Source organism: Perca fluviatilis, chromosome 18 (assembly GCF_010015445.1).
Source record: "Perca fluviatilis chromosome 18, GENO_Pfluv_1.0, whole genome shotgun sequence".
Taxonomy (NCBI): domain Eukaryota; kingdom Metazoa; phylum Chordata; class Actinopteri; order Perciformes; family Percidae; genus Perca; species Perca fluviatilis.
Genome location: NC_053129.1, coordinates 21508786 through 21616866, shown reverse-complemented (window position 1 = coordinate 21616866; position 108081 = coordinate 21508786). Strand labels below are relative to the sequence as shown.

General features: G+C 39.2%; 2 protein-coding genes across 12 annotated transcripts; one reads left to right on the top strand and one right to left on the bottom strand.

The window, feature by feature from the left end:
* The first annotated feature begins 4793 nt into the window (after nucleotides 1-4793).
* Nucleotides 4794-91497, top strand: otofa (otoferlin a). Of its 11 annotated transcripts, none has more exons than XM_039782267.1 (48): nucleotides 4794-5118; nucleotides 14944-15002; nucleotides 30024-30112; nucleotides 41236-41335; nucleotides 44113-44312; nucleotides 56319-56392; nucleotides 56801-56927; nucleotides 57118-57172; nucleotides 58198-58329; nucleotides 59777-59839; nucleotides 60320-60404; nucleotides 60552-60711; nucleotides 61174-61360; nucleotides 61624-61810; nucleotides 63284-63507; nucleotides 64404-64512; nucleotides 64602-64788; nucleotides 65101-65221; nucleotides 66540-66640; nucleotides 67042-67132; nucleotides 67698-67814; nucleotides 68000-68152; nucleotides 68510-68702; nucleotides 69739-69863; nucleotides 69968-70102; nucleotides 70807-70968; nucleotides 71620-71691; nucleotides 71924-72043; nucleotides 72122-72283; nucleotides 72493-72655; nucleotides 73712-73878; nucleotides 74078-74107; nucleotides 74225-74362; nucleotides 74454-74529; nucleotides 76017-76162; nucleotides 76247-76381; nucleotides 76501-76638; nucleotides 76742-76869; nucleotides 77008-77178; nucleotides 77404-77564; nucleotides 78088-78230; nucleotides 78315-78403; nucleotides 78666-78764; nucleotides 82623-82864; nucleotides 82963-83141; nucleotides 83622-83722; nucleotides 84149-84190; nucleotides 85526-87483. In XM_039782267.1, exons 1-48 carry the CDS (start codon nucleotides 5037-5039, stop codon nucleotides 85671-85673), a joined length of 6168 nt encoding a protein of 2055 aa, XP_039638201.1. In that variant the 5' UTR covers nucleotides 4794-5036; the 3' UTR covers nucleotides 85674-87483. The 11 variants fall into 11 exon arrangements, with proteins under 11 accessions (XP_039638201.1, XP_039638199.1, XP_039638193.1 ...); XM_039782265.1 differs by having other exon boundaries at nucleotides 73808-73878; nucleotides 84149-84336; nucleotides 85497-85594; XM_039782259.1 differs by lacking the exon at nucleotides 78666-78764 and adding an exon at nucleotides 78961-79059 and having other exon boundaries at nucleotides 84149-84336; nucleotides 85497-85594.
* A 67-nt stretch (nucleotides 91498-91564) lies between these two features.
* drc1 (dynein regulatory complex subunit 1 homolog (Chlamydomonas)) lies at nucleotides 91565-104293 on the bottom strand. The gene is made up of 16 exons (XM_039782268.1): nucleotides 104112-104293; nucleotides 103793-103904; nucleotides 102892-103019; nucleotides 102545-102728; nucleotides 102243-102380; nucleotides 101459-101545; nucleotides 101168-101290; nucleotides 95261-95388; nucleotides 94987-95121; nucleotides 94438-94870; nucleotides 93036-93125; nucleotides 92864-92947; nucleotides 92620-92765; nucleotides 92346-92495; nucleotides 92054-92156; nucleotides 91565-91682 (listed from the first exon to the last, which is right to left on the bottom strand). The coding sequence occupies exons 1-16, from the start codon at nucleotides 104186-104188 to the stop codon at nucleotides 91656-91658; spliced, it is 2145 nt and encodes a 714-aa protein (XP_039638202.1). The 5' UTR covers nucleotides 104189-104293; the 3' UTR covers nucleotides 91565-91655.
* Between the last annotated feature and the right edge of the window lie 3788 nt (nucleotides 104294-108081).

The window sequence follows — 108081 nt, the reverse complement described above, 5'->3', positions numbered from 1 at the left end:
TAATTAGAGGTTTAGAACATGACAGCAGACCTGAACCACCTAAGGATCATTTCCATGACACTGTCACTTCACCAGGGGCCTCATTTATAAAACTGTGCGTAGATTCTATTCTGAAAGATTTCGTGCGCAAAAAAGTCAGAATTTTCGTACGCAAAAACAATATTCTGATTTATAACACCTTGCGGCGCACACCGGTACGCACTCTTCTCGTTATAAATACGGACGTGCGTTACCTTATGCGGTCCTGCACGAGCCTCACGCTCCTCCCAAGGTCGTCCCATATTTGTCCTAATAAGGTCCATGTTAATCAATCAATGAATATTCCAGACTTGAAAGGAGCCCTTGATCACCAATCACGAAACGGGAAAATGGGGAAAAAACACGATTCAGTGATTGTGAGATCGATGTGCTCCTAACAGAGGTAGAACAGCGAAACTAAATCCTGTTTGGAAGCCGTAACCCTAGTGTTCATATTGTTGTTACGCAGCCTTAATACTTAACAGATTTAGCTCAATTACCAATGATATATACATCATTTATGGTTCATATTTGCCATTTACCCCTGTGAGATCACATTTATGATCATATGATCATTTTCGTTTTTTGTGAGAAAGGAAATTCAGTTATTAAAAAGGTAAAAATAGAAACAAGATTTTGGATCATTATTGGTGCAAAACAGGTGAAAGTGCTTGAAATGTAACAATTTGGTAACTTGTATGATAACTGTTTGGGAATAGCAGGTGCAGAAAGACAACATTCCCACAAACAGACACCTACAATCAGACACGACCACATAAAGACGCACAGACACACAGGCACACACACACACACACACACACACACACACACACACACACACACACATACACATAAAAAACAAAAACGCATTTCCCGGGGCGAGGAGGGGAGAGCAGCGGAGGAAAAGCGCATTCCCTCCGCTCGGCGGTGTGGGAGGATCCCCTGCCTCTCCCCGGTTGCTGGCGCCCCTCGCCGGGCGCCACGACCGGCTTGGGTCGTTTAGCAAGAACGGGATTGTTGGGTTCAGGAAAACAAAAACTGGGTTAGGTTCGGAAAACGGGCATACCATCGGAGTTCACTAAAACGCAGTCAATAAAACCTTGGGACCATTACGCACGATCACACGTGTGGTCAAAAGTTTGCGGAAAACTGGGAACATTTTTACGCATGGAAATTCTTTATAAATCCCGACTATTGCGAGGAATGTTGCAACGAAAAATTTCACCCTGCTTCACGCAACTTTTTCTTGCGTAACAGGTTTTATAAATGAGGCCCCAGGTGTGACTATGGGCCAATACTTCAATAAATGATCATTTGTGTGTGTGCACAGTTACATCCATTTTCCAATGAAATAATTTAACCACTAGATGGAGCAGAAAGCCGTGTTATTAAATATAGTTTAACCTGTATGCAATACAGGTAAGGTTTTGTTTAGAACTGATGTTTTCCAGTTGCAGCAGTAGAGTTGGCGTTTTATCTAAAATGCTCTCAGTGTGTAGTTAAATGTTAAAGTTAAAATAACTGAAATCACTGAAAACCTTTGCAGCACTTTTTGCATGTTAGAGCTCTTCATGTTTCCCAGATACAGATTCTCTGGATTTCCTGTAAAACCTCCTAACATTTTTGATATAACAGCAAATGTCCCACAAAACTAATGGCAATTACTGAATCCATTCTCCTTTCACAGTGTCTTCAGCCCAGAGGTTAATCTATCATTTTCTGATTCACACTGAAATAATTGGAACTTTAACTCAGATCTGTCAATTAGATTTTCATAATGAATAATCTATCTATCTATCTATCTATCTAATCGATCAATCGACAAAAGATGGCTTTATTTATGTATGAAGGTAGTTTTACTGTAGAGCAAGATCTCCCTCTGTTGGCCAGAGCCTTTATCTACACTGGGGAAAGACAATTTCAACCATCACTTACGGTTTTCATGAATGAATTGATGATTGGCTCTAAAACCTTACTCTGATGAAGTCAGACAGGAAATTAGGGTTTACAGTAAATAATAACCAGATTTTCACCACAAAGTAACTGACATCTCCTCAGGCTGTTTGTCAGTATTAGTTACTGAAAAAAAGGGGGCCAGAATTGCCTCAATTTAACATATGTGTCAGTGGTCATCTTCACGGCCCCCAGGAGACAGGATTAGTAGTTTGTCATTTTTTATGTTGTCTCTGTCCTCAAACCTTAACATCATAAACTGGTGCTGATTGAGTCTCTCTTTCTCTCTCTGTCTCTCTGTCTCTCTGTCTGTCTGTCTGTCTCTCTGTCTCTGTCTCTGTCTCTCTCTCTCTCTCTCTCTCTCTCTCTCTCTCTCTCTCTCTCTCTCTCACACACACACACACACACACACACACACACACACACACACACACACACACACACACACACACACACACACACACACACACACACATATATACTGCAGCATCTTGCAATAATGCATGAGTCAGCATAAAACAGAATATATTTTTAAACTGAAAAAAAATCTTATGGAAGCAGACAGTTGTCTTTCTTACTCACTCCCTACAAATGTGCACAGACACTGTCACTCATTTACACACACACACACACACACACACACACACACACACACACACACACACACACACACACACACACACACACACACACACACACACACACACACACACACACACACACACACACACAGGGGGAGAGAGAGGGGTTGGATTTCTCCACAGGCAACTTCAGCTAGCTCAGTATACTGAGTATCTTGTTATGTGCATGCCTGAGGTCATTTATGTCAGGTCCACTCCTGACATAACGTCCCTGAGTGAGGTGACAGGATGCTTGTGATGAATTGGCCATCTTTGATGATATACTGTATCAAGTTAGACTGCATGTCCAGCTGAGTTTATATGAATGGAGTGTCGTGTTCCAGTTCTGTCATCAGTTTTACTTTCTGTCGTCATTTGTGTATACCAAACGTGCTACATTAAGCTGTTACATGCTACTCATATATGCTACTACTAGCTCAAATACAGAGATGATGCATTACTTAACCAGTTTTTTCATGCCACCATTGTCTTGTATGTTTCCCATATTTTCTGGGAGAGTCACAAGAAAGAAAAAAAACATCTACTGTAACTGTCTTAGACAGTAACTAAAAATAGTGCAGTGAACAGAAACATCAAGCTCTGAGGGAAAACTACTCCTTAACGCTCTTCAGATTTACACTCAGTTGCCAGTTTATTCGGTACATCAGCTAAAACTAATGCAGTCTAATACAACAGTCTTGCAATAAATAATACCTTCATGGAGGTTATAATGTTCTGTTTTTGTTTTAGAGAGGTGTCGATTCCACTGTATGATCATTTTGGGGGATGTAGTTTGGGGTACTGTTGAGCTGTAGTGTGTGTTATACTGTGCTGTTATTTTCTCTCATTTTGTTTACCACATTTACATCAATAAGGGAGGGCAAAATAATAGAAACCACAGCGACACAGTTGCTGAATATACATGTCCAACTGTCAGACTACACTACATGGTCACGCAGTTTATGTATTTTTGTATGAGCAGATAATGAGCATTGGAGTGGTATCTGACAGGCAGTTCCATATCCTGGCAGGACCAATAAGCTGGGCTGATTGTGTCCCTGTGTCTGCTGGGAAACATCACAGTGCTGTCAAAGGGTTCCTGCTGCCATCAGTGCAACTGTGGTACTCCTCAATAGTGGCATTTTTATAATGAACTCCCAGCACAGTTTAGTTTGTTACTTATCTGCGATGAGGGAAAATTTACCTGAAGATGTTCAAAAAGGCTATAGGCCAGGTGTTCTCAAATATTTTATGTTAAGTACTCCTACTCATGAAACTAAAAAATACCCATGCAATAGTGCTCTGAGAGGGTGTTAGCCTTTTACATTTTCCTCATTGTACCAATATCTGGTGAACCAGGGAATTATTCTTCATTTTCCTGCTGGAAAACCCCCTCAGGACCCTGGCAGGTACCTGGTCTCTGTTTTAGAAATTCTTAGCACAGCTGCCTACCTGCTGGTCTTTCCTTGTAAAAGATATGGATTACAGCCTCCAGGTAAAACGTGGTTTCTGTTGAGCAGAAAGAAGGGCCGCTGCCCAGCATTAGACAGAGACCAATCTCCATAAACATATACCTGCATATTATTCCAGATTCCAAGATTTGACAGGGACCAACTGGCAAAGCGCATTTTGACCACTGACCTTTATTTATCCATCTTTATTTAGCCATGGTAAGAGAAGTTGCCTGGCAACTGTATTTTACTCAGCATCTGTCCTAAAGAAGAAGACTTAATCGTGTAATACAGTAAGTTTTAGAAACTTCTAAAGAATCTAAAGGTCATTGTAAATAGTTTTTAGCAGTATTACATGGAGCCACCATGATTTACATGACATACACTAAAAGGTCATTCAAACTCTGTATTTAGTAACATACAACATTAAAATCCCTATTCTATAAGAAGATGAGAATTACAAACTGTGACTTGTTGGAATAGTCTATCCTTACTATACTGCAATATCTGCATACATTTAAGAGTATTTTTTTAAATGGCCAGGCAGTCTGCAGTAAAGATTATATATATATATAATGTAGGCTCATGACTATAGAAGATTTTTACTCCCTGAAAAAGAGAAGCAGTGAATTTCCCTAAAATCAGAGAGCTGGACTGATCTTTTCCAATTAGAGCATCCACCATCCTCACGCGGAAGCTGAAGCAAACCCCCGCCCTTCCTGCCCAACGAGCAGAGTAAAACCAAGTGCCAGCCCGGAGATGCGCGACAGACCCAGCAGCCACGGAGCACGGAGCGAGAGGAAATGTTAACTGGAGCATATCATTAATTCACTATTTTCCTTTCTGTTTGTTCCATACTGCCCGTATGGAAAACGATGTTTGTGTCCAGACGCAAGGAGAAGCTCACCTAAATATTATTAAACACAGATTGCACCAAACCGGTTCAAGTTTCATCCGTGTGGAGTAAAATTACTCCCCTGGCCAGTGTGGACTAATGATGGCTCTAATGGTTCACCTGAAGACGGTCGCTCACCTTCGGGGAAAAGGTGACAGGATCGCCAAAGTTACATTCAGAGGTAGGACACAACGTTTCTGTGTTGTAGCCTGCATGTTGTGAAACTGTATCCCCCTGTGTGGTATGGCCTGATTTAATTTCGGTTAGACGACGTAGTGGGACATAATCAGAGGTCCCGGTTGCGTAAAAAGTTGGGGAAACCCCTCCTGGATCGGTGGTCACCAGAGACGTACCACGCTCCGATGTAGTCCTATCAATGCGCTTTTTATCCAAAGATGGAAACTGGACTGATATTGTTTAAATGAAAGAGAGAAAGAGAGTAAAGCAATCCTAAAAACTAAATCATTAACCTATGCGAATTAAAAGGATACCACACAAAAATCCAACCCTTATTGGGAGTTTTATCATTTCGCACTTGTTATTTAAGCATTTGGAATAGCCTACTCCATCATATTCATATAATGTGTGTGCTCTATAATGCATTCTCACATATTTTAAAGTGCTACAGAAACAAACAGTATTTGAAATAGGGTGTTACGTCATTGATGGTTAATAATGTAACATCACAGCTCTTATATGTTTTTTTCCAGCTGTCAGGAAATAGACTTCTCTTAGTTTAAATATAAATAATTAAAATATGAATTATTCATTATAGCCACAAAAAGAGAAACGCTATGTGTTACTGTCTGTACATCCCAGGGAATATAGTGACATTACAGTAAATCCTCATGTGTCATCACTTGATGGGTCGTTTTACTCATAAAGCAATAAGGGCGAGAGGCCAGTATGGTTACAATTGATAAAGCTGATGGCATTGATTATGAAAGAGGATGTTGGAGGTGGGGGGTCTCCTTGCACTGCCCCTGCAGTCTACATGTCAAAGTGTCCTTAGGCAAGGTACTGAACCCCTAAATTGCTCCCCTCCTGATGAGCAGGTGGTGACTTGCATGGTAGCCTCTACCATCAGCGTATGAATGGGTGAATGCTGGCGTGTATTTTAAAGCCTTTTAAGTGATCACTAAGAAAAGCACTAAATGTTATCCATTTGCAATTCATCATATCATCGAGGTAATTGTCAATCCACTAGTCCTTTGGCGTTTTATAGCTCCTCCAGGGTCAGATCTTAACACCTGACCTGCCCTGCCTCTCCTGCTGTTCAAAGGAAACAGGGATCACTGCAGGATTGGAGGGACATTTGGAGTGAGTTCAGTGGATTCATTCATCAACATCATACATTACTTTGCATGTGAGAGAGAAACAGAGACAGGAAGAGAAAGGCATGTGTGTTTCAGCACCTTGGACAGTGATCAGTCCACTCTCAGATGACAGGTTCAATCCCAGCGGATCTCTGATTAGACTCCTGCTGTCAGCATCAGTATTGGGTCGGATGTTACAAGACCACCACCACCCTTTCTTTCACTCTCCACTGCTCTGTGATTGTGTGTGTGCATGACTGTGTGTGCGCTGGAGAGAAGATGGCTTTCAGTGTTGCTGCAGTGAATTCACCATGGTCTTGATATTACATGAACCGTGTCAACCAAGTCAAGGATTGGATTGTCTGCTCTTCCCCCCATGGGCCAACTGGCAGCACAGAAGCTGCCATTCATCTGTTTGCTAAGTTGTTAACCTACGTAACAATGTGTGTTAGTCTTTTTTTACCCCAATTTCTTCCCTACTTCATTCAGTCAATGCTAATTCAAATCCTGTCCAATTCAAGACACAAGTGGCTTTCACTAATTTTCACTTAAGTAGAATGCTGTACTATATTTTAAAAGAAAAAGCAGACGTGCACATGCTTCTGTGCAAACAGTAGTTACCATAAAAGGTTTGTAAATACCAGACCTGCCGAGTTAAACCGTGTTACACCGTATTCTGTGACCCATCAGATTCTTTGACCTGAATAGGAATTTCAGCTGTATTGTAAAGGTGTAAATGCATTGTAAACATACGTTATCATAGCCTACTTTATTAGTTATTGACAAAATCGTGCCCCCATAGTATTTAGACAGGGTCACACATGTTGATAGCTGTTTACCAGAAATATTGTGACCCCTATATATTCAGATTACCTATTAGACTACTATAGGTACTACTAGAGTCACAGATTTTAATAGCTGCAATAGCATTTGTTGGTCCACAGTTTGGTATTTTTCATCCTCCAAAAATACTGAAATTACAGCTCAAAATGCATGACCCTATTTAAATACTCAGGTTACAATGTTGTTCGGCAAGAGCTATCAAAATAAAGTGTGACATAAAGTATGATAAAATTGTTAACAGTTAGCCTGACAAGCCAGACCCACATCAAGTCTGCACTCATAGCCAACCAGAGCAACGCTAGTTGATAGATTAAACTTTTGCCGTATCCGGTCAGCAAAACTCTGAACACATCTTCCTTTTTTTAAGAATGACTTCAGTGCTTAACTCCAAGTCTTCCAGAATCGCGGCCAAAGCCGATTCGAAAGGCCGCTGTTCGCCAGCAGCAGCGGCAGCCATCTTTATGTTTTCAAGTAGCAGGGAATTCACGCGGAACCGCCGCAACTCTGCCGTCCTTATGTTAAAGTGATGGTTCGGAGTAATTTCACCCTAGGGTCCTTTGCACCATGACCTCGAGCCAAACACCCCCCCAGAAGCTTTTTTCACCTGGGTCTAACATTGGGAGAGTTAGCGTAGAGTAGCGTTAGCCGCTGAATAGCTTAGCGCAGGGGCTAATGGATCCGAAGTGTCTCTTAACATTACCCCACTAATAATGCCCGAAATGATACCAAAGGTCTATACTAGTATATATAGGTTATGCACTCATAAAACGATGGATTGGAAAGTTTGTAAGTACACCAGAAGGTTATGTAAATAACACTTGCCTGCTGGCTTCTGCTCTCTGCTGTTGTTGTTGCTGCTGTAAGACGAGTGCTTAGGGACATCTACAAATTACAACACCAAAAGAAGACACGCAGCAAAAATATTTTTAAATTTAACTTATTTTTTAAAGTAAGTGCTGTAGTATAACTAGCAGGAGACAAGTAATATTTGAGGTAAGTTTGGAGACATTACCTTATTTAATCATTAAATTAATAAATATTTTTGTTGCATCTCTTTTCGGTGTTGTAATTTGTAGATGCCCTAAGCACTCTTACCGACCGGGTAGTAACAGCAGCAGCAGCAGCAGAGCAGAAGCCAGCAGGCAAGTGTTATTTACATAAACTTCGTGTACTACAAATTTTACAATCCATCGTTTTATGAGTGCATAACCACCTTATTTGTACTACTGTAAGACGTTTGGTATCATTTCGGGCGTATTAGTGGGGTAATGTTAAAGACACCGGATCCATTAGCCTCTGCGCTAAACTATTCAGCTGATAACGCTACGCTACGCAGCTCCCAATGTTCGCCCAGGTGAAAAAGCTTGGGGGTGTTTGGTTCGAGATCATGGTCAAAGGAACCCTAGTGTATCGAAAATCATCACTACTCCCGCCCACCGACTCTATACACGACGGGATTGGCCTGACCAGAATTTTTTTTTTTCAGCTCACAAGCCAATGGAGAGTTGCTAGACTGACCCTGGCTGCAAATTACATTTGCTGCCGCTAAAGTGCATCTAGATTTCTAGGCTACAGTGGCAATATAGGTGAACTTTCTGACCAGGTCACAGAATCTGATGGGTCACAGCATACGGTGTAGTTGCTGATTTTGGCCCCACTTGGAAGCAGCAGAAACACATGAACACAACAATGACATATCATCATCTTTTAAGTTGATTTGATGAACGTGTTAGCAAACAGCCGCACATCCAACAGGCCTGCATTCTGTCTACATATCACTCTCCTTTCAGCTGTTTTTGGTAATGATGGCGAGATAAGCTTTATGAAGCATTAAAGCTTTCCAGCAAATTGGCTACCAAAAGGATTCATTTCTCGAGGCGTCGTGTGCACACGAAACCACCTATTGGTCAAAGAGTGTAAAACAGGCCGAAATATTGATGAGATGATCTCAACCATCTGTGATATACTGTATTTGCACCGGGAAAGGCTAATATATATATTTCACTGATGTTAAATAATGATACTGTATGTGACAATAACATGTGGGGGACTTCTATGAATACTGTAGCAAGCTGGCCCATCATTTGCCCAAGCCCCTTACTGTTATTAATTAACATGAAATCATACAGATAAATACAAGTATTGCCCCATTATTTAATCTATATAAATATTGACTTCTCTGTTCTGTATTCCTAGCAGGGGCCCCTCTCCTTAATGCATTATAAAAGTACATCTTTATTTAGCAAGAAAGAAAGTAAAACCTTTTGGTGGATGGCATGAGACTTTATTAAAAAAGGAAAAAAAATAATCACTTCAACTGAGCAGTCAGATTTAAAGTGTATGTTATACATTTTGACAATAGTGGGTCATTAGATAACAGAGAGCAGAATCACAGGAGAGGTGGGCGAGTAAGAGCAGTGCATCAACAGATATGAGCTGGGATCAAACCCATCATACACTGAATCACCACGGCGCCCACCATATGATTAGTTTCATTTAAATACTGTTTTTGACTGAGTTTTTAATTTTAACTGCTAAGTACACTAGGGAATTGTGTTATTTAAAGGAGGCTGATGTCTTTATCAGCATTACTTTGCCACAGATGGAAATCATTTGAATGGGAAAGGTTGTTACCCTCTTTTTTCTTCCCTAAATTGCTTTTAAACTTTTATTTTTATTACTGCCCATTTTCCCTGTACACTGTCAGTAGCTCTTCCTGAGTGCGTTCAGCTCAAACAATTTCCTGTCTGGAGAGGAAGAGGTCTGCCAGGAAGCCACATCCCCCTCCACCCCCAGCCCAAGCACATCAAACCATATATGACCCCTAGAGAGGCTGGTGGGGCGATGTTATGTATGTAAGGCCGACTCCACATGTTGTGTTTGATGGGAAAAGAGAGCAGAACACACATAATCCAGAATCAAACATCTTCAATATTTGGACTAAACAAAAGCCATAAATCAGGGAATCGATTGCATTGAAGGGGTAATATAAAAAAGCAATAAGGAAGACTGAAGAGTCCCTGTCGTTAGGCTAAAACTAGTTCATTATTACCTGGTGCCATGGGCAATAAAGACATCAAAGTGGAAGGCATCAAAAACTTAATTGATTTTGTTACAAGTCTTTGATGAGTCCTTGCTGTTATCTGTATCTCTGGGCTTTATCAAAGAATGACACTCCAGCTCTTGTTCCTTATAGTCTGGGCCTCTGCACAGTAGCCTGCAGGATCACACACACACACACACACTGTACATCAGCATTAACTTAGAAATTAAAGCATTATCTCCGCTCTTAAGATATTCCACTACAGCTTGCTTCTTTCAGCCCAACTCTCTTCTTCTGTCTGTCATCTACTGCTTGTCAAACAATTTCACATCCGTGCTGCTACTCGGACATTTTGTTTGTCATCTTAAGTGTAAATCTTCAATATATTTTCTGGGCTGAAACAGAGCTTTGTGCTATCTTACACACATAATTTAAATTCCTTTTCTTCCCTGTAGCACAGTGAAACTATATTCTTTACATCCTCTGCTGGAGCAGACATTTACTGTATGTTGTGATACTCACACTGTTGTTGGGCTCGTAAACAAGGAAATAAGACAAAATGAAACCAGCATGGAACAACAAAGATGAGATGCTCAAAGGCATACAGGGAGACTCATGATTACATCCCAAACATGAGGGCAGATAAACAAAATGCTTTCCACTGTTCTATTCTACACTCAATGTTTTTGTTCTGTTGCACCCTATAGATCCAGGTAAAAGTGAAAAGCTAAAAAACCACCTCTATTAGGGCTGTAACAATACACCAAACTGTTTCAATACAAACCTTGATTCTTTTGGGCAGGGGGGGTTATACTCGGTAAACGTAATACCGATAACGTTTTTCTGCTACATGGCATCATTTTGTCATTGATTACATGCCACTTTGCAACACAGTAATACAACAGAGATTGATTTCAATATCGATCGATCCAACACCAAAGATTCTTTTGTACCTTGAAATAATTTTTCCAAAAATGAGACATAAGAATAATGGTAATGGTAATGGACAATTCCGCTTCCAACCTGTAGGGGGACCGAATAGGAAAACTGCTTTGGTGTTGCTTTAAAGGTCCAGTAGGTAAGACTTATAAAACTAACTTTCTGTCATATTCGCAGAAACTGACCCTATGTTCCAGTTGAACTACATGAAGCAGGTAATAAAAAAAAAAAAATTCCAGCTCCTCTGGCACCACCTACAGCCTGTAGTGCGATTTGCAAAAATCCACAGTTCTCTGTTCAGATGCACCAATCAGGGCCAATGGGTGTGTCTAATTGCGTGTCAATCACTGCTCATGCACACATAGGAGACAGTTTTGGGCTTTAGCGGAAAAGGGGGAGGGACTGAGAAGTTGATGATGTTCAAATTTTTTGGCTAACTCCTGGATCTTCACAATCCTACCTATAGCACATTTAAAGCGCCCATATTATGCTCATTTTCAGGTTCATAACTGTATTTTAAGGTTGTACCAGAATAGGTTTACATGGTTTAATTTTCAAAAAACACCATATTGTTGTTGTACTGCACAGCTCTCTCTCACTGCTGCAGATCCTCTTTTCACCTGGTTTCTGTTTTAGCTACAGAGTGAGACCTCTTTTCATCTTCTTCTTCTGTACTATCTTTGATTGCACTCGCACATGCTCAGTAGTTCAGATGTAGATCATGTCAGCTAGCTAACTCTAGAGACAGTAAAAGAGAGCCTGTTTCTCCAACTTTGGTCAGTTACAAGGCAGGATTAGCTGGGAGACTTCTAAATGAGGGTGCACATGGAAGTAGTTCTTTTGTAGATTATGGTGAACTTGTGTGTGTTGTAGCAGTGCTTTGCTATTGAGAACGACGTAGCATGCTACCGTTAGCATTAGCGTTAGCATGCTAATGCTAACGGTTAGCATGCTAACGAGCTAACGGTTGTGGTTAGCCAGCTCAAAATCGGCCTCGGACTGTGACGTCACAGCCGATTTTGAACAGCTCACTAGGAGACTGAAGGCAGGACACATTCAGAAACTGTATCTCACTCAAAACAGCATGGATGGATTTTTTTCAAAGTTTGTATGTGTGTGGAAGCACCAGAGACACAAAAGAACACCCCAAATCCCAGAAAAAGTGATTTTTTCATAATATGGGCACTTTAAGGTTAGCCTACTATAAAGGTACTGGTTGATAAGTAGCTAATGCTAATGCTTGGTCTATAACATTAGCTAATTCTTGGTGGGTAACATAAGATTACGACATCGTTCAACACTCTCAGTTATTTTTAGTATGATTGTTTTGACCACGGTTAACAACTCTGGGCTAACCCATGAATTCATCAGTAACGTTAACTGTATAGAATAGATAGATGACTAATCTAATGGTAATTTAGCCAGCTAGCACACCCCTGTCTGTCTGCCTCACTCTCTCAGCGCTGCAAGGCTTCAGTCGGGATGAGAGCTGACAACAGCCCCGGGGACACATCCACAGTCAGCCTCCAGCCAGCTAGCAGCCAGCCACTATCATTACAGCAATCCAAACTCGGTCAGCACTTAACTCCGGTGCTAAGGACGCTAATGGCAGTTTACTGAACCGTCGGGAAACAGTCCCAGGCACCCGGGTCAGAACAGCGACCATTTGTAACGTTACACCTCCGTTATAGCGTTACCGCTGTTCGTGCCGAAAATCTCCTCCCTGCCGAATTCCCCCCCTTCGCGTTTAGCCGTCTTTACAGTTAGCTAAATTTACCCAACAAAAGGGGGATAAGGCACCAAAACGACTAATACTAATAGTAATTTAAAGATGTAAATGGTAGCATTGGATCTGGACGGGAAGGATAACTCTGGGAGTTGGAAGGGGTGTGTCGCGATTCTGCCTTCTCACACAGGTGCGTGGATCTGAGTGTCGCGATTTCGGTTTCATATCGCATTTCGTTACAGCCCTAACCTCTATGTAGCCTTCTTTTGTGTTAGCTTGAGTTTTTCACAGTGTTCTCCATCCTTCTCTTTTTCTCTTTTCATCTCCGTCTGTCTGCTTGAAAATAAAAATGTACATTTCTTTTCTTTCTTCCACCACATGTCGGTTCTTTCAGTGGCTCTCTGATTCTATTTCTCACTGTTTCCACCAAGGCCAAAAGGCAACCTGATTAGCAGAATGTTGTTTTAGTTTGGTGTGGAGCACCTTACATAAGTTTCACACAATCTGCTTTTCTAAACCCACGTCTCGCTTAGATAAAAAAAAACTGGTATGCCTCTGTTTTGAATAATGTAGGAGGAATATTGTCTCCTTCCCTATGTGACATTTAACTGGTGTTTATTTTCTAAAATAATTTCAAAGGATGTGTGTTTTGTAAGGTTGTAGAGAGTGGGGAGTGATGAAAAAGAGAGAACACGGCTATGAACTAGAGTCAAAATGGGCAAAATTGTTTTGGTAAAATGATACCGATGAGGTTGAATGAAGCATAATATATTTTCAGGTTTTGCTTTTGCATGTCCGTGTCTTTTTCTCTTTCAAATTCAGAGGTTGTTTGCTCTGTGAATGTGTGAAAAGATACTTTCAGCACAAGTAATAATAACGAATCAGAGCCAGGCATAATGTATTTATTTCTATTCTCTTCTTGTTCTAAACTTATAATTAATTAACTTTGTAGTTGTGTGTGTCTGTCTGTCCGTGTGTGTGTGTGTGTGTGTGTGTGTGTGCGTGTGTGTGTGTGTGTACATACATATGAACGTGTGTCAGTACACATCAGCAGTCCACATACACCCAAACAAATATCAACACCCACACAAAAGCCTCAGGCAAAGGACACAAAGCAAACTACTGCAACAAAGCAGTCCGGCACCATTCATGAGCCTCACAAAGCAACCAGGTGAACACAGGATGTAGCACACATGACTGAGTCAGGTTAATGTACAGTGACTGGCTCTCTGTCCTGTGTATAACCTTAAATACACACTGTACCAAGATATTATTGTTTTCCTGATTATTAAATCATGGAAATCATTTAACCTTGGCAAAAAACTAACTTCTTTTATGTTATTTCTATTCTGCGGAAGTCTTTTCTCTCTCTGTTTTTATTCTGTCGCATAATGAGTCATATTTTAGCAATTCAAATATCTGCAATTGTTTTTTGTCTCCTGTGGCTCCACACAGCCTGTCTCATTTGTTTGTTTATCAGGTACTTAAGGCATTATCTTGTCTTGTCACTGGTCTTTAATGTGACAAATGTAAACATATTTTAGACAGGAATAATATGATATATATAATATATGATAAATGTCTTTCAGCAAATCGATCCTTTACTTAGTAAAAGTACAAAAACTATTATGTAAAAATACTCTATTACAAGTTATAATCTTGCATTTAAAAATCCTAGTTTTTCATTTTTATTTCTATTTTAAACATGGCCCATTAAACATAGAAGGCAAGTGATTAATGTACATGCAGAACTTAAAATTAAGACAAGTAGGTAAATAACAAAAAAAATGAGTACTAAATGTAGCAGAGTAAAAGTATAAAGTAGCATAAAATGGTAAAGCCCACTGTACTTGAGTACAATTCTTGAGTCCCTTTTTACCACTGGTATCTGACATATTTCAGTTTTTACTACCTGTTTTTATTTTACTCATTTTGCAAAACGTTTATATTCATTTATTTATTACACTGTGACTGACAACCTACCTGACCCAGTCTCATAATGCAAGCAGATAAATATAAAGATTGATTTACATATGCTGTATAAATTGCCCTTGCTGTGTCTCAAACTTAAATAACAGTATATGCAATGCCATTATTGAACCATTTATCTGTTTCTAACCTCTGCTCCTCACCTTCCAGGTCTTTCCTTCTACAGCCGTGTGGCAGAGAACTGTGAGGAAGTGGCCCACTTTAATGAGGTCAGTGTCTTCATTTCCCCTGTCATACACTAACCCACCTCGATAATGACAATAAGCAATTAGCTCTTCACTTAATAGAACCGCAACCTTTCAGTCTACACTGCAGATAACAATACACTGATTTCACCGGCTGCATGTTTTGTCAATAAACCTATTGGTAAATCAATAAGTAGGAGACATAATGTAGGTAATGGAGTCAATTTGTACTTTTTAAGTAATGTCTGTTCTTAGATTTAAGTAATGACATTTATACAACTCAAACCTAACAGTGTGTAGCATTAGACATAAATGAGTACAGGAGCATTTCACTTTTACACCTACACAATCAGGGTTCTATTACTATAACTGCTATGAAGGTTTTGAATTCCTTCAACTGTAATGAAGGAAGCATCTTATAATTTGATTAGTATTGACTAATCAGTTCATTTGAATGGGTCTTTTGCAAAAACAAATTTCCACCAGGTTTCAGTTCTTGGTATTTAATACTTGAAAATAGCTTTTTTTGGAAACACTTTACAGTAAAGATACATTATGTTAAGAATAAAGAACATCAGATGTAGATTATTGTCAAATCTGCTTCAGATTCAGCACCTCTTGAGAGTTAAACAGTAATATTTAGTTTTTTATCTTGGTGTCTCTGTAATCTTCTGTTACCTTACCTGGCATTGTATCATTAAATCATAGTTGGATTCTGAAGAAACTTCTGTTGTTGGTGCAGGTCAGGAAATGTAAAATGCTTCACTTTCGGTGTAAAGAACACTTTCCAGACCGCACATTACTGTTGCTGTCAGTAAAATAATGTTTGCTGTAAGGTTTTTAGAAATTAGATATACTTTGAATTTGTTTTACTATTATAGTGCCCGTTCAAAATGTGCCTGTTTGGAACGGCCGATTGCTTGGCCTGTGTTATTGCTGCTTGTAGCTTTCTCCAGAACCATTGTAGCAAAAAATTACTTACAGAAGGACCAAAGCACTTAATATGCAGCCACACTGGATAGTCTACTATTGACTTACTGTGCACTTCTAATTCAGAGAAAAGCATTGTACTACTACATTGAGTAATCAGACATTTGCCTCATGGACTCATGGCGGTGCACCATGCGCCACCCATCTGGCCTGTTATGAGAGCCAATCAGCAAAAAGCTGCATTAATCCACTACCGGAACTGGACCGATTAGCCTACAGAGACGGACTCACATTGGACTCACAGAGACGGAGTCAGCCGGCTCCGGAATGTGAGTGTGTACGCAGAGAGAGAGGAAGGCATTGCAAATAAAGAGAGTTTTAGTTTAACTACATTTTTGAGTTGTCTTTTTCGTCAACTATACATATTGATATCGCCACAGTCAGCATTTTCTTGTTTTTTTTATATATCTAGTCTGTTGACTATATGCTGAGGACATCAGAGACTTTGACAAAATGGGTTGGTGATGTAATGTAACGAATGCTGATGTTGTTGACCATGGTTGTTGTTGATGTTATTGGGTCAACTTTGTAAGGCTGATATGCGCTTTTCCTACTCTGTGTAGGATACTTTGACACTGCTACCCATGCACCTTGCTCAGTACTTGTATTTATTTGTTCTCATACTGTAACGGTTGTGTTCCAGTTCTTACTGTTGTTACTCTACTCCCCCCGACCCCACTCGTGATTTCTCGTATTAAATGTGAAGTTGTTTGGATGAACGGTGGTAAGTTTATTTGATTAGGACAACATTTCTGTAAATGCGCCAGTGTTAGCCGGTCAGCTAATTTTTAACTGTAGTCCTAGTATGCATGTCTTTATTGTGGGAAGAAACCCACACAAACACAGGGAGAACATGCAAACTCCACACAGAAAGGCCTGGAACAACCTGGATTCAAACCCTGAACTTTCTTGCTGTGAGGCAGAAGTGCTAACCACTGAGCCACCGTGCAACCCACGTGAGATACACACGCACGCACGCACGCACGCACGCACGCACGCACGCACGCATTGGCATTGCACGTAAACAACGATTTTCAAAATCATCCAATATGGATGTAATTGGACACTTGACTGCATGCAGACACAAGGAGAAACTCCACACAAACCTTTATGCTGTGAGGAGACAGTGCTAATCAATGAGCCAGCCAAGGATCATGTCTTATCACCTAATTAATTTTCTAACCCCAAATCTTACTTATTCTCCTTTGTAAATGGTGGATTTCCTGCCAAGTGTCTCCTAATAGCGCTCTCCTGTTCGCTGATGGCCTATCAGGGTCTGAGAGGCGAGACAGAGGTAGTGGCCTCTACCCATGCCTGACATTGAACACTTGCTCTGTTTTAATTAAACTAGACACTCCACACTCCACTGCTGTAGAGAGGATGAGCTGGTCCCCTATATAGCTCTTCTGCCAGAACTTGAAGATCTTTGAATTTGAAAAAGAAAGTCTAATGGATATGAACACAGACCAGAGTAAGCCTTTCAGAACCTTAAGGATTTCACTGCAGCCCCTCTGGTGCTGGTTCATCCGTCTCTTTTGTGGCTGCAGTGGGAGTCTGGGAAATGTTCCCAATAGAATTCCTGCAGGCTTCTGTTACACTGAGAAACCAGCGTTGTGATGGATTTAAATGCAACGCATCATATAAGGGAGCAGAGGGGGGATATGAGAAAGAGATGAGGGTTGGGGATCAAACAGAAGTACTGGAGGAAAAGACTACCTCTGGTAGTGCATAAAGTCAGGTGAATGAAATAAGAAAAACAAAAGAAAGAGGTCCCTCAAGCACATAAAGTGCCTTCCCAGGGGAGTTTTTTCTTTCTCTGAGCTGCTTGCTTTCACAGAAAAAAAATGTTTTTTCCTTTGATGGGCTCAGGCACAGGCACAGGCAGAGGGCTGTTTCCTTTGCTGATAACCAGGGCTTTTGTTTTCAGTCTAATTAGGAAAATGGCAAAATAACAGAACACATTTAGTAACTTAGTCATACACACACACACACACACACACACACACACACACACACACACACACACACACACACACACACACACACACACACACACACACACACACACACACACACACACACACACACACATTCACAGTCCCTGCAGATATATATAAATATAATGGTGCATTATATTATTCCTGAAGCCTCACTACAAAAACTGGTGTAGAACTGAGTGGCTGGCTCTCATATGTGATCTCTTGTGACAGCCTCACCCGATGCTCTGGCCGCGGTCCTGTAGTGCTTGGGAGGTCGTTAGCATCACTCAGCATCAATAGAACGTCCAGGCTTCCCTTGGGACGACTTGTGCTTCCACTAGTTCCTGAGTCTGTGTGTATTTGTGTGTGTGTGTGTGTGCATGCGTGGTTGTGTTACATGCTGCTGGTGCCTGAGTGTACTGTTTTCCGAGCCACCCCCTACCCCCACCCCACAAACTCCCAGAGCAATTCCTCATCACATCCTCCTCATTTGACATCTTCATCCTCAGCACTGGAACATTTGCATGGCTCAGTGAGCTCAGTCCAGCCCCTGAAGTTGAGGTCCATTAGCATAGAGTTGTGTGTCTTTTTGCTTTATGCATGGACTAGCAGGATGCCTTTGAACTAGTATGTGGATAGACTGGATGGGGGAATCTGTATTCATTATTCATTCCATGGTGGGACTTGGCTTTTAGCTGCAGTAAACCAGGGCTCCCCCTCACTAGTTAGACATGACTGGAACAAAGAACAGAAAGCCCTGCAAGAACTGTATGTGACCACATACTTAATTCAGTGTGGACCTGTGGATATAGCTACTGTACATGTGTATGTGTCCATGTTAATGTGTGTTGAGAGAGAGAGGGCACATTTTTACTTGAAGAATTTTATTAGGAATGTGTGTTTGTTTAGTTTACAAACAGGATGTCAAGAGATTTGAACTCCGCAGACAAGGAAAGGGGAATTATTATGCAAACATTATGAGTACAGGAATGTTCCTTCTCCGCTAGCCTCCAGCTGCTACATCCTCCCTACAGTGTACTAAGTGCACAGTCTGACTTTTTAATGAGAGTCTTGTAACTACGTAATGCTAATTCTAAATCCCATGACTTTTTTTATGGCTTTTTTAGGCCATTGTGTACTGTCTCCTACAAATTAGGTTTGTTAGGAACTAACAACTCAATGGATTCTGTTATATAGCACCACGATGAGAAAACATTCTATAAAGAGCACTGCACCAATTCAGCATTATACATCTACAACATTGTTGAATTCACAATGAACAGTTTAGAAAAGTTATCAGAATTATTGCAACAGAACTAGAGATGCTGTTTTTTATTCCATGTTCTTCCTTGTTAAAACCTACAGTACCCACAATGCAACTTGGATTCTTTATACAATTTTTTTTACAGTATGGTTATGTATAGGCAGCTATTGTTTAGGTTTAGGTTAGGAAAACACAATGGTCTTGGTTTAATAACATCCACAGTAGTCTCACATTGCCAGACCTTCCACAGCGCTGCGGAGGAAGGTCTGGCTAGTCCACACAGCATTCCGAGATGGGAGAAAAACATGCTCTGGTTTATTGGCATTTCTTTAAACCAATCATAATCGTCTTGGACAGAGCAACGGTGCCTCTACAAAATAGCTTCGGGAAGGAACTTGTTTTGGTGGAACATGTGTACGTTCAAAGGTTTTTTTAGTCGTGCAACAGAAAACTGAGATTGGACAGACAGTCTAGCTAGCTGTCTGGATTTACCCTGCAGAGATCTGAGGAGCAGTTAACCATAGTCCTCCTAAATCCACCGGAGTTTAAAATGCCAACACAAAGAAAGCGAAAGGTGACGGACATCCAGCGTAATTTCCGGTGGTACTTGAACAATCCTGGAAATGAAACGTCGTCGATATAGACTACATCCACAGTGATTTGGAGCATGAAACATGGAATGTTTAATCTATTAACATTTATTAACCAAAAAACAATCTTCCCTTAACCATAGACAAAGTGCTTTTGTTGCCTAAACCTAACCACACAAGGGACTGAGGTTATGAAACCTGAGCTAGGGCGTAAAAACCCTATGGTTTGTACACCAACCATCCACCCCAAACACACTACGTATGACATGCGCACAGTACAAAAACAATCAACCGACAAAACCTAATTTGCAAAATAAATCAGTAGTATATAAAAACTATTTCTATAATGGAAAGTGTTGCTTTTAGTAGTCATTGTGTCACTGTTGACGTTCTTGCCGTAATTCACCACTGAAAGCCTCATCAGCTTGAACTCAAGTTTGTGCTGCGGCTGATCAAAGAGAGCAGGAAGAGACCACAGTGACGTCACTTCCACAAAACTTCCCCGACTGCCTGTGTAATCAGATTTAAGAAGTTAGAGGGCTTGAGTAAGGTGTATCTGTTATATGAGAACATACTACTATCAGGGTGAGGTTTTTAAACTAATATACATCATACTCAGTAGTACAGGGTTCATATCCAGTGAGCCACCGGAGAATAAAAGACTCTTAAAACGTAACTTCATGCATTAGGGTGATCCATCTCTGGAGGTCATATTTCAGATGATGCTTTACTGACCACTTGACCATAAGTAAGAAGAAGAGAAGTTGCATGGGTTGCGACTGGAATTGACACAAGCTGGAATATTGCTGGTGCCTAAAATAGTTTATGAACTTCACCAGTTTTTTAGATTGAGTACTGCTCCAGGGAGGTGCTTTCCCATCTCTGAGTATACTGAATAAATGATGACCTGAGCAGAATATATTCTTTGCCTGATTTGAGTTTGAGGGAAGCAAGAAGCAGAAAATTGAGCACCCAAAATTAGCATATTGGAATCTACAGTTAGCATCCTTAATAGAAAATATAGAAACTCATTTTAGTGACATTTTGTTTTCAAGTTGGTTGTGGGTTTAGAATGACAAAACAGTAGAATTAATCAAGTGTGTTGATGTTCACACAGAGATATATAGCAAAAACCAAATTTTCTCTAGTGAATGCTGTATTTTTACGTTGTTGTTTGAGCCCTTAGGAGAAGAAACATTAATAAGCTCCCATTTCTCTTTTGCTATTCTCTGTGTACCCATGTGCATCAGTTTGTAACTCCTCTGCCTTAATGAGTCTCTTTCAAGAGTGACACAGTGCCAAACACTGGCACAAAAACTCAGTAGACAAAGTAAAGTAATGCATTTTCCACCAAGTTCCTAAACTATGAAATATGAACTGGTACTGTAAAGACAAAATATGTACATAAACAGAAAACTACAATAACACAAATTCAAATGCTGATTAACAGAGTGTATAGAGAGTGGTTTGTACATCTGAAGCAGTGTGTAAACCGAACAGCAGGTGAGAAATGTATAGCCATAAACTATATAGCTATGATAAGAGGGTACTGCTGTACTAGTGAACAGTATATACTGAGAACATTTTGGAGGTATGTTTGTCAGAAGTTGTGTGTTGGGGCAGCTCAGCTCTAGTTATCATTCTTGTTCACAGATTTTCTTGTCCTCCACAAATACATGCTTTTTAATTAATAAAAATGGTGAAACAATAACCCAGTTTGGGCTACTGTTTCATTATTTGTTACATGGCATAGTTGGAAAAATAGGCACCAGATGAACAGAAGGTAGAAGTTCTGTTTAAAACAAAAGGAGAAAAAAATCCATCTCAGCAGAAAATCTCACAGCACAGAGTTGTGAAGCACCTAACTTGACAAATGTGTTGTTCATTATCTCTGCACCATCTGGTCTTCCACAGCAGAAACTGGTGAGCTAATTGCATTTTTATTAGACTCCAGCTTAAAACAAAATGAGACTTTATTGAATTAACTGGATAAAGTCACCTCAAAAACAAAGGCACTTCAATACACAAAGAGAAAAAAGAGGGTACAAACAAAGAAAACAATACAAAATACAGAAAATATAGTACAAAGAAAAGATGAAATGGAATGTAGGCTATATAATCACATTTCCTTGAAAAAATCTTTCAGTACATCAGCTATAGCAGCCAGAGCTTGTAGCAGCTACAACATTGATAAATATACATTCTGGGTGAATGAAAGATTCTGACTGGATTAAAGTCAATATGTCTGCAACCATGGCATTTGTTTGACACATATTGTAAATGAGACAGAGATGAATTCAGAAACATTGGAGCATGACACCAGAGAAAAAGAGTGGGGATGGAAATAAAAACAGGGACAGACAGTCCAATTGAAAAAGTAAATTGAGACTGGGTTGGGGTGGTAGTGGTGAGGTGGATGAGATGGACATGCAGCGGTGTCAGTGAGTTTCATTGCAGGAGCAGTTCATCAAAAAATGCCGTTTCATCCAGACTGTCAAACACACATGCACGCACGCACACGTCTAGTGTATGTGTTGCAATGGTGGAAGTACTTAGATCTTTTACTCAAGGAAATGTGGCAATACTACCATATAAAAATACCCCCAACACTTGTTTAATTCTGCTGCTTTGTCACACTAAAATAAGAAAGTCATTAAATTAGTTTACAGTAAGTATGCCAACTGTAGATTCTAGTGTTCTAATTTTGGCTGCTCAAATTTAAGCCTTGAGCTTCCCTTTCGACTCTAAAGAAAAGGAAATATTCTGCTCAGATCATCATTTATTCAGTATACTCAGAGATGGGAAAGCACCTCCCTGGAGCAGTTCTCAATCTAAAAAACTGGTGAAGTCAAAAAACTATTTTTTAGCACCAGCAATATTCCAGCTTCCGTCGAGTCCAGAAGCAACTGTTACTTCTCTTCTTCTTACTTATGGTCAAGTGGTCAGTAAAGCATCATCTTTATAAATTAATCTTTTCTTTTTATATATATATATATATATATATATATATATATATATATATATATATATAGAGAGAGAGAGAGAGAGAGAGAGAGAGAGAGAGAAAAAAAAAGAGAGAGCTCCACGATAAGATAAGACTGTACTTATTTAAATAAATAGAAAATGAATGGCAGATAAATAAAAAAATGTATGGGAAACTGCAAAATAAAAACTACAATCCCGCAATTAGCTCAGTCTCAACAAAATTAGTAAATTACTTAACAAAGGTTCCCCAAAGTTAGTATTAACTGCAAAGGTTTTGTATTTCAATGTGTTACTGTGTTGCTATGTTATTACTATGTAATTTACAGAAATGCATTAAACAAAGGATGGACACAGTATCCCTCCTCTCTGTATTCTGTATATCCTCAGTATTAGCGTACATGTAAAAAGAAAGAAATAATACATATTTGGAGGTGCAGTTTTTAATAACTAAACTCAAGGTCATTAAATGTTCCGAAGCATGACTTTCCAAAAGAGATGAATATCACCAAAATGGTTTCAAAAGGATACAACTGCTGTATAATTCAAACCAAATTCACATTGGACAAAATGAAAGGTAAAAAAAGCCATTTAAAGAAGCAGAATAATGAAAGGTTACTGTATGTCGGTGCGTGAAGTTCTTGCATTTTATATTTTACTGTTAATATTTCACTCACCATCCTAAATATTGTAGCATATGGAGCTGGCTGGTAAAGCCAGCTGTAATGGGAAGGTGGCTTATACTGCCTCTTTCAGCAGTCTACCCGTATCTCTTTAATCCTTTAAGAATACACCTAAGCCTTGCAATTCAAGTGCAGAGGACTGCATCATCATAAGATCACAACAAGCCTGTAAACTAAACACAAAAGCCTACACACTGCATAAAGACTGCTCTTACTGTAAATACTGTATAACACATTTCTCCCAACCCTTGCAGGGAGTGAATATGAAAGATAGAACATATTGTTCATAATTAATCATACTGTAGAGATGCTTTCATCCTCTGTGTCCATGGCAACAGTCATGAAATATCAAAGGATGGTGAGCGGGGGAAACTGAGGACGGCCCGGTCAATGCTCCAGCGTGGGATCATAGCGGTAATAGCTGCTGATCTTCAGTTGAGTATTTATCACCTCTGATTGGCCACTGTGGCCTCAAGGCTTCCAGTTAGTGAGGTCATATCTGTCACTTTTAATGAGTGGCCTCACTCCACCAATTAGGCTGTGTATCATACAGTACAGAGAGTTAGAGGGGGAGCTGGGAATAGTAATGTATGTTCTTCAGACAGGCTCAAAAAGTAGAGAGGAGAATCTAAAATAAGACCAGTGTTGTTTTTTATAACAGTCCATGGTGATTGCTTTTCAGATTACTATTGCACATTTCTTTATCCACATAGTCTGTGATACATTTTTCTAAAGCAAGTCAGACTCAATGGTAGCGTAAGCACATTGCAGCAGTTTTACGTCAGTCAGTGTTAGAGGCACAGTGACTACTTGACATCTTCAAGTCTGATCTGTGCAGAGCTACCAACTATACAAAACTCCCTGCACACCCGTACAGGTGTTTTCACTTGTTGTGGCCGATTAGACCTGTGCTCAGATTGGGGTTGGGTGAAGCTATTTGTTATGATTTTTGTTTTTTACTAATGATAATGATAGAAGTGCAATATTTCCCACCCTAAAGCTGCAGTCAGATAAAAATTCTCCTCGTGTAATGTACTGGTGTGGTGGTGCCGAAAGTAGAGGGGACAAGAAATAGCAGGGGTAGGCTTGTAGTAGGGCTGCTCAATATATCAATATTGTATATATGACTAGATATCGTTTTTTGGATATCATTATATCGTAGTATGGCATAAGTGTGCTCTTTTCCTGGTTTTACAGGCTGCATTACAGTAGAGTGATGTCATTTTCTGAACTTACCAGACTGTTCTAGATGTTTTATTATTTGCCTTTAACCACTTAGTCAATATATCCACATTATTGATGATTATTTATCTAAAATCTCATTGGTAAACTATTTTGTAAAAGCACCAATTCTCAACCCTACAATATGGTCACAATATCGGCATTGAGGTATTTGGTCAAGAATAGACAAAGTCTGGGAGCTAATCATAGACTGTATAAAAAAATATCAACATATCTCCTGAATGAAGCCTACAGTCTATACTCGTCTACTGTGACGGCAGCCCACCTGTCACCCAAAGTGGAACGCCCTGAATTATGCAGAACTTCAAGCCTGAATAAAATTAAAAACGGGTAAATTATTAAAAAAAAGTTGTCATGTACACTAAGGGGAACTTAACTATAGAGACCAAAACCGTTTTTTTATCCTAGACTGTAAACATGTTTAATTCTGCTGTAAAGTTGGACATTTTAACATTGGGGTCTTTTGGAGCCGGCCTCAAGTGGCCACTCAATGAACTGCAATTTTTGGCAGTTCTGCATTGGCTTCATTTTTTCAGCACTGGCAGTTGCCGCTTGGAGCTAACATGGCTAGCAGGCAAACAAAAGCAGTCCACAAAGTTGTAGGATACAGACTCACATGCTTATGAACTAGTGTAACTGATAAAAAGTGCACCTGAATATGTATTTTCTTGCAGTTGCACCAAGTACAGTATGTTTGTGAGTTGAAAGAATGTTCTACTTGCTAAGTGTTCTTGTGTAAAAATGTGCACTTCTACTACACACAATTGGGGTAAAGAGCAAAGACAATTTATGAATAGTGAACTTAAGGGTGTTGTTTCGAGTCCCTGTTTACATGTTTATTAGAATTTACCACTACGACACACTGTTTATATCTTATAAACATTTAATTATTGTAAGACACAAGAAATGGAATAATCCAGATAAAGAAAGAGCTTTAAAGACTCAGTGCTTCATTGCTCGACTGCAGAAACTATTCAGCTTTATACACTTCAGTGGCCTGAAGGTCATACGACACAGAATGGGCTACCACTTCTGGGATCTTTATCGGTCCACCAGCAGCCTTATAGCCTGTTGAGAAATGTATTTGTCTGTTCACGATTGTCAGCTGAAGGCAATATCGATATCCCATAAAGAATTTATTCATGAAACCAAACATTATGATTAATCATCTCTTTCTACTGAATAACAAAAGAATAGGAGATTTAAAAGTTTTAAACTTGGCTTATAGATAGTAAGAAAATTGTATTGGAGAACTGCTTGGCTTGACAAATGTTAATATTTTGCAGCCAAATGTTGCATAGCACTATCTGAAATTGCTTTCTTCTGAGAAAAATTGCTCCTTTTTATTGCAAGAGTACAGTATATTGTGTTTTTATTTTTGTAACCCTGTAGCCAAATTCCTTTCGGTTGTTTAAAACTTGTGCACAGCTGAAGCATGCAAAACCTTTCCACTCTCTCACCTTAATGGATTCTCTGGTCTCATTTTATTTTTCTCCACTGTGTGGGTATTTAAACCACTGTAAGCATTTTTGTTCGTCATGGTGGCTATGAAGGCATTAGGCAACATAAACAGCTTACTCCTTCATGTTGTGATTTCCTGCATGTGTGTTACTCTGGATATAAGTAGTCTTTGACAGCAGAGAATGAGGACAATCAAAGCGCTGAGAGACACATAATGGAGTTGACATGGCTGTGAGCTGTAGCTTAAAGTTCGTACATCTGTGTTTATAAATGTAGCAAAGGTGAAATGTGTACCTGCGCCAACACATACACGTGTTTGTATTGTGTGTGCAGTCAAAGATTAAAATGAGTAAAATGTTTTCTTTCTCTGGTGAAATTAATGTGGCTGCCCAAAGTCCCCAGTGTTGGATCAAGAAAACATGATCACGTTTGTGGTGGTGTGTATGTGTCATTTTAACAACAGTGTGTGTTATGCTCTGGCCACTAAAGCTCTAACAGAACCATATACACCGGGGAACCACAAGTTTTTGTCATCTCACCACTCCTGTTCCCCCTGTACACAAAGGACTGCAGAAGCTCAGATCCTAGGATGCGACACAGTAATTATTGACACCACTCCACCGCAGTAAGGAAAAGTTTTGCAAGGTGGTGTGAGAACAACTACCTGGACCTAATTCTCACCAAAACCAAAGAACTACTGGTAGATTTCAGGAGGGACCAGCCCACTGCACCAACTCTGGAGGTAAATGGCCAGACATTAGAGCGCGTTGAGGAGTTTAAATACCTTGGCAGTACCATCAATCACAAGTTCACCTTTAAGACCAATGAAGAGCATGATACTCTCCAAGTGCTAAAAATGCCTGCTCTTCCTCAGAAAGATGAGGACGCTCCAGCCATCAGTCCTGCAGGCGTTCTACAGATACTTTGTGGAATCCATACTGAGCTTCAATATCACGGCATAGTTTGGAGCGATGAGCGCTGTCATCCTCAAACCCCCTCAACAGGATTGTAACGATCAGCAGCAAAAATCATCAGGCACGAAAGGAGCTAATCAGCATCAGGACAGCCTGACACCACACACGTGCACACACACATACGTGCACACACAGACACACACACACACACACACACACACACATATATACACACACACACACACATACTCTCAACATACTCTCAACACCATCTACAACCTCATGTGCTCTGGACACTGATTTATGACTCTTCCCCTCAGAACCAGAAGGTCCACATCTAGTTTTGTACCTACCTACCTCCATCCGCCTACTTAACTCTTAACTTCCTCCATCCCCACCTGTTTCTGACAACGGTACCCCCCCAGCTTTGTATCGTAATTTGTATTTGAATTATGTATGCATTTTATATATCCTTTCCATGTATCATGGCTTGGATTAACAAATAATGGCTATGACTGTGCTATGATTGTCTGTTTTTGCTGTATTTGTCTTATTTGTCCACCGCACAAATGAAGTTCCTCACAGAAAATAAAGTAATTTGTTTAGATGCCCGGTATGTGCATATTAGACGTCATTTCGTCCATTAGCAGTGTGCGCTGTCATCGGTGCAACATTAACACCATGCTGGGGCCTCTTCCTTCTGTCTTGCGCTGATCGAACACACTAGACGTGATTTAGTTGTAAATGAGATGTGGCACGGCTGTGTTCGCCATAATCTCAGCCAACGGCCATCCCTCTGAGGGGTTTTGCAGGCTGATTGATTCCAGTGAAATGCAGCTAAGAAAGAGGCAGCAGTATACTGGTCATGCATGGCTGAAGCCTGGGAAGAGAGACCACAGACTGCAGGGTTTCAGGGTAGAGAGCTCAGAGGGATGGTTTAATGCAGTGCACACACACAAACGCACACATCCACAGATTCTTTAAGGCAGGTCTACCACTAGCAGGTGGGAACCACAGGATTCGGTAATGGGACAATCCTGATGGATCGCTTGCCTGACAGCCCGCACTGTTATCGTCAATGAGAGGCCAATATTAGCAGGGGGTAAATTAGTTTTAAATCACCTGTGCAAGCCTCTGCCCTCATACAACCTATTTCCCAAGATATTATAGTACATAGGAGAAGGCTCAGAGAGGATTTACTCAATGTGAATCAACTCATTAATTCATCATTTTTTAACCTTCCTAATGAATGTTTTTGTTATTTACTTAATGTTGCTGCCTTGTCATAGTTAATCAACACAGGAGAGCTGAGTAATACATCGCAATTTTCTGGCAGATTTTACTGCATTTTAATGCCTGTAATAGGACTTGTTTTTCATTGCTTAGATGCTTTTAGCACATCTATCATAATGTACTAATGTACATAATGTAGCAGCAAGGGAGTTCTGGATATATTGCGCTGATAATTTGAGCTTTAATTAGAAGTTGAAGAGAGTTGTTAATGCATGTTTTACATTTTTAACTGGGGAACATTTCCAGAAAGTGAAATTTATTTTGTTCTATAAATAATTATACGAACAATCTGGGATAAAAGAAAAGAAAAACAAAAAACAGACGGACAAACAAAATGTCAATTACTTCCAACAATACAATACAGTTGAAAAGAATGCAACATTGATAAGTATGATAGTAGTCGTACCATACTAATGTCAACATGTCATTCTGATTATAGATTTTATATTTGTTTATTCAATTATTTAAACTTTTTTTTTATCTTACGAAGTGTGCAGGGCAGTTTCTACAACAGTGACCAATGTTTAGATATAGATATAGATAGATTTCAGGGAGTCATTTATATTTATTTATTTTTGTTATTTTTTATACATCATGTAGGCATACATGATTTGTGCTGTTTTAAAATCCACCATACCATAAATATGCATTTTATAGCTACTGATGATGCGGACAAAGTCATCAATGACTTTATGAAGTACTTTTTACAAATTATTTGTTTCTACAATTGATGTGACTTGATTACAGCTCATTTACCTATTTGACTGTACTCCTGATAAAATAACTCTCAGCTAATATACAGACTCAGGGTTTATGTCATTTGCACGACAAGCCCTTCCTGAGAGATGTACTTTGTGCTTACTGGTGTGAGAAAGTAGTCAAAGTAGCATAATGAGTGTCTGATCAGCCTGACAAAGCACATTAGTAAAGACATCACTGAGGAGATTTGTGGTGGAAAGGGTTTCAAACAAAGATGTGGTTGTTTTTTTTCCTTTTCCTTATTCTTGAAGGAGCCACGTGAATTTTTTTTTAGAGCTAATTAAAGTGAAAATGCCAAAGGAAGGTTATCCATCAAAGAGTGGTTTCACACGTCTCACAGCCTGAGCTTTTTCTCAAGGATATGCAAGACATTTTCAAGACATTTATTACCATACAGTTTTGCATGGCTGCCGCTTTTTAATGTTTTACCTTGTAGCAAAAAAGCTAATCAATATTCCCAGTCGGTGCTATAAAACCCGGAGATGTTTATGGTGATAAATAAAACATTGTAGTGTATTATTCCCTCCAGAACAGCACCCCTGTATCTGGTGAGGATTCTTATCAACCTACGGACCCTTCAGAGGAACATATCCATACTGACATGAGGCCTTCTGTTTGTGGACTGGTTTTAGACACCAACTAGTTTACTCCATAGTGAGCAGTAAATAGTTGATCATAAAGCAAAAATCTGCTTCTGGTTCCAACTGTTATGGTTGTTGGTCGGACAAAACAAGACATTTGAAGAAGTCTAATTGGACAAGGCTTTTTACTTTTTTTTACTTTTATAGACTTTGAATTAAAACAATTGATTGATTAATATATAATAAATATAGTTTAGTTGCAGCCCTACTATCTTCTAAAACCATTATATTCTCTCTTTCTTTCCAGGTATTTCGATGGCCTATTGCCAGCAGACTGGATGGAAACGAGATGCTGGAGATCCAAGTGTACAATTACAGCAAAGTTTTCTCCAACAGGTAAGGTTGTACCACTGCTCCTAGACTGTTCTTTAACCACATTTACCACAGCAAACAGCATTTATGAGTAAACAGTTTGTGGCTTCATCTCCCTTCCTGACTTCCTGTCACAGCCTGTGACCAATTCAGACTGATACACAGAATACGCTTGTATTCCCTGAAAGCTTGTTCTAAATTGATTCAATTGTGTGTGTAAAAGACTCCAAACCACAAAGCTGGCCATGAGTGAGTTTCACATGAGGAGCGGAGTGGAGGTAAAGAAACCGCATTAGATCTTCAACAATGGGCACATTTTTCACTTTACACTCTCCGAACAATCAAAACATGAGAAGCACACAGGGTGCTTAAGTGGATGATGCAGCTGGGATCACATGCTGCAATTATTCCAAAGAAATCATTAGTGTAGAGGCAATGGTGAAAACTGGCTAATTAAGTAATTTTCCTTTACTCCTACTCCTAATTTTCTTGTTTTCTTCATCTTAGTTTCCCTTGAAGTGTATCTTGCACTGTAAGCCACTCAGGCTGATGTGTCCAGATCTGGTAAGACGTATGCTGGTTGTGCCAGTGTCTGTCTCCTGTGACAGTAACAAATCCAATCAGTTCTTTTTTTTTTATATATTTATTTATTTGATTAGGACAATGCACATTAATCAACATTTCTGTAAATGCGCCAATGTTAGCCAGTCAGCTAATTTTCAACTGTAGTCCTAGTTACATTGGTCTTTATGGTGGGATTACAGCTGCTGCGTTTGTGTTCGCGAATGTGTCCAGACTGAAGACACATTATGTCATTAAAACTTATGTATGTTAGTATGCTAGTCTATGTTTATGTGTATGTGGGTGGTGATGTATATGTCCTGTGTGTACCACTGTCTTTATATTTTTTCTGTGTGACCTGTGAGGAAAACAGGAACAGGACGGCCACACATGACAATTCAGAGAGGGTCAAAGCTTGCAATTCAACTAGCTTGACTAACTTTGACCCAGGCTAAAATAAAATTTGGCAATCATATGACTTTTCCTGTAATAGTCTATGAGGTTGGCATTTTTGTGTTTTTGTTAGTAATCTAAAACATTATACAATGAATTACCAGGAAATTTGTTACAGAAATATCTTAGAGCCCAAATAATGTATTCTAATGACATGTTAATCTCCTCACTTTTTATCTAGCACCACCAGCATGTCAATGTTTTCTCTTGAGTGTGAGAACAACATGAGCAATAACTCATCTTGAATTTTATACCCTTAAATGAGTGCCGGGTTGTGTTGTGCGTGTGTGTATGTGTGACTGTAAGTGTCTTTGCGTGCAAGAGTACTTGTTTATGTGCACACGTTTGTTTTAATATATATTTTGCTTGTGTACATGCATGTGAATTTGAGATAGTGTCGTTATTACACAGTGAGTGGATGGAAACGTTTCTTAATTGCATCAAGTTTAAAAGTAGTAATACCATTTATTTTCAACCCAGAAAACTTGTAAGCACAGGTTAAGTTTTCACTTATCCTGTGAAATATCTATTAATATCAACAATTAATAGATGTATGGGCACAACATTTTGCTCAGACATTCATGGGGCCCTATCTTGCACTCAGCGCAATTGCCTTTGTACACCGACGCATGTATCATTCCTATTTTGCACCCGACGCACAGCGGACTTTTCCCTCCACAGACGCATGTCGGTAAATTAGGGAATGTATTTGCGCTCCAGGGGGCGGTTCAGCGAAAAGAGGAGGCGTGTTCCGGCGCAAACGTTATGTGGTCCTATTTTGCAGTTTCAGAAAACAATTCCGCCACTGACCAGGAAAAACCTGGCGCTAGTCTAAAGTCAGTAGCGCGTTATTCAGATGCTATTTTAGGGGCGCATGCTTGGCCATAATGTAGCGTGTGCACAACGCGCATACACTTCTCTCATCTACAGCAGTTCCCATTTTTGAAAACCATACATAATTACAAAGAAAAATATTACTGAAAATGTGCTTCATGTGTTTGGATAGGTCAGGAGGCATTTTACAGTACAATCCTCAAAAAGTCGCAGCATTCTTTGTGGCTTGTTGTGTTTTACACATTTCCATGAATCATGGATGTGTTGATGACATAAATGAGGAAATATTAGAGGACTTAAGGAGACGTGATGTTGAACTACGGTGGGATTGGACAGTCCGGCGGAATCTGGTCCGGGAGTAATGCGCGATGCGCTCCTGGTGGACCCGGTGGACGGAGATGGAGTGGGGGGAGGAGGAAGGGGCCCAACAGGAGCAGGTGGTGCATTTGGAGGCCCACGTTCCATGGCTGCAGAATCCTCTCCAGAGTTGAGGAGATGCGCCCGAGAGGCCGCAGCAACATCGCCACCCGGCTAAGACGGGCATTTATTACTTTGCCACATGCCGGACAGCTCCCGCTGGCGTGCGCCAGGCAAATCCGCCATCATAATAGCAGTCCGCCATGGAACAAGCGAGTCTGCTCTTAAAGGGAATGAGAGATGACGCTCTGATTGGTTATTTTCACGTTACGCCCAAACCACACCTAGCTACTTCAGACCAACCCATTTAAGATTTGCGTCGGGCGCAAGAGTCATTTATCCCGCCGGTATAATAGCAATAGCGCCCGAGATCCGCCCACAAAGCTACTTGCGTTTGGCGTTTCATACTTGCGTTTCAGATCGTTAAAATAGGGCCCCATGGTCCCCTGAGTATGAATCATGCCACATTTTGTGACCCTCCTGTTTTTTTCCTCCAGCACCACCATGAAGTTCTCATTTGTGGTTTTTAGTAAATATTTCAACAACTATTTGATGGATTGTCATGACATTTTGTACATGCATTAAGATCTGCTTAGGATGAATTTCAGTAACTTTAGTGTTCCTTAACTTTTCATCTTTTATCAGGTCAAAATCTCAGTTTGCCCAATCCTTCAGCAAAACTAATGACATTCTCATCTGTCTCAGCTGTGCTTTGTGCTAGTGCTAAATAGCAAATTCTAACATGCTAACATGTTAAAAATGTTCTGTTGGTATTTTTTTAGTTCTGACACAGGAAGATCCCTATTCGTAGTCTAGTTTACAAAGCTCTGATTAGCCTGGTTGTTTTTTATGACATGGACAGCAGTCTGGAACCAGTATTTCATCATTCAGTTGGTGCAGATAATTTCTATTGTAAAATAAAATTGTATTTCTATGGTGCACTGCAGACCAAAACATTGAGTACTCAAAGCCAGTTAAAATATAGCACAGAGATGGAGGATTCCAGAGAGAAAATAAGCAAGAAAAAGAAAAATACATTCACTATTTTTAAACCTGATGCAATTAAGAAACTTTTGCCATCCACCTACTGCTTGATAGGGCCACGACCTCAAATGCACATACACAAGCAAAATATACACTAAAACGTGTGCATTAACAAGTACTCTTGCGTGCAAAGACACTTACCTGCACACACACACACACACACACACACACACACACACACACACACACACACACACACACACACACACACACACACACACACACACACACACAGCACAACCCTGCGCATATTAAAGTGGGTAAATAATTTAAGATGAGTCATAGTCATGTTGTTCTCACACCTGCTCCATATGTCCACAAGCAGCATCATTACCAGGCTAACTGATCTGCTTCATTACTGTCTGCACCAACACACTGTAAGGCCAGTGTGTCACACTGTGCGACCATATCACATTACCACAACACAAAGAGACAGCAATGATGCGGCATGGTCTTTGTTCCGTAGTGGCATATAGACCATGTTTTATGATTTGTTTTCCCCTGTGGCTGAAAGATGCCTTTATATTTTGCATGCTGTGGAGTAGACTGTGTGAGAGTTACTGAGCACTGGAGCAAAGAAAGGTTGTGTGATTATATAGTCAAGATCTTCAGAGGTCAGTGGCTCTCAGGGGCTCTATTGAGAAACATCAGGGAGTTCTAAGAATAATAATTGGAATTATTAATGTTATTTTCAGATGATCAGATGTTTTGCAGCAAGCTTAGTACACGTGTTACTGTTTACCTTGCAATACCTTGTGATAACGTTCCACAATGGTAAACTCCTGTCTCACAGTAAACCGCTTTGCAGGTTTACATTGTCAATGATAAGCCTTAACTCACAGATATACTACTCTAACTGGACTTTCCGGATGTTATTTCATATATCACCTGGATCAACACTTTGTGCATAGGGAGGAAGTACAGGGGGCTAAAATGTAGCCACCTGTGTAACCTGAATGGCAGCTGAGTTGAGGACACTTTGGAGCCTAAAAGCTTTTTGGTTAAGACAGCTAAGAAAAATGCAATAGTGCAGTCATAATGACATTTAAAATGCTCATATTGTGCTTTTTGGCTTTTTCCCTTACCTTTATTGTGTTATACATCTTTTTTGTGCATGTTATAGGTTTACAAAGTAAAAACGCCCAAAGTCCACCCCAAAGGGACTTACCATCTCCAACAGAAAACATTGTTCACAAACTGCTCCAAACAGCTCTATTGTAGTCCAGCCTTTACTTCCGTGACAAATGTCACTTTGTAACACATTTTATAATGCTCGCCAATATGTTAGCGTGGCACGCCCTCATACTCTGCTTCTGACTGGCTGGTTGTCCTTACCTAGCTACTGCGCATGTGCAACTCCCAACAAAGATGGAATAGAAGTGTGATGCCTCAATCTGTAGCTAAAACAGAGAGCTCAACACACAGGGTGAAAAGAGGAGCTGCAGCAATGTGCAGTATGACAAAAATATGGTGTTTTTTGAAAATTAAACCATGTAAACCTATTCTGTTACAATTTCTAAATACAATTATTTAAGCCTTTAATTTTAAAATCCTATATCAGAATAGTCCGATCGATATTACCCAGTGACATTCTGGGATGTGTATTCTAGTAGTAGTTTATTTGAACATGTAACAAAAATAATATATATATATATATACATACATATATAAAATGAAAATGACAGATAAATAAGGACATGTACTTCTCAGCACAATCTACCAAAATTATTATAAATAATTCAAATAAGAAATTCCCATGTTCAAAAAGGAGTAGGAAGAAGATCATAAACAAACTGTTCTAGTCCTACCCCCTTTCTCTATTTTTATCCTTTAGTTAAATACAAAACAATTCAACACAATTCTTCTTTAAATACACGTACACTGTATATCTACCTACCTACAGCTCACATATACCCATGCACACACAGGCACAGATGCATACATACATACACACACAGTAGGCTCGTTCGAGATGAGCCAGGTCTGCACAGAATCGATGACCGGCGATCGGCGCCCAATGCATGCTAGTTAGATTTGTGTCTGACTTCATAGGGGTGGCTGTGGCTAAGTGATAGAGAGGTTACCTGCCAATTGGAAGGTTGGTGGTTCAATCCCTGGCCCTTCAGTTCATCTTGAATGAGCCTATATTCTTCTTCTTTTTTCCTCTCTTTCTTTTCCATCTATCTTCTTCCTTTCTGTCTATCTATAGTAAATCAAATAATAACACATCCATACTAGACTAGGTTCATAGACTAGGTTAAGGTTCATAGATTATGAACCTGAAGATGAGCATAATATGAGCACTTTAAGAAAAACGTATGTATGCTGGTACATAGAGCTCATACACTGACAGTTTAAAGTGGGTGATTTAAAATTTTTAATTGGATTGGAAGCAATACGAGACTGAAGATGAGATGTTGTAGATGCAGCTCACTGATTGTTTGCGCCACTCCAGCACACCCTAAGATTATTATAAAACCAAATGAGAATTAATTAAGTCCGACAGTGGGGTTATCTGAACGTCAGCCTTGAATACTAAAAACTTTATTTGTTCTTCTTCTTCTTCCTCTTCTGCAGACATAATCCATGGCACAAACAGATCTGGGAAAAGAACAGTATTTAGTTTAAAATTTTAAATTCTGGGGGTATATGAGCTGTTTTTTGAAAAAATGTAAAACTCTGCAACACTTTTGAACTACTTTCTATACAATTTCAATATTTTAAACTTGTTAAACTTTTTCCCTGTTCTATCTTTATAATGGGCTTTTAATTTTACAGAAACCAGTTCCCTCTGAGATGAGATTTAATTCAATTTTATTTTAATTATTTTAAATCACAACAGGAGTTATCTCAGGATAGGATAGAGTAGGTCTAAACCACATGATTTACAAAGACCTTTGTGAAAGGTTTTTTAATAAATTTTCCATAAACTTAACTATATCATCATCAAAATTACATATACCATCATCACCCATCTCTAATTGCATCTTTACCAGGCACTGCAGTAAATTGAAAAACAATAACTCCATTATTTCCTCTTTCTACCACTCTCACTTTTTACAGACTGACATTTGAATAAACCAAATGTGGGTCATACTGTGTTTACATTACATTTGTATGCTTATTTTGGTTCTACAACACTACTGCTGTGAACGTGGAACAACACTTATGCTTGTAGGATCAACAAGAGAAATGTTACTGCTTCTAACCACACACCCAGATTGGCATGACAAGCTGATGGACACTGACAGCCAAGAACAAGTCTTAATAGCTTTTTTTATTGTTTGTGGTTTGTGTAAAACACTGGAGTATTGATTGCGTCCATGTAAATCAATAGATATTCATCCTTGAACACCAGTCAAAGACATGTTTGCTGAATGTTCTCATGTTCACATCAGTGTGTGTACACCGGTGGGGGGCAATGCTTGGCAGAAGCTGCTCCTCGGCCAAATCACACACACATGTCAGCTGTAAAATTTTCCTTTCAAACTGTCCTCAAGCTGAGTTATCAGCAGCTGAGGTGGATTAGTGCACTGCAAACTTGAGAACAACTCTATTTGACTTGGAAAAAATATTTCACATTTCAAAGCTCTCTTCAAGTTCACCTGAGCCAGAGATTTCGTCATAGTCATGCATCAATTTGCAAAAGAAACTTGAGGCACACAAAGAAAAATAATACAAATTGAAAGGGAAGGGAGCTCTGAATTATAAAGCAGATGAAAGTAAATTGTTTGCAGAACTACAATCAATAATGAATGCCACCTTTAGAAGTGCTAAAAAGTGAGCCAGAACATGATAGGCCCTGCTCAGTTCAATTATTCAACACTTGTACACACGTTACAATAGCGGAAAGGAAATGATAGACCGTTTGCTGGACATATTGGTCACCACTGTCTAGGGAAGAAAAGAGGATTATATTGTGGTGGGTTAGTATTTTTAGTGCTATAGCTCAGAGGTGCAGACCTTTTTGTTATCTTCAAAGATAAAGCTGACTGCACTAAACCATTAATTTCCTTACAGACTTTTCTTGAGTAAAGTCAAGTAAAGTCAAGCCTGTAAAGTTGAGCATGGAGTGATTCAGTGGGGCGCCTGGCAGACATGCACTTTCACAGAGAAAGCATCTGCCAGAACCTGAAGGGGCGCACATACTTAACTTGATAGATTCAATTTACCTCATTATTAAGTTTTGAAGCTCTGCTGACAAATGTAGACTCACTTTCAACTGTACGTTAAATTCGTCACCACCAATTCCAGACAAAAGAGAAGGTATAGGTGAGGACATAGATGGAGATAAAGAAAGAGGGAGATGGACAAGAAGATGCATTTACTGTAGAAAATGCATGTGAGATCTGGCAAGATTTGAAGAGTGCATATTAACACTGCAAAAGCTGCATTACAGTTTTTTCCAATTGCTAACACACTAAAATGACATGCATAGCACAATTATTTAAACTGACACATAGAGAGCAAAACCTCTTCTCAAGTCTCCAAAAGTCTAAACACATTTTCTGCTTTACACACATTTTGCAATTCGAAATGGCCCTTTTTAAATGCACTGAACACGGTTCTCTGCATAAGACACAACAATCTGACATAAAGTCACATGTCTGCCATTTCTAAACACTGCCATTCAAAATGACACTACATGAGCTAATTGGCCAACATATGCGCCACCTGGCCAAACACCTCAATGCTTTATTGTTACCACTTCAATCATAAAGTAAGCACTATAAAAAGACCACATGTGAGCACCTCTTTTTTATATATATATATTTTTTGTGCAATTTTCTTCTTTCTACAGTTTACTGTTTGTTGTGAGCATATTTCTGTTCAGTCCTATGTAAATATATCTGCTGTGCATATGTTGCACTGACTTGTTTGGTTAAAAATTCAAACATAAATGTTTCAACATCATGTGTGTGTATCTGCAGATAGATAGATAGATAGATAGATAGATAGATAGATAGATAGATAGATAGATAGATAGATAGATAGATAGATAGATAGATAGATAGATAGATAGATAGATAGGATAGATAGATACTTTATTCATCCCGAAGGAAATTTTAGGATCCATTAGCTTAGACAATCTTACTGTAACACAACAAACACATAAACACACATATATCACACATACATAAGAATAAAAATAAAAATGAAAATCACGCACAGAAATGCAATGACATGATAAGGTCTGTGCAATGACCATGATAAGGTCTCTGCATGTGAACAATCTGACGTATTTTCTACAATTTGAACTATTTTAGTATTATGGCAAAGCATTCTAAAGATGCGAGTGCTTTTCATTATGCCCAACAGTGTGTAGTTGGTTAGACAAAAATCTGGTAATATGAATGAAGTGTGTGCCATGTGGTGCAAAAGTTTGATTTTGATAATGCTATATGTAGTTTTGGTTGCAGTGGTTTGCAGTGGTTTGCAGGATATATATGGTATTTTGCAGTTTGGGTGTGTGGTTTTGTGAATTTTGCAAAATTGTGTTTTAGCAATTGGAAAAAACTGTAACTGGGGGAAGCCAGGTGCTATTGCTCACAGCTTAAGAATATCATAAACACGAGAATATCTCAAATCTATATGTCCTCTGGCACTGTGGGGACTCAATCTTACAATGCTCAGTCAACAAGGTGCATGCTTTACCAAGTCAGCTAATGCCTGAGACAGAAATGAAAACTCTTTTGGTAATTTCTTCGAATCAATCAACTTCATTTATCAGAGCAGTGTTGTGAGTAGCACTGCCTTTACTGTAAAAAGGTTCGAACTCAGGACCTCAGGACCTGACACAGGAATCTGATTTAGAGAACAACTTTGGACTAAGGTTTTTTACACTCATTTACAGAGAGAAAGAGCATGAGAATTCCTTTCCATACAGTTGATCTAGGGAGAGTGAAAGAATAATAGCTGTGTGTGTGTGTGTGTGTGTGGGGGTGTTGTGTGAGCTAGTGACCATTACAGTAGAAATGACTGTGGCTCAGTGTGGGCTGTGCTGCATGTTCTTTGTGTTGCTGATTGCTCTGCGAACAACACACTGTTTTGGGGAAACTCTGTAAATTATTCACTAGCTCTAATTGGCTAGCTGAATAGGGAATGTACTGGGTTTCTTCCCACTGTTATGTTCTATGGAGGATCCTTGGGCAGCATAGAAATGAACCTAGCCCAAACCAGTATGCTTCCCGATTGCAGAGTTGGTTATGTGAGGGTTAAAAATACTATGCATTGAAAATAAAGCTCTATATCCATTACATTGGGTTTAATTACCTTGAAATAAGGACTTTGACTAATGTAAGTCATTCATGTTTGTTTGGTTTTCAGCCACTTCTGTATTAGAGCTTTCAGAAAAAGGTTATAAATATGACGTGGATGTTGATAAGAACAATATTTACAAATCAGAAACTGGTGTTTACAGTAACTCCGATATAACTTGAATGCGGCAAAACTATACTGAAATAATGCATTAATACAACCATAAGGTTTTACACAAGAAAAAAAAAATTGATGTTAATGTTTTAATTTGACTTGTCAGACTTACATTTTGTTTCTTTAGGCATCTACATTTGTAAAAGTGTTTTCTTGTAATGTTTATGGTGAAGAAAAATAGTTACAGTTAAAAAATGTGCCGCATATGACGTTAGAACTAAGATCTCTGCAGCCTTCAGCTTTCAAATTGAAACACAAAGAGAGACCTTTTTTTTCTTAAGGTAACTTTAGAAAAATCAAATCAAAGTGCTGCGTGAATAAATGGTGTGCAAGTCTATTCTAATTTATTTACTTGTCCTTGGGGGCATTGATAAAAGCTTAAAAGAAGTGGCTGAGAATTTGCTGCCTGGTGCTGAAATTAGTTTGAAGCTTTGGAAAATTACCTGTCTGAAATGTTTGCAGACCCAAGTCGCACAGCAAACAATTTTTGGAATATATTTATTTTAGCATTTTCTTTGACGTACTACCAGATAGATGGCATCTACTAATCAAGATAATTAGATACAATAACATTTTTGCTAATTGTCACACCAAAGTTTTTAAATGTGTTCTTAATGGTGCTTATTGTAGTATATTATGAGGCAAACACCACTGAATGCAAATTCACGCAGGGCAGTGCAGTTTGCAATAAGCTGGTCTGAACTCTTGAGCTGGGTGTGGCTGCTCATGGTTTGTTTTATACAAGCAGCTCTTAAACTGCAGTATGGAGGCAGCCATAGGGATTAACAAACCAAACCAATAAACTGAGCTGAAAGCAGCTAAAGCTACAGAATTGGAAAATTGATTCTCAGTGGGATCAGCAGTATTAGCAACTTTCACATTACAGGGTATTTTTAAATGTGTTAATATGTTCCAATCTGACAAAAGCTATATTTGTGTCCAGTGTTTCTCACCATACTTCTCACAGTTTTGTACAAAATAAGGATACAAAAAGAAGAGATGATAGGTGAAGGGTGAAAGGAAGACTGATTGGCTGTGTGTGTGTGTGTGTGTGTGTGTGTGTGTGTGTGTGTGTGTGTGTGTGCGTGTGTGCGTGTGTGTGTATTTGAGCTGCTATCTACTTCCTTTAAATTGCTTCGAGGAGTGACATACTGTAGTGAGCCGGATGATAACTGGTGAAACCAGATGTTTTTGGTGAATACCAAAGTATTATTTGTGTTTATTAGTTGACTGAACAAGTAGATAAACTAGGGATGTGACAACTACTAAAAAAGACTAAAAAAGTACACAGAGGTAAAACAGATGTGAAGAGAAGAAACAAAGACCATGTACTGATGTAATGCCATGTATTGATCTCATTGATTTCTGTTTAGCCTGAGTGACTCTCTGTTGATGTTTCCCTGCAGACTGGTGGGGACTTTCTGTATGGTACTTCAGAAGGTGGCTGAAGAGGGACACCTAGAGCTGACCGACACACTCATCGACGATAACAACACGTCAATAAAGGTAAATCTAAAGCTAGACACTGCTCTCACATTGAAGTGTCAGCCGTCTACAGGGGTTGCACAGTGGGAATGTTAACATATTTGTAGAGCTTGTTCATATCTCTGCATCTCATTTTAATGAGTAACGCTGGCAGAGAAGAAAACAGAGCTGAAAGCAGAGTGAATATGGGACAACTCCAAAGGAATGCTATGTTGCTACGTATTTGCTGGATGGATAAATCATTTTCACCAACAACTTCATAAGTAGACATGGTAATTTGTAAAAAAAAAATTAAAAAAAATAAACAAATAAATAAAAAGAGGAAATAAGTTAGTCTTTAGTCTTAATGCAGGTTTATCAGCTGCTATGGGTTTGTTATCTGGAAATCCAAAATGAGGAGTAAACACCATTTACATGACGCCTCTTCAACCCTACTGAACCCATCAGAACAAACTAATGCGATACAGGAAAAAAAATTATTTTAAATTCAAGTGGAGATGCCTGGTTTCCAAAAATACCAAACATGTCAGGATGAAATTTAAGGGTGTACAAATGATGCACCATCATAGAATACTTCAATATGGGGCAGCCATAAAACAATTGGTACATAATATATTTAATGTGATGAGGACAATTAAAGGGGAAAAGTCCAAAAATAAATTTCAAAATCTAAAATCAAACAGACAACATTTGTAAAATGATATGAATTACATTACAGCCATATAATTGAAATAAAATCGTATTAGTCCGCAAAATGCATTCACAAGCAAATAAGGGAACATTAAATGGAGAAATCAATCTTCCTTTGTACCTGCAGCAGTGGCAATAGAAGAAGTAACAGCCCTCATCTGACCTATAAAGGCACGGGCTTTGAAAGACCTGCAGGATCTGATGAAAATACAACAGTCTCTTAGCAACATCAGCACCTTAGGACACTTGTCATTACCATTAATCCTGATATTCTCTATTGATTGGAAATTGTGTTTAGAACATCTGAACCAAGAGCAGCTCAGTGGTGAGGATGAGTGTGAGGATGATTTTGCGGGTGAATACATAATGTAAGAGTGAATATGTGTACGTAAATGAGAGCAGTACAATAGGATGTGTGAGGGAGAACTTAACCGTATGAGATTTTAAAGCACCCCGGGGTGCAGAATTGTGTTAGTGGAGCAGGGAGTGCTGATGTGATGTTTCTGAGATGATGACACACAGCATTAGGGTGCTTTAGGGTTTACACTATACACACACACACACACACACACACACAAACACACATACATACAAAATCACACAATTAAGAGAATTTCAGTACTCTACATTCCTGTAGGAATAAACTAAATCTGACATCCGAACACCTTACCTACAACTGCACTGGTGTGGTTGCCATAGTGACAAATCTAACTCGTGGTGGACTACAGTGATTGCCTTATGAGGATCTAAGAAAGAGAGAGCGACATGGAGGGAGAAAGGGGAATGACAGTATATTTTCTCGTCATCCGTCTTTGTCAGTAAAATAAATTGGCTGCTCCGTAATAAAGATGAGGTCAGTGTTAGGAGGATAATATTTGTCCAAACACAACTCCCCAGAAGACACCAAAGACAAACTACAGTGTCACCACTGTGTCTCGCCTGGTTTAAACTAACACTCACTTTCAATCTGAATTCCCTCAGCAAATACCAGGTAGAGAGATGATTTATATCACTGTCAAAGGTTGTTGTCTATACTGAGAGCTTTTTCTAAACACAATTAAATAGATTGCTTTAGATAAGCCGAGACTAAGCTTTAAGGTGTTGACTGTTTTTTACCGGACTCTTTCACTACAGATTTATAAATATCCTGTCACAGTGCCACAGTGGGTGGGGTGTTATCTGTGTGTTGTGTTGAACAATAGGCAGTGCCCTACCCTGCCTAAAGGATATTTACACCAGGCGCTGCAAGAATAAGGCTAGGATAATCATTAAAATTCAAACCACCCAGGTAACAGCCTTTACTCCCTGTTGAGGTCAGGAAGAAAGGTACCGGATACACCAGGCCATCTTGAGTTGAAAATCGCAAACCCAAAACATTTGTAGACAAACATAAATGCATACATATATAATTTACATAAACCCCAAGATAAAGAATAACTAGTTAAAATAACTAACTTTTTTGATCTGTCAAATTCCTTTTATAGCCTATTAATTATAACAAGTTTATTAAGCACTTCTCAAAATCACTGTTACAAAGTGTTTTACATAAAACACAAATTTAAAAAAGCATTGCAGTAAATGCTAACATCAGCATGCTAACATGGTCAAAATGACAATGCTAACACGCTGATGTTAGCAGGTATAATGTTTACCATGTTAACCATCTGAGTTTAGCATGGTAGCATGCCAACATTTGCTAATTAGCACTAAATACAAAGTACACAAAGTTGAGGGTGAAATAGATGTCATTAGTTGCAGGTATTAGGTCATAAACCAAAGTTCAAATTTCTATTTTGACTGATGATAGTGCCAGATGAAAATGTGCAGGATCACTAAAGTTGCACTGACAAACAAATTATAGCAGGCTCAGGGACGTTAATTGTGCTTCCAATTTTTGGCATTGTAGGAAATCCTAAATACACGTCACAAAGTCCTTTGATTAGATTTTGGTGGTAATGTACACATCAGAAGCAGGTGGAATGTGAAATAAAATGATCTTTCCACCAAATGCTTTAAAGTTAAATAACAGCACTGTATACGGAAGGGAAGGCGTATTAACTATGCTGATAATAAATGCTCATTTTCATCTGCTTTTGTTCTGTTTTCAGACCAGCGTTACCATAGAGATTAGATACCAGTCGATGGATGGCACAGTGGGAGTGTGGAGCGACGGGGAGTTCCTGGATGTTCCTGACGACCGTGACGGGATGTTTGCCTTTGAAACAGACAGCCTGCTGTCAGGACAAAGCCACGGGTCGGGCACGTCTCCTGGACGGTCCTTACAGGGATCCATACCCACCTTCAGGAAGTAAGTCAAACACACAAACTATCTTCATGATAACTCGACTACTTTAGGTTACAGTGAATCAGGCTGTGAAATGCTGTTGATTTGCACCCCAAAAAATTCATTTGATGACTTTCCAAAACCGCAAACAAGAATTGTTGTTTTAAAGTGATGGTTCGGAGTATTTAAATTATATTTTTATTTATTATATTTTATTATTTTATTTATTATATTGTTATTTAAAGCAGGCAAGTGTTATTTACATACGCTTCTGGTGTACTTACAAACTTTCCAATCCATCGTTTTATGAGTGCATAACCTATTTGTACAGTGCCTTGCGAAAGTATTCGGCCCCCTTGAACGTTTCGACCTTTTGCCACATTTCAGGCCTCAAACATAAAGATATAAAACTGTAATTTTTTGTGAAGAATCAACAACAAGTGGGTCCCAATTATAAAGTGGAACGAAATTCATTGGCTATTTCAAACTTTTTTACAAAAAAAAAAAACTGAAAAAGTGGGCGTGCAAAATTATTCAGCCCCTTTACTTTCAGTGCAGCAAACTCTCTCCAGAAGTTCAGTGAGGATCTCTGAATGATCCAATGTTGACCTAAATGACTAATGATGATAAATAGAATCCAGCTGTGTGTAATCAAGTCTCCGTATAAATGCACCTGCTCTGTGATAGTCTCAGAGGTCCGTGTAAAGCGCAGAGAGCATCATGAAGAACAAGGAACACACCAGGCAGGGCCGAGATACTGTTGTGGAGAAGTTTAAAGCCGGATTTGGATACAAAAAGATTTCCCAAGCTTTAAACATCCCAAGGAGCACTGTGCAAGCGATAATATTGAAATGGAAGGAGTATCAGACCACTACAAATCTACGAAGACCCGGCCGTCCCTCTAAACTTTCAGCTCATACAATGAGAAGACTGATCAGAGATGCAGCAAGAGGCCCATGATCACTCTGGATGAACTGCAGAGATCTACAGCTGAGGTGGGAGACTCTGTCCATAGGACAACAATCAGTCGTATACTGCACAAATCTGGCCTTTATGGAAGAGTGGCAAGAAGAAAGCCATTTCTTAAAGATATCCCAAAAGTGTCGTTTAAAGTTTGCCAAAAGCCACCTGGGAGACACACCAAACATGTGGAAGAAGGTGCTGTGGTCAGATGAAACCAAAATCGAACTTTTTGGCAACAATGCAAAACGTTATGTTTGGCGTAAAAGCAACACAGCTCATCACCCTGAACACACCATCCCCACTGTCAAACATGGTGGTGGCAGCATCATGGTTTGGGCCTGCTTTTCTTCAGCAGGGACAGGGAAGATGGTTAAAATTGATGGGAAGATGGATGGAGCCAAATACAGGACCATTCTGGAAGAAAACCTGATGGAGTCTGCAAAAGACCTGAGACTGGGATGGAGATTTGTCTTCCAACAAGACAATGATCCAAAACATAAAGCAAAATCTACAATGGAATGGTTCACAAATAAACATATCCAGGTGTTAGAATGGCCAAGTCAAAGTCCAGACCTGAATCCAATCGAGAATCTGTGGAAAGAACTGAAAACTGCTGTTCACAAACGCTCTCCATCCAACCTCACTGAGCTCGAGCTGTTTGGCAAGGAGGAATGGGCAAAAATGTCAGTCTCTCGATGTGCAAAACTGATAGAGACATACCCCAAGCGACTTACAGCTGTAATCGCAGCAAAAGGTGGCGCTACAAAGTTATTAACTTAAGGGGGCTGAATAATTTTGCACGCCCAATATTTCAGTTTTTTTATTTGTTTAAAAGGTTTGAAATATCCAATAAATTTCGTTCCACTTCATGATTGTGTCCCACTTGTTGTTGATTCTTCACAAAAAATTACAGTTTTATATCTTTATGTTTGAGGCCTGAAATGTGGCAAAAGGTCAAAGTTCAAGGGGGCCGAATACTTTCGCAAGGCACTGTACTAGTGTAGAAGTTTGGTATCATTTCAGGCATTATTAGTGGGGTCATTTACGAGATACATCACTGGATCCATTAGCCCCTGCGCTAAGCTATTCAGCTGATAACGCTACTCTACGCTAACTCACCCAATGTTCAACCCAGGTGAAAAAAGCTTCTGGGGCGGTGTTTGGCTCGAGGTCATGGTGCAAAGGACCCTAGGGTGAAATTACTCAGAACCATCACTTTAATAATGCACTTCAGGTTTTAAGAGATTGTTAACAATAACGGTGCTACTGAGACACACATGGGTGAGAAAATAACTTAAAAGTGTTGAGGTTGACAGATGTATTCATACGTTGATGAGGCTTCATGCTGTCCAGCTGATTTAACATCTGTCACTATTATGAAGGGGAACATGTGGGGTTCTGTGCTTAATGACAATGGGCAGACCTGCCAAAGAATGTAGTGGCTAGACACTGATGCCCAAAACCCCAGTTAAAGTGATGGTTCGGAGTAATTCACCCTAGGGTCCTTTGCACCATGACCTCGAGCCAAACACCCCCCCCAGAAGCTTTTTTCACCTGGGTCTAACACTGGGCGAGTTAGCGTAGAGTAGCGTTAGCCGCTGAGTAGCTTAGCGTGGGGCTAATGGACCACGTTTGTATCTCTTAAATGACCCCACTAATAATGCCCGAAATGATACCAAAGGTCTACACTAGTATATATAGGTTATGCTCTCATAAAAACGATGGATTGTAAAGTTTGTAAGTACACCAAAAGTTTATGAACACTTGCCTGCTCTCTTCTGCTCTCTGTTGCTGTTGCTGCTGCTGCTGCTACCTGCAGTTAGACGAAGTGCTTAGGGCCGTCTATAAATTACTACCCGAAAGAGATACAACAAAAATATGTATTAATTTAATGATTAAATAAGGTAATGTCTCCAAACTTACCTCAATTATTACTTGTCTCCTGCGCTAGTTATATTACAGCACTTACTTTAAAAAATAAGTTAAATTAAAAATATTTTTGTTGCATCTCTTTTCGGTTGTTGTAATTTGTAGATGTCCCTAAGCACTCCCTCTCACAGCAACAACAACAGCAGAGAGCAGAAGCCAGCAGGCAAGTGTTATTTACATAAACTTCTGGTGTACTTACAAACTTTCCAATCCATCGTTTTATGAGTGCATAACCTATATATATATGAACTGCGTAGAGTATCATTTCGGGCACTATTAGTGGGGTCATTTAAGAGATACAAACGTGGGTCCATTAGCCCCGCGCTAAGCTATTCAGCGGCTAACGCTACTCTACGCTAACTCTCCCAATGTTAGACCCAGGTGAAAAAAGCTTCTGGGGGGGTGTTTGGCTCGAGGTCATGGTGCAAAGGACCCTAGGGTGAATTACTCCGAACCATCACTTTAAGAGCAGATTTAGTGTTAGTATAGTATGCAGACGTGGCCATGGTCAATGTTTGTGCAAGGTTTTAATTAACTAAGCAGTGCAGTTGGAAGGGGGCTTTGAGTTATGAAGAAAACATTAACTGTTTGATTCAAAGTTATTTTTAAATATTTAATATTTACATTTTAAATTTGGCACATCAGAGGTACTCAAGTTAAAGGGGGACTCCACATATGTGTATGTTTACAGGTGTTGTGTAGTACTATTGTATATGGGAAAAAGTTTTGTAAAGCCTTTTGTGGCTCTAGAGGGAACCGCAGGAAGTCTGATCAATTGCCTCAAGTGATTTCAGTAGCGGTTGGGGTTGAAGTCAGTCAGCAGCAGAAGAAGTGTGGAATGAAACATATCAATATAATGATATCTCTGGTTCTGCTGCAAAGATTTTAAAACTTTTTGTTGAGTCAAACTATGTTATAGGAGTGCAACGCTAAATTGGAAACCGATGGAGTGCCTACTCCAGGTAGGGAATGAGTCCTTACCCCAAGTGAAGGAGTTCAAGTGCGGTCTTGTTCGCGAGTGAGGGGACAATGGAGAGAGATATTGGCAGGAGAATCGGCGCAGCGGGGGCGGTATTGCATTCACTTTATTGCACGGTTGTGACAAAAAGAGAGCTGAGCCAGGAGGCAAAGCTCTCGATCTACCAGTCAGTTTTTGTTCCTACCCTCACCTATGGTCATGAAGGCTGGGTCATAACCGAAAGAACAAGATCCAGGGTACAAGCGGCCAAAATGGGTTTCCTCAGGAGGGTGGCTGGCGTCTCTCTTATTGATATGGTGAGAAGCACAGTCATCCGTGAGGAACTCGGAGTAGAGCCGCTGCTCCTTTGCGCAGAGCCAGTTAAGGTGGTTTGGGCATCTGGTAAGAATGCCCCCTGGGAACCTCCCTAGGGAGGTGTTCCAGGCACGTCCAGATTGGAAAAGGCCTGTGAAAAGGCCTTCCCTGGCCTGGGAACGCCTCGGGATCCCCCAGTCAGAGCTGGCTAATGTGGCTCGGTAAAATGAAGTTTGGGGTCCCCTGCTGGAGCTGCTGCCCTTGCGACCCGACCCCAGATAAGCGGATGACGATGGATGGACACTTAATCGTTTGAGTACTCTTTAAAGTGTACAGAAATAATGTATTTTAAAAAGGCAATGTTGAAATGAAGGATACTTTTCTCTACAATTTTTACACCAGCACTCATGGGGTTAAAAATAATAAATGGATTTCATTTGCACTGGGTGGATGTGAACCTTGCTTGTCACTTACAGCTTTGTCAAGGCCTGTTTATACAGTTTAGAATGCATTGCATATGTTAGTTAATAATAAAAGACAAGTAATCCCAGGCTGTACAAGGTTATATAGATTTAGTATGAAAAACTGTAAGACTCTCTGCCCCACAGCACTACACTGTTACGTGATCTTCCTCTGTGGTTTGTTTATTGTGTTTTTGCTGAATAGTATCTGAAATTATCTGTGGGTGGTATCGATTTCCACTAAGACTATCTGCACAGCCAAAAAACCCTAAATCCATCATTATGCTGCATGTTTAATGGGCGTGTGAAAAATTGTGTATGTGTGAGGCCGAATGCTGCTGGGTGCATGTTTGTTTGTTGTTGGGGGAAGGGGGGGTTTTTTTCTTTTTTTTATTAAAAAAAAAAAAAAAGTTGGGGGGGGGGGGGGGGGGGGGGGGGGGAGCGGGGGAAACACAACAAGAAAGTTTCACTAATCTAAGTTTCAGAGCATCCCATGGGTGTTATACAACAGATACTGGATTTGGTCAACAAAGAAGTACAGGTGTGGAAAAAAACTTTAAAATGATTCAATAAAAGTGGAATGAAACCAAAACTCACAAAGTTTAAACTGATGTATTCAATTTCATTACATTTCCTCACCTTTCTTCAGGTGAACAAGCCTTTATTCCTTGCTGCTTGTCGAGGGCACCTGTCATCTAGTTGCCGTGGTTGCACAGAGCTGTCAGTCAGACTTTGTAAGGGCTGCCGTAGGGCTTTCGTCTGAAAAAGTGTTGCAAGTTGCTGAGAATTATCAAGTAACTCCTATCCTAGCCAACAAATCAACCTCTATTCCACCTCACATCCGTGTTGGCCAGACTGATGGGCTTGTGGAAAAATTGTAATAGCCTTGCCACTTCTCATTTAAACCCCTATATATCGTGAATTACCAGCTGCTCAGTTTATTTCTGGTTGAGACGTTTTCAGATTTAAACTCTTTAAAGATGTTTTATTGTGTCCTGAATTCTGGCACTCTGTGGCCAGTGTCAATTGTTCTTATAATTGTAAAGAAGTGTTAATATGCAGGAGATTATAACCGGGGATGAATCTGTCAGAAAAAGAGGATGAGAATGTCATTAACAGTTTAGCCTCAAGGTATATTTCCCACATTTTAGGTTTGTGGTTTTGTGTGTCTGTTTTACCTTCTCTTTCATACAGATGCAACAATTCTCAACAATGTCACCTCATCAGTAATCATTTTTCATTAAGTCAGACACATCTGACAATGTCTTGGAGAATTGTCCCTCCCTGGTAATATTTTAATCTCAGAACTTTAACAAATAAAATGAAAAAATAGTGTCATCAGCTGCCAGAAGGTTTTTTGAGAATTTAACTCTTTGAGAGAACAGGAGTTAAATTATATTCCTAAAACTCTTGAGAGACATGCTGGTGAATGCAGAGTGGAAGAACAATTAACAGAAGAACTGTATATACAATACATGGTACAAGTAGCACGTTCTACTGCTGTCTATTTCTGTTATATCAGCTGCAGTGTAAAAGGTCATGCATGCTGCTTACAGGAGAGTTTGTGCTCGTTGGTGTTTTCAGTGGGAATTACATTTTTTTATAACTGTACAGTATGGCTGCAAGGGAGTGTAGGTGGCTTGTTAAGGCATATTGCTTCCTTCTCATCCCCTTAATTGAGTTAAATTGCACCCGAAATTGACCATCCCACTGCTACCACCTCTCCTTTCTGCGGCTTCTACATCGTCTCTGGTCCTGCAGGATGATTTATGCGGGCTTTGCAGGAGTTTTGTTATTCCTAATAATAAATCACCCTCTGTGTGGTTTTACTGCCAGTGTAGCAGATTTGTTGAATAGTGCATGCAAAGGAGCATGTGTGCCAGACATAAAGAGAATGGATTTAAGCTCCAATAATCATTTGATCTGTGGACATCAAATACTAGGGAATGGGGGGGGGGGAGGGGGCAATGAGATAAAATGGGGAGTGTTATCATACTTTTAATTTAACAGTGGTGCAACAGGCTAACAGGACAGGTTTTGTTTTTCTTATAAAAACAATTCATGAATTATTTGGTATTGCCTCACTGAAACATATTGCTGTAAATAGTCATTGTGTTTATTCAAACCCTTTTAATATGCATGATTAATTTGCATAACTTAAAATTGGCACTCAAAGGAGACATTCAGCCCAGGCAAAGCTTCTGTTGAAAGGATAATTTACTGAAACAAGTGTTCATTTATTTATTATGTTTTTTTGCCAAGTGTGTGGTTCATTTGTCCATCAGTGTAAATTGCTGAGTCTTCAAAGACAGCTCTGGCATCACATGTTGATAATGTGTCATCACACGGCGCTGTGGTGCAGGTGTTGCGAGGCCTTGTATCTCATTCGTCTTTATCTCAGTTGATCTGCTCATTGCAGCACTGACTCCCTGTGGAAACATTCATTACAACATGTATGTCAGCTAATACAGAAGCATGACATTCTTATACAGATATATTCATCTTGGATTTTTATTTTCATAGGTTGTTAGAGGCCCTTTCCGCACAGGTGTTTTCGCTTATGTTGCCAGATAAGACCTCTATGCATTTATTGTACACTGTGCAAGCTGTCAGCTTTCAAATGTAAAGTACCATAAGTCCTTGTCAGCAAATGAAAAATATTCAGATCAGTGAGTCGACACATTGCTGACACAATGCAATCACAGATAAGGCTTTACAGAGTCCATTTCCGTTCAAGACTTGGCAATGAGTGGCATGAAAAGGAAAATTGATTTTTCATTATCAGTCTTTCATGCTAGGTTTTAAATTATCTGAAGGATGTATTGTTCATCTGCTCTCCTTCTTTGTTTCCCTCTGCAGAGGCAGATGCTGGATTGAAACAGTTGTCTTTTGAATTTTGGACATTTCTCATATCTTCTTGCTGTATTCTCTCTATGGACTGTTTTGTGTTTGTCAGCTCTGCTCTTGTGGTTTGCTGTGGTTTGCAGTGGTTCTTATTCTCGGCTTGTGTGATAGGACAGTATGTAAATTTGAACACTGTGTAGAAGTGTATGCTCCCTTCATGTGTTCCAAGCCCTGATGTGGGAGCAGACGATGACAACATGAAGACATGCCTCTTGGGGTAAATCCCAGTTTCTGTATCACCTGTGTGTGTGTGTGTGTGTGTGTGTGTTTGTCCCAGACAGGAATTAGGATCTGATGTTTTAATTAGAAATCATTATTTATAAGATTATATAAAAGGAAATGTCTTTGGAATCCCTAAGAAGTCAGCAGGCATGTCGAGAGAAAAAAAGGAACTCTTTGTCTCTTAAAGCCTTCAAAGTAGTCTGACTGAAAGTGTATTTTTAACCAGCCCAGTTGATGCAATAACAGAGTAAAAAATGCAAGAGTGCTATTTGGAGTGAATATTAAAATTTAAAAAGTACTGGGTGTTCATAGAAAATGGTTGTTGTCCTTCCCCTTCATTTTCTTTCCACCATTATTCTTCTTTTTTTTCTTCTCAGTCTGCATTGTGTAAATGATGTATCATTCACACAAACACACAGTAAATGAAGGTGGAAGTGTGTTTATTCTACATATAAGTGCACACAAAATCAGCCCAAATCCCATTTTTTATGTTTTGTTTGCACTGGGTAAACCATGATAGGCTCAAAGCACTTTTAAGGTTGGAGGGCATTAAACTTGCATTAGCTTCTAACTATGTGAATTTTGCAAGATCACAGGCAAAGAATATCAATTACTGTAACAATTACCTTTCTTGTAGGCAAATGAAGCAGCAACACATAAGCATTCGAGAACAGAAGCCAACTGGGATAAATAATGTTGATGTTCCATTTTATCTATTGTTGCCACCTAGAAGTAGAGGTATCACTACAGTCAAAGTGGAACGATTGAAAAACATTACATGATGCTGTGAGCAGCAGAGGAAGAAATCTGCCAAGGAAAGAAAGTATTGAGAGAGCGAGAGAGAGAGAGAGAGAGAGAGTGAGAGGACTGCAGAGCATTCAATAAGGTTTCAGGATGGAGAGTTGGGCTTTAGTGAGAGTTTCATCCAACTGTGATATCAGGTAGTGCCGATCTTTGTCTGGCTCCAGTCCAGCGGATCCTGGTAGCACCGAAATATGTGCATCCAATTTATGACTGTGAGAAAGAACCAGGTGTGTGTAGCATGTTAGGATCTCACTGAGCTCCATTCAGCAGAGCACCCAGAGCAGAACGTACAGACAGTATATGTCAATGACTTGTTGATTGCTGGCAGGTTATTTTTTATCTTCCACATGAAAACATGCAAAAGGATAAAAGACAAGTGAAAAACATTGTCACAACTTTGACAATACACATTTAGAAAGACGTTCTGGGTATAAATAAAACACATTAAACAATTTAACAACATTGAGCATATCATTCAAAGTAACTCTTAAGCCCTCACTATGTGTGCAGGTGCACGTATGCAGCCAGCTACACACACTCCCAATAGAGGGGTTTGCCATTGAAGTTTTTACCGCAAGCAATTGCAAGTGAAAAAAACTGTGAAAATGTTATTGGGTAAAACACAAAGACATTAATGATAGGGAGCTACATACTTTCTGTTCAGCTGTTTAAGTAGTACTCCAAATATGTAACTGTAAAAGTAGATAATTTAGGCTCTTTAAATGATGTGGCCAGGCTAGCAGTGGGGTCACCATCTTGGAATAATGAGCGACTATTCCCGAGTCAGAATAACAGGAGGTTTTCGTGTTTTTCCCATTCTTTTGTTCTGACATTGTGACTGAGCAACTGAGTGGGGCTCCGCCTCCAACACTGTATACAGTATTTATTATGCATCCATAGTTGCTGCTGTAGCAAAAACTGATGGTGGCAGAATAGTAACCTCTTATCAAAATGCATATCTACCACTTCTTTACACATACAGACATGTTCATGTTTGACCGTCTACAGCAAGTTCAAAGACAGGTCTCATCCTCTGCTCCTTACCCCACTGCTTGGCATGCACATTAAAGATTATTTCATAACTGTGAGAAAAAAATCTTTAATGCACAGTTGGAAACCCCTCTTTTATGGAGGAGATGAAAATCAAGCCGCCAGGTACTGGCGAATAACCTTGGGAGTAATTCTGCTTCAGTTAGATCATTCATCTTTGCTGTAGTTTACACGTGTAATGAGGTCATTTATTCATGCTCTTATGTATTATTGAGTATTGCACACCCACCCATACAGTACAGTTCATTTTCAGCTTTAAGCACACATGCATATGTTGCCTGAGTTCTTAACATTTTAAATATGCAATAGCTGGCTTTGGTCTGCCGTTTGGTTGATGTGCAGTGCTTAGATGTTGCAGTTTACAGTCACTCATGCATTAATGGTCTTTATTTCAGATCAAAGGAAAGAGAAAGTAATAGTTATAACGGCCTCTTCAATTCTCTACTTCAACTTCTCAGACAAGTCGACGTCTCTCTGTATGTTCTTTTAAAGTTTGACATTTTGGGAGTTTTACCTGCAAATTGTGAATTTGCATATTTCCATTAGTCTAACTGGAAACCTCACTAGTGAACTTTATTTGAAGGCTACATTTTGTCATTAAATGTGGATGGAGCGATGACTTGAAAAACGTTTAAGGTACATCTCATTTTAAAGTCAGATGTGGCCTCCTGCTTAAAGCATTGGTCTCTTTTGTTGGCCTTGTTGTATTCACTCTTAACTTGGCTCAGCAAAAGAAAGGAAAAGGGAGTGAAGATAGCAAAAGACAAGTAAGTAAATATACTTGATAGCTCAATTAGTTTTTCTTCCAAAATTTTCTTATGAGTCTCCTCTCTTTTGGTTGAAAATTACTGTTCTTATGCAGAAGATGCACTCCTTACTGCTGGCAGAGACGCAGCAGATCACTGTCTTTACCTGCTATAACTTCTAATGTTTGGTGTACAAAGTGGCTGACTTTGACAAAGAAGACTACCTCCTCTCTCTATGTCCTCAGCCATGTATCACCACCTTTTTCTCCCTCCCGCTCTCCCTCCCCTCCTCTCTCCTGCATCATTCACTCATCTGGCCAACTCCTATCTTGCCTGACTGGTCTAGAGGATATGCACCTGAAAGGTGAAGAAGAATATGGAAAAACATAGTTCAAAATAAAAGGAATCTCGGGGAGGAATTTTTTTGGGGCAGATTTATGGTAATCTCAGCTCTCTGTGGAGTTGAGTAGGATCAGTGGTGTCTTTCATGTGGTATGTATGAAACACATTTTGTGTGCGTGTCTTTTATTTTTGGTATCTTGTTGTTGAATTATAGATTGAATGAGACGAGGAGGTAAACTGGATTACTGGAACATCTGATTTTAGAATTAACCATGGGTGCAACTCACAGTAATTGAATTATCAGTAAATAGTTTTTCCAATTAGTTGATTTAATTGTCTAGTCTATAAAATGTTGAGTCCAACGTGACTTTTTAAATTACTTCAAAAAATTTTATTATTTAATTGTTTCAGCTTTTCAGTTACATTTAACAGATAATATTCAAAGTTGTTTTCTTTTTTCATGCATGCACTGATAATTCAATAAATTTGCACTTAATCTGGAAATACACTGGTCAAACTGTGCTTTGTGTCATAGTGTAGACATGACAGGCTGATAATCCAAGGAGCACATTTTCAAGTGTGATTGACTGGAAAAGCTTCTTATCTTTATTTTGATGAGTGATTCCTCTGTCTTTCTTTTTATTCCCATCCATGTGCCTACATGCTTTTACATGTACATCATTATTGGCACTCAAATGAGTTGTAAAACCATTCAGTTTTCATATTCCATGAAATGAGGTGGAAGGATGCCTCTAGAATAACGGGGGAAAGATCAAAGCAGAAATTGAACTCTGATACACTCAACTCTGAATGCTTGAAGAAACAAAAGGAAAACCTTCCTATTCATTAATTTCCTGACATCTATCCATATCCGCAGCATACTGGACGGTCACACTCATTTTTAATTATTAAGGCCCCTCATTTGTCGTCCCGCTGATGACATCGCAAGCTCTTTGTTGTTGTGGTGTCATGTGATCCAGATAATATCAATGTGGAGACACCAGATACTCTTGTTTTGTGATTGAGGGTCTGGAGAATTGGTGAGGGAGCAGGGTTGGAAGGGGATTACATCCACTGGAGTTAAATGTCTAACCGAGTTACAAAGATGTCCATGATATACATTATGGTGTTGGGTTGCATTTTGATTATGTGCACAAGTGGGTCATGGGGTTTTCTGCTCAATTCAGTTCAGTGCTAATGTTAATCAATTTCTCCTTTGGGTCTTTGAGTCTACTCATGGAGCGTGAACTTAATGAGACAAGTATGAGAAAGATCGCTTTCATGTTATAAGTTCCCTCTCTTTTCTCCTCCCATCTGTCTTTATCTCCTCCACCAGAGCAGGGAAGGGAGTTTTCTCAGCCATGAAGCTTGGCAAGATCAAGAGCTCTAAGGACGATCACAAGAGAGGAGGTAAAATATCACTCAAGATACAAGATAAGGCCCAAAATTAATGATTCACGTTTTTTGTTTATTTTTATCCAAATCTTGCAAGTTAGCTAGAGGGAAAATACATGTTGAAGCAAATGTCTTAATTTTTTAGTACATGTAGACAATGAGTGACAATATTTAGGGCCATAGCCAGGAATTACTGAGGTCATGAGTCCGAGATTCCAAAAATACAATTGTGGCATATTTAAACATAGGATTTAAAAAGTAGTGGAATCAGCCTATTTGTTTTAAATTGTATAATGTTAACTACCCACAACTTTCATAGAAACATGATCTCAGAGTCGTCAGTATTAGTTAGTGCTGTGGTCCTACCAACAACACATTTTTGGTTGCTTCTGGTGATGTCACCCTTGTGCCATTGTTGTTCAGATGAGCCAGCGGTCCTGGACATGGAGGACCTGGACAGGAAGGCCATGCGTCTTGCTGGAGCACTGGACCCAGACACAATCTCTCTGGCCTCTGTCACCGCTGTCACCACCAACGTCTCCAATAAAAGGTCTCATTTTTGTTTTAAACACTGAGACATGCTTGCATACACACGGTAGAGAAATACATTCAAACACACAATGTTCTCAGTCACTACCGTACAGCTCTAGAATTGAGTTTGTGATCATCATGTGCCACCTCAGTGTTTCTCTGTTGGAGCACAGGAGAATGCAATCACCGATTGTGTTGTGTATCTTCAGGTCAAAGCCAGATATCAAGATGGAGCCGAGCTCTGGACGCCCAGTGGATTATCAGGTGTGTGTGGGTGTGTGTGTGTGTGTGTGCATGAACATACGTATATATGCATTTCTACCTGCATATCTGCACATACAACAATGTGCAGGTTCATTTATTTGTTTGTGCATTGTCCTCTGCACTGATGTCTACTTCTCCTGAGGCCTTTTTAAAAATGTGATGTTTTATTGTGTGTGATTTTGATCTACACTATAACTGGCAGGGTAGTTGGAAGGGAGCAAGAAGTACAGCTTCCATGTTAATGCAAATTAAGCTGTTAAAAAAATAATAATCATCCCACATTGTGCCTGATTGAGGTACCATTTGAAGAAAAAATGTTCGTCATTTTGGGAAGTACACATCTTTGTTTTCTTCCCGAGAGTTAGATGAGAATATTGATACCACTCTCATATATACCGTATATATATATATATATATATTTATTTGTGTGTATTTTTTTATACCCATGGCTGTTCGCTTGCTGTGGCTACCACAATAAATAATTTACCACAACTGAAGTAAAAGGAGGAAAGGAATAATTGTGGACAGTGTAACAGGCCTTGAATGCTGGCCCATGTCCTATTTTCTTGGCCTTTTTTTATTTAACGACATGAATGCATTAAATGTATTCATGAAATAATATATTTATAAATCATAAAACTGTTTGTTTACCAGACTGAAATCCTGGTGTAATTTTAGACTGCAGACTTTTCCTCTCTTCTTTCTCTCTCTGTTCCTCTTCATTATCTTATGACTAATTAAACCAGAGGGATATATTACTTGGATGTAGAAACTTATCGCAGATCTAGTTTGTCCATCAAATGGCACAATAATCTAGCTGGGGGAAATGTACGAGTAAACACAGGCTGAGAAAGTGTAATCTGGCAGAAGCCCTCACTGTCTGAAATCAGAATCATTAGTTTGCCTTTGAATTGTCCTCAGGGTAATTACTGCATAGTGTTGCTGCCGGTTAACTCACTGTTGGATGAAAGTCAGCTTGTTTTAGCTTTCAGTGTCATATCCGATGTGCTAATGTCTACCATCAGATCAACATCACAGTGATCGAGGCCCGGCAGCTGATAGGCCTCAACATGGACCCTGTTGTGTGTGTGGAGATTGGAGACGACAAGAAGTACACATCTATGAAGGAGTCCACCAACTGCCCGTACTACAATGAGGTTAGACCTTTTCGGCTTCAAAAATTCACACTGCAAGAAGGCAATAGTCACCTTTTTATGTAATAACTTCATTTTTACCTCTGAATTTCAGCTTCACTTTGTCCCTCCTATGCAACATAACAACATCAGATGTGTTAACTTATGCCAATAAATAAATACATAAAATATACTCAGACAGTAATCACAATAAATAGTGTATGCTTTTAGTAGTATTTGTTAATGTGAATAAACAAATGTATTGCAAAAACCTAGGTTGTATAAGATAAGACCATAACCAAGATAATTGGTGTGGTTATACAGTAAATGCATCTTATCACATCCATTTACATTGTTAGAGCAGGTGTTTCTCAACATGAAGACATCAGTTGATACCTTTTTCCTGTTCTGCTGTCAGATTTCTGGGAACATGCACAAAGTAAAATGCTGTATAGAGGCAGTCAGGGCTCTTATTGATGGTCTGCCATCTCTGAGTGTTTCTGAACAGCAGAGAAACTCTCTTGGTATTAATTGTTGGTAGTTTGTCTGCTATTGATTCCTTGTTTGTCTGAATATCCCCTGTTGACAGACAAACTCAAGATAATAGTCCTTCATGCTTTCTCTCCTCGTATTCAGACCCACCAGTTTGTTCAGAGTCTGTGCTGTTTCAGATAGCTTCACATTTCTCAAGAATAATCATCTGGAATCAGCTGCAGTGGGAAACTACACTATACTATATTATAAACTACATCATCATGATAAATATAATCTCACCCCATTTCATCACCCCTGTCACTCTGCTTACTTTTTCATTTAGTATGCATATTTAATCATAACAGCACAAATATGGAGTTATGAATAACCTGCAAAATACCACAGGAAAAGATGCAATTGTGAGTGACACAGGGGGGTGTGGCATTGTCTGATAATAGGTCCATGGTTGGGATGCTGCCTGCAGCAAAGTCAATGATGTACAGTTCTGTAGAGTGTGGCTGTCCTTGCTGTGGGAGAACAAGTGCCCTGTGTTTTTCTTTGTCTCTATTGTCACAAAAAAAACACGAAAATTAAAAAAGAGGAACTGCAAAGTGATCTCATGAGACAAATCTGAGTTTTGTAGGCTGCAGTACCAATACATTGACAGCTGAAGACACCTACAGAAAAGGTATGACAGAACTTTAAATCAGCCATTTTTTTTTCAAGCCACTCATCTTTGCCTGTTCAGAACTGAAAGCTTGAGGGGCTAGATCTGTGATGTGGCTACAATATAAGCTGATCTCCTGAGGCTGACTATATGATGTTTCTGTTCATTCCCTCAGTTCCCTTAGATGAACTCTGCACTGATATCTTCTGAACTTCAAAGTTGCCTGGCACATTTCATTCCCACATCAACTCTGTAAGATGAATGTGTTATCCAGTAGTATAAGGGAATACATTTTAATGGGCAAGCCTTTTTTTCCTCTACTCTCTGCAGTATTTTGTCTTTGACTTCCACGTCCCTCCTGACGTCATGTTTGACAAGATTATCAAGCTCTCCGTAAGTAATCCGTACCCCAAAAGTACACACTGCAGTACCGCTAAACAAACTGTTACCACCCCATTTTTTCCCCCCATTTTGGTAAATGGGTTGTGAACATTACATTATTGAAATTTCATACAGTACTTACACTTTAGGTTCAATTTTAGAGGACTTTGCTGCATAATTCTATGTTTTAATGATGACGAATTGAATGTTTTAAAGATAATATACTGTAACTCCTTAATACTTCATGGGGCAGAAAGGAGTATATATAACTGCCCTTTGGTATGTATAAATAAGTAACTGGTTATGTTTAATCTAAATTTGTTTGTTTGTTTGTAATTATGCAGCCCCTTTGTTGAACATAAAGTTCATAGCCATCTGTTTCCCCATAACACTCTCACTTTTGAATTTTGAATTGCCGTCTCCAATTCAATAGGGAATCCTTTAGAGTTTGCTCTTTGTTTTAATATCTCATGCTGCATTCTGTCTGCGTAGGTTATTCACTCTAAAAATCTTCTTCGAAGTGGGACATTGGTGGGAACCTTCAAGATGGATGTTGGCACTGTTTACTCTCAGCCCGGTAAACTACAATCTAATAACTGATCCAACAATACATGCATAGTCTATTTGAAAATTAAAATACATTTAGTAATTTGTTCATTTTGAAGTGAAACTGGATTTAATAAAAGCTGTTAGTTATTAACTAATCAATTGACATCCACCTTAGAACATCAGTTTTACCACAAGTGGGCCATCCTATCTGATCCTGAAGACATAACAGCAGGGTGTAAAGGATATGTAAAGTGTGACATCGCTGTGGTTGGGAAGGGTGACAACATCAAGACCCCACACAAGGCCAACGAGACCGATGAAGATGACATAGAGGGGTAATAAGCTGTTACTGATGATGTGTTTCAGATTGAATGGAATTTGGAGGAATACTGTGGCCAACTACATTAAAATTTTACTAGTGGAAGGTGGTATAGCAAATATTACAGCGTATGTGCAAATTATTCCATAACATGGAGGTTTTAACAGTGTTTTCTGTGTAATTTTCTTCATATCAAATATTTCTTTTAGAGTATCTCTTAAAGTATAAAAAGTCATAGTTGATAATTGACAAATTCAACATAAGGTGGCAAATAATGATATAATAATACTAAATAAGCCTTATATAATAAAACTATGTTATACTTGCGAGCATTACTGGACATTCTCAACAACATGTTTAACAATCACCCCAGTATGTTGGGAAAGCTTATTCCACAAGCTGTACATTTGCTTAAAGGTAATCAATAACTCCACAATCCTGTCTCTGAATGGGTTTTTGTGCTGCTGTTTCTTTCCAGGAACCTCCTGCTACCGGAGGGCATCCCAGTAGAGAGGCAGTGGGCGAGGTTTTATGTGAAGATCTACCGTGCTGAGGGGCTTCCTAAAATGAACACCAGTATCATGGCTAATGTGAAGAAGGCCTTCATAGGAGAGAACCGAGACCTGGTGGACCCCTATGTTCAAGTGCAGTTTGCTGGGCAGAAAGTAACTTCCTCTACATCCTGCAATCTTTTATTCTTTGCTAGTTTCTAATGGTGTTATTACTCTCCATGGGACTATTATTGCTCCACTTGAATACACTGTGGTTTTAATAGTGCTGGTCAGAAGTAGCCTATGAACTAGATAAGCTCCTTTAAAGTTAATAATAATAAAACAACAGTGGCAGCTACTATACTTCTGTGTAATGACTAGAAAATTTTTACTTTATACCTTATACTTGAGTGTTTGACTCCTTCATGTGTCTCCAGGGGAAGACTTCAGTCCAGAAGAGCAGTTATGAACCGATCTGGAACGAGCAGGTCGTGTTCACTGAGCTCTTCCCTCCACTCTGCAAACGCATGAAGGTCCAGATACGAGACTCGGATAAGGTCAACGACGTCGCCATAGGAACCCACTTTGTTGACCTACGCAAGATATCCAATGAAGGTGACAAAGGTAGGTGAACACATTTGTCTCATTAGCATTGATTAGCTGTCAGGTACATTAATAAGTCAATATTAACGAGTTAATATGTTACTGTATGTGGTAATTAGCTGTGCTGTGAGTCAAACCATGACCCACCTGACCCTTTGCTAATAGCTTTAGTGGAAGACATTCAAATTGACTTGCAATCAATACATACATTAGCATATATTAAACCAAAGTACAAGATCCACTATAAAGAATTTTCTGAATGAGTTGTATAAGGAATTATCAAACTGCGTCAAAGGGTTAGGTGGGAAACTCCAGCAGGTGTTTCCTGGGTAAAGCCCACACACGGTGGCTGGAGTTTCTTTTTATAAAACGTGGCGGCGCCAGAGATGTTCTTTTGCTGGTGCTTTGGGGTTGCTGGACGTTTCAGTGAGGGTGCTCTGAAATTTTGGGTTTCCCTTGACACAAATAGCCTAACATTACACACACTCGTGCAGATGCCCACCCACCTCCGCCGTGGTTTACTAAGCGAGCGAACGAGAGAGATTGATTTAAAGTTGTCGATACAACAGCACCATAGAACTCTGATTAGCCCACCAAACATATTTCAAATACCAGCCAACAAGCCGGGTTCAAACAATCATTACTGCAGCTCTCATACACTGGCTCAGAAGAGTAATGCAGCAGGCCAAATACACCACACATCTTGGTGGATCTCTATCAGCTGACTCACCCACTGTGGCCTGGCTGTGCGATCCCCTATCTCCACACCTTGATGTTTAGGGAGTAAAAAACTATCCATTGCTAGTGTTAGACTCACTTCTCTAATCCTAACGGCTCCAAATATTGAGCTCTTCTTCTTCTGTGTGAAAACGTTACTGCGGAAGTAAGGTCAAAAGTTCAATGTGTGCTGCACCCTTTGGCCGAATACGATCACTTGTGTTTTTCAGCCTAAAAATAATCGGTTTGTTTTATTAATGTATTTATTCATTTTTCAAATATAAATTATACTATTTACACATTAACGATTTTTTATTTATTTATAAATCAACCACAGCAATTTCTTGGGGGCGCTAAGAGGGTGCTATGGCAATCCTATGGGTAGCTACAGCACCCCATAGCCCCTCCCTGGCGCCGCCTATGTTTATAAATAACAGAGAAAAATTGGTGAGCATGATCACTGATTTCCATCTTGACTTATTAGACATTTTTGAGTTATCAGATCAAACATTTGTATGTGGTCTGGATACATATATGGACTCTAATCCCCAATAAACACTATGAAACTGTTACAGGCGAATATGTTAATGATTTGTCAACTGTTTTTGTTTGTTTGTTTATGCTTTGTTGGGCAGGGGTGGGAATATCTAGTGTTTGATGCACTGCACGTAGATACTTTAAATACCTTAAATAGAATTGTCAAAGAAAAAGGATTCTTGTAGATTATCATGTCATCACCTACAGACATTTCTTTTCTCTTCACATTTCCTTCTCCAGGGTTCCTGCCCACCTTGGGTCCAGCCTGGGCCAACATGTACGGTTCCACCCGTCAGTACACTCTGATGGATGAGCACCAGGACCTGAATGATGGTCTTGGAGAAGGTGTGTCCTTCAGAGCCCGTCTCCTGCTTTCCATCGCTGTGGAGATCCTGGACACCACTTCCCCTGAGCTCATGAGCTCCACTGAGGTGCAGGTGGAGGGCGTCTCCAACATCTCAGAGGTGAGAAGACCTGACTGCAGACACAGCTAACTGGGTTTTGGATAGTCTTGTTGGTGTATCTGTTTAAGGATATTATTATATGTGGTGGAAGTATTCATAACTTATAGACTGTTAAATTTCTTCACATAAAATGTCCCTCCAATTTCACTGAAAACTAAAAAAAGAAAAGCTGTTATCCTGACCTGTAATCCATTAGAACAACATGCTTTTAGAACTCTCCTGACCTCCTGACCCACTACAAACAGTGTGATGTTACACTCCACCATCATATTGCCACATGTGTAGGTAACTGCTCATCAGGGAAATCAGAAACATTAGATGCTTTGCTTCGGGGAAAGCTTGCCAGCTATTGGACCTCTTGGCTGTTGATAGTGTAAATGTGTCCCCTGGGAACCTCAGTCATTCATGCCAGCATGACTCCGTGCCAGTTGTCAAGTACTTTGCTTTGAAGGAGTGACAGATTGCTACCTTAATCAAAGAAATGCTGTAAACTGGAAAATGTATCTTTATTCATCATTTGTCATCCTTAACACAAAATAAAATGTGTTTTTTTATATTGACTACCTGGGTAGCATTGTAATGAACTGTTGCAAATATTTTTTTAAAGAATAATAAGTATTGATTAATATTTTATATTTTAATACCAACCACATTAATTAATTATGAGTATCATAGGGCAGACAATGTGGTGGAAATAAGTGCACCTACAAATGTAATGGATAAATAAAGTGGCTCAGTTATTCAGAGAGGAGGCAGGTTGATTTTATGTGTAATAAATTATAGAAAAGAGCAGATGCAGTTATTTTTCCCCAGACTCTACAATAAAATGAATGCTATTCAGTCCAATAAAATGTTTCACATTTTCTTCGTTGCGCTTCTCCTTCTCACTCCACCAGAGCGCCACTGGGAAAATAGATGAGTTCTTCCTCTTTGGTTCCTTCCTGGAGGCCACCATGATCGACAGGAAGATCGGTGACAAAGCGATAAATTTTGAAATTACAATAGGTAAATAAACCTTTTCTTCATCTTGTTAATATGGACCTACACTCCACACATGTACAACATAACAGAGAGAATCTTCTGCTCGCTTACAGGTAACTATGGAAACCAGATAGATGGTGTAAGCAAGCCTTTGTCGGCAAAGAAGAAGAAAAATGATGGGGAGAATGAAGAAGAGGAGAGCGATCTCATACAGAACTCCAGTGAGGACGAGGCGGACGAGGACGGGGACCTGGTCTCTGTCTCCTCCACTCCTCCAATGAAGCCCGTCATCACCGACAGGTCAGGGGTCAAGGGTCACAGGGGCATGGTCAATTATGCTTAAAAAGCAATTTATGATATATTGCTGATTTAATTACAATGTAACAAAAGCCAAGACTAGCAATTTTGAACTGATTGTTAGGTGCTTCACAATTATCAGAGATAGTACAATGAACGCCAGCCAGGGGAAAACTGCTGGCAAGGATTAGCTGTGTTAGAAGAGTAGATGCACAATCCTTTACACATTCAAGTTATGAAGTAAACATTTAGTTTAGTGTGTAACAATTTGGGGTTTTAGACTGTGGACCAAGTCATTTTGTTTGTACTTTACAGGAATTACTTCCATCTTCCCTACTTTGAAAAGAAGCCATGTGTCTACATCAAAAGCTGGTGGCAGGACCAGAGAAGACGACTTTACAACTCCAACATGATGGACAAGATCGCTGACAAGCTGGTCAGTATACCTTTCTTCCCGTGCAAAAAGTGCATGTACATGTAGTTTTTACCATCTTTGTTAAGCTTGTTAGCATGCAAACATTAATTAGCACTAGATGCATAGTACAGCTGAGGTTGATGGGAATGTCAGTTTTGCAGGTATCTAAGCATAAACCGAAGTACAGTATTTAAATTCAAATTTTGACCTGATGATGGAGCTAAGTGAAAAGTCAGAGGATCACTAAAGTAATTACAATTTATTCGGGACATGGATGTATGGCAATCCTTCTGAAAGCTGTTGAGATATTTCACTCAGATCCACAAAAGTCAACCTCATGGTGGTGCTACAGGAACAGTCAGGGGATCATTTAAGTCAATAGAATTCATCATATGGGGACCATGAATATCTGTACAAATGTTCATGGCAATCCATCCAACAGTTGTTGAGATATTTCAGACAGACTGATATTGTCATCCCCAGAACCATTTTAATTTTTTTTTTTACCTTTATTTAAACAGGAAGAGACTCATTGAGATTAAAAATCCTGGCCAAGACAGGCAGCAGTACAGCCACACATACAGTACATACAAACACAAAATACAAACATGTTGATAGCATTGCTAAAAAGATGGGAAGTAAAAGAAACCAATCACTCATAATAAACAAATCACAAAGTAAATTAAAGAAGTGATGACATATAAGGGATATAAATAATGTTACATTGTTTTTTATCAAAAATACATTATCAACTACATCACCTACAGTTACATTTCTGTCTCGTCAGCCATGTGTCTACATAAAGTTCTGGTAGCTGAAAGGTGCATATGTCTATAGATACTGTTTAAAGGTGTTGTAGGTAGGATTGTGAAGATCCAGGACTGGACAGGACAGCCAAAAAATTTGAACATCAATAACTTCTCAGTCCCTCCCCCCTTTCTGCTAAAGCCCAAAACGGTCTCCTAAGCCCCTTACCTCACAAGGGAGAATGAATGCGTGTGCATGAGCAGTGATTGACACGCAGTTAGACACACCCCCTGGCCCTGATTGGTGCATCTGAACAGGGAGCTGTGGAGTTTTGCAAATCGCACTACAAGCTGTAGATGGTGCCAGAGGAAATGAACTGCTTCATGTAGTTCTACTCAAACATACAGTCAGTTTAAGCAAATATGACAGAAAGTTAGTTTTATAAGTCTTACCTACTGCACCTTTAGGTATACTATCTTAGACAGTAGTATTTGTATGTAAGTGTATGTAGATAAGGGGCATTTGAATAGAAACCTATGAGTTCTAACAACTTATTTTTTCCTAAGCTCCAGTATTTTTTGTGTCCGAACAGGAAGAGGGTTTGAATGATGTTCAGGAGGTCATTAAGACGGAAAAGGCTTTTCCAGAACGCAGACTCAGGGGAGTGCTGGAGGAGCTCAGCGTCGGTTGCAGGCAAGCTACATAATAATAATAATCATTTGTCATTGCCTTGTTATTGCCTTGTGTATTAGACTAACATTGGGTCTCAGTGGTCAGTTCAGATACCGAGAGTTTCTCCTGAAGCTGAAAGCTGTAAAACAGCTGTAAGACCTATATAGAGCTCTCTAGCCGGTTTTGCAATTAATGCTGTTTAAAACTTCTCAAACATGCACATTTAAGACTACTTCATCACGCTTCATTAACGACCCAGAAACAGCTGGAGACAGCAGCTCTCTGCACTAAGATAACTCTAAAACACAGTCATGGTGAAAATAATAGAATAATATAAATCATAAATCATACAGAGTGTATTAATATGTATAGAGTCAAGCCACTTTCATGTTTCATCCTCTGTATGTTCTGGTTAATTCCAGTCGGTTTGTGACTCTGGCTAACAAGGATGTGAACCAGGCAGGCCGAACCAAACTGGATCGTGAGCGGCTCAAGTCCTGCATGAGAGAGATGGTATGATTTATTTTTCTCAAATAGAGAAGGAAGGAAGGAAGGGGCATGTGATGGAAGCTGTGATTAATCTACATGGCTGCTGTTCAGTCTCTATCCCTGCACCTTAGTGAGTAAATAGTATGGAGTCCCTGTAAAGGGCACGCAGGGAAATTCATTTTTGGAATACATTTTTACAGTGTTTGAACAGGTATATGCCCGAGAAGTATGTGCATACTGAAAAAGAAAAGAAATTGCTATATTGCTTACTTGCCTGTAGCTGCACTGCACCACTGTTTGTGAGGGAATGTGAAAACTGCAATGGAAAGCATAAGTAAGCAGGGGAAAACAAACTTGTTTTACCAAAAAACTGGTGGGAAAAGTCATGGATATGTAGGGACTCCATAACATTTGAAAACAGCAAGATGTTCTAGTGTTTTTTTTATAATTTCAAGAAAATCTACTCATGCAGTTGGTTGAATTGAAAATAAGTTGGCCCTCAGCTATGATGTGTATAGAGTATGTAGCTAAGAAAGCTGCAGTGCCCCTCCATTAGCTTCATCATCACTCATCATCTCTCGTCCTGCAGGACAGCATGGGCCAGCAGGCCAAGCAGATCCGAACTCAGGTGAAGAAAAACACAATCCGAGACAAACTCAAACTGGTGCAGAACTTCCTGCAGAGGCTGCGTTTTCTCGCAGACGAGGTACAGAACTTCTTTTATAAGTGGCCTGACACAGAGTGAGTGCATGGAAATAATAATGAAGAATCCATACACAGTATATAAACATTGTACACTAAGTAAAAGTACATACTGTAAGTTATTATTGGGAAAAGAACCTGGAATAAGGAGAGTGCTGATCACCTATCAATCAATCCATTTTTGTCCAGCCTCAGCACAGCATCCCAGATGTTTTTATCTGGATGATGAGCAACAACAAGCGCATTGCTTATGCCCGGATTCCTTCCAAAGACATTCTCTACTCCATAGTGGATGAGGAAACGGGAAAAGACTGCAGCAAAGTCAAAGCTGTCTTCCTCAAGGTACAATCATCTCTTCCTGCTCAAACACTGTTAGCTTGTTTCATTAAAACGCGGTTGTGAGATAAGTACTGATGAAAAGTCAATATAAAGGATATAGTATTGACAAGTAGGATGGGGAATAGGCTTGTAAATCTTTGACAGCTGCCGAGAGAGATGGTCGGAAATCAATGACTCCTTAATATTTATGGTTTGAGCCATGTTGCACCATTTTCTGCTTAATGCTTAATGATTGAGGTGCTGTAATGATACCAAAGAATATGTAGCAGTACCATATTTTTCTCTACAGTGTACTTATTTTTGTTGAATGGAGTTGTTCATAATTATTCAGTCCACTGCTGTTGTAATCTGTGCCCACAGCTGCCTGGTAAGAAGGGATTTGGCCCTGCAGGCTGGACAGTTCAGGCTAAGCTGGAGTTGTATCTGTGGCTCGGCCTCAACAAACAAAGGAAGGACTTTCTCAGCGGTCTGCCTAACGGTTTTGAAGAGATCAAATCCGCTAAAATGGGCCCCTGTCTTCACTCTGTCCCCCCCATCAGCCTCGTCTACAACAGTAAGCTCTTAGATATAAAAGTTTAAATTAATTATTATTTAAAGTGCCCATATTATGAAAAAATCACATTTTCTGGGATTTGGGGTGTTCTTTTGTGTCTCTGGTGCTTCCACACACATACAAACTTTGAAAAAAATCCATCCATGCTGTTTTGAGTGAGATACAGTTTCTGAATGTGTCCTGCCTTCAGTCTCCTAGTGAGCTGTTCAAAATCGGCGCGGTGACGTCACAGTCCGAAATGAGCTAGCTAACCACAACCGTTAGCTCGTTAGCATGCTAACCGTTAGCATTAGCATGCTAACGCTAATGCTAACGCTAGCATGCTACGTCGTTCTCAATAGCAAAATCTGCTACAACACACACAAGTTCACCATAATCTACAAAAGAACTACTTACATGTGTGCCCTCATTTAGAAGTTTCCCAGCTAATCCTGCCTTGTAACTGACCAAAGTTGGAGAAACAGGCTTTCTTTTACTGTCTCTAGAGTTAGCTAGCTAGCTGACATGCTCTACATCTGAGCTACTGAGCATGTGCAAGTGCAATCAAAGATAGTACAGAAGAAGAAGATGAAAAGAGGTCTCACTCTGTAGCTAAAACAGAAACCAGGTGAAAAGAGGATCTGCAGCAGTGAGAGAGAGCTGTGCAGTACAACAAAAATATGGTGTTTTTTGAAAATTAAACCATGTAAACCTATTCTGGTACAACCTTAAAATACAGTTATGAACCTGAAAATGAGCATAATATGGGCGCTTTAAGTAGCTTTACTTTTTATTGACTCTAAGTATTTACCATTAAGTTTTGACTCTAAAATCAATTGGAGGCAGAACACATAAACAAACTCACTCAGAAGTCGAGATTTGACTTCCATTGATCCCTTTTACTTTGTTGTTCACTTTTCTAACTACAATATAAGATTGTCAATATAAGGGTTTGTCAGAGTTTGTGTGTGTGTGTGTGTATATGTGTGTGTGTGTGTGTGTGTGTGTGTGTGTGTGTGTGTGTGTGTGTGTGTGTGTTGTGTGGGGTCTCCAACAGTGAAGCAGGTGTTTCAGCTGAGAGCACACATGTACCAGGCCCGCAGTCTGTTTGCTGCCGACAGCAGTGGCCTTTCTGATCCTTTCGCTCGGGTCTTCTTCTCCACACACAGCCAGGTTACTGAGGTAGGACCATGAATGTGTGTGTGTATATATACATTTGTGTGTGGGAACTCAACAAGTGTTTGTATCATGTATGAGTTAACTGAGTTAATATGTGTGTGCTGCAGGTCCTGAGCGAGACTCTTTGTCCTACCTGGGACCAGCTGCTGGTGTTTGATGATGTGGAGCTGTTCGGTGAGGCCAGCGAGCTGAGAGACGACCCTCCAATCATTGTCATTGAAATCTTTGACCAGGACACTGTGGTAGGTTTTTGACCTACTGTATTTAAATGAATGGATGCATCATGGAGGGACTGATTTATAAATCTGTCAATGCTTCCTTTCTTCTCTGTTGTTTTAAATCATTCAGTTTGGGCTAATAACACTAAAAGTGCTTTGCTTCTCCTTCCCTCATGTTCTGACTCTGTCTACATTTGTTTCACTCGACCCTGTCCTTCACATTTACACTGGTCTTGCTCATGCTGTGCTGACTAAATAGAGTGTGAAAGCATTAGTACTGTAGAGGCTGTGTTGAATTAGAAGTTCTAATAGCTGTTACCTGATGTAGCATGAATTGTTTGGTTCACCTAGCTGTGCCTCCATCTCCCCTCTCTCCATGTGTAACAGCAGTAGCTGCAGGAGCTTTAGTGTTTGTAGTAGTAGCATTGGTGCAGTGTGGAAAATCTGCCTCCCAATACTCAACCATAAAAAAAAATTGAAACAAATAAATCTGATGTAGATATCTATGATACACCCCTTTTTGTTGTATTTCACTGTAATTTTAGGTCAGGTTTAGCTGTTTACAAGCTTTCCTTCTCAAATTCCACATTTTTGTAACCTTCCACCACTTTGACCAATGCTGACACCAAGTGGCTGCTGTGGTAGCTACACCTCCCGCACCTGTGTCTAACTCCCTTCCCTTGTCCCCTGACTGTCTCGATTGCCTGCTGTCACAATGTGGTATTCAGGGCAAGGCAGAATTCATAGGTCGGGCGTTTGCGAAGCCCACCATCAAGATGTGTGACGAGTACTACGGCCCCCCGAGGTTCCCGCCACAGCTGGAGTACTACCAGATTTACAGAGGGAACTGCACTGCCGGGGAACTGCTGGCTGCCTTTGAGCTGCTGCAGGTAACATATTCATGCACACACATACATAAATGCATACAAATTAAAAAAAGCTTGTACATATGCATGCACACAAATACATAAACACACACAAATGAATAAAAGCTTTTACATATGCATGCACACACACATGCAACTCCATAGTGTCTCCTTAATGAGATATTGCATGTCACTGCTCTACAGTTTGGTTATAGTAAAGAGAACAAGAGAAATGAAAAAGGAAGATTGTAAATATATCTATTGTGATATGTTTACATCTATGTTTTAGCAGTCTCCTCTGTCACTGCCTTTCTTGGTGTTTGCACCACCAGCTGTAGAAAACCGTTTGCAGAAACTTTATGTGGCACAATACACAGGGACCCACTCATAAAAGCACTTCTCCATAGCACTACTAGTGGTCAAAATCTCAACAAGGTACCTTTAATGATGTGGAGAATGCACGAAAGATCATGGAAAAAAATAACAAAAGAAGGGTTTCTTTTTCTCTTCCAATCATTCAAAACATATCTCTCATATCTTGCTCTTTATCTGTGCCCTTACCATCTGTAAATATTTGTATCTCCCTTCTCTTCTACAGACTAACATTTTTCTCCTTTCTCCTGTGAAAAATCCATTTTCCCTTTTTCTTCTTGTGCCTCCGCCTGTTGCCTGCAGATACCTTTCGATGTGGAGGCGATTAGGCGAGCTCTGATCGCTGTCCATAACTTTGCTGTTCCTCAAATAAAGGTGCTCTTTTTCTGCATTCTCTCTTTTCATCTCACTTTGTCTTACTCTTTGGTAACACTTTTATCTCTACCCACAAAGTTGTCACACCAAGAAAATAAAGATTTAATACAAATATTACGATTGTAGGAAATAAATTTGGTATGGTGCTCATACTGTACCACAATACATAAAACACAAAAGCATTGCATCCTGTCACTGTCACGTTTACTTCCAAACTCTCCTCCTTTATTAGGTTGGTCAAGGAGGGATAGCTGATCTTCCTTCCCTTGAAGGGCCGACAGACTCGGAGCGTGGACCCATTCTGCCTGTGCCGTTGGGCATCCGACCCGTCCTGAGTCGCTACCGCATAGAGGTGAGATTTTAACCACCAGCTCCATTTTCGATTTCTAGAGATCCCCTTCCTTTAACTGCTGTTTTTTCTCTGGTTCAGGTTTTGTTCTGGGGCTTAAGGGACCTGAAGAGGATTAACCTGGCTCAGGTGGATCGGCCCCGTGTGGACATAGAGTGTGCAGGTAGAGGTGTGCAGTCTGTCCTCATCCAGAACTACAAGAAAAACCCCAACTTCAGCATCCTAGTTAAATGGTTTGAGGTGGTAAGTACAGCTGTCGATTTGATATTTAGATTATTACAGTGTTGGATCTTGGATCCAAAAATATCCAATTTCTTGAAATAAACATCAAACTTGTGGTTGTCTTCACTTAACTGAAAAAAAAACTTAACAATTGTCACTTATTGCAAGAATAATGTAAAATTGTTCCTTTACCTCACTTTGCCAACTCCATGTCTTTATTTTGTCCCCAGGACCTTCCAGAGAATGAACTCCTCCACCCCCCTCTCAACATCCGGGTGGTGGACTGCCGGGCATTTGGCCGTTACATCTTGGTTGGGTCCCATGCTGTCACCAGCCTGAGACGTTTCATTTACAGCACCCCAGACAAGACCTCCAACAACTGGGCCACTGCAGGTGCTTATGATCAAGTGCAGGATTATATTTACCGTATATTTTTGTTAGCGAGTGTGTTCTGATAAGGGCTTCAAGCCAAAATGCATTCGCAGTTTTGTCAGTCTATTAGCTGGAAATAAAATTCAGCAAAATTATCAACACGTGGCGATTCTTTTACTTTTTCACTTCTGGAGTGCCTCCTTTTTCCTGCTTTTATTTAAGGGAAACAAACACATATTCGGTAGTTAATTCGGGGCCTTTTGTCTTTTGTTTCTATTGTCAGGTACGAAAAACTAGCAACTTTAAAATATTAGCATTTTCAGATATTACAATAAGCAGCTTTACCTTTAACTCAACTCCTACTTGTATGCATACTTGAGTTTATTCATTTGATTTTATAAACCCAAGCGTTGTACTTGACCATTCGAGGACGGTGCATCTCTCCAGTGACAATCATATTGTTGTTTTCCAATGCCTTGCTAGAGAAAGAAAGCTTTTTATTTAAACACTTTACACTCAGACCAGTCTCGCATTGCCGGACCTATCTCCACAGTGCTGTGGAGTAAGATCTGGCTACTATACACGACATATACATTCTAGGATCAGGGAAAAAACTCTCTGGGTTGTTTGCTTTTCTTTAAACCAATCACAATCGTCTTGGGCAGCGTTAAGCTCCGGACACAGTGGCGGTGGCTCTGCAAGATAGTCTCAGGAATGAACCAAACATGGCTGAAATAATGTTGTAGACTTTGTTTTAACCTTTGAAATGCCAGATGGACAAGGCTCCTGGAAGGTTTAGACAACAACAGGATCATGTACATCAAGGTTAAAACAAACTAAGAATTCAATTAAAATACTTCTGATTCAGGTCTCTAGTCAATCAGCTCTCTGGTCACTAAAGAATGAGCTTTCATTCTTTATTTACTTAGCTGATTTCTCTGCTTGCTTTCTGCCCTGACCAACTTTTCATACCTGTGTCCTCTCTCCATCTGTTATCTTTTTTTCCTCTCTTGCATGTCCTTGGCTGTCCTGTCCTCTCCTGCCGCCTGCTGTCTTTGCACTTCGCCCTCACTCCAGCTAAGCTAATGAATGGCTACATGGTCCTTACCAATGGCGGCTTCCAGCCTCGCTCCTCACCCAGCCTTTCCTCTCGCACCCTCTCTCGCCCCGCAGGTGACATCATCGTCAACATGGACGCAGAGCCTTCGGTCCGAAAGATGGACACGGTTGTCAAGTTAGACGCTGTAAGCTTTTCTTTGAGTTCATGCACTGTCAAGCATTGCCTTCTAATTTCTATTGGAAAACGTTTGTGTTTATATATGTAAATAGTAGCACTGCTTTATGTCCAGCCTTTTTACCTGCCTCTGTACATGTGCCATTCTACCTGCGTCATCCATTGTGTAATAAACCATTGTGTTGTTTTATGTAACGCCCCCATCATAGATGTCTGACGCTGTTGTAAAAGTTGACATGGTAAGTAATCGTTTCTGTAGAAATTTGGCAATGAAAATATGTGCTGAAGTTAACTGGTGCCTCATTGTGAATAAAATTGCAGATACTGAGAATCACATGTTTTTACTGTTTCAACAGACTGAGGAGGAGAGTGACAAAGAGAAAAAGAAGAAGAAGAAGAAAAAGAAGGGAGGAGTGGAGGAAGAGGACGAGACCAATGAGAGAGTGCTGGACTGGTGGTCCAAATATTTTGCTTCAATAGAGACATTGAAGGAGGTTTGTCTATTCTATTCTAGGATATTCTATTTACATCTACACGTGTTTTTGTTAATGCCCTCTGGCAACATTTTCTTGCCTGGTTTTCCAGACGCTCAGAGCCCAGGACGTGGCTCAGGCAGAGGCAGAGGAGAGAGAGGACCTGGAGATAGCTGCAGAGGCAGCAGGTATTAAACTTCACCAAATCAGCCAGGCTGCCTGCCAGTGCACGCAAATGTCACCGTTTTTGGATTTTAGGTTGGGATTCTGCAACTGTAGACAAATTCCTGACTAGTTTCACTCGGTTGTTTTAAGATTGTTGAAAATTATGTTGTTTTGTCAACTGCACTGCCTGAGATGGCAGAGAGAAATTTGTTTTGAGCTATACTAATAGGAAAGTCTAAAATCACTCCCTATTTACTATACTGTGTAGTGCACTATATTTACTTTCCTCCATTTTATTTGAGTGTGGAAATGATGCTCTGTATATTGTCCTTAAAAATTCCCACAATAGAAAATAGTGGTGTCCATTACTTGTATACTACAGCTGTGTCCCAAATCCATACAACATACTAATTCTATACCGTATGTACTACTTACTAATCGTTATAGTATACTCCTTCTCCATTTCCTTTGTGCATTGCATTGTGGGAGAATAGTGTCCATCAACAGCATACTGACTGCTTTACTTTCTTTCTTTTTTTTTTACACATTTTTAAATACTAAAAACCAGCTAAGAATCAGTATGTAGTATGGACCTGGAACAAGGCATACATTATTTTAACAACAATGCAATACGACACATTCATCAGTCATCAGTAATGACTCAAAATTACAATGACTCATAAATGTCCGAAATCTCAATTTACTTACTCACTATGGAGTAAAGTACAGAGTGTTTATTGTAAAGGGAGTAGTGAGTGAGGGAGTGAGGGAGTGAGGGAGTGATTTCAGACACAGCTTTTGTCTGAGATGTGAGTCTTAGCATAAAGCATGCAGAAGAAATATCATTATGTGCTTCCTGCTCTTCGTCTCTTTGCTCCCACGGATTCATCCTTCATCTACGCTTTGAACATGAGTCGAACGTTGTCATATTCATGGCCATTTCTTTCATCAGCATGACCTCCCAGCTCTAAAATACACATGAAAGCTGGCTGATCAGACTCACTGAATTAACCTACATCTACACTAACATGCTTACTTACATACATTGTTATTTAATAGTGTATTTAGTAGTAGTTGGATTTAGAGTGTTTGTGAAATAGTTGTAAAATTTAAACTACATTTAAGCATTCCTGATGGGTTTAGATGGGCGTCATAAGTGTCATAAGTGTACTTTTTTTGCACCTGTGAGCACACACAACAGTGATGTCACAGGGTCCACCTGTACATCACTGCACCAAGGTGAGAAGTTACATCAATGGAAGTCCCCAAAAACAAGGTTTTCAGGTGGAATTAAGTTACTCTGAAAAATGTAAACAGTTTGTGATGTTTTTGGTTCTTGGAGTGCCTTTCTTCCGTACAACAACATTTGACCGCATTCACAACATGAGTTTAGGGAAACTTAATTCCCTGATAAACACATCTGTCAGCTTTCATGTTTGACCCTGCCACCCCTCTTCATGACTCCAGCCCTACTTTGTCCACCTCCACTTCCAATCACCCCTCCAATCAGATATAAAACCTGATGACCTTCTTCTGAAAGGCTCCAAGACAAAGGAAAAGAGCAAAGAGAAGAAGAGCTCCAAGGACAAGAAGAAGGGTCACGCTGCAGACGGCTCTGAGAAACGAACGGTTAAAGCAAGAGTGGACGAGCTGATGGTGACTATTGTCATTCACATACTCGCAGCAGTAGAAAATAATATACATGCAGATACAAACTCAATCCGTCGTTGACCTATGCAGGTGTACGACAAGGAGCTGGATAGTGAGTTTGGCAACTTTGAAGACTGGCTCCACACTTTCAACTTGTACAGAGGAAAGGCTGGGGATGACGACGAACGCACTCTGGATGACGACAGGATTGTTGGCAGATTCAAGGTGAGAAAACACTGCGTAAAAACAAGTACGTTCCAGCCTACACTAGCTGACAGAACGTAGGTTATAGAGCAAAAATACACTTGTTTTTTATTTAAACCTGTTTTCTTTCTGTGACCCAGGGATCCTTATGTATGTACAAGCTACCTCTGTCGGAGGAGATCACGAGAGAGACAGGATTCGATCCTAGTATGGGCATGTTCCAGAGCATTCCACGTAACGATCCAATCAACGTCCTTGTCCGTGTCTATGTTGTCAGGGTGAGTGACCTCTTTATCATTTAAAGCTATACTGCTGTTAAAACACATCATAATAAACATAAACTAATATATATTTCTCTGAGTTTGTTCTGTTCTGTTTCAGGCTACAGATCTTCATCCTGCTGATATCAATGGGAAGGCTGATCCATACGTTGTCATCAAGCTGGGCAAGTCAGAGATCAAGGATAAAGAGAACTACATTTCCAAACAGCTCAATCCTGTATTTGGAAAGTAAGTTCAGAGAAAGATACTCTTCATTTAGTTTGGTTTGCCATCAAAATTATTCTGAACGAGCCTGAATCTGTTCACATTTGCACTCAGTTTTTCTTCTCAGCTTATTCAATTTATCCTCCACTTGACTGTGCTCAGATCGTTTGACATTGAGGCCAGATTCCCCATGGAGTCCATGCTAACAGTGTCTGTGTACGACTGGGACCTGGTCGGCACTGACGACCTGATCGGAGAGACAAAGATTGACTTGGAGAATCGTTTCTACAGCAAATACAGAGCCACCTGCGGCATCTCATCCAACTATTCTGTGTGAGTATCTATGTGTTTTATCCTCTACATGTTTTAGTTATTGGTGTAGTTACAATGTCACCATATGAAACCCAACACCTCTTAACTAAATCTACTTTTCTACAGAAATGTTACAGTCTCACGTTATATTGCGTAGGCATCTAAAAAGAACAACAATGTCTTGCATTTAGAATTCTGTTTATCAGTTACTTTATCAATTACCTCTTTGTTATCTATTGATGTCAGCCATGGATACAATGTTTGGCGGGACCCTATGAAGCCCAGTCAGATCCTGGCCAAGCTCTGTAAGGACGGCAAGATCGATGGACCTCATTATGGGCCGGGAGGGAAAGTCAAGGTGGCCAATCGAATTTTCCAGGGACCTACAGAGATCGAGGATGAAAATGGTATGGCTGCATGTTTCTCCTAAAACTGTGAGATAATGTGAAAGTCCTACATAGGATTAAACATCATAATAAATGTGATACCAATGTAATACCATATACAAGTGATTAGTAGTCTCTGATTTCAAAGTAGTATCAGTGCTTTTCCAAGTTATGAGTACATTTACTGTAATCTTTGTTGCTTTTTGTGGCAAAGAGATTGTTGTCTTTTCACCCACCCTGTTCCTGTCTTGTACTTAAAAAACACAATTTCCCTTACATAATCAAACAGATCCAGCTTAATGCTCAATAATCTTCACAGTAAGCTTTTGCTTTTGCCACAGAATTTCCGACTACATTTGGTCTTCTACTGAGGCTGTGCTAATCAAATAAACAATGTCATCGGGTGTTGCCAATAATCTTAGAAATAGTCACATTTGTTTACATTAAGATTAGGCTATAAATGCCTGAATTGGCTTGTTTCCAATTCAAGTATTTTGCCTTCCCTTTCTCTCTTTATCTTCTTGTGTTTGTGTCAATATCCCAGGTCTGAAGAAGCAGACTGAGGAGCATTTGGCTCTGACGGTGCTGAACCACTGGGAGGAGATCCCAAGGGTGGGCTGGAAGCTCGTCCCTGAACACGTGGAGACCAGGCCCCTGCTGAACCCTGACAAACCCGGCATTGAACAGGTAGAAAAGAGCCACGCTCATCTGGATTCATGAAACAGATTGAAATGAGAGTTAAAGTGTATATTTTTCTCTGTGCGTTCAAAGGGCCGTATTGAGATGTGGGTGGATATGTTTCCTATGGACATGCCTGCTCCTGGACCTGCAATAGACATATCACCACGTAAACCAAAGAGGTAGGCCCAGGCTGGAGCAAATAAGACAAACATCACTTTGAGTATGTTTTCTGATTATAAAAAAACTATAAATCCAATTCTGATTTATTGGGAAATATATTTGTTAATTGCATTTGAAGTGTCTAAACTTCTTCAGCTTTTCCAACAGACTACGTTGCTTTATCCTCAGGTTAAATTATGGTGAGTCTGTTTGACTAGTTAGCTCTCCATTTACTGGCAAATGTAAGTCCAACTGTGTGTTCCTTCCTCCCCCCCTTACCAGATATGAGCTCAGGGTGATTATTTGGAATACAGACGAAGTAATACTGGAGGACGATGATTACTTCACTGGGGAAAAGTCCAGTGACATATTTGTCAGGGGGTAGGTACAGCGGGACGCGGCGACCAAGCCTCGTCCTGTGGGTGTGAGCTGTGTGTGGATTTTTTTTTTTGCAGTTAACCATTTTTATTTTTTTTCCATTTTTTTCTGTGTGCGTTTTTGTGTTTGTGGTGTGTCTCCTGTCTGTCTGTCTGTCGTCCTCTCTCTCTCCTCCGGTCAATGCTCTGCTGCTGTCTAGCTTTGAGCTTCGTGTTGTTATTTGGAACACTGATGACGTAATTCTAGAGGACGATGCTTTCATGACAGGAGAGAAGATGTCTGACATCTATGTCAGGGGGTAAACACACGATTCCACCGCATGGCTCGTACAACTACCTCCCTTCCTCCCTCCTGAAGCCCTGGAGTTATTTCTTTCCTCCCTTTCCCACTTCCTGTCTGTCAACTCTCCATCCAGCACGTAACCTCGCTTGTCTTACAGTCTCCAAATAGCACGCTGACAACTTTTGCCAAATGAAAAATTTGTTTTGTCAGGACCAAACCACATAAACAACTTGTTAAGTACAATCATAATCATATAGTCATATAAATGCCAAAACAATCCACAGATATGCTGATATTTGAAGTTCATTCATGTCCTTGGAACCCAGAAATCTCTGAGCTAACACAGACATAAAGTTGCTTAGAGGAATAGATATTTTGAACATCTCCATCATCATTACTGCCATTTTCTTTTTTGTCAAACTACTATTTTCTTTTGTTAAAATTCTATTCTATTTTCTTTTCTTTTTTCTGTTTGTTAAACCAGAATGTTTTTGTTAAACTACTATTTTCTTTTTTGTCAACCTAATATTTTATTGTATTATATTAAACTACTATTTTATATTTTATTTTGTTAAACTACTATTTTATTTTTTATTTTGTTAATCTACTATTTTTTGTATTATTATTATTTTTTATTTTTTTGTCAGACTACTATTCCCAAAGTCAAGAGTGAACTTTAAGGTTGGCAGGGCTTTTAAACGAAGGGGGATTTTTTGCTTTATTTTTTGTTTGTGGTTTGGTGCTGTATTTTAGATCTTCCTTGAAATTACTTTTATGTGAAGACTAAAGATTTTGGTCATTTGATTTTAAGGTATTCGGAGCCTCTTGCATGTATATAAGTAAAGAACATGCATGGGGGTACGACAGAGCTCCAATGTTTTTGATAACATTGTCATGTTGCAGACTGGTCCTAATACTGGACCTTTTTCATGGCAGACATTTTGAGTTGTGCAGTTACATTAGCTTTACAGCCAATAAAACTGCCTCACATTGAACTTCAAAAAATAATGTGAACAGGGAATGCATGCCTGAATTAATGTTCCCTATGAACTACATTATAGTATATGGAAATAGCAAATATTTACAGGATGGACGTGTAATGTGACCATACATCTGTGATAGAAATAGCACAGGTGTATTTATTCACATTAATAATGTCTTAATCCATTAAGAGTCCCAGCATGCACAATAATACCAGCTCCTTGGAATAGATGCCTAAATGCGGCCATTATTAATGATTTTAATTGTACTTTTTATTTGTGCTTTTCTTGCAGTTAGATGTAAAATTTCTAAAATGAAAAAGGTCTTATCATATTTTACTCCTGTTATTAATTTAATGAATTAAAGTTATTATTGTCAGTGTTTTGCGGAGCCTCCTCACTCCTGCATCTCCTAACCAAACTTACTTTTACCTCAACTGACTTGGTGTCACCTGTAAATGTGTGCTAACAAACAGGGTGCCATCCTCAAACAACCCTAAATACTTGGTGTATGATAAAATATTCGTAGAAATCAAGAACCTTTATTGAGTAAAGCAAAAAATGATGGGGTTGTTTCAGATGGATCCAATGTTGTGATACAGTAGTTATGATTCAGTTGAGATCAGGCATTTTTTAGTGACATTGGCCCTCATTTATCAAAAGTGCGTACACCAAATTTCCAGCGTACACCTGGCGTACACCCAAAACCACGGTGACTTTGAGATTTATCAATATGGACGTTGGCGTACGGCACGCTCAAATCCTACGCCAGCTCAGGAGGTGGCGTACATGTACGCACGTTTTGAGTTAGTGCGGAAATGCGCAGAAAAACAATTCCTAACACCACAAAACGCACTGACAAACTAAAAGAAGACCTCTATGCGCCGGTCTGCAACATTGTTTTAGCCTGGGGGGGTTCTGTTCAACATCGCGCAGGAAAACACGGTGCCATAAATGTAGCGATAGAGCCAGATGACCCGATGCCCGGAGAGCAGTGTCCAGAACAGCCCCAACTGGGGGCTATACGAAGGAGACAGGATATTATTCCTCGCTTTTAAAAGGTAGCCTATAGTGTTATGTTTGGCAATGATATTCAATACAGGAAACATGACGATGCACAACATTTTTATTTATTCCTCAGGTTTTTGTTTCTCTTTCAAGTGAATGATTTATTTCTGCCATTGACCGAGTTATTTCGGCTTATTTTTCCAGCCCCTCTGCTGTCAGGAGACCGGGTCCAGCAGGGGGGGGGGCGGAGGACGCGCGCTCTCCCTCAGCTGTTGCCTCGTTCCGACTCATGAAAAAAAAAACACGAGTAAAATAAAAGACACTGCATAAACTCCGCTACCGTGTGTTTATTTAAATAAAAGTACACCTACATGTAGGCTTAATAGATTGCAATAGAAGCCTGTATATTACTATTAGGACTATAGAAAAATGTGTCAAGGATGTATAAATTAAATAGGCTAAACTTCAGCTGGAGTCCGATTTACTTCGGCAACACTGTTGACCGCATCAGTGATCTCTTTCCATTCCGCATTCTTTCTACAGCCTTTAATAACAGTTTTCAGGCTGACAAATAGTACACACGTTAGTGCAAATGAACCGGAGATATCAGGGTTTCAATCTCCACCTCTGAAAAGTGCCGCTTCTCAGCCGGATTACGTCTCGCCATGTCGTAAATTGTAGGGGCGAGGCCTCAAAACCGAGAATATATTGGGGCGTGTTATTCTAATGACGATCGTTTTCAGCCGCGGCATTTATCAAGGGCAGGTATTGCGTACACCTGGATTTCAAAGGTACGCACAGCTTCATAAATCAGGCGGTGAGAGGAGTGTAAGCATAATCTTACGCCGACATATACGCCCGTTTCTACGCAAGAATGATAAATGAGGGCCATTGTGTCTTTTGTAGCCAAGCAAAAACTCTCACCTTAACCCCAGCCTAATTTATGCCAGTGCCAGCATCTCAGTTATCAAATCAAAGCACATTCCCTTTGACTATTCACTGAGATGTTTTAAGTGTTGCGTTTTGAGAACTGAGAGTGCAGCTCCCATACTGCTCCTCAGTCTCACTCTACTGTAAATGAAAGAGCCCCAGCTGGCACAGACTGACCTCATAGTCTTTGATATTCTGCTGTCTGCATCTACACACTAAAAGTTAGACTTTTTTAAGGAAAATATCAGATAAATTTCATTGCATTTTTGCAAGCTTTGTGTATGCATGGCTTTGAAAATAATGTGAATCTCCCACATCAAATCAGATTTTTTTATCTATGGTTCCACAACATTGTTGACATTATCTGACACACACATGTATTAATCTGATTTGCTTTTGGGGAGCCACATTATGTGTTTTGATTTTGACCTATTAGCATCATCTCTCTTGTTGGCAGACTGGTACATTTAACAATGTCCTATGCTCTTTTTTTTAAATTAGCCAAATTAATTTTCTGTAACTGACAGACAATTGCAATTTCCTACTTGTAAGACCTTAGAAGTGCATGTCTGACAAAATAAAAAAAACTAAATCTATCCACATATCCTAACCATGATCCTTAAGGTCAACCTAACTCTGATCTCTATGGTTCTTCCCACAGATGGCTGAAAGGACAGCAGGAGGACAAGCAGGACACCGATGTGCACTATCACTCCCTGACTGGTGAGGGCAACTTTAACTGGCGCTTTGTCTTCCCCTTCGATTACCTCATGGCTGAGGAGAAGATCGTCATCTCTAAGAAAGAGTCCATGTTCTCCTGGGATGAGACTGAATATAAGATCCCGCCTCGCCTCACGCTGCAGGTCTGGGATGCCGACCACTTCTCTGCCGATGACTTCCTGGGTGAGCACTGATGGGAACAATGGCAGAACTTTCCATCTGATTTACCACCAAAAAAAAGTATCACCATCCTTAATGTCTTTGACTTACACCACTCCCAGGTGCTATTGAGTTGGACCTAAACCGGTTCCCTCGTGGTGCCAAGACAGCCAAGCAGTGTTCCCTTGACATGATCCAAAATGAGCAGGAGCTGCCCACCATTTCTATCTTCAAACAAAAGAGAGTCAAGGGCTGGTGGCCGTTTGTAGCGCGCGATGAGAACGATGAGATGGAGCTCACGGTGAGTCAGTCATGAAATACTGAGCAAAGTTACAACTGCAGTTTGGCACCACATAGGAAATCATCATCTTTTAGCAGCAGTAAGAAAGCTACCTCCAACGGAGTTAAAGCTGAAACAAAAACAGTATGAAGAAGAATTTAAGTAAAGAAAGAGCCATGAAAGCAGAAAGTAAATAAAATTATGAAATAAAACACTTAGAAAACGCTCATTACAAAGCAGGTTAAAGCAAACCTTTCTATGGAAATCTTTCCAAGAAAACACTGTATGTTTTAATAATTCAGTGGTACCCAACCTGGGTGGCAGGAACTACCAGGGTTCCGAGATAAATCTGAGGGGTCCAAAGAAGATTGGAAACCATTGCATTAATCTATACATACAGAACAGGGAACTAGATCTAGAGTATTCGTATACTCAAGGCGTCTAGCTGATGGATTTATATGAATTTTCTTATATCACATGTATCACATGTTGTCATTGCAGGGTAAGGTAGAAGCTGAGCTTCATCTGGTGACAGCAGAGGAGGCGGAGAAATGTCCTGTAGGACTGGGACGAAATGAGCCTGATCCACTGGAAAAACCAAAGTAAGATATTGTTATTTATTCAGAATATATGTAGAATCTAACTCTCACAAACACTTGTTTCACTAATAACATTTGAGAACGGTTGTGTGACACAGACATGGCTGTCCCTTAAATCTACTCTTCAAAAAATTCATTCTCACAGTGCAAAAAGCAGCGAATCAAATGTTCCAAATCACCATCAATCAGGACTTTATATGTGATAAAGATGTGATTATGTCTTGTTTGACCCTATCTCTGCTTTTTGCGCTGTCAAAAGGCCACTGTTACACTTTCGCCATTGTTTCTCCTCCTACCATCTCTTCAACTGTCTCCCTCTGTCTCTCCCCTCCCCTCCTTTGTGCGTGTGACTCCCCCTTTCTCCCTGTTTTTGCCTCCATATGCATTCCTTCTTTTCTCCCCTCCCTCTCTCTACCTCCTTCCGCAAAGCCGCCCGGACACCAGTCTTATGTGGTTTCTGGGCCCTCTGAAGTCCATTCGTTACTTCATCTGGCACAACTACCGCTGGCTAATCCTCAAGGTGCTGGGAGTGATACTGCTGCTGCTCATGCTGGGCCTCTTCCTCTACTCAATCCCTGGCTACCTGGTCAAGAAGATGCTGGGGGTCTGACGCGCTGGTAGCCTCTGCCCCTTCCTCGCTGTCTCTGCTTCTCTGTTTAAATTTAACTCCTTTGCTTCCTGGATTCTCCTGTACTACCTGTAGATCCTCCTCTCCTGTCCTGCCAAAACTCAGTTTCTTTGTTTTCTCTCCTTTTCTGGCTCTCCTCTGTTGTCTCCGGTCTCAGCTACAGAATAGTCTTTTTTTTTGCTGAATCTTTCTCAAACGTTTTGTGCAAGCCAGTGTCTTTTGCCACCAAGTGCCATTACACATCTTATAAGTGACCAACTGTTTGGTATGGAAACACGCTGGGCGGCTTTTAGGCAAGCGTTCACTGTCATGATTATAGAGTTGGACGTGTGAGGATTAAAAATACTGTGCATTGACAATATAACACAATATTCATTAAATATGAGTGAATTATTATGAATTTAATTACACTGACTTGTCCAGACCACAAAACAACAGATCCTCATTGGCATCCAGATATCATACAAAACACTGTATGAAATATTGTGAGCTGTGAGGCAAGTTTTATTTTTTTAAACTTTAACTGTAAGTCACATATCTCAATTGCTTTATTTATGTGCATTGTAAGTTAAAACATTAAAACATAAAACATAAAAAGTAATTGAAATAAATATTGGATTATGTGGTGAGGACAACAATAAGTGAAAGTCTAATAGTGATAAAGACTGCACCTCAATAAAAACTGAATAATGTAGTAATCATACAGGATGAGGATAACTAGGTTTCTTATGTTCCATCCTGAATATGAATAAAACCAAACTATAGGACTCTAATTTGCATGTAAAAGTACTACTGTTGTTGGAGCTGTTGCTCAATCATCCATCCATCCATTTTTATCAACATATTCATTGTGCCTATGTTGTGATCTTTTGGTCCTCTGACACATTATATTGATAGAAATGTAAATGTGAGCATGCTGTGGTAACTTATGAATGGAGCGCAGCTATCTAACCACTAATGCCAACTTTCTCTCTCTCTCTCTTTTACTCCTCCCATGTTTCATCCCATTTCTCTCTCCTCTTTCTCCATCAAACATCACTCCCCCTTCATTAACTCACTCCTCCATCTAACCGCCATGCCTTTGTCACCAAATCCTTTATTTTTTTTTTTTTCCTTCCCTTTTCCTAAAACCTCCATCCCTCCCTCTAGTCGCCCAGACACCACCTTCCTTTGGTTAGTCCGCTGAAAGCCATTCGCTACCTGGTGTGCAACCGCTACAAGTGGCTTATCATCAAGATAGTGCTGGCCCTGCTGCTGCTCGTCATGCTGGGCCTCTTCCTCTACAGCATGCCGGGCTACCTTGTCAAGAAGCTGCTGGGGGCCTAAGAGGCTGCTGGGAAGACAGGGAGGGGGGTGGCCAGCCCGATATTTGGACGGATGGATGGATGGGTGAATGGGAGAGACGCAGAGGGAAGATGCTGGCTTGTGTGTGCAAACCAGAACCAGTAGGTGAAGTCTCACCCACAGGAAGAGAGGAGAAGGCACTTTGGAAGTCCAATTTCATTATTTTCTCCTCTCAAATCCATTCTGATCGTTACAAACAGCTTGCCACCTTCCACCTTCGCTCTGCAGAGAGAGGCAGAAACCACCTAAAATTACTTCATTCCCCCCCTCCATTCCCCCAAAGTCATGAGAAACACTAACTGTCTAATCCTCTATCCAATCTGCAGCAAGCTTAACACATCTAATACTCAGTATCTGGACTCCATCCTTGAACTGACTAAAAAGCAATCATTTGCCACAAAGTGTAACCCTTAATATTGTTATTCTTTTCAAGCAATGTTACATAATGTTTCTTTATGTAACAACCTTTGATTTATTTATTAAGTTAAATCAGAATGTTGGGTTAGTGGTCAGACGATTGCATGGACATCCATTTCAAGTGATGCTATTAAGATCTCCCAATTACTGCTACAATGTCTGCTGTTGATTTATGTTAATAGGGAACAAATGAAAAATATGTTTGCTAACACTTTGCTCTAACCCCTCTTTTTAGCATTCATAAGCAATATATACATATTTAACAAAGGGTTTACTGTATAAACCATAACTATATATATATATTGTAAGTAGTAATAAGGACATTTTAAGTGTTTATTAATCTACAATAATGTAGAGTATTTGTCAACAATTATATAATACACCTGTGTTTTAATATATTATTATTAATTATATGTTTATACACCAGCCTCCACCAATGGGTACCCACATGAGGAGTTATAGTTGTTGACAATACATTAATACATACTTATAGGTGCTTTAAAGTACATTTAATCAATGTTTATACTGCTTATGCTGAGTGGGGGGATTAAAGCAAAGCGTTACCTTTGTTTTTTAAACTATCATAGCTCTTGCAGTCTTTGCACACTTCAAGAGTAATACTGAAGAAACAAAAATAAAGATGTCTATTTTCCTAATGAAATACAATGAGACAGAACAAGATGAATTCAAAATTAATTCATAATTAACAAATGTTCTACAGGATTTATTTAAACTGCAATGTTCAAATGTTCAAATCAATCAAAGCAACAAAGTCAGACTTGGGTCAAACAATATTTGAAAATAATTATTTCAAAAAAGAGAATAGGAGAAAAAAAAATATTTGGAAATATCAATTGACTAAGTCTGGTTAAAATGTATTTTAAAGCAAGAATTACTTCAAGGTCATTACTGTTTTCTACTACCAAACTGTAGACTTGTATGTCAATATGCATGCATGATTGTGATAACTGACCACAGAGGTCATGTGTGTTGGCATGACTAGCTCTCAAAATCACAAACCCTGCTATCTTTAACATGACAGATAATGTAAAGATACTTTTATGGGAATATGATTAAAGTGCACTTGAGTGGAGTGGTGAAAGGGGGTCTGGGGTTGATTCTCTAAACTCTGGCTTTATCTCCATATCAGATGGCGTTGTTTGCAGTGTCCGTTACTCCCTTTCAAATTTGCCTGTGCTTGACCTCATTTGTGTTGCAGTCTTTGTTTGTAATTCTGTGTTTCACCAATTACAGAGTTATTGTTTGCACTAAACTTGCCTGTTTTTACAATTAATTTGTGTTTATATATCTGTTGAAATGTGTGCATTATTTATTTTTTGTCTCTTTTGGCAATTTAAAATAAACTGAATTCCATGGACAACATGTTTGAGATTGTTAAATCGGCTATAATCAATATTTTAATATTAACAATTCATCACAGGAATACTAAACGGGAATAAAGGGGTCACTTGTAGTTATAAACCCACAGACAATTACCACAATAATATGCTGTTCTGCTCAGAAATCATGTTCTGTCATCAATGCTAGTGCTGTTAGTTAAAGTTAGTGATTTTGGTGGACAACTTGGAAGTTTAATGTGGAAGAAAGATGGAGAAGATATTTAGTTTTCCTGTGTGGCCCTTGATCACATGCTGGCTCCTTAAATTGACACAGTCATTACAACTTTAAGAACCCCTGGTATAGTGTGTCATAAACAAGTTGCAGTATAGTATGGTATAAAATCTCATTAAGCCATAGTATAGTATGTCATAAAAAAAGTCATTAAAAGTCATTGTATAGTATGTCATAAAAAAGTAATGAAAAGTCATGGTATAGTATGTCATAAAAAGTCATTGTATAGTATGTCATTAAAAGTCATTGTATAGTATGTCATGAAAATGTAATGAAAAGTCATAGTATAGTATGACATAAAAATGTCATAAAAAATGATAGTATAGTATGTCATAAAAAGGTCATAGTATAATATATCATAGAAAAGTAATAAAAAGTAATAAAAGTATAGTATGTCAAAAAGTCATAAAAAGTCATAGTGTACTATGTCATAAAAAAGTCAAAGAGCAAGGTCATTTTTTTTTCTCCGTATAATATGTATTGAAGATTAAATATTGTATAGTAGTAAAAAAGGCATATTAATAGTCATAGTATGTCATAAAAAATCATAGTGTACTATGTCATAAAAAAGTCACAAAAAATAATTGTATAGTAAGTCAAAAAAGGCATATTAATAGTCATAGTATAGTATGTCATAAAAAGTCGGAGTATAATAGGTCATAAAAAAGTCATAGTCTAGTATATCATAAAAAGTCATAAAATAAGCCATAGTATAGTATGTCATAAAAATGTCATAAAAAGTCACGGTATAGTATGTCGTAAAAAAGTTATAGTATATTATGTCGTGAAAAAGTCATATCATAGTATGTCAAGAAATGTCATAAAAAAGTCATAGTATAGTATGTCACAAAGGCATAAAAAGTCGTAGTATAGTATATCATAAAAAAGTCATAAAAAATAATGGTATAGTATGTCATAAAAAACTCAAGTATACTATGTCAACGAAAAGTTATAGTCATGAAAAAGTCATATTATAATATGTCATAAAAAGTCATATTATAATATGTCATAAAAAAGTCATAGTATATGATAAAAAAGTAATTGTATAGTATGTCATAAAAGTCATAAAAAGTCATTGTATAGTATGTCATAAAAGTCATTGTATAGTATGTCATAAATGTATTTAAAATGTCATGATATATTGTCATAAAAAGTCATTGTATAGTATGTCATAAAAAGTCATAGTATAGTATGTCATAAAAAAGTCATTAGAAGTCATAGTGTAGTATGTCACCAGAAAGTCAAAGTATAGTATGTCGTAAAAAGTTATAGTATAGTATGTCGTAAAAAAGTCACAAAAAGTCATAGTATAGTACGTCATGAAAAATTCATAAGAAGTCATAGTATAGTATGTAAAAAAAATCTGTATAGTATGTCATGAAACTGTCATGTTATAGTATGTCATAAAAAGTCATAGTATAGTATGTCATAAAAAAAAGTCATAAAAAGTTCACAGTATAGTATGTCACAAAAAGATAAAGAAATAGTATGGTATGTCATGAAAAAGTCATGATAATGAAATAGTATAGTATGTCATGAAAAGTCTTAGTATAGTATGTCATGAAAAAGTCATGATAAAGAAATAGTATGGTATCTCATGAAAAAGTCATGATAAAGAAATAGTATAGTATGTCATGAAAAAGTCATGATAAAGAAATAGTATGGTATGTCATGATAAAGAAATAGTATGGTATGGCATAAAAATGTCATAAAACATCTTAGTATAGTAGTTCATAAAAAGGTTATAAAAATTCATAGTATAGTATGTCATAAAAAGTCCTTAAAAGTCATAGTATAGTATGTCAGAAAATGTAACATCATAGTATGTCAGAAAAAAGTTATGAAAAGTCACAATATAGTATGTCATAAATATGTCATGAAAAAGTCATTATAGTATGTCAGAAAAGTCATAGTATAAGTATGTCAGAAGAAATACATAGCATAGTATGTAGTAAAAAGTCATAGTATAGTATGTCAAAAACAAGTCATAAAAAGTCATAAGAAGTCATAGTATAGTATGTCATAAAAGTTCATATTATAGTATGTCATTAAAAGTCATAAAAATGTCATAAGAAGTCACAGTATAGTATGTCATAAAATTCCACATTATAGTATGTCATAAAAAGTCATAGTATAGTATTTCACAAAAAAGTCATAATATTGTATGTCATGCAAAAGCCATAAAAAGTATAGTAATAGTAATAGTAATAGTATAGTATGTAGTAAAAAGTCATAAAAAGTCATATAATAAGAAGTAATAGTATAGAATGTCATAAAATGTCATGATATAGTATGTCATGAAAACGTCATAGTATAGTATGTCATAAAAAGTCATAGTATAGTATGTCATAAAAAAGTCATAGTATAGTATGTCATTAAAAGTCATAGTATAGTATGTCATAAAAAAATTCATAATATAGTATGTCATGAAAAAGTCATAGTATAGTATGCCATAACATTTCATATTGTAGTTTGTCATAAAAAGTCATAGTACAGTAAGTCATAAAAAGGTCATTAAAGGCATAGTATATTATATCATAAAAAGTCATGAAAAGTCATTGTATAGTATGTCACAAAGATGTCATAAAAAAGTCATAAAAAGTCAAAGTATAGTATGTCGTTAAAATGTATTTAACGACATTATAGTATGTCATAAAAAGTTTAGTATAGTATGTCAGAAAAAAGTCATGGTGTAGATGTCATAAAAAAGTCATAGCATAGTATGTCATAATATGTCAGAAAAAAGTCAGTGTCAGAAAAAAGTTACAAAAAAGTCATTGCATAGTATGTCATAATATGTCAGAAAAAGTCAGTATTTCATAAAAAGTTACATAAAAGTAATAGTATACTGTCATAAAAATGTCATAAAAAGGCATAATATAGTAAGTCATGAAAAGGTCATAGTATAGTACGTCATAAAAAGTCATAGTATAGTATGTCATTAAAAAGTTATGAAAAAGTCACAGAATAGTATGTCATAAAAATGTCATTAAAAGTCATAAGAAATCATAAAAAGTCACAGTATAGTATGTCATTAAAAAAGTCATAAAAAGTCATTGTATAGTGTCAAGAAAATGTCATAGCATAGTATGTCAGAAAAGTCATAGTATGAGTATGTCGTAAAAAGTCAAAGTATAGTGTGTCATAAAAAAGTCATAAAAAGTCATAGTATAGTATGTCATAAAAAAAGTCATAGTATAGTATGTCATAAAAAGTCAAAAAGCTTCTGATTTATCTCATTTCCTTTGTTCCATTCTTACAGTTTATTGTGACACTCTATGTGACTTTTGTTTTTACTTTAACAGATTCAAGTTAAAACATACTTAAAATACTTGATTAAAATATAGTGCACAAAAAAACTGTGTTGCAGTACAGAGAGTGAATCTCATTCTATACTTCCACCCAAGGATATCATTTTTTCTAAAGTGACATATTCTTCAGTACCCTTTACATGAAAATAATGGATGATTGCTGTTTAATCTCTGAATCTCTCTGTGCAGTCGTCCCAGTACCAGCATGTCTTGGCTCCTGAGTCCGATGAGGACGGTGTGTATCCTGGCCTGGAGGCACTACAGGATGCACTGTGCAGTGCTGCTGGCTGCTGTGCTGGTTCTGCTCTTCATGGCTCTGCTCTTCTTCTCTTTCCCCTCAGAGCTCAGCCACAAGCTCTTCAACACTGCTGGATAAAACCACTGTATTGTACTATTTTGTAGACACTTGGTATCCCACATGAACGGTAGTGTGTTACAAATGTTACAGTTGATTGTTCTACCTACTGTATGTCTTTATTCTGAGACTGTAAAAGTAAAAACTGTAAACCAAAACATGATTTAATAGAGGCTTTATTTTAGTGAATGTACATTAAGATGATTCCACACACTGCCCCAGTTCTGCTGATTCCAAGTTGAGTTTGGATTACAGCATCTCCAGCTCTGTGCTGACCTATCAGAGAATCAAAGATGCCAGATGGATAATATTAGAGAAAAAGCACATTCATTTATGTCCTATCAAATTCATAGATTGGATTATTTGAATACACTAGGGCTGCCACCAACAGTTATATTCATTATTGTTTAATCTGTCAATACTATATTTCATTAATCTTTTGGTCTAGAAAATGCCAAAATAAATTGTGAAAAATGTACATCACAGGTGTACACACCTGCTTGTTTTCCCCAACCAAAAATATTAAATTTGCTACTGAAATGTGACAAAAAAAAGTAGAAAAGTTTGATTTATACTTTTTTTAAATATTCCAACGGTCGGAAAGAGGACAAGAAAAATATGACAGATACATGAACACAAACACATACTCTTGAGTTAAGAGACTGTTGTAGCAACATCCGCAGCTCTGTGTTCTGCTGCTTCAGACTCTGAGTCTCAGGGACGAGTTCAGAGATCTCTGTCAGGACCGCCCTGGAGACACACACACACACACACACACACACACACACACACACACACACACACATACACACACACACACACACATACACACACACACACACACACACACAAACATTTGAGTAAAGATCGGTGTTTCCTTTGCTTTGCTTTGCGTGTGTGTGTGTGTGTGTGTGTGTGTGTGTGTGTGTGTGTACTCACTGGTACTGCTTAAATGTGTTCTCCACTGCATCCCAGAGTTTCAGTTTGTCCTCAGAGATTATAGTGCCCATACTCTCCCAGTAGGCTTCATCCTCTGAAGTATCCCGGGCTTCTACATGAAAACTGTGATGTTGGCGGGCTGAGCTCTCCCTTGGAGAGCACCAGGAATACATTAGCATCACATATTCATAGAGAAATAATCATAATTTCATGTTCAAATCTGACAGATAATTACATAAATAAATGGTTTAAATGAGTGTAAATGTGGTCTTACCTGGACCTCATGTGCTGCTGGAGAAAACTTTTCAGAGCAGGTACAACATGGTTAGGATCAATGAGTTCAAAGGTCAGATGAGTCGTAGACTTAGTCTCCACTTCCTCTGCCTTCTTACTGGTTTCATCCGACTCATCACAAACACCCTGCAGGCAGGCAGAAAAAACTAAGAAATAGTAACTGTCTAATTCCAATAATCTTGTTTGTCCATCCACTGCAATCCTCATCTCTTTCCCCCCCTCACCTCGGTCTGCTCTCTCTGCTGATGTTTGTACTTTAATAAGAAATGAGCCAACTTGGGCACATCCTCCTCTTCAATGCCAAAAGACTGGAAGAGAAAACAATATGTCTGGTTGTTCAGTATTTGCTCCAAACAGTCCAGCAATAAACTGATGCATTACACTACATGAACTCACACAAAGGAGAGAGCCCAGCTTCACAACGGTTTGTTCTTCCTTCTCCAGGGGAGCCAGCAGGTTCAGGAGTTTATCCTCTATCAGGAAGCCCTGAGATAGAAGGAAGGGGAACTTTTGGTTGAAAATGCTTGTCACATAATGTCATAAATGATTGAGAATGATTAGAGCAACCAAAACCAATATTCAACATTCATATGGGCCAGACTATTTTTTAAGACAGAATTAAAAAATTGTGAACCCATCCTTTAATAGCAGAGGTGTAAAGTAACGAAGTACAAATACTTCGTTACCTTACTTAAGTAGAAATTTTGGGTATCTATACTTTACTGGAGTAATTATTTTACAGCAGACTTTTTACTTCTACTCCTTACATTTTCACGCAATTATCTCTACTTTCTACTCCTTACATTTTAAAAATAGCCTTGTTACTCCTATTTCAGTTCGGCTGCACAGACCCGGTGCTAATACGGCATAGGTGCCTTAACGACCGTTATCTACCGGACCGAATAGCAACGTGGATTTCGGTGCCTTATTTAGGTGCCACTTAAATGCCTGCGCTTCTCTCTGATGCTCCGAAAACGGATGTTTCTATGTGCCAGATTATTTCTGTCATCACTGTGACCAGAAGAGACTTTAGACTATTTAATTGGCAGACGTGAGAGTGGTATTAATCTTTTTATCTTATCTTTGTCTTATCTTTAACTTATCTTATCTAACTCTCCAGACTAAAGTGTATCTCCTTAAATGTCGAACTATTCCTTTAATATATTGTATGCATATAGACACGTTATTACTGTTTGTGACATTAATATATTTGTTATTGTGATAACTTCTTGTCCTCTACAAACAACTGCTTAATAAACTCTTCCTGTAATCTTAAAGTTATTCTGACTAGAATCTGAGAATGACCACGTCACGCTACAGCATTGGATATTAAAAACTGTGAATAAAACTAAACAGACGAACAATAAAGGTTGAGGAAAGAAATCATGTTCAAAAATATTTTAAAAACTGCTGGCGCAGCACGCAGCAGGCTGTTGACACGCTCAGTACAGCAGTGGGGAGGTTTACCGGCTTTAACTGCGGTTCACTTTTTGCTGCTTCCAACGTTACATGATTGCTGGATATACCAAGCAAACATTTCTTCACTTTCCTGGAGCACGACCGGATAGCTGACAGGAACATCGCAACTGTCATGTTGAAAAAGGTTGGAAAAAAGGCGGAGTTGCATATTACAGTAAGTGGTTTTGGGGTCCTTCTGTAAATAATTTTGGGGTACAATTTGGTTCTGGAGAATTCTACAAGCAGCAATACCACAGGCCAAGCAATCGGCCCATTCCAAACAGGCACATTTTGAACGGGCACTGTACTAGTACACATAAATAATGAACTTGTTTCTCACCGCCTCATCACACAGCAGCTCCATCACTTTCTTCTGTGTCTCCATCGGCAGCTTCCCTTCCTCCATCTCTGCACTGCTCTCACTCTGCACTGCTGTCTTTTCCTTGTACATTTCCATGTCTGTGCTCTCAGTGTCAGTCTCCAGCCTTGGCCCAACTGAGAGGTCCATCATCCTCTGACTACACTGTAGAGCCTGCCCAGTGTGAAACAGCTGGGAGACAGCCTGGCGGGCAGGCCTCCAGGCCTGTTTCTGAGGCTGGATGGGACCAGAGCGCTCCATGAACTCCATAGGAGGTCGCTCCCAGGCTAAACCAAGGTGCTGCTTGCAGATCAGTGAATCAATGACCAAAACCCTCTCAACTAGCTGCTTCACCTCTGCTTCAATCATTAGCCACATCTCCTCAAATTTTCTGGCATCAGCGACTGCAAAGTGCCTGCATGAAGTGAGGGAGGGGTGGAGGAGTAAAGAAAAGAGAAGATCAAAAAGACAAAGATTCAGTCATACAGTATATCAGTGTTACTTTAAACTGATAGGATAACTATGACTCACTTGATTTTCTTCTTTATGCGTTCATATTGCTGGATGTTGCGTTTGTAGTCCACGGCCAAATACCGGCTCTTCTTTGTAAACTGTTTCTTCTGACTGTAATTCTTAGTAATTAGGTTTTTCATCTCCGTTTGCAGACTGAAACACAAAAATTAAATATAACTCTGTGTGTGTGTGTGTGTGTGTGTGTGTGTGTGTGTGTGTGTGTGTGTGTGTGTGTGTGTGTGTGTGTGTGTGTGTGTGTGTGTGTGTGTGTGTGTGTAAAACTCTGTACTACCTGATGGCTCTGTTTTTCATATTGACCAGGCTGAAGTTGCTTATTGCTATCTCATCCTTTTGCTTTATTTGTTTTAGCTTTGTGATCATGTTGGTGACCTTTATCTGTTGATGCCTTCTATCCAGAGCCTGAAGAGGCAAGAATGAGATTTAGGGCCTTTCAACACTTGAAACATTTTATTCTTTGAAATGTAATCCCAATCACTACCATTATCTACAATATTACAGATTCCAATTTAAATAAATTATCATCAAAAGAATATGCTGGGGTCATCAGGAGCATTTATTAAATGTCCCATGACATGGTGCTCTTTATGGAGGGTCCGTGTACTTTTTCGTTCATTCGATTTTCATTTCATAAACAGGTATTAAAAAACTAAAAACGAATGGTTATTTGATTTTCGTTTTAAAACATGACATTTGAAATTGAAATACAATGCGTTTTTTCTTTTTCATTGTCGAAATGGGATGGGAGAAATTTAAAATATGCTGTGATTTTCATTTTCTATTTTATATAACAAAAATAAAATCACTCGAAAACAGAAACGAAAAAAGGCTTGTTTTTTCATATTCAGAGACCGGATGTTGTCATTTCCAAGGCAACAGCGCCAGCCTAGCCTACCAGTGTTCAGCCCAGGCCAAAATTACTTTGGAAACCTAGCTAGCTATACTCTTGATAATCCTTGGGGGGAATTTTATTTCATAATGTCACATGTATTTATTACCCTCTCTCCCTGCCTCCCTGTCTCTACCCACCGCAGACAACTTCGCCCGAAGAGAGTCGAACCAGCGGAGCAAATAGACTTTCGGTTCACGGCTGTAACGTTACCGTTACGCCACCGTTAACAATCCCAGCAAACGTTCTGTTGCTGCCGTTAAGCTTGCTGATCTGGCAGAGAGTCACCGGGGGTTCGGGATCAGATCATAGGGATCAGACCTCCGGTGCTGGGTTCTAATATTCTAATATTAGCTGCTGCTGCAGCTGCTAGCAGCTAGCCACCAGCCCTGTGACCTCGGTCCTCGCGGTTCGCTCCCGGGACTGACTCTGCAGAGCTGGCGTTACCTGCTCTATGATCAATGAGCAATGATCAAGGATTACCAAATTTCTCTCTCATATTGCTCCTCATAACCACTGAAAAACTAAAAAACTAACCCAAAGTACAATTATTATGGACGTTAGCTGACATTAAGGGTTTCTGCTTCATTAAGGGAAATTGTAAGGAAAAAGCTTAACGTAACGTTATCCATTAAGCTTTTTTCGTTAGCCGATTTTTTGATCACTGTTTATAAACAGTGATCAAAAATCTAACACAAAGTTCGTTATGGACGTTATCTGACTGATAACTGACTGATATTTGATTGATCATTGTTTAGGTACATTAAAGTTAAGCTTTTTCCGTTAAGCGTTTTAGAATGTCCCGGCTGCAGCTGAGGGAATCTGTAGCCTATAACTTCCGTTTTTTGCCCCTTTACATAAATATACATATGGCTATGAAATAGATCATGAAATACAGACTTTAGTCATAATACTTCAATAGCCTAAATACATGTATGTTTTACTATGTATTTCGAGGGACTTTAATTTATTCCATCTATTTATATGCACGTTATATTTAAGGGAAGTTTGGTTATCTCACAGACTCAGACTAAAAGCAGCAGCAAGCCTGCCTGACATCAGTGCATCATAGCATATCACTATCTGCAAATAAAATAAAATATGAATAAATCACGTAGCGGCAGATTCCCGCTCAGCTAGGGCGGGTAACGCCAGCTCTGCAGACGGACCAGAGTCAGTCAACACCGGGAAGCGAACCGTGAGGGACCGAGGTCAACAGGGCTGGTGGCTAGCTGCTAGCTAGCTGAACAGCAGCTAATATTAGAATAGACCCAGCACCGGAGGTCAGATCCCCTGATCTGATCCCGAACCCCCGGTGACTCTGCCAGATCAGCAACAGAAAGTTTGCTGGGATTTGCGATGGCGTAACGGTAACGTTGCAGCCGTGAACCGAAAAGTCTGTTTCCTCAGCTGGTTCGATTGGGGCGAAGTTGTCTGCGGCGGGGTAGAGACAGAGAGTCAGAGGGAGGCAGGGGAGAGGGGAATAAATACATGTGACATTATGAAATAAAATTATCCCCAAGCATTATCAAGAGCACAGGTTTCCAAAGTAATTTTAGCCTGGGCTGAAAGCAACACTGGTAGACTATGGGTCCGTGTACTTTTCGTTCATTCGATTTTCATTTCATAAACAGACTTAAAAAACAAAAAACGAATGGTTATTTGATTTTCGTTTTAAAATACAACAATTGAAATTGAAATACAAGGCATTTTTTTCCTTTTCATGGTCAAAAGGGGATGGGAGAAATTAAAATATGCTGTGATTTTCATTTTCTATTTCAAATAACAAAAATAAAATCACTCGGAAATAGAAATGAAAAAAGTTTTGTTTTTCATATTCAGAGACCGGATGTTGTCATTTCCAAGGCAACAGCCAGCATAGCCTACCAGTGTTGCTTTTAGCCCAGGCTAAAATTACTTTGGAAACCTGTGCTCTTGATAATGCTTGGGGGAATTTTATTTCATAATGCCACGTGTATTTATTCCCCTCTCCCTGCCTCCCTCTGACTCTCTGTCTCTACCCGCGCGAACAACTTCGCCCCCAAGAGAGTCGAACCAGCTGAGTGAAACAGACTTTCAGTTCACGGCTGTAACGTTACCGTACGCCACTTAACAATCCCAGCAAACGTTCTGTTGCTGATCTGGCAGAGTCACCGGCGGTTCGGGATCAGATCATGGGGATCCGACCTCCGGTGCTGGGTCTATTCTAATATTAGCTGCTGTTGCAGCTAGGTAACTAGCCACCAGCCCTGTGACCTCGGTCCTCCGCGGTTCGCTCCCGGTGTTGACTGACTCTGGTCCGTCCCCGGAGCTGGCGTTACCCGCTCTAGCTGAGCTGGGAATCTGCGGCGCCGTGATTTATTCATATTTTATTTTATTTGCAGATAGTGATATGCTATAGCACTGATGTCCGGCAGGCTTGCTGCTGCTTTAGTCTGAGTCTGTGAGATAACCAAACTTCCCTTAAATATAACGCGTGCATATAATAGATGGAATAAATAAAAGTCCCTCGAAAATACATAGTAAAACATACATGTATTTAGGCTATTGAACTATTATGACTAAAGCCTGTATTTCATGATCTATTTCATAGCCATATGTATATTTATGTAAAGGGGGCAAAAACGGAAGTTATAGGCTACAGATTCCCTCAGCTGCAGCCGGACATTCTAAAACGCTACGGAAAAAGCAATTAATTTTAATGTACCTAAACAATGATCAATCAGATATCAGTCAGTTATCAGTCAGATAACGTCCGCAACGACTTTGGGTTAGATTTTTTGATCACTGTTTATAAACAGTGATCAAAAATCGCTTAACGTGAAAAAGCTTAATGGTTAACCACGTTAAGCTTTTTCCTTACAATTTCCTTAATGAAGCAGAAACCCTTAATGTCAGCTAACGTCCATAATAATTGTACTTTGGGTTAGATTTTTTAGTTTTTCAGTGGTTATGAGGAGCAATATGAGAGAGAAATTTGGTAATCCTTGATCATTGCTCATTGATCATAGAGCAGGTAACGCCAGCTCTGCAGAGTCAGTCCCGGGAAGCGAACCGCGAGGACCGAGGTCCCGGGCTGGTGGCTAGCTGCTAGCTAGCTGCAGCAGCAGCTAATATTAGAATATTAGACCCAGCACCGAGAGGTCTGATCCCTGAATTCGAAACCCCGGTGACTCTCTGCCAGATCAGCAAGCTTAACGGCAGCAACAGAACGTTTGCTGGGATTGTTAACGGTGGCGTACGGTAACGTACAGCCGTGAACCGAAGTCTATTTGCTCCGCTGGTTCAACTGTCTTCGGGCGAAGTTGTCTGCGGTGGGTAGAGACAGGGAGGCAGGGAGAGTGGGTAATAAATACATGTGACATTATGAAATAAAATTCCCCCCAAGGATTATCAAGAGTATAGCTAGGTTTCCAAAGTAATTTTGGCCTGGGCTGAACACTGGTAGGCTAGGTTGGCGCTGTTGCCTTGGAAAAAACGCATTGTATTTCAATTTCAAATATCGTATTTTAAAACGAAAATCAAATAACCATTCGTTTTTTGTTTTTTAATACCTGTTTATGAAATGAAAATCGAATGAACGAAAAAGTACACGGACCACTATGCTGGCGCTGTTGCCTTGGAAATGACAACATCCGGTCTCTGAATATGAAAAAAAAAAACTTTTTTCATTTCTATTTCCGAGTGATTTTATTTTTGTTATATGAAATAGAAAATGAAAATCACAGCATATTTTTAATTTCTCCCATCCCCTTTTGACCATGAAAAGGAAAAAAATGCCTTGTATTTCAATTTCAATTGTTGTATTTTAAAACGAAAATCAAATAACCATTCGTTTTTTGTTTTTTGAGTCTGTTTATGAAATGAAAATCGAATGAACGAAAAAGTACACGGACCATGGAGGAAATATTTATTCATAATTCAAATTGAAAGTCCAAAGAGAAATTGAAAGTCCAAAGAGAAAACAAAGCGAGATCAAATTAAAAATATTATTTTTTTATTTTATTTTCCATTTTCCATTTGGCTTTGGCTTTTGAATTTAATATTTGGCTTTTGAATTTCAATTTAACATTGGCTTTTAATTTTCATTTAATATTTGGCTTTTGAATTTCAATTTAACATTGGCTTTTAATTTTCATTTAATATTTAGCTTTTGAATTTCAATTTAACATTGGCTTTTAATTTTCATTTAATATTTGGCTTTTGAATTTCAATTTAACATTGGATTTTCATTTGGATTTAATATTTGGCTTTTGAATTTCCATTTAACATTGCCTTTTTGTTTGGACTTGACACATGTCAATGTAAATGAGGAGGCGTGGCCCAAAGGCTGGTGGGAGGGTCTGAAACGAAAGAGGTGCAGAGGCACCTTATGAGCAGCAGGGGGAGCAGACTGTTGGGGAGCATCTGTCTGCAGCTTCAGGCTGGTTTGGCCTCTTATTTCACATGATAGAAAATGATGATGTAGGCTAAACACAAACGACATTTCATGCAACAACCGTGAAGTTTTCATGTAGTTACTATAATTGGGCCAGTGTTAATGAGGACTAGATTAGGACTGTATTTAAAGCTGATTCTGGTTCCCAACTTCGCCCCAGGTGTGTCTGTTTAAAACTGAGACAACTTCTCTCTTTTGATGTTATATTTAATTAAGCGACAGTAGAAACATGGCTGTGGGTAGCTCTGCTTACGTGCGTTTGTGTGTGGTCAGATCTCAAGGACGCACACACACACACACAAACACAATCTCAACTGGATAGTCATCGTCCGAACTGCAACCTCTCCTTTTTATTTCTCTCACTTTTTTCTCCGGGTGGTGCGCGCGGTGTGAAGTGCGTGTCCGCGCTATTCTCCAACATGTACCCTACTCACAACAATCACTCCTGATTGACGGCCTTTTGTACAGCCCGCAAGGTGGAGGGTGGGGGTGTGGCCTTGACCAACTGCCACTTTGCTCGTTTGAAAGTCATGATGTCTCTCTCTCATGGGTGGGTCGAATTCTCTGGGCGGGCAAAGCAGAGAAAGGGAGGTAACCTTGCTCCTTATGACCTCATAAGGAGCAAGGTTCTAGATCGGCCCATCTGAGCTTTCATTTTCTCAGAGGCAGAGCAGGATACCCAGGGCTCGGTTTACACCTATCGGCATTTCTAGCCACTGGGGGAACACATGTTAATGTTAAAAAACCTCATAAAGTGAAATTTTCATGCCATGGGACCTTTAAATAGAGCTCATAGCACAACTTTCTCTGTCAAAGGATAAGCTATCATGGTTCATCTTGATATCTGTGCAAACCTGAAACTTTGCATTCTGTTCTGTCTGGACGAGGCTGTACTTGTCAGTAGTCTCCAACATCAGATTGTGAATTATCACTTCATACTGCTCCACTTTCTTCTTCCTCTGTGTCAGCCTCTCCAGCTAGAAATGTATTAAATATCATTAGATACACAGTTCATATATGTAAGATACAAGCTATGAATTAAGATAAAAGAAGACCAAAGGTTGAGTCTGCATGTTTGTGTGTGTGTCTGTGTGTGTGTGTGTGTGTGTGTGTGTGTGGGTGTTGTTTATTTCAGTTTTCCTGACCTCTTCTTCCCAAAGTTCCTTTATGTGTTGTTCCCATTCAGTCTTGTCTCTTGTAAGTAAGACTTCACTTTCCTGATGATAAACTCTCTACTAACACAACAAGAGCAACCATTAGTAAGAATGACAAAAATTGCATAAACAAGACTACAGTACAACCATGCCAGCGGCACAGCGGTGCTTTGAGCTAACTGCTAACTTTAGCATAACATGAACAATGATAATGCGAACAAGCTGATGTTTAGCAGGTATAATATTTACCATGTTTACAATGTTCACCATCCTAATTCTGTGTGTTAGCATGCTAACATTTGCTAATTAGCACTAAACACAAAGCCCAGCTAAGGCTGATGGGAATGGTAGTTTGGCAGGTATTTAATCAAAATAAACTAGTGTTGGACATATTTGAATTTTGACCTGATGACAATGCTAGATGGAAAGTCAGAGGATTACCAAAGTTATTACAATTAATCTTGAGGGGGACATGCATATTTGTACCAAATTGCATAGCAATCCATCCAACATCAATAGTTGTTAGGGATTTTACTCAAAACCACAAATGTGAACCTCATTGTGGCATTTGAGAAAAAATCAGGGAATCCTTGCCATCCATACAGCTATGCTGCTAGCTTAAAGGTTAAGGTGTGGATTTAATCAAGACAATGAATGCATGAAATCCCTGTTGCTCACTGATGCAATAAACCCCATCCATCTGATTCCCTTTGCAGATTCAAATGGATTCTACAAATTATTCAAAGCTGTTTCTTAACCTAGATCTGGGTCCTACCTCAATCTGGGCCAGCTCCTCCCTGTAGGCCTTTGTCAGTGTTTTGATCTGGTCCTCCATTCTCTCCATCATCAGGTTGAGCTCCTCTGCCTGCTTCCTCAAGTCCTTAACATAGCGATCATCCCCAACTTTCAGCTCCTGCTTAGACAACACACAGTAAGCGATCAAATGAATGGACAAGGCTTTCAGAAGACAATTTAGATAGATAGATAGATAGATAGATAGATAGATAGATAGATAGATAGATAGATAGATAGATAGATAGATAGATAGATAGATAGATAGATAGATAGATAATTTACCTGTTGCAGGTCATTTATGAGTTTTTTCTTGTCTTCTATAAGAGCAGCACATAACTGCTGCTGGTTGTTCAGGGCCTCCTGGAGCTCCTGAGGGATCACCTTCTGCCTAGCTATCGACCACCCTCCGGTGATCTCCTCAAATATTTCCTGGCTGGATTTTACATCATTCTCCAGCCGCTCCAATCTGGACCAAGAAGGACAAACATGGTGGCAAAGAGAAGGGGTAGAAAGTAAAATTGTCCCTTAGGTTTTTTTTTTAAGTGTGTCATCTGTATGGTATGGGGTGTTGGTTTAGGACAAAGGTAAGGTAGTGTTAAAGGAGATAGTAGTGACTTTTAAAAGATTACCTATCTCTGCGAGCCTTCTCCAGCTCTGTCCTTCGCATCGACTCTTTGGCGTCAGCTGCAGTTTGGATGTTGGTCACTATTTTCGTCAAATCTCTCTGCAGGTTGATCATCCTCTGAGGAGGGATTAGCTAACATAGAAGAAGACAGTTTCTTCCTGAGTACATGTTAGGAAATTGCGTTCAAGTTATAACCAGTAGCTATTTTTGACTGATACATCACTTAATTACTATCGCCCATTTTTGGGGGTCATGGAAAATATGTTGTTAGGTCATCATCAATACTTTGTTCATTTCATATTGTTAAAGCAACACAATTGCGTATATGGAAAGTAAAGTCTAGATTTATTAACTCCTCAAGTAAGAGCTGAAATAAAGGCATTTAAAATATTGTTTTGAAGAACAGGTTGTTATCAGGCAAAATTGTTTGAAGGTCTTGGGAAAACATTAAAAGACCTAAGGCACTTTATAATGCACAATATGATAATAAGTAAGCACACAATTTTAAAAGTTAAATTATGGGGGGGTGGGGTTTTGTGGGTTTTTTTCCTTTTTATTTTTTTTGTTTTTTACATGGGGATGATTTGAATTGAGCATTTTATTGATGATATATTATTGCGTTGCTTCATTAGTATCTTTGCTGTCTTTACATCAAGGACCACAATGGAAATACTGTAAGTCTTGGACTTTATTTAATTATCCTTAACATTTTTGTAGCTTTGTGTAATGTGATATCATCCTTCTTCTAAAAATGAATACTTGGATTTAATAATTTCAGATATAGCCACTGTCCCAGGAGAACATAATGAATTCAAAATAATTAAAATTGTGACTTTTATTCATTGATCAATTAAATTACTGTCAATATTGACATGGACAGAGATGGGTTTGGAAACTAAACAAACCTTTTCACTTTTCTCTACCACCTTCTCTTGAGGTTGGCTCTCCCAGGGCTCCTGATTGAACTCCTCATGGACCTCCATACTTGGGCCTTCTTCAAACTCCTGTGTGGGGACCCTAAAGGTGTACATTTAGCAGTTGTATTCAAATGAAAACTAAAACTAAGAACGGTAAAATATAGATTAAAAAACCCTGCAGTGTCTGAATTGTATGTTACGATCATCATTATTCTTATTATTATTACAAATAGCCCATGCAGCATGAAAAATATATTAGGTTGACTAGCTAGCTAACGTTAACGTTAATTTTAAGTAGCCGATTTACCCGTTCTTAGTCTCTTGATTTTCGGACAACACCGATGGTTCAGACGCCTCTTCTGGAACCTCATCAGCTTCTTCCATATTATGAGTATGTTGTGTAAAACTTAATGACAAAAACTGTTAGATAGTGTAGTGATAAAAAAGTAGCAGGTCTGTGTCGCAATGGTGTCGCAGCGGTCTGTTTGGTAAACGTTGCTATGGCGACAGAGCCACCAGAGTGACGAGTGCTGCTTTTAGTGCCGCTCGTAAGCTCGAAACTTCAGAATCATGTACAAAAAAATTATTTTATATAACAACAAAAACGACCAACATATATTTAGATGTTATCTTCTTTATGTTTCACTGTCAATGCTCTCTGGCTCTGACCCTTGCACGTTTTAATACAGTAAGTAGTAGTTTTTTTGTCTACAAATGTCTTCTATGGTCATACATTTTTGGGGGGGCTTTTTTTATGCCAAAAGTAGCCTAATATAATTCTAAAAGTTTGAAATAAATAATAATTCTGTAGCAACAAAAAGCACATGAGACATAGCTTGGCGGTCCAACAGCAGCACAACAAGGACTATGCATTACATTGACACAGGTTCAACCTTGAATATGTGGGCTGTTACAAATATACAGTGGTAGCCTATATAGAAAAAAAACGGTAACAGTGCAATAGTACCAATGCAGAGCGATGAAAACACTGATATTCTGGGATTATTGGTTTGTCATATGGCTTGTTGCTTCCATCTAGTGGTAGCATCCTGTTTCCAAACTTCTGAGTGGTTGTTAGAAGTTCTATATGGCTTATGGACTGACTGACTTTTATTTTTATTTTTATGAGATGACTATAATTTTAACAACCTTTTTGTTTGTGAAGTGACCTTGCCGCTTTAAATAAAATGTATTATTATTATTATTATTATTATTATTATACCTCAAAGCAGAGCACCAATACGGTTTCCTCCAAAAAATACAGTTTTCCTGAAAGATTTGGATTCAGTTTTTGACACGTTTTATTAAGGTGATAGCCATTAAGTATGTTAAAATTAAAAAGCACATTACACATAATATTTTTTACAGAAGAGGTACATGTTTTAAAACAACCTGAACTATAAATACAGTTGTTATGTTCGTATCGAATGGAAAAGGAAGTAACTGCACTATATAATAGGTTGAATCCTAGTTAACAGCAATTGGCAGCTATGAGGTCTGCCAGGTTACTTTTAAAGACCTAATGCAAGTTTTTAAATCAACATAACAGCTCAAGACCAAAATATCTGTATCTTTAAAAACATAAAAAAATATATTTCAAGGAGAACTTTCTGCAAAACTCCTAACGTATCTCAAATACAGAAAAAAAAAGTAAAGTAAAAAAAAACTAGTAATAATTTGCATGTGATAAAAATGGCCCAAAATTGATTGCATGGTTTGCAGTGTGGGAAAAGTATAATTAAACACTAAACGTAAGGGCTTTAATGTTTACAAAAGAAGCATGACACGTTTACAGAGCTGTACCTTTAATGTTATATTCAGAAACTGACCGTAGGTGGCACTACTCTCTTGTGATCAAAATTCTACTCAGGTTCCACAAACTAATATCCTTAAAAAGTTCCATTTTTGACAAGATGCATGTTTCAAACATTTAGCAGCCATGTGGGTCTCTTTCTCTCTCTCTCTCTCTCTCTCTCTCTCTCTCTCTCTCTCTCTCTCTCTCTCTCTCTCTCTCTCTCTCTCTCTCTCTCTCATGTGTGCTGTTGAAAAACAAAAGTCCAGTCACTCACATGCACAATATCCAGACTTTCTAATTCATGGAAACATTGCACACAAATACTAAATGTCTTCTCAAGCTGATGGCAAGATGGGCACTCTCTAGTTGTCCACACAAACAAACCCACACATGGGTCAGATGTTCCTGCCCTAAGGACTGCCCCCCTACCCTTCCTGCCTGTTGTCAGCTCTCATGCTCGCCCTCACCCCCCGGGGCACCTCGCCACTCTTTTGGCCTCAAGTGGCCCCAGTTGCTGCTGAGCCACAAGGGATGTAAGTCAGCCAGCAAAGGTTTCTGACATATGATCCAGCATTTGTGATGTCACCAACAGCTGACTTGTCATAAGACCTTTGTGAAAGGGGGGAAGCAAGGGATAAATGAGGAGAAGGCCTTATTTTCAACAGACCCTTAGCTTGAACGCTGAGTGCTTTCGCATCAAGCTGCAGAGATTACAAACTGAATGACTGCCATTAGAGAGTGATTCTATAATCTATTATAATACCATAAGCTAGGGATTGACAGACTTTGACCCCACTCGCAGGTGTATAATAAGCCCCATTCACTCTTCATATGCTCTGTGAGGAAGGCTGTGTGTGTGTGTGTGTGTGTGTGTGTGTGTGTGTGTGTGTGTGTGTGTGTGTGTGTGTGTGTGTGTGTGTGTGTGTGTGTGTGTGTGTGTGTGTGTGTGTGGTGTTGGTGTGTGTGTGTGTGTGTGTCTGCTAATTCCTACCCTCAGGGGCATATGTTTACTCCTTCAACAAAGCATCATATTCATTGCTCAGGGGTTGAGAGGTGCATAATCTAAGCCTAACCTTCAGCCAGTTAACTAACTGACAGCTTAGAGTGTTGGTGGTGGGGAGGGGTTACATAACAACTTAAGTCCTGACTAACAGTTTCTTAATATTGCAATAAAAAAGGAGACATTCGCTTCTGTACAAAATACAGAGGAGTGGAGGATGTTTGCAGAGGACAGTAGAGAATTCTTGAAGACCTTGCCAAAGAACAAAACAGTCATTTAACAAGAATTACATTTAATAAATGAAAAAGGAAGGCCAGACTCAGAAACAACATGAAGAGCATCCCCCTACGTCTCTATCAAATATTAAATGAATTGGCCTTGTATCAAGGTGACTGGTGCAAAGAGAAGTATGATTTTGCCATTTTGCTATTGCAAACAGGCATAGTTTTTATACATAGCAGTGTTGCCATTGAAATGTTCAGCTGCACACTTGTTACCTTTAAATATGAAGAGAGAGTGAGGGACACTGACAGATGCGGATATGCAGAGAGACGAAGAGGCTATTACCGTGGGGGAGGGGATCTATTCATATGTTGCCTAAAAAAGTAAATAAAATGATCTCAGTCTCTTTCACTCTTTAGTTTTGTTCAACTGCAGCCATCATGCTCCAACATTCCTGCCTTATTCCCTCCTCAGCTTTAAAGAAGTCACCTAAGGAGTTCACACATTACAGAAACTGAGAGCCCAAAATAAAGGAATGACAGGTTGCACAATTTTAAGGTCAAGATTTTACAAAATGTACATTTTACTGTCTTTTATTTTGGTAAAAAAAAAAAAGTGGGTCACATAATTATTTGGAAACAGTGATTTTTGACATCTGCTCTATCTGAGGAGATTTATATACTTGCTAACTCTCTTTCTAGAAATTAATCAATAAAAAGTTACATTTATTGAAACTATTGGAATCTAGTTTTGAAATAAAACTTTTTATAGGGTTTTTATAGCACGTGTCTTTTAGACAAAATATACAGCCTGCATTTATGACAAAATTACAGTTTGGTTAGTTACGTCCCTGAGCACTGCTGATGTACTAAAGGTTCTGGATTATTGCATTATGAGTATTGTATAGAAATTAAGCTATGCAGGGCACTACTATGCTACAACATCTAATTTAAAGACTAATTTTAATGATTTTGAAAGTAAATTAATATGCAATAACTGCCATAATCATTTATTTTGCAAGAGTGTATAAACGTTCTAGTGGTCATTATGTAGTTTTCTACAAAACTTCTAATACAAACCTCAGCACATTCTTTCCCCACATTAATCCAGCAGAGAACTAAAGCAAGCAGTGGAGATCAGGATATGAGTCAGTTTACAAAATGATATTAATGTCTTCCACATAAACAGTAACAATTACAGTAATATTATTCTCAGTCATTTTTTCCTATCAAAGCTCGTTGTGAGTGGATTAGGTGTACA

Excerpts from the sequence above, each read along its gene's own strand:
- drc1 (XM_039782268.1), bottom strand. The coding sequence starts at position 104,188 with ATGGAAGAAGCTGATGAGGTTCCAGAAGAGGCGTCTGAACCATCGGTG. Across the intron at positions 103,020-103,792 it reads TGGTAGAGAAAAGTGAAAAG|CTAATCCCTCCTCAGAGGAT; the intron begins GTTTGTTTAGTT and ends CTTCTATGTTAG. Across the intron at positions 92,948-93,035 it reads AGCTGGGCTCTCTCCTTTGT|TCTTTTGGCATTGAAGAGGA; the intron begins GTGAGTTCATGT and ends TTTCTCTTCCAG.
- otofa (XM_039782267.1), top strand. The coding sequence starts at position 5,037 with ATGATGGCTCTAATGGTTCACCTGAAGACGGTCGCTCACCTTCGGGGA. Across the intron at positions 56,393-56,800 it reads GGACGATCACAAGAGAGGAG|ATGAGCCAGCGGTCCTGGAC; the intron begins GTAAAATATCAC and ends ATTGTTGTTCAG. Across the intron at positions 78,765-82,622 it reads AGTGACATATTTGTCAGGGG|ATGGCTGAAAGGACAGCAGG; the intron begins GTAGGTACAGCG and ends TTCTTCCCACAG.